General features: G+C 44.1%; 1 protein-coding gene across 2 annotated transcripts; it reads left to right on the forward strand.

Annotated features, from left to right (window-relative positions):
* The first annotated feature begins 29,002 nt into the window (after positions 1–29,002).
* Positions 29,003–99,104, forward strand: LOC144594836 (uncharacterized). Of its 2 annotated transcripts, XM_078401740.1 has the most exons (5): positions 29,003–29,795; positions 63,630–63,806; positions 78,819–79,046; positions 95,891–96,104; positions 98,199–99,104. In XM_078401740.1, exons 1-5 carry the CDS (start codon positions 29,364–29,366, stop codon positions 98,375–98,377), a joined length of 1,230 nt encoding a protein of 409 aa, XP_078257866.1. In that variant the 5' UTR covers positions 29,003–29,363; the 3' UTR covers positions 98,378–99,104. The 2 variants fall into 2 exon arrangements, with proteins under 2 accessions (XP_078257866.1, XP_078257867.1); XM_078401741.1 differs by lacking the exon at positions 78,819–79,046.
* Positions 99,105–144,179: the final 45,075 nt, after the last annotated feature.

The following is a 144,179-nucleotide window of genomic DNA, read 5'->3' on the forward strand; positions in this document are numbered from 1 at the left end:
CCTTGTTGTTTAACTCTGTATTCGTGTATTGCGGCTGCAATAAACTTCGTCTACAACCAACAAGTTTCGGACTCGCCATATTGGTGACCCCGACGTGATCTGGACGATCACCGACTGAGCAGGAACCCGATGCCTCGTTGACGATGACCGAGCAGGGCACACCGGAGTCAAGCGCGGCAGGCGTTCATCTTCCGTTATTTTGGACGTACGCACCGCAAGCTTGGTTTATCCACGCCGAGGCTCAATTCCATATAAAGAAGGTGTCGGACGAATCCACGAAGTACTTCTACCTCGTCAGCGCTCTATCGCCGGACACAACCAAGCGCGTGATGCGGTTCATCGTAAATTCACCTGCGGAAGACAAGTACGAGGCCATGAAGAAGGTATTACTGCGAACCTTCGGGTTGAATAAGCATGGTGGTGCGGCAAAACTTCTGCACCTACCGGATCTTGGAGACCAACTGCCTTCCGTCCTCATGGCCGAAATGATGATGCTAGCCGGTGAGCATACGGATTGCCCGATGTTTGAACAGGCATTCCGCGAGAAACTTCCCGAGGATGTCCGACTGCTGCTTACGGATTGTTCTTTTAAGGACCCCGAAGCATATGCAGCGAAAGCGGACGCGCTCATAGCGGCAAAAAACAAGGCAAGTGGTTCAATCAACAAAGTCTCGACATCGGTGACCACGCCACAGCGACGACAAGATGGCGCCACGTCTCCCGCCAATTCTCCGAAAGCCCGCCAAAAAGATCCGCACAAGCGCGGCTGGTGCTATTATCACCTACGATGGGGTAACGAATCCCGCAACTGTCGTTTGCCTTGTACCTTCGCGGGAAATGCCTCGGCCGATCGTACATAGGGGCAGTTACGATTGGCCAGAACCGGCGCCTCTATGTCCATGATCGATTCACGGACACAGAATTTTTGGTAGACACGGGAGCCATCGTCAGCATAGTGCCGCCGACCGACCTCGAAACCAGATCGGGTAAGACAGGTCCCACCCTCATCGCGGTTAATGGCAGCCCAATTCGCACTTTCGGTACACAGAAGATGTCCCTTGTGTTAGGCCTCCGCACGTACGAATGGCCATTCATCATAGCCGACGTCAAACAAGCGATCCTGGGCGCAGATTTTCTCTGGGCTTTTTCACTGGTTCCTGATGTCCGCGGTAACGACCTCCGACCCTCCGCCGAAGTTGAGCAAGTCGCTCCGACAATCGCCTCCTCGCCCAGCCCTACTGTCCAAGCCGTCGTCGCGGCCCCTGACCCGTATGCTGCGATTCTGGCAGAGTTCCCAGAGCTGCTCGTCCAACGTTTTGACGCACCTTCGGCTAAGCACGGTGTGGTCCATCACATCCGCACCGAAGGCCCTCCCGTTTTCGCTCGGGCCAGGAGACTACCGCCAGACAAACTGGTGGTGGCAAGGGCGGAGTTCAGGAAGATGGAGGAAATGGGAATTGTCCGTCAGTCTGACAGCCCGTGGGCCTCGCCGTTACACATGGTCTCCAAGGCATCTGGGGGGTGGAGGCCATGTGGCGATTATCGGCGTCTCAATGCTGTCACCACGGCTGATCGCTACCCCATACCGCACCTACAGGACTTTTCATCTGGGCTGGAAGGAGCGGTGGTGTTTTCCAAAATCGATTTGGTGCGAGGATACCATCAGATTCCGGTGCGACCGGAGGACATACAAAAAACTGCAACTATTACTCCGTTCGGGTTGTTTGAATGGTTGCGTATGCCTTTCGGTTTAAAGAACGCGGCACAGGCTTTCCAGCGACTGATGGACCGCGTGGGCCGGGGTTTACCCTTTTTGTTTATTTATTTAGACGACATCCTGGTAGCCAGCCCCTCAGTGCAGGAACACCAGGCCCATTTGCGGACCGTGTTCCAGCGGCTCCAAGACCACGGGCTCATTATCCAACCCTCCAAATGTCAATTCGGCCTGCCTGCCCTCGATTTTCTAGGGCACAGAATTACTCCTGCCGGCGCCGCCCCTTTGCCCGAGAAGGTGGAAGCTATCCGGGCTTTTCCCAGGCCCACCACAGTAAAAGGGCTGCAGGTGTTCGTGGGCATGGTTAATTTCTACCATAGGTTCGTCCCGGCAGCGGCGCGAGTCCTGCGCCCGCTTTTCCAATGCCTTGCAGGGAATCCGGTAGAGTTGTTGTGGTCCCCGACCGCAGAGTCGGCTTTTACGGCAGCTAAGACAGCCTTGGCAGACGCCACCATGTTGGTCCATCCGAGCCCCTCCGCCCCCACGGCCCTGACGGTTGACGCCTCTGACGTGGCGGTGGGTGGGGTTCTGGAGCAGCAGGTCGGTGGCCGTTGGCAGCCTTTAGCGTTTTTCAGCCGGCAACTAAATTCGGCCGAGCTGAAATATAGCGCATTTGACCGAGAGCTTCTAGCTCTCTATTTAGCTGTCCGTCATTTCAGGTATTTCCTCGAGGGCCGCCCATTCGTGGCATTTACGGACCACAAGCCATTAACATTTGCTTTTTTGAAATTGTCTGACCCATGGTCGGCCCGCCAGCAGCGGCACCTGACTGCTATCTCCGAATTTACCACAGATGTCCGTCATATCGCGGGTAAGCTTAATGCCGTTGCTGACGCCCTGTCTAGACCTGCTTTTCCCCCTATTTCGGCGGTGGACTGCGAAGTGGATCCCCAGGAGCTCGCGGAGGCACAGCTCCTCGCGGATACCGTTTCGGCTTACCAGTCCACCACTTCGGGATTGAAGTTGGCCCAGGTAGCTTGTGGGTCGGAGGGCACGAAAGTCTGGTGCGATGTTTCTCTTCCTCGTCCCAGGCCGATAGTACCGCCCTCCCTTCAGCGCCGGGTTTTCGATGCCATTCATGGGCTGGCGCACCCGTCCATCCGCTCCACCTCTGCCTTGGTAGCAGCGAGGTTTGTCTGGCATGGCCTGCGGAAACAGGTAGCGGGGTGGGCACGTTCCTGCGTGCCCTGTCAGACCGCTAAAGTCCAGCGCCACGTCCAGCCCCCCGTACAGGATTTCGAGGTCCCGGCTTTTCGTTTTTTCCACATCCACGTGGATTTGGTCGGGCCTTTGCCTTCCTCCCGGGGCTACACCCACCTCCTCACGGTGGTGGATCGGTTCACCCGGTGGCCAGAGGCTTTCCCATTGTTTGATATCTCGTCAGCGTCTTGTGCTAGGACTTTGGCCCTTCATTGGGTAGCTCGTTTCGGGGTCCCGGCAGTTATTACAACTGACAGAGGGCCACAGTTCACTTCGTCCCTCTGGGCCGCGCTGGCGGAACTGTACGGGTCCAAGTTACAACCCACAACTGCATATCACCCCCAGGCAAATGGACTCGTAGAAAGGTTCCACCGCCAACTTAAGGCGCCCCTCAGTGCAAGGCTTGAAGGCCCGGACTGGGTAGACCAACTCCCTTGGGTTCTTTTGGGCATCCGGACTGCTCCTAAGCCAGATCTCGGTGCGTCGTCCGCAGAGCTAGTATATGGCTCGACACTTCGAGTACCCGGAGATCTGTTTCCGGACCCTTCAGCCCTGCTCCCTACAGTCCCATCAGCGTTAGCATCTCTCCGGGAACGGGTGGGCTCCCTGGCTCCAGTGCCGACTTCACGTCATGGGTGTCCCATGGTACATGAACCGTCTTCCCTGAAGGACTGTGAGTTTGTTTTTCTGCGTAAAGATGCCCATCGCGCCCCGTTGCAGAGGGTCTATCAAGGGCCGTTCCGGGTTTTACGTAAGGGAACGGCTACTTTCACCTTAGACATGGGCGACAAGAGTGAACTCGTCTCGGTGTCCCGGCTCAAACCTGCCCATTTGGACTCGGATCAACCAGTCCTGGTCGGTCAAACCCCTAGGAGAGGCCGACCTCCGTTAGTTCCGCCCAGTCCAGAAACCTCCGTTCCGACAGTTCCTCCAGGACCCCCCGTTTCGGCAGTTCCTCCAGGACCCCCCGTGCCGGTACTTCCTCCAGAACCTCTCGTTCCGGCTGTTCCACCAAGTCCGGAACCTCCGGCTCCTGTGGTTCAGGCTGTCCCTCTCCGTATTCGTTATGGTCGCGAAATCCGGCTCCCAGCTAGGTTCCGCACCTCGGGTTCTGGGGGGGGTCATGTAGCGACCATAGAGAATGGTCCAGGTCGTCGAACCCTCGGATTGGCCAGCGAGGTCACGTGGGAACGCGACCATGGGGATTGGTCCAGGGAACGACATCGCTGATTGGCCAGCGATGTCATGTGCGCGTTTGGCACCCGTTTTAGTCAGTTCGGCGAAGTCTTCAAGGAAGACAGTAAGTTTGTATTGGTTGTCCTGTACCTTGTTGTTTAACTCTGTATTCGTGTATTGCGGCTGCAATAAACTTCGTCTACAACCAACAAGTTTCGGACTCGCCATAGTAGTGCGTTTTTGTTTTCGTGTCCAATATGTGGTGTTTGGTGGGCGACACCCTGGTGTAGCTGGTAGAGCTGCTGCTTCACAGCACCAGAGACCCAGTGTGACCGATTCTGTCCGAGTGTGCAGTTTGTGTGGAGTTTGCACATTACCCCCTGTGATCGCATTAGTTTCCTCCGGGTGCTCTGGTTTCCTCCCGTAAGACGTGCGGGTTTGTAGGTTACTCGGCCTCTGTAAATTGACCCTAGTGTGTAGGGAGTGGTTGCAAAAGTGAGATAACGTAGAACTAGTGTGAACAGGTGATCAATGGTCGGACTGGGTAGGCCAAAGAGCCTGTTTCTAATGCTGTATCTCTACACTAACTAAAGTAAGCTAAACTAAAGTAAATTAACAATCTCATTGAGCAATTCCAGTATCTAAAACTATTGTTGTGTTTTGTGCTACCAGATTGAAGTGTGGCCAGCTCTGAGTCATAAATCATAGTCATAGAGTTATCTAGCGTGGAAAGAGGCCCTTCAGCCCAACTTGCCCACACTGACCAATATGTCCCATCTACTCTCATCCCACCTGCCTACGTTTGGCCCATTTTCCTCTGAGCCTGACCAATCCACATTCCTGTCTAATTGTTTCTTAAATGTTGCAATAGTCCCTGCCTCAACTACCTGCTCCAACAGCTCGTTCCATACACTCACCAAACTTTGAGTGATAAAGTAATCCCTGAGGGTCCAATTAAATATTTTCCCCTTCACTGTAAACCTATGTTCTCTGGTTCTCAATTCCCCAACTCTGGGCAACAGACTCTGTGCATCCACCTGATCTAGTCCTCTCATGATATTATACATCTCTGTAAGATTCTTAAATAAGAACTAGGAACAAAAGAAATTGGAGTCTAATTCCATCATTCCAAAAGACTACGGCTCATGTTAGAATGGCATGGACACCACCACCTGTAGGTTCCCTTCTAAGTCACATTTTGTCCTAACTTGGAAACATACATCTAGGTTCCTTATAATAAAAATGAGCTGCAAATGCTGGTTTATACCAACGATGGACACAAAGTGCTGGAGTAACTCAGTGGGTCAGGCAGCATCACTGGAGAAAATTGATAGATGACGTGGCGGGTCAGAACCCTTCTTCAGATATCAAGCTTCCTTAATTGTTTAATCTTGAACTCCCAACCCAGACCCAGGTGGGTTTACCTTATTGGATAAAAGAGACTGAAAACGCAGGAATCGAGGGAAAAAACAAAAAGCGAAAAATGAAAAAAAAAACAGAAAACCTGGAGGAAGCATTGATGTACAACGGAACCTTAAGTGCAAGTCCTCGAGTTCTGAGGAGCACCTTCAGCAACAGACTGGCTCCACCAAGATGCAGGACAGAACGGCACAGGAGACCCTTCTTCCCTGTGGCTATCCAACTGTACAACTCCTCCCCCTTCTGTTGTGGGGTAGACTGAGACGGACTAACCCCCCCCCCCCAATCCCCCCAATCCCCCCACCCCATCCCCAATCTTTGCACATCTCCAATCCCTTCCACTCGTCACTTTATTTTCATGTTTCATGTATTTTGTGTTTCATGACTGTTGGCAGATCAATTTCTCTCCTGGGATAAATAAAGTTCTATCGTATCGTATCGTATTGTATCGTATCGTAGCTCCCTGAAAGTGGCAACAGATTGTGGAGAAAATGATTCAAGTCTGTCTAACCTCTCCTCATAGCTGATACCGCCTAATTCAGGCAGGGGCGGTATGGTAGTGCGGCAGAAGAGTTGCTGCCTCACAGCGCCAGAGACCACGAGTGCTGTCTGTATGGAGTTTGTACGTTCTCCCCATGACCTGTGTGGGTTTCCTCCCAGTGCTCTGGTTTCCATCCCAAAGATACACAGGTTTGCAGGTTAACTGACTTAGGTAAAAAAAAAATTAAATTGTCTCCCGTGTGTGGGATAGTGCTAATGTACGGGAACACAGGTCGGCGCGGACTCGGTGGACCGAAGGGCCTCTTTGCCCGCTATATCTTATAGACAATAGACAATAGACAATAGGTGCAGGAGTAGGCCATTCAGCCCTTCGAGCCAGCACCGCCATTCAATGCGATCATGGCTGATCACTCTCAATCAGTACCCCGTTCCTGCCTTCTCCCCATACCCCCTCTTTAAACTAAACTAGATGAATAGGATAGTGGAAAAGCATTTGATATCCTTTAAAGATTTATAATGGAGTTCTCAGGTGAAGTTCACTATCAACCACTTGGCTGTACATGAGGTGTGTAGTTGAGTCAAATGTTCTTCAGTAATCTGTGTAGGAAGGAACTGCAGATGTTGGTTTACACTGAAAATAGACACAAAATCAAAATGGTGCAGCAACTTTTCTCTGGAGGAAAGGAATATGTGATGTTTCGGGTCGAGACCCTTCTTTAAACTGACGAACCAACTTCAATAATCTGATAGTTCCTGGGTTGCGTTTATCAAGAAGAGAATCTTTTTTTTCCCAAGTTATTCATTAACTGAATATAAATGTCCTCGTGAAGTCATGCGTTTCGATTGTTAGTCCAAGCCTCAGAACATATCCAAGGATGTATATTTCACATTTACCCATGTTTGGAGTAGGCCGCTATTGTGTTTGGAGCGATGTGGATAGATCGCCAACTCCTAAATGTCAATGCGGGCAGATCTCCCATATTTCTAATCATTATCCAGGCATTGCCGTGGGTTGTATCCAGGGAGCCGGACATGAGAAGGGTGCCAAGAATCAGTTGTGAAGTGGTGTGGAAAGAGATTGGTTAGTGCAAGGCAACTGCCAACTTTTAGGAAACTTTGCATCCAATGAAGTCATCTGTTTGGAGTTAGCAACTCGAGCTGGACATGTTCCTGAAGGATTTCACAACATGTTTGCTTCAGTCTTGATAAAGGACTGGGTAAGGGGGGGGGGGGGGAGGTTTTACTTGGAGCAGAGGAGGCTGATAGGGGAGGGTGGTAGAAGTATGTACAATTGGTGTTGAGGAGTAAAAGGGTTAGAAAGAATCTGAGGGGAGAAAATCACCTGGAGGTTGGTTGTAGTCTGGAATGCACAGTCGGAAAAGGTGGTGCAAACGGATGCTGTTACAATGCATAACAAGTATCTGGATGAGCATTTGAATTGCCAAGGCAGAGAAGTTTGTGGTCACAAGTGTCAGAAGGAACTTCAGTTGCTGATTTACACTGAAGATAGACACAAATGCTGGAGTAACTCACCGGGTCAGGCAGCATCTCTGGAGAAAAGGATTAGGTGGTGTTTCAGGTTGAGACCCTTCTTCGGACTGAGAGTCAGTGGAGAGGGAAACTGGAGGCGTGAGGAGGTACAAGGAACAAAAGAGTGAAAGGTATGAAAAGAACAAATCAAGGCTAGCAGAGATAATCAAGGAAAGGTGGAGCCCACAATGGTCCATTGTTGGCTGTGGAAGGGATGATTACGAGGGGGCATGAACAATGAAACGAAGCAGGACAACTGTGAAAGTAGTAGGACAACTAGAGTGGGGGAGGGGTGGAGAGAGAGGGAATGTAAGGGTTACTTACAATTACAGAAATATATTTCATGCCACTGGATTGTAAGCTGCCCAAGCGAAATATGAGGTGCTGTTCCTCCAATTTGCATTTGGCCTCACTCTAACAGTGGAGGAGGCTCAGGGCCGAAAGGTCAGTATGGGAATGGGAAAGGGAGTGGAAGTGTTTGGCAAAAGGGAGATCACGTACTCGGTTACCTGGGGGTTGAGGAAGCCTTGCTTTTACTCTGCTTTTGGGGGTTCTGAGGTCATTGATAAGACCAATGTGGGAACCATAGACTCTGGCACAAAAGGGCCAGGAGGTGTCCGAGGGGATAGTTTGGGAGGAGATGCACTCCCACCACTTACTCTTCAGTAAGCTTCATCTCCCAGACCGATAGCTCAACCTGAAACGTCACCCATTCCTTCTTTGCAGAGATGCTGCCTGTCCCGCTGAGTTACTTCAGCATTTTGTGTCTAGACTGATAGCTCCTACAGTTTCATAACTAATTAAAGTACTCAAAGAAGTCGAGCAGAAATTTATGCCCTCTTACATGTGCATGTTAGACTCGATTTCTTAGATTGAATTCCATTAGACTGAACTTCAGAAGTTCAATGAGAATGCATCATGACTTTGCATGGAAGGCAAGTACTGTAAAGGCAGGTTTCCATGTCATCATATATGCATACATACACACAATGAAATGTGGTGTTTAAGAGGCCTTTGGATAAACTCATGAAAGTGGTGGGATATGGATCATGTACAGACTGATGAGATCAGTTTAACTTCGCATTATAATTTGGCATCATAAAGAACAACAGAAAGTAACCAAAAAGGCAATATGGGGAGAAAAGTGTGGAGTCTTGTAATTTGATAGTCGGAATTAATGCGTAGATTATTTACTAAATGGGGAGAGAATCCAGAAATCGGAGGTGCAGAGGGTCTTGGGAGTGCTAGTGCAGGATTCCCAAAAAGTTAATCTGCAAGTAGAATCGGTGGTGTAGAAAGCAAACTCAATGCCAGCATATATTTCAAGAGGGCTCGTATGCAAAAACAGGGATGTAATGCTGAGGCTCCATAAGGCGCTGGTAAGGCCGCATTTGGAATATTGTGAACAATTTTGGGCACCATATTTGAGGAAGGATATCCTGGCTCTGGAGAGGGTCCAGAGGAGGTTTACAAGAATGATTCCAGGAATGAGTAGGTTAACCTATGATGAGCGTTTGACAGTACTGGGCCTGTAAGCGCTGGAGTTTAAAAGAATGAGGGGGGATCTCATTGAAACATACAGAATAGTGAAAGGCTTGAATAGAGTGGACGTGGAGAGGTTGTTTCCACTGGTGGGAGAGTCTAGGACTAGAGATCATAGCCTTAGAATTAAAGGACGTTCTTTTAGGAAGGAGATGAGGGGAAATTTCTTTAGTCTGAAGGTGGTGAATCTTTGGAATTCTTTGCCACAGAAGGCTGTCGAGGCCGTCAGTGGTTATTTTTAAGGCAGAGATAGATAGATTTTTTATTAGTACAGGTGTCAGAGATTCTGGGGAGAAGGCAGGAGAATGGGGTAAGGAGGACGAGATAGATCAGCCATGATTGAATGGCGGAGTAGACATGATGGGCCGAATGGCCTAATTCTACTCCAAGCATTTATGATTTTATGACCTTATGATCATATTTGTCACAAATATTGTGGACCGAAGTGCCTGGTCCAGTGCGGTACTGTTCTTTCTTTTATGTGGAGCAGAAAATGCTGGAAACACATATCTGGGCAAGCAGCATTTGTGGAAAGAGAAAAGGTTAACGTGTCAAGTTGAAGACAAAGAACAGACCTTGGGATGAAGATGGGACAGAAGTTAACTTTTATTATCTCATGAAAGGATTAATTATTGAGGGCCTTTAATAAGAAAGGCAAATAAAGATTTTGACTCGCATAACATCTTTCATGACTCTAGGACAAAAGAAAATCCTACACAGCCAATGTTTAAACTGCATGTTCAAGCACAAAGAGGTCCCTCAAAAATGGCACAATCATGACACTAAGTGCTGGAATAACTCAGTGGATCAAGCAGCATCTCTGGAGAACATGGATAGGTGATGTTTCGGGTCAGGCCATTCGAGCCTGAAGAGGTATCCTGACCCAGAAAAGTCACCCATCACCTTTTCATGTTTTCCAGGGATGCTGCCTGACCCGTTGAGTTACTCCAGCACTTGGTGTCTTCTTTTATATTCTTCCTCTCGCTCTACAATCTTTTCACTGTACCCTCTCATGAAAAATCTTCCCAATTATTCATAGTACTGTGAGCAATTTTGGGCCTCATATCTGAGGAGGGGTGTGCTTGTGTTGGAGAGAGTCCAAGGGAGGTTTACGAGAATGATCCCAGGGATGATTAGGTTAACAAATGATGAGTGTTTCACTGGAGTTTTGAAGAATGGGGGGACCTCATTGAAACTTACTGAAAAGTGAAAGGTCTGAACAGAGTGAATGTGGAGAGGATGTTTCCACTAGTGGGAGAGTCCAGGATCAGAGGCCATAACCACAGAATAAAAGGACATACCTTTAGAAAAAGATTGAGGAGAAATTTATTTAGTCGGAGAGTGGTGAATCTGTGGAATTCATTGCCACACATGGCTGTGGAGGCCGTGATTGGGAGTTTTTAAAGTGGAAGATTGGCATATTCTTGATTAGCAAGGGTGTCAAAGATGATGGGGAGAAGGCAGGAAGATGGGGTTGAGATGGAAGGATAGATCAGCCATGATGAGCGGCGGTGTGGACTCAATAGGCTGAATGACCTAATTCTGCTCCTATGACTTATGTACTTATGAAGACTTCCATTTAAAGTGGGAGAGGGTCAATAAACTTCAACTTGGTGTCATCCGGTTCCCAGGAAATAGCAACTTAAATGTCAGCTGCATTTTCGTGACAGTACTGAATGAGGCAGAAACCATGGACAATGAAGACTGCAGCAAACCACAGTTCTAATACCATTGCCAAGTGGCAGGAGGCCTTTTGGAAATGTATTCACATCTTATCCCAAGAACTTTGCTGGTAATGTCATATCTTATTAAAACAAAAGCAGCAAATGTTTATACTGAGCCTGTAATGTCGAACATCACAGAGCTCTTTGCAGGGGTGTATCTAAACACTGAGGAGAGCCCAGATTCTACCCTGTTCTTACTCAGCTAACTCAACTCTCGTTACAAGTGAAGACACCAAGCGCTCGAGTAACTCAACGGGTCAGGCAGCATCTCTGCAGAACATGGATAGGTGGCGTTTCAGGTCGGGGCCCTTCTTCAGACTGATGGCAGTAAAAATGTTACCATACCTAACTAAGAGACAATTCCATCCTGAGGCAGCTGTAGAATGTACTGTGTTGCTGAGTGTAATGTTCTTCGGGGAAGTAAATCAGTCCTTGTCCAGTTAGCGTTAGCCTACATGTGAGCCATGAGTCCGCTGTATGGTTCATTCTTATTTGCCCTTGCAGTGTAGGTTTAGTTTAGAGAGACAATGAGGAAACAGGCCCTTTGGCACTCAGGGTCCGTGCCGACCAGCGATCCCTGCATATTAACATGGTCCTTCAATCCTTCAACTAAGGACAATTTTTACATTTACCTTGCCAATTTACCTGCATGCCTGTCCGTCTTTGGAGCGTGGGAGAAAACCCACGCAGGTCATGGGGAAAATGTCCAAACGCCGCACAGACAGCACCCGTAGTCGGGATCGAGCCCGGGTTTCCGGCGCTGCAAGTGCTGTAAGGCAGTAACTCTACCGCTGCTCCACCGTGCCGCCCAATTGGGAGGGGCAATAAATGCAGGTAAATCACCTTCGAAGCCCACAACTTTATGGATAGGAAAGGCTCAGAGGAATATGGGCCAAACGCAGGTAGGTGAGGCTCGTGTAGATGGGGCATCTTGGTCGGCATGGGCAAGGTGGGCCGAAACGCCTGTTTCCACACTGTTTGACTCCATGGTGCTGTGACTCTAACTAGGGATATCAAACAGAGCACTGGATGATCCCAGGTTGTGGTAGACAGAAACAAAAAAACAGGGGCTCTTGCTTTTGAGATGTTCAAGTGTCTGTCTACAGTGCTCTGGGCTGAGATCAATCTCAGATTCCTGTGCTCTCCCACTAAAGTGTTTTGTTTCAGGTGTGTTTCCAAATCCCCATGAAAGCTTCTGTTAAAACAGCAAGTCTCGGGATCACTCGGTGGAAGGAGTCCAACCTGAGAGAGAGGGGGAAGGCAGAGATGAAACTTTGTGAGCACTTGATCAAATTCCAGTTTTTAATTTGAACGAATTGCTGAATGGCCAATTAATTGGTCAATGAAACAAATGGCTTGCTGTTATCTAAAGTTGGACAAAACTCTGAAACAAAATGTCATCTTAATCCAAGAACCACACATATTTTATCAGACTGTGGATGTATTTATCTAGATTGGTCAGTAATGCACCAGGATTCATTGCTAAGGTCACAAAAGGATTTGGTTACAAAAGCAGGAAAAGGAGTCACAACTTCACAGTGAAAACACAAGGAAATAGAAACAGGGGAGTGGGCTATCCAGTTCCTTATGCCAGTTCAGATATTCAACAAGAAAACACAAAGCACTGGAGTAACTCAACGGTTCAGGCAACATTGAAGGAGGATATAGATAAGTGAAGTTTTGGATTGAGAAGCTTCTTCAGACTGAAAAGGCCCCAACCTGAAACATCACCTATCCACGTGCTCCAGAGGTAATGCCTGATCTGCTGAGTTACTCCATCTCTTTGCATTTTCTTTATGTTAACTTGTATCTGCTGTTCTTTGTTTCTCTGTCATTCAATAAGATCATAACTGATCTTTTGCCTCAGCAACATTTTATCGGATTAACTCCATATGTATAAAAATAATGAGAACGGTTCAATTATGGGCCAACCCCTTAGGAGAGGATCCCACAGTTCCTCCAATGGAAACTGAAGAAGCTGCAGATGCTGAAATCCTGAGCAATACACAAAGTGCTGGAAGGTCAGGCAGCATCTATAATGCTGGATCATTGGTCTTGTTAGAGTCATAGAGTGATACAGTGTGGAGTCAGGCCCTTTGGCCCAACTTGCCCACACCGTGGCACCTAGGCCGGGTGAGGTGGCTGATCTCGAGCTCATAGGGACCTCTGTGGCCAATCGGCAGGTCGGACTGGCCCCCTGCGGCCGGGGCTCTGGAACTCCAGCCCGGCCGGAGACAGCAGATCCACTCCCATAGCCAACTTCAAAGCCAACTTGTGTAGGAAAGAACTGCAGAGGCTGGTTTAAATGGAAGGCAGGCACAAAATGCTGCAGTAACTCAGCGAGACAGGCAGCATCTCTGGAGAGATGAATTGGGTGACGTTTCGGGTCGAGACCCTTCTTCAGACACCAACTTTGCGGGCCGGTATCTCGGTCCCCCCGATGGCCTAGGCGAACTGTTCCAGTACCATTGGACTCCTCTAGGAGGCCATGACCTCCGTTGGTCTGGCAAAATGGTTAATCCACAGAGGCTCTGGAACCAAGGGTACTAGAAAATCGGTTGTGGCCCTGCATTATGTGCAGCGTGTAATGAAATAAGTTTATTTCTCTGCTTTCGCTAAATCACTGATGCATGAGAAGTATTTTTTGTGGAAACAGTGTTTACATTTCATCCACCACATTACATTTAATACACTTGGTTATATTTACACAAAGTGAACCATCCTTCTGCAAATGCGAAACATCTGTCCCATTACAGTGATGAACATTTTACCAAACATCTGCTTTTGATTAAATTCTTAAACCACTGGGCTGGAAATTATAAATTTCCATCTGGGCACTTTTAAACAGGGCACAGTGAAAGACTACTTATTCCAATGGATCAGTTTGTGCATTGAACCAAGTGTTTCCACCCTTTGTCCAGCTGATATGAGCTAGGGCCTCACAAATTAAATATGAACTTAGAATAACATCCAGTCCACAAAAGAACATGTGTTAAAATGACTTCTATTTATAGATTTGAACCCCCTCCTCCCCACTACTTGCTGTACCTTCATAGAACATGGTAGCGCAGCGGTAGAGTTGCTGCTTTACAGCGAATGCAGCACCGGAGACTCCGGTTCGATCCTGACTACGGGTGCTGCACTGTAAGGAGTTTGTACGTTCTCCCCGTGACCTGCGTGGGTTTTCTCCGAGATCTTCGGTTTCCTCCCACACTCCAAAGACGTACAGGTATGTAGGTTAATTGGCAGGGTAAATGTAAAAATTGTCCCTAGTGGGTGTAGGATAGTGTTAATGTACGGGGATCACTGGGCGGCACGGACTTAGTGGGCCGAAAAGGCCTGTTTCCGGCTGTATATATATGATATGATAACATAAAAAAGTGCAGCACAGGAACAGGCCCATTGGCCCCCATGATGTCTGTGCCAAATTAAACTAATCTCTTCTGCCTGCATGTGATTCATATTCCTCCATTCCCTGCTTATTCATTTGTGTCTGCCCAAATATCTCTTAAATACAACTATGATAACTGCCACACCACCGCCTCTTGCAGTGGGTTATAGTTTAGAGATACAGCATGGAAACGGATCCTCTGGCCCACCGAGTCTGCGCCGACAATCGATCACCCGTACACTACATCTATATTGTCCCACTTTTGCATCCGACAGACTAGGGGCAATTTGCAGAAGGTAATTAATCTACAAATCTGCACATTTATGGAATGGGGGAGGAAAGCGAAACACAGCCACAGCCCACAGCCATCTGAATGGAACTTTGTGAAAGACTTAGATACAAGGAACTGCAGATGCTGGTTTACAAAAAGAGACACAAAGTGTTGGAGTAACTCAATGGGCCAGGCAGCATCTCCGGAGAACATGGATAAGTGACATTGTGACACAGTTCGTTGCTACAACTCCTCCTCCCACCTTTCTTCTGCCAATTTGTTTGTAGAGACTTGCCTGAATGTACCCAGAAAATATTTGTTAAATCCCACATCCTTAGGTTAAAAACTGAGTCAGACATGAGTGATTGGGAGTGGCAGGCAGGCAGGCAGATGAAAATAGTGGGGAGTTTAGTTTAGTTTAGCGATACAGCATGGAGGCAGGCTCTTCAGCTCACCGAGTTCACGCCGATCCTGTTCACACTCGGTTACCCCACTTTCTATCTACTCTTTGAACACCTAGGGCAATTTACGGAGGTCAATTCACCTCTCAAACCGCATGAAGTTGGGTTGTTGTAGGAAACCGGAGCACCTGGTGAGAAACTAAGGAGAACGTGCAAGCTCCGTACAGACAGCACCCGAGGTCAGGATCGAAACTGGGTCTCTGGCATTGTGAGGTAGCAACTCCACTGCTGTGCCACTGTGCCGCCCCTTAGGGAATGGTCTAAACCATTCTGATTTCATTCCTTGCCTTTAGCACATCACAGTGATTATTTTTAGAGAACACACTCACACAGATCCAAACAAATACGCGCAGCATTGAATTTAACCTTTATGGAGGATTGGCTCCAATTGCCACAGTAAAATTTAACAATTACCACTAATATCAGAAACTATAAACTGTTGAGGAAACACTAAGCAACAGGAATCTGGGCGAGCATTTTTATTTCCTGTCTGGATGATTCAGAAGTTCAAACTCTTCGGGTTGAAACCTTTACCATTTCCAACCGTGCTGTGCGACTGGCCAGCCCGCGGCCTGCAGGGGGGAAGCTGCCGAGTCGGTCTGTGCCCGTCCCCTCGCGACTGAATGCAAGACCCAGCGGACTGCGGCTTGCAGGAGGGAGACCGGCGAGCTGGCCCCTGCTTGTCCCCCGATCACCAGAAACCGGGAGGATGGAGCCAGCGACGGCGGATGTGACGGGCGAGGAGCAAGGATGGTAGGAGAGGGAACCGGGGTCTGGCCTACCGCTCCCTCAAGGTCGGTTGCGGGAGCCCCCCCCCCACCAGGTGCACAAAGGTGGACGAGCGAGGAGAGGGATGTGGCGTCCAAGGAAGGTGATGGCTGCGGGCCTGCAACAGCCTTGGGCTTGTCTGGATTGGGCACCGCTCATAAGGACCTGAAAGGAAGAATGCAGGTACAGCAGGCAGTGAAGAAAGCCAATGGAATGTTGGCCTTCATAACAAGAGGAGTTGAGTATAGGAGCAAAGAGGTCCTTCTGCAGTTGTACAGGGCCCAAGTGAGACCGCACCTGGAGTACTGTGTGCAGTTTTGGTCTCCAAATTTGAGGAAGGATATTCTTGCTATTGAGGGCATGCAGCATAGGTTCACTAGGTTAATTCCCGGAATGGCGGGACTGTCATATGTTGAAAGACTGGAGCGACTAGGCTTGTACACACTGGAATTTAGAAGGATGAGAGGAGATCTTATCGAAACGTATAAGATTATTAAGGGGTTGGACACATTAGAGGCAGGAAACATGTTCCCAATGTTGGGGGAGTCCAGAACAAGGGGCCACGGTTTAAGAATAAGGGGTAGGCCATTTAGAACTGAGATGAGGAAAAACTTTTTCAGTCAGAGAGTTGTGAATCTGTGGAATTCTCTACCTCAGAAGGCAGTGGAGGCCAATTCTCTGAATGCATTCAAGAGAGAGCTAGATAGAGCTCTTAAGGATAGCGGAGTCAGGGGGTATGGGGAGAAGGCAGGAACGGGGTACTGATTGAGAATGATCAGCCATGTTCACATTGAATGGCGGTGCTGGCTCGAAGGGCCGAATGGCCTCCTCCTGCACCTATTGTCTATTGTCTATTGACCAGAGCGTGGACTGGAGTTTGATAATGGTGCCAAAACAATGGCGCCTCTTGCATGCGGGATCAGTAGACTATTTCTGTATACTTTGCTAATGGGGGATGTGCTGTACTTTTCTGGACTGTACGAAAGAAAACAATTTCACTGTGCATTTGCACTTGTGACAATAAAACACCAAAAGAAAAAAATGTGTGGCCGTTGGCTCACATGACCTTGAGTTTTAACAGTGGCGCAGCGGTAGAGTTGTTGCCTTACTGCACAAGAGACCCTGGATCGATCCTGACAATGGGTGCTGTCTGCACGGAGTTTACATGTTCTCCCTGTGACCTGCGTGCGTTTTCTCTAGGTGCTCCAGTTTCCTCTCACATCCAAAAGATGTACAGGTTTGTAGGTTAATTGGCTTCCGTAAAAATTTGTGAATTGCTCCTAATGTGTAGGATAGTGTTAAGTGCATTGGGATCGTTGGTTGGCATGAACACAGTGGGCAGTGTTTCTGCACGGTATCTCTGTAGCTCTAAACTAAAATACTTAAGAGGTTGAGAAGAAGTGTTTTTGAAGGTCTTGATCATGTTAAAAGGATTTAAAAGATCTTGGAAATATATTCTTTTAGGTTGGGCAATTAAGGCCAGTGATTGGTGGGGGGGGGGGGGGGGGGGGAGGGGAATAATATCACTATGCCATCAAGAATCCCTGATGTGATTTATCCCTTCAAGGTGACTATCTTAATCTGACAGATGTAAAGGTCTATTTATATAGTATTGGGACAATTATAGCAGTGTAATAATAACTAATTTAGTATTAATACACAGTTCATTGGAATCCGGGGCATTCCAACTGGCTGCTGTGTGGACACTAAATCCAACAGGAATCTAAAGATCAGATATAGTAACAGAAACATTCTTGAGTTTGAGCTAAATTAAAATCTGGTATGAAACACAGTCTGATGTAACTTACAATCACATTGTCACAACATGAAGGTTATGTGGGTAAAATTATGCATTTCTCTTTAAACTGAAACAAATTGTTTTGTTTCGGCAGTGCAACGGTCGTGTTGCTGCCTTACCACGATCCTGTACGGAGTACAGTTGTCTGTACGGAGTTTGCACGTTCTCCCCGTGACCGCGTGGGTTTTCTCCGGGTGCGCCGGTTTCCTCCCACACTCCAAAGACGTGCAGGTTTGTAGGTTAATTGGCTTCTGTAAATTGTCCCTAGTGTACAGGGATTGGTAGTTGGCACGGACTCAGTGGGCCGAAGGGCCTGTTTCCGTGCTGTATCTCTAGGTTAAACTAAACTAAACTAAATCCAAACTTGGAAGCTGGTAGAGCAGCTGCCTCACAGCGTCGGACACCCGGATTCAATCTTGACCTTGGGTGTGGAGTTTGCATGTTCTCCCTGTGATGGCATGGGTTTCCTCCAGGTGCTCTGGTTTCCTCCCATGTCACAAAGGATGTGTGGGTTTGCAGGTTAATTGATCTTTGTAAACTCCCTCTAGTGCGTAGGAGAAAGTGGGAAAACATAGAACTAGTGCGAACAGGGGATCCCTGGTTGGCGTGGACTCGGTGGATCATACGGCCTGTTTTCATGCTGTATGTCTAAGCTAAACTAAAGTTGGCCAGTTTTCTTCCAAATCTTTGTCAGTGTTAACACCTGCTGTGTACACGGCATGTGACGGGCCACACCTACAGCTCAACAAGGGGCATTCTTGTATCCGAGTCAGAAGCTCATGGTTGCAAGTCTTGCTCTGGAGATTCAAGCAGGTCGAGACAGATGCTTCAATGTGGTATACTGATTTTCTGGCAATTGGTGGTCTGGCACCTCCTTTAATCTAGACAAAATTAGGATTTCTGCAGCCGATGGGTAGGTTGAATTTGCCCCCAGCGACCCTTGGGCTCTCGAAGTCCGGCCCGGCTGGAGCTGGCAGATCTGTTCCCTTAGCTAACTTTCGAGGCTGACTTTGCGGGCTGGTATCCCGGCCCCTTTTGGTCCAGCAAAATGGATAATCCAGAAAGGGTCTGGAACCAAGGGTGCCAGAAAATCAGTGGTGGACCCATGCAAAGATAATGCAGCTCTCTTGGATACACTGGCTTTCAGATTAACTGAGGTCCTATTCAAATGTTGAATATCCGCTTAAAGAAAAGCAAGGAAGATCTCTCCGCTATTTCTGGCCAATATTTATACCTCAATTGCTATGACGGTGTAGAATAATTTATCTTATTGCCATTGATTGTCAAACTTACTACATTTTAAAAGGTGTTATACTTTAATAGCCCTTCATTGATTGAAAGGGACTTCAGAGCCTTCTGAAAGGTAATTTATAAGTGTGTTTAGTTAATGAATTGTGTTGCTTATGTGCAGCTGAAATAATTAATTACTAGGCTTTATTGTGACTAATCTGACTTTGGTCTTCCTAAAACTAACAATCCTGTGATTTTATGTTGCAGCCTTTGGTTAGGCCACATTTGTGCTATTGTGTGCAGTTCATTGGAAGGATATGGAGGCTTTGGAGACATTGTAGAAGAGATTCACTAGGACATTGCCTGGATTGGAGAGTATTAGCTACAAGGAGTGAATTGGCAAATTTGGATTGTGTTCTCTGGTATGTTGGAGGCTCATAAACATATATACAATTATGAGAGCCATCGATAGGATTGATGATCAGAGTGGAAATGTTAAATGTCAAATGCTAGAGTGCATAGTTTTAAGTTGAGAGGGACAAAGTTTAATGAGATTTACACGGCAATTTTTGTTTACACAAAGTTCCATTAGATGAATGGAACACGTTGTCATGGGAGGTTATAGAAACAGGTATGGGAAGAGGCATTTAGTTATAAATGACCAGACAGGCACTAGATGGATACGAACTGTGTGTAGGCAGATTGGATGGGATGCATCACAGCACGGTTTGGGAACAACCTCAAGACTGTAAGGCATTGAAGAGAGTTGTGGACGCAGCCCAGACCATCATGCAAACCAACATTCCATTGACTTCATCTACACCTCACGCTGCCTCAGCAAGGCCACCAGCATAATCAAGGATCAGTCTCACCCCGGTCACTCCCTCTTCTCCCCTCTTGCATCAGACAAGAGGTACAGAAGTTTGAAAACGCACACCTCCAGATTCAGGGACAGTTTCTCGTTTCCTGTTGTTATCAGGAAACTGAACCGTCCTCTCACAAACTAGAGACCGATCCTGACCTACCATCTACCAAAGTGTATACTTAATCAGACTTTATTGAACTTTATCTTGCACTAAATGTTATACCCTTTATCCTGGATCTGTACACTGTGGACGGCTTGATTGTAATCATTTATTTTCGCTGACTGGATGGCATACAACAAAAAGCTCTTAATTACAGATTAATTTATTGTTACGTGTACAAAGGTACAGTGAAAAGCTTTTGTTGCGTGCTAACCAGTCAGCGGAAAGATTAAACATTATTACAATCAAGCCATTTACAGTGTACATATACGTGATAAGGGAATAGCGTTTCGTGCAAGGTAAAGCCAACAAAGTTCGATCAAGGATAGTCTGTGGGTCACCAATGAGGTAGATGGTAGTTCAGGACTGCTCTCTGGTTGTGGTAGTTAGTTGCCTGATAGTTTATCAGCTGATAGATACATTGAAGCTTTTCACTGTACCTCGGTACATGTGACAATAATAAACTAAACAAAACTATTTTGGCATCATGCTCAGCACATACATGGTGGGATGAAGGGCCTGGTCTTGTGCTGAGCTGTGCTGTTGTATATTCTATGTTCTTTGGCAACAAAGTTACAAAGCAAAGGACAAAATGTGCCTGCAAAAATGTTTATGACATACTGAAACTTAAACGTGTCCGTATCTGCAGGTTTAATGTGGTTTTGCACTGTGTCCCAGCACATGAAGATGGATGGAACGCAGAAACATAAATGCATTCCTCTGTTATCTGCTTTCGTTTGCAAGATCAAGAAATAAAGCTTGGATGAAGCCAAACCTTCATCCATTTGTTTGCACATTTCCTGAATGCCATTACTACCCTTCCTTTCCAACTTGTTAAATTTGTCCCAATCCCTGCCCACAGCCGCCAGTTTCAACACGTTTAATGTTGCTTCTACATATCTGTAGCTCACACTCCAGGGCAAGACTTTCCATGTAATTTGCAAACTTACTAAGCATATCTCCGTCCATGTAACCCTCTTCCTGACAGACACACCACAGTGCCGACAGTCAACACACAAGCTCTGACATCCACCACGTGTTTTGGACAAACTAGAGGCAACCATTTTGCAATGAGTGTCTTTGAACTCCAGTGTGCCTCAAGATGCACAAACAGATGCATAAATTATACTTAAATTATTTATAAACGACACCTAAAATTCTGTCAGACAGTAAAAAGTTAAAAAGTCGGCAGAAAACACCAGTCATTAGGGCCAAACAAGAACATTAGGAGACAACAAGCAAGTCCATGGTAGTGCATTAATACTTTTACATTTTATTTCATAGTTTAGTTTAGAGATACAGCGTGGAAACAGGCCCTTCGGCCCATCGGGTTCACGCCTACCAGCACAATTATACGACCCTACATACTCTAAGGACGATTTACAATCGTACCAAGCCAATTAACCTACAAACCTGTATGTCTTTGGAGTGTGGGAGGAAACTGGAGCACCCGGAGAAAACCCATGCAGGTCAGGGGGAGAACGTAAAACTCGAACAGATAAGCTGGTGCTGTGAGGCAGCAACTCTACCGCTGTGCCTCTGTGCCACTCAGTGTATTATACACTAATGTTCACCCACCCAAACCCTTAATAGTCTCTGGAACTGGTGTGCTGCAATGCTGAGAGCTATGTCTGCACTCTGTATCTTTCCCTATGCTCTACCTATTGTAGTTTAGTTTGTCTTGCTGGTATTTATGTTTCGTATTGTCTGAATTGATTCGATAACATGCAAAAGAAAGCTTTTCACTATAGGATACCAAGTGTTGGAGTAACTCAGCAAGTCAGGCAGCATCTCTGGAGAACATGGATAGGTGACGTTTCGGGTCAAGACCGTTCTTCAGTCTGTGTGTTATTTACCAGCGGGTAAATCAAGCTTTGGTATTAAAGGGACAAGCAAGTTATAAAATGTGAAGACAAATGTAGGTCCCTTACAATCAGAGACAGGTGAATTTATAATGGGAAACAAGGAAATGGCCGAACAGTTAAACGAGTACTTTAGTTCTGTCTTCACTAAGGAAGACACAAACAATCTCCCAGAAATACTCAGCGGCCGAGGATCTCGTGAGAAGGAGGAACTTAAGCGAATCCATATTAGTCAGGAAATGGTGTTAGGTAAACTGTTGGGACTGAAGGCAGATAAATCCCCAGGGCCCGGTGGTCCACATACCAGAGTACTCAAGGAGGTGGCCCTAGAAATTGTAGATGCATTGGTGATCATTTTCCAATATTCTCTCGACTCTGGATCAGTTCCTGTGGACTGGAGGGTAGCCAATGTAACTACACTTTTTAAGAAAGGAAGGAGAGAGAAAACAGGAATTTATAGACCAGTTAGCCTTACATCGGTAGTGGGGAAAATGCTTGAGTCGATTGTTAAAGATGTTATAGCAGCGCATTTGGAAAGCAGTGACAGGATCGGTCAAAGTCAGCATGGATTTATGAAGGGGAAATTATGCTTGACTAACCTTCTGGAATTTTTTGAGGATGTAACAAGTAGAATGGATAAGGGAGAACCAGTGGATGTGGTGTATCTGGACTTTCAAAAAGCCTTTGACAAGGTCCCACACAAGAGATTATTGTGCAAAATTAGAGCACATGGTATTGACATGGATAGAGAACTGGTTGGCAGACAGGAAGCAAAGAGTAGGAATTAACGGGTTATTTTCAGAATGTCAGGCAGTGACTAGTGGGGTGCTGCAAGGCTTGGTGTTGGGACCCCAGTTATTTACAATATATATTAACGATTTAGATGAGGGAATTAAATATGACATCCCCACCCCAAGTATGCTGATGACACAAAGCTGGGTGGCAGTGTGAGCTACGAAGAGGATGCTATGAGGCTGCAGGGTGACTTGGATAGGTTGGGTGAGTGGGCAGATGCATGGCAGATGTAGCATAATGTGGATAAATGTGAGTTTATCCACTTTGGTGGCAAGAACAGGAAGTCAGATTAGGAAAAGGGGAGGTGCAATGAGACCTGGGTGTGCTTGTACATCAGTCACTGAAAGTAAGCATGCAGGTACAGCAGGCAGTGAAAAAAGCTAATGGCATGTTGGCCTTCATTGCGAGAGGATTTGAGTTTAAGAGCAAGGAGGTCCTACTGCAGTTGTACAGGGCCCTGGTGAGACCACACCTGGAGTATTGTGTGCGATGTTGGTCTCCTAATTTGAGGAAGGACATTATTGTTATAGAGGGAATGCAGCGTAGGTTCATCAGGTTAATTCCAAGGATGGCGGGACTGACATATAATAAAAGAATGGGTCGACTGGGCTTGTATTCACTGGAATTTAGAAGGGTGAGAGGGGATCTTATAGAAACATATAAAATTCTAAAATGATTGGACAGGCTAGAAGCAGGAAAAATTTTCCCGATGTTGGAGGAGTCGAGAACCAGTGGTCACAGTTTAAGAATAAGTGGTAGGCCATTTAGGATTTAGATAAGGAAAAACTTCTTCACCCAGAGAATTGTGAATCTGTGGGATTCTCTGCCACAGAAGGCAGTGGAAGCCAATTCCCTGGACGTTTTCAAGAGAGTTAATTTTAGCTCTTAGGGCTAAAGGAATCAAGGGGTATTGGGAAAAGCAGGAACGGGGTACTGATTTTTGATGATCAGCCATGATCATATTGAATAATGGTGCTGGCTCAAAAGGCCGAATAGCCTACTCTTGCACCTATTTTTCTATGTTTCTATGTTTTTATTTCAAAGTAACATGCAGTCCTAAACGACACCTATCTATAATATAGACACAAAGTGGTGGAGCAACTCAGCAGGACTGGCAGCATCTCTGGAGAAAAGGACCAGGAGACTTTTTGAGTCGGAACCCTTCTTCAGTCTGATATTTTCCTTTTCTCCAGACATGCTGCTTGACTGCTGAGTTGCCCCAGCATTTTGTGTCGATCTTCAGTGTAAACCAGCATCTGCAGTTTCTTCCTACATACCATCACCTATCCATGTTCTCCAGAGATGCTGCCTGACCTGCTGAGTTACTCCAGCAATTTGTGTCCTTTTATGCATTGATCAGCAACTGCAGTTCCTTGTTTCTGCAGCTTTTCACTGTACCTCGATACATATGACAATAATGAGCCTAAACATACTCTGAGATGCTGCACTTCTAAATCCACGAAGGACACAAACGTGTGCCATCTGCAAACTGGACAATGTATTTCCCTCTTCCAAATGATTGAATTGTGAAAAGCCAGGGTCTGAGGACTGCCTGGTGTCGGGGAAAACATCACGTATATTCTTCCTGCCAGAGGCACCGTATAAATGCAAGTTGTTGTTGACACGATAAGAGCAGTTTGCAAACAGCTTTCTTTGCAGTCCCTGCTCCTTTAAGAAAACAAGCAATTGGCTGCATGGTCTGCGAGGCTAATTCTTCTCTCCAGCGGGACTCTGATGTGCAGCATTGACGTAGAGTCCTATTCATGCACGTCGAAGCTTAAATTAGTAATTACATCAAATCCACACAGAAATCTCACAGCCTTCACAGAGCAAGGAACTAAGACGTAGTCAGAGCTGCTTGTCAGATGCCTCGTTCCAGTTTCTGATTACCTTGCTTTTAATCACAATGTTCCTTTTGGAGCTTTCTATTGGCAGATTATGTGCTTGATTTCCTTACATTATAATAGAAGCACCAACTGTAAACTTGATGGGTTATGGGGAGAAGGCAGGAGAATGTGGTTGAGAGGGACAGATGGATCAGCCATGATTGAATGGCGGAGTAAACTTGATGGGCCAAATGGCTTAATTCTGTTCCTGTCACTTCTGAACTTATGAACATAAACTGATTTGAGGCATCCATGTGGTTGCCAGTGATGTTTTTTTCCCCTTGGCTCTGGGGCATATTAACAATGGCCCAGTACTTCCAACATCGATTGTTCCTTTGACTTGACTTTTTCGTAATGGCTATGTTGTGGATATAATGCCTCCAACTTGTTTTCAGCTCGAGATACATAAATAAGGAACTGCTTAAGGAGTCTGATGAAGGCTCTCGGCCCAGAATGTCACCTATTCCTTTTCTCCAGAGATGTTGCCTGACCCGCTGAGTTACTCCAGCATTTTGTGTCTATCGAAGGAACTGCAGATGCTGGTTAATGAAAGGGACAAAAAATGCTGGAGTAACTTAGCAGGTCAGGCAGCATCTTTGGAGAACATGGATAGGTGACGCTACAGGTCTCAACCTGAAACGTCACCAATTCATGTTCTCCAGAGATGCAGCCTGATCTGCTGATTAATTTAGTTTATTTTAGTTTAGTTTATTGTCATGTGTGCTGAGGTACAGTGAAAAGCTTTTGCTGCATGCTAACCAGTCAGCGGAAAGACTACATGATTACAATCGAGCCGTCCACAGTGCACCGTTACATGATAAAGAAAATAATGTTTAGTGCAAGATAAAGTCCAGTAAAGTCTGATTAAAGATAGGCCAAGGTAGATGGTAGCTCAGGACTGCTCTCTAGTTGGATGGTTCAGTTGTTCGATAACAGCTGGGAAGAAACTGTTCTTGTATCTGGAGGTATGCGTTTTCACACCTCTGTACGTCTTGCCTGATGGGCGAGACTAGTCCTTGATTATGTTGGTGGCCTTGCCAAGACAGCGTGAGGCGTACATGGATTTACCTCAGCACTTTGTCTCCTTTTTGTTTTCAGCTCTTCCTATTCCCTGAATGTGGAATCCCTGACTGAGGTCAAACTGAAGCATCTCCTCTGCCTCAAAAAATGAAACAGGCACAAGAAACAAGAGATTTGCAGCAGGTTAAGTTGTTTTATATAATGCAAGATGTGGGGATATGAAAAATTGATGAGTTCAATAGAAAACATAGAACAAAGAAAAAATAGGTGCGAGAGTAGGCAATTTGGCCATTTGAGCCATCACCACCATTCAATATGATTATGGCTGATCATCTAAAATCAGTACACCTTTCCGGCTTTTTCCCCATATCCCTTGATTTGTTTAGCCCGAAGACTAAATCTAACTCTCTCTTGAAAACATCCAGTGAATTGGCCTCCATTGCCTTCTGTGGCAGAGAATTCCAGATTCACAACTCTCTGGGTGAAGAGGTTTTCCTCATCTCAGTCCTAAATGGCCTACCCCTTATTCTTAAACTGTGACCCCTGGTTCTGGACTCCCCCAACATCGGGAACATTTTTCATGCATCTAGCCTGTCCAATCCTTTAAGAATTTTATGTTTCTATAAAATCCCCTCTCATCCTTCTAAATTCCAGTGAATACAAGTCCAGTCGACCCATTCTTTCATCATTTGTCAGTCCCGGCATCCTGGGAATTAACCTGGTGAACCTATGCTGCACTCCCTCAATGGCAATTTTTCACTAATGTCTTGTTTTTGATTTGTTTTGTTTTGTATTGTTCAGTTTTTGTTTCTTTTTGCTGACTTTCAGAATTTTATGTGTAATTTAAGTTAAGTATAATTCATATTTTTGTCCGTGTCCTTGTGTCTCAGTACCGTTTTACCTTTGGCACCATTTTACCTAGGTGAAGGTGACTTGCCTATTGTTATCATATCATATCATATCATATATATACAGCCGGAAACAGGCCTTTTCGGCCCACCAAGTCCGTGCCGCCCAGCGATCCCCGTACATTAACACTATCCTACACCCACTAGGGACAATTTTTACATTTACCCAGCCAATTAACCTACAAACCTGTACGTGTTTGGAGTGTGGGAGGAAACCGAAGATCTCGGAGAAAACCGTTGTTGGCATGTGGCCTCTGACCTTGATCAATCTTTGTTGTACAAATTACCAACACATTTGAGATTGCTATATTCATAACAATGGACTGGAATGGCAAAGCTTATGTGCTTGGGATGGGTTTGTGTTCCGATTAGCCATGGTCAAGGGTTGGTTTAACATTACACCTGAGCAGACTCTACTGTAGACCTGAGGAACGTGGTGCTTATCTCAGCATTTTGAGCTGTTGCAATCTTGTCTCGTTCTTAGTGTAGCTTTCACAATACAATGGTAAAATTCAGGTTTTGACTTGCCGATCTGTTAGTGCGATCAAGGGTGAGGCAAGCACATCTGGATACATAAAATAAAGTTAAAATACTAGAAGCTGACATAAAAACAGATGAGGGGGAGGACGGATGAGGCACAAAATAATTAGTGTAGTTTCAAGATACAGCATGGAAACAGGCTCTTCGGCCCACCAAGTCTGCGCCGATCAGTGATCCTCGCACACTAACACTAACCTACACACACTACGGACAATTTACATTTTTACCAAGCCAATAAGCCGACAAGCTTGTACGTCTTTGGAGTGTGGGAGGAAACCGGCACAACCCCATGCAAGTCATGGGGAACATACAAACTCCATACAGACAGTACCCATAGTCAGGATGAAACCCCAGGTCTCTGGCGCTGCAAGGCAGCAACTCTACCACTGCACTACTGTGCTGCCTTTTTATATTAATATTAATAACACACACAGACAGCAGCTGTAGTCAGGATTGAACCCGGGTCTCTGGCACTGTAAGGCAGCAAGTCCACCTCTGCACAGTTTCAATTTACATCATGGTCGGCACAGACACAGTGGGCCGAAGGGCCTGTTCAGTGCTACGCCCTGATCATTTGATATCCCATCTCTAGCTCTGGTTTTCTCTCCTTTCCCATTCCCTCTGTCAAAATCTAATGAGTATTCAATGCAAATCCACCATTCCAATTTAGAACATAGAACAGTACAGCACAGGAACAAGCCCTTCAGCCTGCAATGTCGGTGCTGAACATGACACCAAAATAATCTCATTGTTTGCACATGATCAATATTTCTACAGTTGCATTCTTGGAAAATGGCCCTATTGCGATTATCTGCAATGCAAAACTACATTATCTCTTGCAGTTCAAAGAAAAATCATCTTTTGTTTTTTACCCTCCCCACACACATTCCACATGACCAAATCTACTCCTGATCAAATTTTACTGGAATGGGTTGATAATTCAGTGAGGGAGAATATCTGTTACCCTGCGGACTGTAACATAGACATCAACTACACTGACACTGTTTGGCAGAATAGTACAACAGGCCTTTCAGCCCACAATGTTTGTGCTGTACATAATGACAAGTTGAATTGATCTCCTCTGCCTGCATGTGACCCACATCCCTCCATTCCCTGCTTATCTAAAAAACCCTTAAACTCCATTCCAGTATCCGCTTCCACCACCTCCAGCAGGCACCCACCAATCTCTGCGTAAAGAAACCTGCCCCACTCATCTCCTTTAAACTTTGCCCCTCCCAGTTTAAAGGTATGCCCTCTAGTCTTTGATATTACCGTAGCTATATCTCTTCCACACACACACACTATCAGGCTCAGCTCCTGGCGTTATTAAGTATACACCAACAACATCACAGGAGAGCGGATTGCCGCAAGAGGTTGTGAGTGCAGGAAGTTTGACTCTGGGGCTTGTAAAACCTGACGCATTTCGGATGAAACCGGCCGGTAGACATATATTTTTTGTTTAACTCTCGTTGTCTTTATAAACAAACCCGTCGGAATCCACGTCGCTTTTCCGGGCGAACTGGTCGAGCTGGACTGAGAATGTGTCAAAAATATATTTCTGGGGGAAGAGACGTGGCGCGAATGAAGACTTTGGCGTGGGGGTTAGCCGGGTCTCAGTTAGGACCCAATCAGCTCAACCTTTTAAGGGATGAGTCCACATTAATTGGAGAGCATGAAAGTAATTCAGTAAGAATGAGGTTTGAAAAACACACACGCAATGTTAATGACTCTAATATGTATGGCAACATCGTCTTGCGACAAACCTAAAGATTTAAACCTAAACAACAGGGAGAAACAGAGCGAGTGAGAGAAACAATGTTGTTATTGACATTCCTGGCTGGTTTTGATACAGTTTCCCGAGATCTTTGGATCCCTTGACGTGGAAAGGCGTAGATTTGTAGGGTTGTTCAATACTACCAATTGATTGCTTTAAATTGTAAGTGTCTGTGTGTGTTTTGTTCCGAGGCTTGAGATTTTTTCTCTCCTGAATGCACGGGAAGTTTTTTTCCCCCCCTCTCCCCCCATTGAAAGTTTGTTCAGAACATGCGTCAGTCGCCGTGTGCACCTTGGCTTGTGCGGAGTTGATGTGGAGATAGAGCGAGTTATGTGAAGTGCTGGGTTGGTGGGGGATTGGGAGAGTGCTCACGGGAGAGACGGGGAGGGAGGGAGGGAGAGAGAGGGTTAGGATTCAAGTGGAGAGAGTATATAAAGGGGGTTGGAGAATGCAATAGATAGAGTGCTCACGGGAGAGAGGGAGAGAGTTCAAGCGGAGAGAGTATTTTAAGGGGGTTGGAGAATGCAATAGATAAGAGTGCACTAGGCGGAGAGGATGAGGATTTTGATTTAAGTGCAGAGAGTATATAAAACAGAATATGAGATTGCATCTGGTGTCTATTCCTTCACATATGAGATTAACCCTTCTGGTTGAGGAACAATCTTGCTTGCAGGGTGCCGAGGGCAACTAATGGCAGAGGCAGCAACTGAGAGGGTTTTTTCTGCACCTTTCCTGCTGCATTATTTCTGACCTGGTTTCAATGCAGCGATGGAAAAGTACGAGACGCTGGCGTACGACACTGCCTTGAGTACCTTGGTGGCTGTGCTAATCTATGTGCTGCTGAAGGTGAGCGTGGACGGTTACCGGCAGTGGCGAGCCCGGGCCAGGGTGCTGGTGGTGGGTTCGGGTCCGGTGGGCTTGACGGCGGCTCTGATAGCTGCCCGCTCGGGCAAGGTGCAACGCTTGGTGTTGTTGGAGGAGCGTTGCCGCACGGCTCTGCTCGCCAGACCGCAGCAGATCGCCCTGGACTCCCGCAGCGTGCGCTTCCTCCTCGGGCTCGGCGTGGACTTCGACAACGTGGAGGGCTGCTGGCACAACGAGCACTTCTTCACCAAGGTCGGGGTCTTCCAGGAGTACCTGCTCAGCCTGCTGGAGAAAAGGAAGCAGGAGATGGACATTCACATCCACCTCGGCACCAAGGTAAGGTCGACACTAGACGCTGGAGTAACTCAGAGGGACAGGCAGCGTCTCTGGAGAGAAGTAATGAATGAGTGACATTTCGGGTCGAGACCCTTCTTCAGATTAGTTAGGGATAAGGGAAACCAGATTAGTTAGGGGTAAGGGAGACCCTTCTTCAGATTAGTTAGGGATAAGGGAGACCAGATTAGTTAGGGGTAAGGGAGACCCTTCTTCAGATTAGTTAGGGGTAAGGGAGACCCTTCTTCAGATTAGTTAGGGGTAAGGGAGACCCTTCTTCAGATTAGTTAGGGGTAAGGGAGACCCTTCTTCTTTCACATTAGGAGTTCCTTCCTACACATTTCGTCGGCTCTAAGGTAAATTGGGCCACATGACAATCTTGGGGTAGACTTGGACTGGACAGCACAGACGCATGTCGTTCGGCCCACCACGCCTATGCTAACCCTTCACCCATCTACACTTATCCCATTTACACCCATGAGGACCATGCCCTGACTAGACTTCAGATACATTAGTTTGCACAAGTCAGATATCCATTTCCTAACTTAGTTTAGAGACACAGACCCCTTGGCCCACCGAGTCAGTGTCGACCAGCGATCACCACTGCGCCCCTAGACTATGCTGCCCCAATCTCTGGGGGGAAAGGATGGGTGACGTTTCGGTTGGGGACCCTTCTCCAGAGACGCTGCTTCTTGGCCCGCTGAGTTACTCCGGCACTTTGTGTCAATCTTTGGCATAAACCAGCAGCTGCAGTTCTTTGATAATACGTTTTGGCTGACTTCAGATGCATTAGTTTGCAAAAGTAAGGTATCAATTTCCCTCGTATGCTCATTGTAGTGGACCCCTTGCATTTAAAGCTTTGTTTTAATGCTGGAGTTGTATTGCAGAGAAAATAGTAGTCTATTTGGGCATAGCAAAATTCCGTAGCATGGAAATGGACCCCTCTGCCCAACTTATCCATGCTAACCCAGCTAGTCCTACTTGCCTGTGTTTGGCACATTATCCCACTAAATTTTTACCATCCATGTACCTGTCCAAGTGTTTTTGAAAAGGATGTAATTATACCAACGTCCATCATTTCGTCTGGCAGCTCCTTCCACAATTGTCTTTTCACTATGGATAGCACACGGCAAGAAAGGTTTATCACCGTACCTCGGTATATACGACAATTAAACAAAACCTAAACTAGTGCGGCTTGGTGGTGGAGCGGTATAGTTGCTGCCTTACAGCACCAGAGACCCGGGTTCAATCTTGACCACAGGTACTAAACTGTACGGAGTGACCGTGTGGGTTTTGGCCGGGTGCTCTGGTTTCCTCCCACGCTCCCAAGTCGCACAGGTTTGTAAGTTAAGCTTCGGTAAAATTGTAAATTCTCCCTAGTCTGTAGGAAAGTGCTAGTGTACTGGGATCGCTGGTTGGCATGGACTTGGTGGGCCGAAGGGCCTGTTTCCTTGCTGTATCTCTATCTCTATATCAGTATCTCCAAAGTCTGAAATAAACCAAATTGCCCTTTGGCCTCTCACCTTAAACTATGCCCCTAGCTTCCCTACCCTGGGAAAACGTGGAATAAGTGAGGGATAACTTCTCGGGTTAATGCTATTGTATCTGAGCAACCACCTGGAGGAGTAATGGGCATTTACTGTCTTACTAAATGACAGTGGGTCATAGAGTCAGACAGCACAAAAACTCATCCATGCTGACCAAGATAACCCAATCTAGTCCCATTTGGTTGAGTTTAGTTTATTATTGTCACATGGTTTCACAGAGGCACTGTGAAAAGTTTATTTTTGGCGTGCTATCCAGTCAGCGGAACGACGATAAATGATTGCAATCAAGCTGTCCACGGTGAACAGATACAGGAAAAAACCCGTTTAGTGCAAGGTAAAGAAGAAGGGTCTCGACCCGAAACGTCACCCATTCCTTCTCTCCTGAGATGCTGCCTGACCTGCTGAGTTACTCCAGCATTTTGTGAATAAATAGTGCAAGGTAAAGCTCGATTTAAAGATAATCCGAGCGTCTCCAATGAGGTAGATTGGAGATCAGGACCGCTCTCGAGATGGTTTTAGGATGGTTCAGTTGCCTAATAACAGCTGGGAAGAAATTCCCAGAATCTGGAGGTGTGGGTTTTCACATTTCTATACCTCTTCCGTGATGGGAGAATGTCTCTCTGAACCTTTCTTATCCATGTTCCTGTTCAAGAGTCTTTCAAATGTTATTGTACCTGCCTCCTATATCTCCTCTGGCAGCTCATTCAGTATACCCACCACCCTCTGAGTGATCTCTGAGTCATGTTTTGAATAGCGCCCTGGTTTGTTAGCCTTGATGGCTGCAGTTATCTCCCTGGTGTGTATGATTTTAAACGCACACAGACTTTTGATTCTGCTGAACATCTGTGAACCTCTGACTGAGCAACAATTGATGCCTTTAAAATACAATCTTTAACTGGCACAAACTGTCAGGATCTCATGGTCATACAGTGTGGAAATAGGCCCTTTGGCCCAACTTGCCCACGCTGACCAACATGCCCCATTTGCACTAATCCCACCTGCCTGCATGTGACCCATATCCCTCCAAACCCTTCCTATCCATATACCTGTGTAAATGTTTCTTAAACGTTGCGATAGTGCCTGCCTCAACTATCTTTTCCGACGGCTCGTTCCATGTACCCACCATCTTTTGTGTTGTTTTAAAGTTATCCCTATTGAATCTTTCTCCCTTCATCTTAAACCTATGTCCGTGGTTGGTTCTTGATTGCTCTACTCTGGGCAGAAGACTGTGCATTTACCCGATCTATTTCTCTCATGTTTTCGAACACATCGATAAGATTACTCCTTAACCTCCAAGGAATAATATCCTAGCCTGCTCAACCTCCCTGTAGCTAGGGCCCTCGAGTCTGACCCTTGAGCTGACCTTTGATCGGTGATACATTTCAGGCCTGTGCAGTTCACTCGGATATAGTGACCATTCAAACTTTAGTTCTGTTGTAATATGTAGGTATGAAATGGTTAATATTTACCACAAGACCCTTTTTGTTGTAAGGTTCCGTTTTCATGTGTGTGGAAATAATTAGACTCCTCTAGAAGTCTTGACTGTCTTGTATCCAGTACCCAATTATTTCTGAAGTTATTTTGTGGTGTAACAATGGATTTTGTGTAGCAACATTGGCATCAAATATAATTACAAAGTAGCTGGAATTTTTTTGAAGTATCATTAGATTTAAAACACTATTTTCTACCAACTAATATTCTCTTCACTTGGTGAGTTATTGTCCCATGACCATATGGTCACTCGAATATTACACAGTTTTAAGACGTGTTGCTTCATTCGTTCACTTATTTTCTGCTGATGATCTAACCAAGTCCTTCAGTGGTCAATGCTTGGCATTCTCAAGCGTAGTCTGGAGAACAAGCAGTTATTTTAAAAGATAGATTTTAACAATTAAAAAGATTGAGCTCACTATCTGTTCCTTTATAAGTTGTTGATGCAAATTACTCTTGCTTTATTTATTAACTCCTGACCTAAATACCAGTTTATCTAATATACTGCAACACTGGAAGATTGTGCTGCAAGCAAATGTGGGTGAAATGGATTATCTGCAGTCTATTTGCAGCCTTATCTGTAGATTGTTTGGTATAGTGACTGCTCGTTAATACAGTGCTCTCCATAATGTCTGGGACAAAGACCCATCATTTATTTATTTGCCTCTGTACTCCACAATTTGAGATTTGTAATAGATAAAAAATCACATCTGGTTAAAGTGCACATTGTCAGATTTTAGTAAAGGCCATTTTTATACATTTTGGTTTCACCATGTAGAAATTGCAGCTGTGTTTCTACATAGTCCCCCCATTTCAGAGTGCCATAATGTTTGAGACACATGGCTTCACAGGCGTTTGTAATTGTTCAGAGGTGTTTAATTGCCTTCTTAATGCAGGTGTAAGAGAGCTCTCAGCACCTAGTCTTTCCTCCAGTCTTTCCATCAATTTTGGAAACTTTTATTGCTGTTTATCAACATGAGGACAAAAGTTGTGCCAATGAAAGTCAAAGGAACCATTCTGAGACTGAGAAACACGAATAAAAGTGTTAGAGACATCAGCCAGACCTTTGGCTTACCAAAATCAACTGTTTGGAACATCATTAAGAAGAGAGAGAGAGCACTGGTGAGCTTACTAATCACAAAGTGACTGGCAGGTCAAGGAAGACCTCCACAGCTGATGACAGAAGAATTCTCTCTATAATAAAGAAAAATCCCCAAACACCTGACTTCTGACAGATCTGAAATACTCTTCAGGAGTCAGGTGTGGATTTGTCAATGACCACTGTCCGCAGAAGACTTCATGAACAGAAATACAAAGGCTACACTGCAAAATGCAAACCACTGCAATCCAAAAATAGGATGGTCAGGTTACAGTTTGCCAAGAAGTACTTAAAAGAGCAACTACAGTTCTGGAAAAAAGGTCTTGTGGACAAATGAAATGAAGATTAACATATCAGAATGATGGCAAGAGCAAAGTATAGAGGAGAGAAGGAACTGCCCAAGATTCAAAGCATAGCACTTCATCTGTGAAACACGGTGGTGGGAGTGTTATGGCCTGGGCATATATGGCTGCTGAAGGTACTGACTCACTTATCTTCATTGATGATACAACTGCTGTTGGTAGTAGCATAATGAATTCTGAAGTGTATAAACACATCCAAACTGCTCAAGTTTAAACAAATGCCTCAAAACTCATTGGCCGGCGGTTCATTCTACAGCAAGACAATGATCCCAAACATACTGCTAAAGCAACAGTTTTTCACAGCTAAAAAAAAGGTAATTTCTTGAGTGGCCAAGTCAATCACCCGATCTGAACTGAATTGAGCATGCCTTTTATATGATGAAGAGGAAACTGAAGGGTACTAGCCCCCAAAACAAGCATAAGCTAAAGATGGCTGTAATTCAGGCCTGGCAGAGCATCATTAGAGAAGACACCCAGCAACTGGTGATGTCCATGAATCACAAACTTCAAGCAGTCATTGCATGCAAAAGATATGCACCAAAATACTAAACATGACTACTTTCATTTACATGACATAGCTGTGTCCCAAACATTATGGTGCCCTGATATGGGGGGACTATGTATAAACACTGCTGTAATTTCTACATGGTGAAACCAAAATGTATAAAAATGTATTTTATTAAAATCTGACAATGTGCACTTTAACCACATGTGATTTTTTTTTTGTATTACAAATCTCAAATTGTGGAGTACAGAGGCAAATAAATAAATGATAGATCTTTGTCTCAAACATTATTGAGGGCACTGTATTTGACTGAGGGAGGGCGGTACAGTGGTGTCGCAGTAGAGTTGCTGCCTCTCACCACCAGAGACCTGGGTTTGATCCTGACAACGGGTATAGTCTGCATGGAGTTTGTACGTTCACCCTGTGACTGCGAGTTTTTTGGGGGGGAGTTCTGGTATCATCTCACACCCCAAAGATGTGCTCTCCAGATTTAGCTACGGTAAGAATTGTAAATGGCACCCACTGTGTAGGATAGCACTAGTGTACGGGGATCATTGGTCGCCGCGGACTCGGTGGGCCGAAGGGCTTGTTCCCGCACTGTATCTCTAAACTAAAATTAAACTACAGACTGAGGGGTGTTTAACCCTTTCATTTTACTCTTTTCTTTAAATTGGACTTGGGTTGTTCACCTTTACTTTCCAACGCCACTCTCTCTACTACAAAACAACCTGAGGGTAAATTCTTATGACATTCTGAATGGTTTTAATGTAATTTCTCGTGGCTGGTGTTTCATTATTTGTGACACTTAATATGAAGCTTTGGAGTTGAGGCCCATTCAAATACATATCTAGGGAATCCAAGACTTGGCTTATTAAGAGTACCACTTCTCAGTCAGTTGTGGGTTTGTGTTCCACCTCTGAGACCTTGTCACTCTCACAGCAGCACTGAGAGCCTGGCATACCCGGGCATCAGGCCTGGCTCACACGCCATGGAACCGGGGAACCCACCTAGAGTGGGATGAGGCTCATCTTGTGTTCACCTTCGAAGATCGGGAACTGGAAGGTGGAGGGGGTAGACGACAGCGGTGGGTGCTGGACAAAGGGCCGGTAAAGAGAACCGGTGGGGGTCTTGCCTTCCGCGACCTCAAAGCAGGAGATGCCCCCTCAGGCTGAAGTTGGCCAGGCGAGAGAGAGGGGGATGAGGGTTTGCTGGCGATCTGGATGGAGGAAATGGCTGCAATGGGCCTTTATGGCCAACTGCAGCTGGGACTTTGGAAATGGTGCCAAAACCTGGCAACTCTTGCATATAGACTCTGGGCTGTTTCTATGCATACGGAACTTGATCCGGGATTGTACATGTGTATAGCAATAATATTACTGATCTATATGTAAAAACAAAATCAATGTATCTTGATACATTTGATAATAAAAAGGACCATTGAATGATTGAGAGAATGTTACACCATTGGCAGTGCTGACTTTTGGACACTTTGTTTAAGTGAGGCCACATCTCCCATTTTACGATTGATGTATTCTCCCTGGAAATAATTTTTAGAGCTGGCGAGTTTCTCCAGAACGGAAATGACAAACCTCGCCAGCTATTTTATTAGGTATCACTAAGAAAAGGCTATGTGCAAATTGGCTGCCATATTTTCAACAGTGCAACAAACAACCATTTATACTTTAATGCTTCATTGACTGCAGACATTAGAATGACCAAACTCCTTTGTAACTAAAATTTTAAATATTTTGTGTTTTTTTCCAGTTAATATTTCTTTCATCAGCACGACCATATGTTGCTAAACCATTACATTGAGACTTGCGTTTGTCACTGAATTACCTCTTGGATGTCATTGCTTACATTACTGTTCTCCCAGTTATACTGTGCTCATGAACTCCGATAGGTTGGAGATGGGGAATGAATGAGATCTGAATTTGCTGTGGAGTGAAAAAACATGTTAGTGAAGAACGAATATCACTATTAGTCTAGTTTATTGTCACATGTACTGACATACAATGAAAAGCATTTTGTTGCATGCTATCCAGTCAGTGAAAAGACTATACATGATCACAATCAAGCTGTCCACAGTGTACAGATACACATTATAATCAAGTTGTCCGCAGTGTACCGATACAGGATAAAGGGTATAATGTTTAGTGCAAGATAAAGTCGAATAAGGACCGATTAAAGATAGTTTGACGGTCTCCAATGAGATAGATGGGAGCTCAGGACTACTCTCTAGCTGGTGTGAAGACAGTTCAGTTGACCGATACAGCTGGGAAGAAGCGGTCCCTGAATCCAGAGGTACGCATTTTCAAACTTTATCTCTTGCCTGATGGGAGAGGGGAGAGGGGAGAAGAGGGAGTGTCCGGGGTGAGACTGGTCCTTGATTATGCTGCTGGCCTTGCCGAGGTAGCGTGAAGTGTAGATTATGTGGCATAGAGGAGAGTTTGGGCTCTGCTGGATGATGACTGTACACTGCTGTCTATCAATCGCAGTGATAACACATTGTCCATCTCCAGAGATAGACACAAAATGCTGGAGTAACTCAGGCAGCATCTCTGGTGAAAAGGAACAGGTGACATTTCGGGTCAAGACCCTTCCCCAGGCTGAGAGTCAGAGTGAGGGAAATTGGATGTATGAGAAGGTACAGAACAAAGCAGCACCTGCATTGATAACTCTGAAAAGGTGGAGCCCACAATGGTCCATTGTTGGCCGGGGCGAGGTGACAACAAAGGGATGCAAACGGTGAAATTAGCAAGTGGACTGAGGTGGGTGAGGGATGGAGACATAGAATGCATGGGTTACTTGAAGTTAGAGAAATCAATATTCTGCCCAAGCAAAATATGAGATGCTGTTCCTCCAAAATGCACGTGGTTTCACTCTGACAGTAGAGGAGGCTCAGGAGAGAGAGATCAGTATGGGAATGGGGTCCATCTCCATTCGAGCTTCAAGAAACGGCTGCATTTTCATTTTAATGCATGAAACCTAATTATAGAAGTTGGTGTCTGTATCTAATGATGTAGGTGCTCTTTTTGACTATATTCTTGCATTGCCATTTGACGTCTTACTCTGGGGAAGGAGAAGGAACAATTGAAATTAATGAATCTCATTCTGGGCAGCTAGTTAATTCTTCAGAGGTTTGTCTCAAATGCTCTTGTTCTAATATAATTAAACCTTTCCTGTCATTATTATTCTTTGCATCTGTCTCCATCGTCATTATTCTGATGCATGTAAGTGCTCTGATTTAAGAATGACAGTGGTACTTCCAATTTACCAAGATTTTACTACTGATTGTTCTAGATTTAGATTTTAGATTTTCTAGATTTAGAGATACAGCGCAGAAACAGGACCTTCGGCCCACCGGGTCCGTGCTGCCCACCGATCTCCGCACACTAACACTATCCTACACCCACTAGGGACAATTTTTACATTTGTCCAGCCAATTAACCTACATACCTGTACGTCTTTGGAGTGAGGGAGGAAACCGAAGATCTCGGAGATAAGCCACGCAGGTCACGGGGAGAACGTACAAACTCCGTACAGACGGCGCCTGTAGTCAGGATCGAACCTGATTCTCCGACGCTGCATTCGCTGTAAGGCAGCAACTCCACCGCTGTGCCACCGTGCCGCCCACGGAATCCCCTGGAATTCCTTCTACTATTACTTGTATTTCCAACGTTCTGTACGAAATTTTGAACCGCAGACAGGACAGGGAGATAAAACTTAATAGAGCACACTGATGGCCTAGGTGGTTCAAAGCTTAGAAATGCACGGGGTAAAGCTTCACCTGTGAATACTAACAGGTTCCAGCATTAACCATTTATTTTCCTTCAGAGACTATTTTTTACACTGTAATTAAAAAAAAAAAAAAAAATCCTCTGCTGCTAAGTGACAGGGTTCAATGGGGAGGCGGTTCAGATATTGAAGTGCCCAAATAAGACTGAGAGTCAGAAGATCTGGTGTTGATGGTGTATCATTCCGCAGCCTCCAACATTAACGCAGCTGCTGGGATGGAAACCAGAATATCAACCCTACGTTTAGCATTTGAGAACCAACCTTTAAACATGCTACTTGTAAAATTAGGCTTCAAACCTCAATGACCTTCTCCTGGGTAATTCTTCATTGTGCAGCAGGTATTTTTCTTTACAGACTCGTACAGTGTGGAAACAGGCCTTCGGCCCAACTTGCCCACACCAGCCAATCTACACTAATCCCACCTGCCTGCGTTTGGCCCATACCCCTCCAAACTTGTCCTATCCATGCACCTGTCTAGATGTTTTCTAAACGTTGTGATAGCATCTGCCTCAACTACCTCCTCTGGCAGCTCGTTCCATATATCCACCATTCTGTGTGAAAATGTTACCCCTCCAGGTTCCTCTATTAAAACTTTACCGTTTAAAACTTAAAACCTCACCTTAAACCTATGTCCTCTGGTTTTTGATTTTCTCCTTCTCCGCGTAAGAGACTCTGAGCGTCTACCCGATGTATTCCTCTCATGATTTTTATGCATATGAATTTCCTTCTGCAAAACAAATTCTTTGCATTTGACCCACTTCCACTAAGAATTCCTGGTCTATTTTTAATACAATGCCTTGACGCATCTCTCCTTCAATGTGCTGCATTTTATTGGCGGGTCAGGATACGTTTTGTCCTTTTTATGAGCAATCACTTCCAGGAACAGAATTATATCTGGAAATCCTTCCCCTCCCCTTTGCCTCTTTCTGACGACCCGCTTGTAATTTTTTCCGTACTTTCCAATTGCCTGCTGACTGCTTAAATGAAATAAGGAAATGCTAGAATTACCCAGCAGGTCAAGTAGATTCTGTGCAGACTTTGGATGTGTCTCATCAGAATTGCCTGCGGCACAGTGGCGCAGCTGGTGGAGCTGCTGCCTTACAGCACTAGAGACCCATGTTTGACCTGACTTTGGTGCTGCTCGTGTCGTTTGCATTTTTTCCATGTTACCACATGGGATGCTCCAGTTTTGGTCTCCTAATCTGAGGAAAGACATTCTTGCCATAGAGGGAGTACAGAGAAGGTTCACCAGATTGATTCCTGGGATGGCAGGACTTTCATATGAAGAAAGACTGGATAGACTCAGCTTGTACTCACTGGAATTTAGAAGATTGAGAGGGGATCTTATAGAAACTTACAAAATTCTTAAGGGGTTGGACAGGCTAGATGCAGGAAGTTTGTTCCCGATGTTGGGGAAGTCCAGAACAAGGGGTCACAGTTTAAGGATAAGGGGGAAGTCTTTTAGGACCGAGATGAGAAAGTTTTTTTTCATACAGAGAGTGGTGAATCTGTGGAATTCTCTGCCACAGAAGGTAGTTGAGGCCAGTTCATTGGCTATATTTAAGAGGGAGTTAGATGTGGCCCTTGTGGCTAAAGGGATCAGGGGGTATGGAGAGAAGGCAGGTACAGGTTGCTGAGCTGGATGATCAGCCATGATCATATTGAATGGCAGTGCAGGCTCAAAGGGCCGAATGGCTTACTCCTGCACCTATTTTCTATGTTTCCTCCCACATCCCAAAGACATGCAAGGTTGTACCTCTGTAAATTGACATTGACCTCTGTAAATTGCCCCGAGTGTGTGGGGAGTGAATGAGAAAGTGGGACAACATAGAAGTAGTGTGACAGGTGACATTTCTGGTTGAGACACTACTTCAGACTGACCCTCAGTTTGAAAAAGGGTCTCGACCTGACATGTCAACTATTCCTTTTCTCATGAGTTGCTATCTGACCCGTTGAGTTACTCCAGCATTTTGGGTTTATCTTCAGTGTAAACCAGCATCTGCAGTTCCTTCCTACACAGCCAAGTAGTGTGAATGTGGCATTGACGATTGGCCTGGTCTGATGGGCCTGTTTCAATGTGCTATGTCTAAACTAATTAAAATGAGAAAAGGGAAGGTTTGTAGCAGGGAAAACATTTTCTTGTGTCTGAAGAAGGGTCTCGACCTGAAACGTCGCCCATTCCTTCTCTCCTGAGATGCACGGTAGCGGCACGGTAGCGCAGCGGTAGAGTTGCTGCTTTACAGCGAATGCAGCGCCGGAGACTCAGGTTCGATCCTGACTACGGGTGCTGCACTGTAAGGAGTTTGTACGTTCTCCCCGTGACCTGCGTGGGTTTTCTCCGAGATCTTCGGTTTCCTCCCACACTCCAAAGACGTACAGGTATGTAGGTTAATTGGCTGGGTAAATGTAAAAATTGTCCCTAGTGGGTGTAGGATAGTGTTAATGTACGGGGATCGCTGGGCGGCACGGATTTGGTGGGCCGAAAAGGCCTGTTTCCGGCTGTATATATATGATATATGATATGATATGCTGCCTGACCTGCTGAGTTACTCCAGCATTTTGTGAATAAATACCTTCGATTTGTACCAGCATCTACAGTTATTTTCTTACATTTCTTGTGTGACCCAAGTATCTCTGGTTGAAGGAGAGTATAAATAGGAAGCAAAATAGGGTTGGAATTCTCAGGAGAGGAGAGAAAAAGGAAGAGCAGTGGAAAGGAGATACAAGGCTGCTTGTCAGAAAATGTCGACCCTGATGCTGAATTTGGAAAGGTATGATGTGCCTTTTTGGAAAATGAGACATTATTGATTGGATTTGTGTTGGACTCCTTGCTGCAGCAGACCAAAGGTGAAGTGGGAGTAAGGTGGAAAATTAAAGTGACAGCCTAACTCTGCTTGCAGACATGAGGTGACCTGTACAGTGGTCAACCAAGACTTTAAAGTCTGAACTGATAGTTGTGCAAGTTTGGCTCCAGAGAACAGAGTACATAATTCAGAGCTGAAGAGTCGAATTTAAAGGACAGGGAAGTACTCTTCATAGTGCTAGCATTTTCCAAACTGATGCCACTGAAGCTAGCAAAGATCTTGCTGAGATTGTTGATATTTTTGTAAATTGTACCCAATTTGAATATGTAATGAATTTGGTTTAATTTCCCTTTTGCAAGAAACCATTGGATTGTGTTTCTTCTATAACTTGCTTTCTGCTATACTAGAATGTGAGCTTGTAAGAGTCTGAGTAATGAATCTGAAGTGTTGCTTTAATAAACCATGTATGCAGTGTACATGCAGCAAATAATTGCACCATCTCTTCCCGCCACACCCCCCAAATTGGAGATTCAATGGTTTGGCAGTTAGCTTGCAAAGTGACGTTTACTGCATTTGCAACTTGCTGGAGCACGTGGAACATTTATGTCAATAGTTTTGGTATTTAAGGTAAGTGAATTAAACCCGTGGGAAATTAATAACATCCAAAAGTCAAGAGAAGATGCCCAAATTCCCCAGCATGCTGAATTATTGGAGTGTTACTGTAATATGCCAACTTTTTTTCTCCTGTGAATATCTTAATTTTTTGCAACTATTTACATAGTATACTATTGTCAGATGATAATTTATCAATGTTGTTTGGGTCCAAAACAGCTTAATTTCAGGACATCCTTCAAAGGTCCGCAGTCAAGCAGATTTGTTGGGAACTCCTGATCACCTGGCTCAGTGGTGTGACAAATTTGAATGACATTCAAGATCTGTTAGGGCTGACTATTAACTGTCAGCCTTGCTCATGGTTCCCACATCCTATAAAATAAAGCCAAAGATCAAGAAGTTCCATTTTGCATTTACTTGCAATTATCTGCATCAGAGTACTTGTGACCCAGATTTGATCCTGACCTCTGGTGCTATCTATATTGATCTCACATAGAAACATAGAAAAATAAGTGCAGGAGTAGGCCATTCGGCCTTTTGAGCCAGCGCCACGATTCAATATGATCATGGCTGATCATCTAAAATCAGCACCTCGTTCCTGCTTTTTCCCCGTATCCCTTGATTCCTTTAGCCCTAAGAGCTAAATCTAACTCCCTCTTAAAGGAGTTCTCCATGAGATCGTATGGGCTTTCTCTGGGTGCTCTGGTTTTCCTCCCTTATCCTAATATCACGCAGGCTCTTGGGTTAATTAGGAACTGTGATTAGTGTATGCGGGTAGAAGTGGTGACGGCAGGTACAATTTCAATGCTAAAACTATTTGGATTGGGGCACAAACAAATGGCTGTGAAGGTCATCAATTGATATTTTTAAGTGGAGATTGACAGATTCTTGTATAGTAAGGATGTCATGGGGAGAAGGCAGGACAATGGGGTTGAGAAGGAAAGACAGATCAGCCATGACTGCTGGGTCAAATGGCCTAATTCTGCTCCTAGAACGTATGAACATGAAAAAGATATGAGACTAATTTCTGAAAGTTGTATCTTGAGTTATGAGGAGAGACTAAATAGTCTGTAATTCTTTTCCTTGGAGTGTAGTAAGTTGAGGGATAAATTGATTGGCAAGTTTTTCACACAAAGGTCGGAGGTATTTTGAACGAGCTGCCATATGAAAAGGTTGAGGTAGGTACAACAACATTTAGAAGATAGTTGGAAATGTAAATAGAAAGATTTGGGGGGGGGGGGGGGGGATATTGTCCAAATATGGGGAATTGGAAGTAATTCCGATTGAAATTTTGGTTGGCTTAGACAAGTTTGACCAAAGGGCCTGTTTCTACGCAATATCTCTTTTTCTCTAAAATGCAAGACGTAAAACGATAGTAAGGCCTTGTTTGATGATTTGCGGGGATGCAGGGTGATGATAGGAAACAGACTTGATGATAAAACCTGCAAATAAAATGGCTTAGCTGGCTGTCAAAAAACACCTTTTTATTTTCCCAGTTGTTATTAAAATATTTTAAACTTTTAGTTTAGAGATACAACATAGATGCAGGCCCTTCTGCCCACCAAGGCCACACCAACTCAGTGGGCCAAAGGGCCTGTTTCCCTGCTGTGCTTTTCAAACAATTCAATCAAACAACACATTGCAGTTTAAGTACTCAAGCTACAAATAGAGGCAACGCACGCACACGTATGCACACATGCAGATGGAAACCTTGGAGCTCATTTTAAGTCCGAATAAACATCTGAACGGTGAACTTTGATTCTCACATGCCTTAATTGCAAGAAAGTAGAAAGTGTTGGCCTTGTCTGTGATCTGTGGAATTGTGTGCAATGATAGAAGGCAATTAATTATATCAGCAAGAGAAACCATTGAGTGTTGCTTGAGACAGCAGCACCCCCCACCATTCCACTTTGGAATGAAGCCCAGAAAAATGCCCTGATAAGCACATCAGTTTAAACAGCAAACATTGCATTGTGCCTCAAGCAATCAGCAGAATCCAATGAGTTGTGGTACATTTTCTATTTCACACTTTAAATTTAGCAACCTAATCGTATGTCAGTGAAACCAGAGCTAAATCGAGTAATGCTCCCAAGGCCCTCTTTTTAAAAACAAAACACGTTTGCATTTTGATATACATTGAACAGCAACTTCATAGCATGTGACAAAATACAATATTTGGAATAAAGTTGTTAGTCCCAGAGTGTTCAGTGAATGCATCAGGAAAATGTAATTCATTAAAAGGGCAGCACACAAGCGCAGCAGTACAGTTGGTGCCTTACAGCGTCAAAGACTCGGGTTTGATCCTGACTACAAGTGCGCTCTGTATAAGTTTGTACGTTCTATACACACGCTCTGGTGCTCTGGTTTGCTCCCACACTCCAAAGATGTACAGCTTTGTAGGCTAATTGGCTTGATAAAATTGTGAATCATCCCTAGTATGTGTAGAGTACCGTTGGTGGGTGGGGTTTGCTAGTCGGCATGGACTCAGTGGGCCAAAGGGGCCGGTTTCCGCACTGTATCTCTAAACTAAACTAAAGCTACAGCATCTTTTTTGTTTAATCGGGTAGACACCAGTCTGTAGACAAAGTCTAGTTCCACAAGGCTGGTTATAGACTGATAACTGGGCTGTAGCATTTGTTGCCATTGGTTTATTGTCATCATGTGTACTGAGATACAATGAAAACTTTTGTTTTGGATGCTATCCAGATCATGCCATACACGAATGAATATATCGGGTAGCGCAAAAGAGAAAATAAACACAGCCCAATATAGTGTTATGGAGACAGCGCAGATTTAAAAAAATGCAGGGGCCGCAATGAGGTTGATTGGAAGGTTCGGAGTACATCCTTAAAATGTGTACATCTTCTCGCAGGGGCCCACACGGAAGCATGGAATTCCCAAATGTTTCAATGATGAATTGCTGTGCTAGGGTGATTTGGACTGGGGCATGAATAAAAATGATTGGAGGGATACGTGACTAACCTGTGAGAGAGATATAATTTGAGTAATGAGAAGAGACTGAATAGGTTGGAATTCTTTTCCCCCGAGGTTGGGAGGTAACTTGATTAAAATACTCTGGCTGAGCACAGCTGATGGTAGGTTTATGGAACGAACTGCCAGTTAAACAGGTTGAGGCAGGTACAACAACATTTAAAGGACATTTGGAAACGTGTGTATAGAAAGTTTCAGAGGGATTTTGTCCAAATATGGGCAATCAGAACCAGCTTAGATAGACATCTTGGTCCCAGATAGACATCTTTGTCTTCTTCCCAAAGTGTTCATACTTGGTTCCAATGCCTGTACCATCTGAAGAATTAACATTAAACATTGTCCATTGACACTAAATATGATTTTGGTTAGGAGTAACCTCTATGAAAGCAAGCGATGTTTACATATTCTGTTATGCTGCTGCAAGTAAGAATTTCATTGTTCTATCTGGGACATATGACAATAAAACACTCTTGAATCTTGACTCTCTTCTCACCACATCACAACTGTCGGCCCGCTGCGGACCTTTCACCGTCCGGCGCGGCCTGGAACGTGGCAGGTTCAGCAGCCTGACCGCGGGAGAAGACGGCAGGGGAAGAGAAAAGACATTCTGGCCTTCCATCACAGCGAGGAAGTGACTGGAGGCAAATCACTGTGATGGATTTTGTTGTTGTTTTGTGTTGGTTGTGATTGTGTGTGAAATTGTTTATTTTGCTGGACTGTGGGTGACCTTTCATTTCACTGCACATCTTGTATGTGTATGTGACAAATAAACTTGACTTGACTAGACTCTATCCTTTTGCAAACTGAAATACCTACATGTGCCTAACCGTGAACAATTAATTTTCTGCAAGGAACCATTCTTGTCACTTTTCTCAAGCATTCAATGTACTACTGCTCGTAGTACATTGGCTTAAAACGAGGCTGATTGGTGGCTTCTCTCATTCCTGCAAGAAGGAATGGATAATTCCTCCTTCTCCAATAAATACATGCTCAATTCATGTGTTGCTTGAATTTTGAGTCTGCACTGTGTGCATAGAATAATCTATCCAGTTGCTTGCATTCCACCCATTTCTAGTTTGCTGCGTAACTCTGCAGTGAAACTGGGTTATGTGACTTCCGTGATAGTACTAATAGCTCTGTGGCTTTTATTCCCCCATAAGTGGAGGAATAAAAAGAGAACAGTTGTATGGTGATGCAAGTGCCATGTAATATTAATCTTTTAATGTGTACGAAGGAACTGCAGATGCTGGTTTATACTGAAGGTAGACACGCAATGCTGGAATAACTCAGCGGGTCAGGCAGCATCTCTGGAGACGAGAAATAAAGTCTGACGAAGGGTTCCGACCCCAAATGTCACCTATTCCTTTTCTCCAGAGATGCTGCCTGACCCGCTGGGTTACTCCAGCATTTTGTATCTATTTTCAATATTAATCTTAAATTTGCTTCGGAGAAAATATTGTGACTGTGCCATTTTTTGTTTGACGTGGGTTGTATACATTTAAATTGTTGATGTCCTGAAGTAACTTGAAGTAGTGAATGAATGGTCTTGATATTTTTGCTTCAGCAGTAATGCTCAATTCATTTTGCATCTGTCAAGGTTGACTTATGGGGTTCATTTAGCTTTGAGACCTCATTCATTGACTGAGCACCATCCTGTTCCTGGTATGTGGGAGTGGGCCTGTTCTGCCTTAAGGATCTAAACTTCAATGAGAGTTGTGTACACAAGCCCATTCTTATGTGCAAGAAGTATTTATGTGCCCCCTCAAGGTTGGCAAGACTTAAATTATGTGTAATTCCTTTTGTCTAGAACAGTGTGTGGGTGCCATGTGGTTTTTGTACGTGTATGCATCACATTCAGAAACCACAATCTGTGTCGAGAGTTTCCCCTTTAGGAAATACATGGTTTTGCAATTTTATCTTCTGTTTAAACTCATTTGCCCATTGCTGGATGAAATGCTCATGAGAGCTAGCCCAGCTGATCAACACATGCTTAGTTACTCCAGCATTTTGTGAATAAATCGATTTGTACCAGCATCTGCAGTTATTTTCTTATACTATGTCTCTGGATTGATTGTGCTATAATACTGAGAACTAAATTCTGCATTCTCATCGGTTCATAAGTGGTAGGAGTAGAATTAGGCCATTTGGCCCATCAAGTCTACTCTGCCAGTCAATCATGGCTGATCTATCTTTCCCTCTTAACCCTGCCTTCTCTCCATAACTTTTGACACCTGTACTAATCTATAAATTTTGCTCTACCTCATTGTATTTATCACGAGTATTATCTGATTTGATAGGATAGCATGCAAAATGACCCCTTGTTGTACTTCAGTACACATAACAATAATAATCCTAAATCTTCCAAATTCAAAGTTTTTAATTAAATGTGTTCTACAAGCTTGGGCTGAACGTGAATTCATCGACTCTGAATGTTGGCATGCTGTGATAATCTGAGTTGCCGTGTAGAAATTCTGTTGTCGGCATGGCGTGGCTAATCTTTTTCTGAACAGAACGAGGATGTTGACAATTAGCGAGTTTTATAGTTCTCCCTCTGGCCCGAAATAAACTCTGTATGGTAAACAACTTGACAAAAATAGTTGTCATCTGACTTGTAATATAGATCAAGTTCATAAGTTCCAGTAAATTAAACTACCGGCAGTTTTGTTTGAGAGAATGTAAAAATGAGCCATAAATTAAAATGGGGGAGGGGGAATTGTGGCTCACCCAATCCCCCTTCTGCAAAATAATTAAGTTGAATTTCAGGAATCCAACAATCATTTATTTCGATGGTTGACACAAAATACTGGACTAACTCAGCAGGTCAGGCAGCATCTCGGGAGAGAAGGAATGGGTGACGTTTCGGGTCGTGACCCCTCTTCAGACTAATATCAGGGGAGGGGGCGGGACAAAGATAGAATGTAGTCGGAGACAGGAAGACTAGTGGGAGAAGGGGGAGGGGATCGAGAGGGGAAGCAGGGACTACCTGAAGTTAGAGAACTCAATGTTCCTCTCACTGGGGTGTAAAATGCCCAAGCGAAATATGAGGCGCTTTCTTTTCTTTCGAGTCAGCATTCATATCACAATCTGATCCACAACATTCATATTCTTGATCATGATAAAGTTAGGCAGTTGAAAAGAGGAACTTGATTAATTGAAAGATACAGTGTGCAAAACAGGCCTTTTTGCCCACTGAGGCCATGCCGACCATCGATCACCCATTTTGCACTAGTGTGGCGGTGCCCGGGGGCTAGGCCACTCCCTTGGTCATTCCCCTCAGCACTGAGTGGACAGGGGGGACTAGGTCACTCCCTGGGTCATTCCCCTGGGGACAGTGTGGTCTGGTGCTACTGGGTTTGCTGGAAGGGGTTATTGTTTTGACTCGTGCAGATGACTGAGTGAGTGTATGTTCGTTACTGCATTAAAGTTATTGTTACTTCTTACCTGGTGTCTGGCCTGATTCCTGTCGCGTCCAGACCCACTACACTAGTTCTATATTATCCCACTTTCGCATCCACTCCCTATATACTAAAGGCAATTTACAGAGGCCAATTCACGTACAAATCTGCACACCTTGAGGATGTGGGAGGAAACTCACATGGTCACTGGGATCTCACGCAAACTCCACACAGACCGCACCCGAGGTCAGGATCAAACCTGTGTCTTTGGCACTGAGAAACTGCAACTCTATCAGTTGTGCCTGTGCTTTTAGTACCTGGTCTTCCTGATCAATCTTGTAGAGTAAAGTACATTTGAAATGTAGACGTGTCATAAAATGGAGGCAACACCAAGTGATCTTTGTACAGCAGGACCCACAGAGTAGCAATGACAAGTTTATTCCTGGAACACTTAAAGGGTCAGCTTTTCTGAAAGTGCTGGAGAAGGTATGGTTCCTCTGAATTACCTTAAACTGTTGTGCAGATGAAGACCTTCACTTTGTGTCACATTCAAAAGTTTACATCTTTCAACTATGTAGTGTTTCTTCCAGTTCTATTGCTTTTCCTCTTCTTGTGAAACTTTGTTCTGCATGGGATCATTATACCTTACATGCGGAAGATATTATGGTCCGGTCCTTGATTTCATTGTGGCTATAGTGCCTCTGATCTATGAAATAATGACAGTGAAACATTTGTTTATTAAACTGAGACGAAGCATTTTGCTTTCCAGATGCATGAAATTCAGTGTGGAAATGTCACTCTTGCTGTTAATGAATTGGTGATGTCTGGGCTGTTTCCTGCTTCCTCTCATGGGATCGGGAAATTGGTAGTGATGCAGATGTTGTTGATCAAGTGGGCATGTTCACAAGTCATAGGAGCAGAATTAGGCCATTCAGCCCATCGTGTCTACTCTGCCATTCAATCCTGGCAGATCTTGCTTTCCCTCTCAACCCAATTCTCCCTGTAACCTATGACACCCTTACTAATCAAGTACTAGTCAAATCTCCGCCTTAAAAATATCAATTGACTTGGCCTAACAGCCATCTGTGGCAATGAATTCCACAGATTCACCACTCTGACCAAATAAGTTCCTCCCCATCTCCTTTCTAAAGATTCATTATTCAAGATATTGAAAGCCTTCACTGTTTTATGGGATGGGGGATGGACGATGGGGGGGTGGATTGGTTTTTTTTTAGTGGGGGGGAGGGGAAATCTGAGTAACTGAGCCAGTTGACCTTGATTTACCCAGCCAGGGGTGAGTGCACTCACCCTGAACCCCTCACTTGATAGAGCAGCTGCTTTGGCTTGGGTTAATGAGCTAATATATAAGCCGTCACTGTGTTCGAGGATCCACAGGGCAGCCGTAACCCTTGCCCAGCCATGTGTTTCTGAGCAAAATACAAAGTGCTGCAGTAACTTGGAGGGTCAGGCAGCATCCCTGGAGAACATGGATAGGTGCCATCTAGGGTCGGGGCCGCTCTTCGAGTTTCTGCGACTGTACTACCAATGGCATTCATCCCAAGGCATAATAGTGTTATTAAATTATGGGTAATAATGCCTGGTTATTGCTGCGGTCATTTTTTGTTTATTTCCACACACTAATGCACTGAGTTGCCTCTCAATTTCCCCCCTCCCATCTTTAGACTTGTGAGACACGGTATGGAAATGGGCCCATCGGCCCATTGAGCCCGCGCTGACCAGGCAGTCACCCCTTACACTAGCGCTATCATGTATGTTGGGGACAATTTACAATTTTTACTGAAGCGAATTAACCTACAAACCTGTACGTCTTTGGAGTGTGGGAGGAATCTCCACAGCACCCAGAGAAATCCCACGCGGTCACAGGAAGAATGTAGAATCACCGTACAGACAGCATCCGCAGTCAGGATCGAACCTGGGTCGCTGAAATACCGCTGTGCGTGGCTTGGGCATTATTGGGGATTTGATGGCCATGTGGCAGAATAGATTACAGGGAAATGGAAAAGCACTAAGAGCAGTCATGGACGTGATTGACCGAATGGCCTTCTATGTCAGAAGGAAATAAGTCCAGGATGTTCTACGGTTTGACTGACTGATAACCAGCAGTTCTGAAGAAATTCACTGGCTATCATGTGGAACATCTTGTGTTGATTCCCTCAGTCTAGAACATCGTTAATCTTTCTACAACTGCTGCCTGACCTGCTGCCTAACAATTTTCTTCTCTTTGTTCTAATATAGGTTCATTTAATAAGAACCTGAGGGGCAACCTTTTTACTCTTGAGGGTGGTGGGTATATAGAATGAGCTGCCAGAGGAAATAGTTAAGGAGGGTACTATAAAAGCATCAAAAAGACAATAGGGCAGTCAAGTCTCATCTGTTCAGCACTGCCTTCAATCACTGACCGTTACCTCTCCTTCTTTTTCCTTTTCTCTTCGTTAACTAATTTATCTACTTATTTTCTTTTATGTCTTAGTAAACCTTGTAAAGCGTCTTTGAGTGTTAGAAAAGCGCTATATAAATGTAATGTATTATTATTATTATTATTATTACATGGATAGGAAAGGCTTGGAGGGATATGGGCTAAACATGGGCACATGGGTCCATCAGATGGGGTATCTTGGTTGGCCCGGGCAAGTTTGGCAGAAGGGCCTGTTTCCGTCCTGTATGAATCTGACTCTAATTGTATGGGATGTGTTTGGGAGCGAGTTGGCCGTCTTCTTAGAAGGTTCACCTAACCATGTTCTCCAGGGATGCTGTCTGACCCGCTGAGTTACTCCAACACTTTGTGTCCTTATGAGTTTAGTCTTGTTTTGCAGGCTTTGTTCTGAGGAGCTGGCAACTTCCCAAATGTGATTCCCAAATATGATCTTAGTAATGCAAATGCACATCAATTGCTTGATCTCACCTTCTGTAGGATCCAGTTGTGCAAACTTTGATCTTAATTAGGAAGTAGTTTCAGTTCAATTAAGTGATACAGCGCAGAAACAGGCCCTTTGGCCCACCGGGTCCGTGCCGCCCAGCGATTCCCCATACACTTGCACTATCCTACACACTGGAGGCAATTGACTATTTTACTGAAGCCAATTGACCTAAAAACCTGTACGCCTTTGGAGTGTGGGAGGAAATTGGAGCACCCGGTGAAAACCCATGCGGTCACTGGGAGAATGTACAAACTCCGTACAGACGGCACCAGTAGTGAGGATCGAACCTGGATTTCTGGCACAGTAAGGCAGCAACTCCACCGTTACGTCTCTATGCAACCTCATTCTAATCAGGAAATTGCTTTCTGACTCTTATCGTTTGCTGCAGTGATATGAAGACTTTAAAAGTTTAAAAAAAAACTCCTGCCCTGAATGCATCTGCAGCCTGAAACAGCAAGGTCACGAGGTCCATTTGCTTTTGGAGCCTATTTGCTCTTAGCCGTAGGTCAATTACAGTTTGTTCTAATAAAATGAGCATTTGTGGGGCCTTTGCCCAGTGGTGTCTGTCTGGCTATGAATAGGCTTTTATTTTGTAGGTGGGCTTGTGGGTTATTAAAATATGCTTTAATTTGGTCTCGTAAATGCTGGAATGGTCAAAGTATATAAAAGTGAAATAAGTAGAGAGCTCTCAATGATTTCTTTCCATTTTGGGTATGTTAGTGTTGGCACATTTGTCACCACCGCACAGTTGACAGCATTCTTGTTGGAGACGGGGACTAAACAGCACTCTGGTTGTGCACCACATGACTTTCATTGCGATACTGGTGTGGAGGGAGCACTTGGCTATCAGAGATGCTCCTTTTCAGAAGCAGGCTTGAATCGTGAGGCAAGAGTGTTTTAATGTCATATGTCCCAAACAGAACAATGAAATTCTTATTTGCAGCAGCACAATAGAATATGTAAACATGGTACTCTGTAAACCATATAATAGACAAAAAAGTTGTGTGTGTGTATATATATATATATATATATATATATACACACATCCACACACATATTGTATGTAATACAGACACACATACACATATATAATAGATACAGATGCATGTGCACATATACACACATATATATATATATATATATATATATATATATGTGTGCATGCACGCAAGTGTACGTATGTGTGTATATATATATATATATATATATATATATATATATATATACCATGTATATATATATATTATACCAAACAATAATGGTGCAAAAAGACACAGCCAATGCCCCCAAGTCTATGTAGTTTGGAGGTTGTAGTGTTTAATAGCCTGATGGCTGTCGGGAATTAAGGACATCTGTCCAGGTACAGAGGGAAAAAAAGCTACTACAAGGTAGAGCAGGTAATTCTATTCTCCCAGAGATCCACGAAATGCTGGAGCAACTCAGTGGTTCAGGCAGCATCCCAGGGTCCCGACCCAAAAATAAATCTAACCATGTTCTCAAGAGATGCTGCCTGAGCCTTTGAATTACTCCAGTATTTTGTGTCCCTTTGGTATAAAACAGCATCTACACTTCCAAGTTATTCTATTCTCCCAGATCCTGGTGGTACAGTTGGATCCATCCTGACTTCTATACTTCAGCGAACGTGACAATAATAAACGAAACAAATGTCGGCACATCATGCTTCAGTTATATTGGGCATTGAGCTAGAGCAGATTTTGGATAATATTATCTCCTTTATCTGAGGAAGTATATATGTGTTGAAAGTAGTTTGGACCAATATCTATGAGAATAGGCGGTTTATAACTTGTATAAATAACTTGGATGAAGGGGCCAAAGATGTGTGTGTGTAAATATTGAACTTTTGGAGCTTTTTCTTTCCTTGGAAGGCAATGGAAGCAGTATCTTGAATACTTTTTAACGCAAAGATTATTGATAAGAAAGTAGGTGAAAGGTTATCATGGGCAGGAATGCAGAAATAGGGTCACGGAGTGGCTTTGATCTTTTAAATGATGAGTGTGTGCAAGTGACTGTCTGGCCAACTCCTGGTCCTAATTTGTACGTACTGTAAATACATGTTGTGTGAGTGGGCGGATACATGGCAGATGCAGTTTAATGTAGATAAGTGTGAGGTTATTCACTTGGAAGTAAGAATAGAAAGGCAGATTATTATCTGAATGGTGTCAAGTTAGGAAGAGGGGATGTTCAACGAGATCTGGGTGTCCTAGTGCATCAGTCACTGAAAGGAAGCATGCAGGTACAGCAGGCAGTGAAGAAAGCCAATGGAATGTTGGCCTTCATAACAAGAGGAGTTGAGTATAGGAGCAAAGAGGTCCTTCTACAGTTGTACCGGGCCCTGGTGAGACTGCACCTGGAGTACTGTGTGCAGTTTTGGTCTCCAAATTTGAGGAAGGATATTCTTGCTATTGAGGGCGTGCAGCGTAGGTTCATTAGGTTAATTCCCGGAATGGCGGGACTGTCGTATGTTGAAAGGCTGGAGCAATTAGGCTTGTATACACTGGAATTTAGAAGGATGAGGGGGGATCTTATTGAAACATATAAGATAATTAGGGGATTGGACACATTAGAGGCAGGAAACATGTTCCCAATGTTGGGGGAGTCCAGAACAAGGGGCCACAGTTTAAGAATAAGGGGTAGGCCATTTAGAACGGAGATGAGGAAGAACATTTTTCAGTCAGAGAGTGGTGAAGGTGTGGAATTCTCTGCCTCAGAAGGCAGTGGAGGCCAGTTCGTTGGATGCTTTCAAGAGAGAGCTGGATAGAACTCTTAAGGATAGCGGAGTGAGGGGGTATGGGGAGATGGCAGGAACGGGGTACTGATTGAGAGTGATCAGCCATGATCGCATTGAATGGCGGTGCTGGCTCGAAGGGCTGAATGGCCTACTCCTGCACCTATTGTCTATTGTCTATTGTCTATGTCAGTGAAATTCAATAACACATTCTTGAGAACCTTCTTGGCAGATAACGCCACTGGAGTAGTGGAGGTGGAGACACTTTAAAGCAGAAATTGATACGTATGAGAGCCAGAGAGATGGGAGTAACTGGGGTCAGAGAAGATGTGTGAGGAGCGTACACATTCAGTCCACACCAGTTGAGGTTAGTTTCTCCAGGTAATTAATGACCAGTAATGCTCTGGCTATCAGTACTAGAGTGCATCACTGTGACGCACTGGTAGAGTTGCTGACTTTCAGTGCCAGAGACCGGGGTTCGACCCTGACTATGGGTGCTGTGGAAGTTGTACGTTCTCCCTGCAGCCGCGTGATTTTCCTCTGGGTGTTCCGGTTTCATCCCGCATCCAAAAGATGTGCAGGTTTATAGGTTAATCGACTTTTGTAAATTGTCCCTGGTGTGTAGAATATAACTCGTGTATGGGTGATCGCTGGTCGGTGTGTACTCATTGTGCCGAAGGGCCTGTTTCTGTGATGTATCTCTAAACTTTATGACCTTTGTCCAATATTCCAGTTTCTGCAGTCTCGTGTTACTTCCATTGCTTGGCTACAGAAACACAACTCAAGTCCAGTTATTTTATTTTATTAACGATCTCAAACTTGATAGTCCAAATAATGAAGCATGTCATGTTACTCAAGGACAGAGGATACATGCAGAAATACTAAACAAGCTTGTGCTGGATAAGTTCTGAACTACGCTAGTAGAACCATAGACCTACCCAAATCCTTTCTCGGCAAAAGGGTTAATCTATCCCCTGCTTGTGGCAAGGTCCCTTGTTTATTAACCAAGTTCAACGAGTTGGGCTGAATAGTCTGTTCCAAGCAGTATTACATTAATGACTCTGATGACATGACTCTAATGAGGCAGTAATATGCATTGAGCAAGTCTATTCTTAGTGCACTGAAACAAGGTGAGTTGAAATTGAGAGATAAAGATTAGATTATATTTACGGTTGCTCCTGTGCAACTTTACTATCTTGCAACACCCACACGTTGACAACTTTACAAAGCAGAGTACATGCAGTAAGGAGTTTGCCTTTGTTTCTTGCAAATGTATGACTCCAATCAAATTGTAAATTGGGTTTAATAACCCGTCTGATTAGCCACAATTTATTTTTCCAAGTCAAATTTAACTTGTGCAGCCACCTCTCCATCTTTTATGGAACCACAGTGCCTCGCTCTCCGTCTGCTGTTAATTTTGGGCTTCTACTTACGAGAAAATGAAATTTTGCATAATTTTGCTCAGAGAATCAAACACACCAAACCACTGCCACTCTCCCATTAGAGACACCCATTGCTCCATTCCTCACCCACACATGGGAAAATCAGACCAGTTGGCTGAGTTCCTTCCTCCTGCACAGTTCTAGCAAAGGGATTGTACAGAGTTGGTCAGGGGAGACAGAGGAAAGCCTTCACAACTGCTTGGAGTCGGTAGAGTAGGTGACATTCACGGACTCTGCAATGGACCCGACCGAATATGCCACAGTTGTTACTGACTTCAAAATGAAATATGTGGATAAGGGGTTACTACCACTGCCACCAGAAGCCTTTGATAAACCAGGAGGTTTGCAACCTACTGCGGACAAGACCTGTCGCAGGCAAGTGGGACGTGTAGATGGGACATGTTGGTCGGTGTGGGCAAGTTGGGCTGAAAGGCCTGTTTCCACACTATGACTCTATGATCAACTCGGTGGAGTTTTTGTGGACGCCTTCAACCTTTCACCACAACAGTCCAATCTCCCCATCTGCTTTAAAAGGACACCCATAATACCAAGGAGACATGCCTCGTAGACCACTGACCAGTGGCACGTGTGTCTGTTATGATGAAGTGCTTCAAGGGTTTGGTTATGGCACAAACCAACACCTGCCTTAGTAATAAACTGGACTCACTTTAATTCTAATAATCAGATAAACAGTGGATATGATCGCTCTGGTTCACCATTCTGCACTGGACCACTTAGACAATCGGAACACCATATGTCAGGCCATTATTCATTTGGCACTTGGTGTTCAACAATGCTATCAATACAATCTCTACGCTTCTCTTTTCTACCTGTAAATCTAGCATCATTTCCCATGTTCTACCTATTGTACTTGCCTTTGGCTTGGTTGTATTTATGTATGGTATGATCAAATTTGATTGGATAACATGCAAAACAGAGTTGTTCGTACCTCTGTGCATGTGGCAATAATAAACCTAAACTTAATCCACCCCTTAAACTGCTGTCAAACTCTGGCAACTGGAGACACAAGGAACTACAGATGCAGGTTTAAAAAAAGACACAAACTGCTTGAGTAACTCGAAGGGTCAGGCAGTATCTCTGGAGAACATGGATAGGTGAGATTTCAGACTCAAAGACTTCATGTTCTCCAGAGGTGCTGCCTGATCTGCTGAGTTACTCCAACACTTTGTTCTTTTTTGAAAACCAGCGTCTGCAGTTTCTTGTTCCTACATTTGTAAAACTGTTCTGTTTTCTAAGCAGATAAAATTTCTAACAATATAGAACAGTGCAACACAGTCCACCACCTGCACTGATCACAATGACAGTCTGAACTAATCCCAGCTGCCGGAACACGGTTCATATTGCACTTCGCTGCCTGTTCATACTGTAGATCTGTCTATAAGCTGCCTGACCTGCCCAATTACTCTCATGCTTTCTGGTAACTGTGTCTCTGCTTCGACCTATGCATCTGCTGCATTTAGAGTGTTGTGCTCAGTTCTGGGACCCATGTTATAGGAAAGATGTTGTCAAGTTGGAAAGGGTGCAGGGAAGATTTATAAGGATGTTGCCAGGACTTGAGGGTCTGGGCTATAGGGAGCAGTTGAGCAGGCTAGGACTTTATTCCTTGGAGTGCAGGAGGATGAGGGGGCGATGTTATAGAGGAGTATAAAATCATGAGAGGAATAGATTGGGTGGAGTGTCTTGCCCAGAGTAGGGGAATTGAAAACGAGTAGGGGAATTGAGGGCATAGGTTTAAGGTGAAGGGGAAAATAATTTATAGGAATCTGAGGGGTAACTTTTTCACACAAAGGGTGGTGGGTGTATGGAACCAGCTGCCAGAGGTGACTATTGGTAGTTGAGGCAGGGACTACCGCAACATTTAAGAAACAGTGGGTGAATGGATAGGACAGGTTTAGAGGGATATAGGCCAATTGCAGGCAGGTAGGACTAGTGTGGATGGGACACATTGGTCGGTGTGGGTAAATTGGGCTGAAGGGCCCATTTCCATGTTCTCTGACTCTATGACTCTATGACTCTGACTCCTTGACTCTATGAACTGGATCTTTGACTTTCCCATCACAGACCTCAATCAGTGCAGCTTACTCAGTCCCTTGCTCTGCTCTCTCCAAAGGGTTAGGGTTAGGCATTGACAATGACTGGTAAATCTCGGGTATTGACCTTTCTACAGTGGTTATGGGAGACTTCAACATGCAGGTAGACTGGAAAAATCAGCTTGGTAATGCACCCCAAGAAAGGGAGTTTTTGGAGTGCATCCGAGATGGATTCTTAGAGCTGCTTGTACTGGAGCCTACCAGGGAGAAGGCAATTCTGGATTTAGTGTTGTCTAATGAACCGGATTTAATAAGGGAACTCAAGGTAAAAGAGCCATTAGGAGGTAGTGATCATAATATGATAAGTTTTAATCTACAAATTGAGAGGGAGAAGGGAAAATCGGAAGTGTCAGTATTGCAGATGAGCAAGGGGGACTGTGGAGGCATGAGAGAGGAGCTTTCCAGAGTTGACTGGAAAGAGACCCCAGCAGGGAAGACAGTGGAACAACAATGGCAGGTATTTCTGGGAATAATACAGAAGGTGCAGGATCAGTTCGTTCCAAAGAGGAAGAAAGATTCTAAGGGGAGTAAGAGGCAACCGTGGCTGACAAGGAAGTCAAGGACAGTATAAAAATAAAAGACAAGAAGTATAACATAGCAAAGATGAGCGGGAAGCCAGAGGATTGGAACTCTTTTAAAGAGCAACAGATGATAACTAAAAAGGCAATATGGGGAGAAAAGATGAGGTACGAAGGTAAGCTAGGCAAGAATATAAAGGAGGATAGTAAAAGCTTCTGTAGGTACGTGAAGAGGAAGAAAATAGTTAAGACAAATGTAGGTCCTTTGAAGACAGAAGCAGGTGAATTTATTATGGGGAACAAGGAAATGGCAGACGAGTTGAACAGGTACTTTGGATCTGTCTTCACTAAGGAAGACACCAACAATCTCCCAGATGTACCAGTGGACAGAGGTCGTAGGGTGACGGAGGACTGAAGGAAGTTCACATTAGGCAGGAAATGGTGTTGGGTAGACTGATGGGACTGAAGGCTGATAAATCCCCAGGGCCTGATGGTCTGCATCCCAGGGTACTTAAGTAGCTCTAGAAATCATGGATGAATTGGTGATCATTTTCCAATGTTCTATAGATTCAGGATCAGTTCCTGTGGATTGGAGGGTAGCTAATGTTATCCCACTTTTTAACAAAGGAGGGAGATAGAAAAATGAAAATTATAGACCAGTTAGCCTGACATCAGTGGTGGGGAAGATGCTGGAGTCAATTATAAAAGAAGAAATTGCGGAACATTTGGATAGCAGTTCCGAGTCAGCATGGATTTACGAAGGGGCAATCATGCTTGTCTAATCTTTTGGAATTTTTTGAGGCTGTAACTAGGAAAATGGACAAGGGAGAGCCAGTCGATGTAGTGTACCTGGACTTTCAGAAATACTTTGATAAGGTCCCAAATAGGAGATTAGTGGGCAAGATTAGAGCACATGGTATTGGGGGTAGGGTGCTGACATGGATAGAAAATTGGTTGGCAGACAGGAAACAAAGAGTAGGGATTAACGGGTCCCTTTCAGAATGGCAGGCAGTGACTAGTGGGGTACCGCAAGGCTCGTTGCTGGGACCGCAGCTGTTTACAATATACATTCTTGATTTAGATGAAGGGATTAAAAGTAACATTAGCAAATTTGCGGATGACACAAAGCTGGGTGGCAGTGTGAACTGTGAGGAGGATGCTATGAGGATGCAGGGCGACTTGGACAGGTTGTGCGAGTGGGCAGATGCATGGCAGATGCAGTTTAATGTGGATAAATGTGAGGTTATCCACTTTGGTGGTAAAAACAGGAAGGCAGATTATTATCTGAATGGTATCAAGTTAGGAAATGGGGAAGTACAAAGAGATCTGGGTGTCCTTGTTCATCAGTCACTTTTTCACTGCGTGCTGCATGCAGGCACAGCAGGCAGTGAAATAAGCTAATGGCATGTTGGCCTTTGTGACAAGAGGAGTTGAGTATAGGAGCAAAGGGGTCCTTCTGCAGTTGTACAGGGCCCTAGTGAGACCGCACCTGGAATATTGTGTGCAGTTTTGGTCTCCAAATTTGTGGAAGGACATTCTTGCTATTGAGGGAGTGCAGCGTAGGTTCACTAGGTTAATTCCCGGAATGGCGGGACTGTCGTATGTTGAAAGACTGGAGCAACGAGGCTTGTGTACACTGGAATTTAAGATTATTAAGAGATTGGACATGCTAGAGGCAGGAAACATGTTCCCAATGTTGGGGGAGTCCAGAACCAGGGGCCACAGTTTAAGAATAAGGGGTAGACCATTTAGAACTGAGATGAGGAAAAAACATTTTCCATCAGAGTTGTAAATCTGTGGAATTCTCTGTCTCAGAAGGCAGTGGAAGCCATTACTCTGGATGCTTTCAAGAGAGAGCTTGATAGACTTCTTAATGATAGCGGAGTCAAGGGGTATGGGCAGAAGGCAGCAACGGGGTACTGATTATGAATGATCAGCCATGATCACATTGAATGGTGGTTCTGGCTCGAAGGGCCGAATGGCCGACTCCTGCACCTATAGTCTATTGTCTATCATCAAAGGGATTAAGAGGAGGCTCTGCCTGAAGAAGGCACCTAATGTAACCAAAGACCCACACCACCCTGGCCATGTTCTTATTTAGCTGCTACCACCAGGAAGAGGAACAAGAGTTCGGGAATCCTTAACACCAGGTTCAAGAACTGCTTCATCCCCCCCCCCCCCCCATCTACCATCAGACTCTTGAACCACTTCCAGCTCCGTGCCAAACTTCTATGGACTTTGCACTATTAAGGTTGCACTGCATACTTTGGCTTGTATGGTTTACCTAGAATAACATAAATTATTATATATCGTGTTGTTGCATTTAATGTGCCTGTAAACAGCAGCAGGCATTGTTCCATTCCCAGTACATGAAACACACTTGACTCATAATATGGCTGGTCTATCGTATTTAATATGGATGAGAAGCTTTCTCTCATAGCAAGAGGGCTATGTAGTTGTAGGAATATTTTACAGCAAATTCCAGTTGCCTGAGGATGATGAACTTTACCAGTATGACTTTGACTCCCTTAGAAAAATAAACTTCTTAAAAATGTCACTTATTTTCAAGTCGCTTGTTTTCCAAAATGGGTCCATTTGCCTTGAGCAAGAATTCCAGGGCGGACCAGTGGTGCGGCGGTTGTTGCTGCCTTACATCGCCAGAGACGCTAACTTTACGGAGTTTGTACGTTCTCCCCTTGACCGCATTGGGCTTTCTTGGGGTGCCCTCCTACACTTAAAAACTTACAGGTTTGTAGGTTAATTGGCTTTGGGAAAAATTGTAAATTGTCCCTGGTGTGTCGGATAGTGCTGGTGTACTATCAGGGTGATCGCTGGTCGGCATGGACTCCATGGGCTCCATGGTCTATTTCAACGCTGTATCTCTATAATGCCCAGCTAAATATAAATGCTTATTTTAAGTAGAGTTTTAATTTGGTCTTTCAGCTTATTTTAAAACCTCCTTTCATCGTTTGGAGAAAGGCCAAATGCCTGTTCTATTCTGAAGGTAGACACAAAGTGTCAACTCAGCAGGTTAGGCAGCATCTCTGGAGAAAAGTATGGGTGACGTTTCGGGTCGGGATCCTACTTCAGACCGGCCTCGTTCCGACCCAACATGTCACCCATCCTTTTTCTGCACAGGTGTTGCCTGACCTGCTGAGTTACTCCAGCACTCTGTGCCTATCTTTGGTATATACCAGCATCTGCAGTTCCTTTCTACGCGCATTCTATACTACCAGGGAATGAAAGGGTAGCATGGAACCGGCATCTTGCATGATCCTGAGAGATCCAGAACACTTTTGAAGCTCCCTTTTTTGCACTAGAACATAGAACAGTACAGCACCAGAACTGTACTTTGGCCCACAATGTCCATGCCGAACGTGATGCCCAGACCAATTCTTACCTGCCTGCACATAATCCATATCCCTCTGTTCCCTGCATAACTATGAGCCCAGCTAAAAGCCTCTCAAATGCTACTATTGTATCTGCCTCCACCATCACCCCTGACAGCATGTTCCAGGCACCCACCACCCTCTGTGTAATAATCCAAAAAAAAATATCTTGCACAACTCCTTTAAACTTTGTTCCATGCCTTAAGGCTATGCCCTTTAGTATTATTTTTTTTCCATTCTGGGAACAAGGCTCTGTCTATCCTAACTCTGCGGCTTAATATTTTATATACTTCTGTCAGATCTCCCTGAAACCTCTGTTGCTGAGAAAACCCTTCTGGTTTCTTTGGATTTTCTTTGCGTTTTCTATCAATTGCAGCACCATTGACTGTGCTCTCTGCTGCCAAAGTATTAGTCTCTGGAATCTGCTTCCTAAACTACCAAATTGCTTTCCCAATTTCATTTAACTAATTCCTGGACGAAACTTTGAATTCAATTTTCATGTGGATCTGTCAAAGACCATTCCTGTGAATCACCATGATGTTTTACCTTGTTGAAAGCACTAAAGAAATGTTTTAATATTATTGCTTGTTACATCTATGTCACTGCTATGTTTTAAAAAAAAATGGGGTATAGTCATTGCTGACAGGACTAACATTTATTATCCAGCTATAATTACTCTGTCTTGAGTCCACCACATGGGTGACATTGAGGCAAGATTAGGTAAGGACAACAGAGACTTGGAAATACTCCAGTACTCTGTGTGCATCTGCATTTCCATGCATCTCAACAAATTATTGACATCTATTCGCTCTTGACATTTGGGCAAAAAAATTAAAAGACTCGCCGAACCATAAAGGTTGTTAGGATAATGTGACTGCCAACTTCCAGAAACTAACAATAGCCACTGCCCCTTGAGAAGGTTCCTGCTTAGGGAGCTGTTTAGACCACATCAATAAACATAAAGTGCTGGAGTAACTCATTGGGTCAGGCAGTATCCCTGGAGAACATGGATAAGCGACGCATCGGTTTGGGATCCTTCATCGGACCAGAATAGTCTTCCCTTCGCGAGCCAGAAGGGGCTGTGCTGTGCTTCTGGCAGTTTTGTGTTGTCTTTTACTCAGGCCGAAGGCAGCACAGCAGTGCAGCTGGTAGAGCTGCCACCTCATGGCACCAGAGACTCTGGTTCGATCTTGACCTTGGGTGCTGTCTATGTGGAGTTTACACCTTCTCCCTGTGACTGTGGGCTTCCGCTGGGTGCTCCGGATTCCTCCCACGTCCCATGGATGTGCGGTAGTGTAGGTAAATTGCCCCTAGTGTGTAGAAAGTGGATGAGAAGCTGGGATAACATAGAACTAGTGTGAACGGGTGATGGTCGGCGTGGACTCGGTGGGCTGAAGGCCCTGTTTCCAAGCTGTATGTCTAAACTAAACACTGTCATCTATGCATTGCAAAGTCCACACCGGCAATTTGCCCAGCTTTATGAACAGTTGATGTATACATATTGCACAGGTGCCATGTGAAGGAGAGTGGGAGGAAATCTCTGCTTCTCTTGTGGATAGAAATGTGGGATATTATTCTGACTAAGGGATAGGCTGTCCCTTGTAACATTTCCAAATGTTTTGTACTTCGAACCGCAGTTACATGCGTGAGACTTTTTTTTTCTCCAAAAAATGCTTAGTTTAGTCATCAAATACATGAAACTATTTGTAATTGTTCTTAAATTTACAAGTAATCCAAATAGTTTTTGGTGTAACAGTGCCGTGGACCACTTAACCTTGTATTTCACAACACGTGTCTGCTTCTATCTTCTGTAGCCTCAGCAGATGCTGATTAATGTTAATATTATATGCTTCTGGTATGGTTGCCAAGGAGATTTGGCTCAATGTCTGACCTTCTGTTTCTGCAATGAAATCTGATTTTGTTTTTACAGCTAACCAGATCGTGTTATTTCCATCTTGTTAAAAAATGTATTGAATTAGCACGCCTGAATCCCACTGATTTACCTTGGACTTGTTACAACTATGTGATTGACCTCCGTATATATATTTTGTTCCTTTTCCACCTGCCCGCACCTTTCCTTTTCCCTAGTTCACGGAAGAATACTTGAAGAAGATCCCAATGAGCGAATTTCCTCGCGTGATTGTAGTCTGCGATGGCTCGTGTGGCGAGTCGAGTTCGGTGCTTGGAATCAGCTCGGATTACATTGTGGAGTCGTGCAATGCTTACGGTGCCAACGCTGCCTTGGAAAGAGCTGATCAGCGGCAGGTACCCTTTCTCGGAGCGTTACGGTTTTCCTGTTTGTCGTGCAGTCAATGTAAAGGTACTTCCACTTTGATCACCATCTAATAATACATTCTAGGGATAGACACAGAATGCTGGCGTAACTCAGCGGGTCAGGCAGCACCTCTGGAGAAACGGAATGCGTGACGTTTCAGGTTGAGCCCTTCAGTCTGTGAGTCAGGGGAGAGGGAATCTAGAGATATGAAGAGTTGCAAAGAACAAATGAATAAAAGTTATACAAATGGACAAATCAAATGTTCTCTGTGTGTAGCTTGGCTTGGAGTGTCAGGAAGTGCTGGGGATTCTATGTCAAATATACAATGTCACAGGAATGTTACCTGCACTGCAAAATAAGCCACTGATTTTTCACCTAAATTTAGGCAAAACCGAAGCGAAACTATTAGTTTGTTTGTCTGCTCCAACTTTTTGGACATAACCAACGCTGCAAATCGATAACCACAAATTTGCTCCATGGTTATGCCTGAATGCAAGTTAGTTAGAAATATTTGCTGGATCACTTTGTATCTATCACTAACATACAAATGCTTGTGTTTAGGTTTATTATTGTCACGTGTTCGTAGGTACAGTGAAAAGCTTTGTTTTGCATGCTATCAGATCAGATAATACTCTGCGTAAATATATTCGTCAAACCCAAGTGCAAAGGGGAAGATGCATAGTGCAGAATATGTTTCTCGGCTTTGTGGCGCACCAATTCTTTGGACAAAGTCCAATGTCCGCAATAGTGGTAGAGGTGAATCGGGCAATACCCCAGCTTATGGGCACTGTCTGATTTCACCTCTACCCCAATGCATATGGTATCTCAACTTTTATACCATCAGATTGAAGAGATTAAGATGATTCCCTGTACTCCTCTGGGACAGGGAATACCAAGGATTCATTGTCACCTGAGTGAAGAATACTTCTGTTCCCTCTCAGTCCTCAGTGGCCTAATCCTTGTACTGAAACTGAGCAGGGTTCTCCACTCTTTAGCCAAGGGAAATATTCTTGCTCCATCCAGCCTGTTAAGCCCTTTGAGAATTGTGTATATTTTGGCAAGATCTCCTCGCACTAAATTCGAGAATTTAATCCTAGATTACTCGAGGGAAAAACCGACATCTATACAGAGATATAGAGCATGGAAACAGGCCCTTCAACCCAAAGAGTCCACGCTGACCAGCAATCACCCCATACCAAACACTAGCGTTATACTACGCACTACGAACAATTTACAATTTTTTTTAACCGAATCTTAATTAACCTACAAACCTGTATACCTCTCTTTGGAGTGTGGGAGGAAACCGGAGCATCCGGAGAAAACCCGCGTGATCATAGGGAGAACATACAAACTCCGAAAGGACAGCACCCATTGTCAGGATTAAACCCAGGTCTCTGGTGCTGTAAGGCAGCAACTCTACCACTGTGCCATCTCGAGAACATCTGGTGAATTTTTGCCGCACTCCCTCTCTGACAAGAATATCCCTGGTTCTTGCAGGTTTCCAGAACCGTAGACAGTAAACCCCTGCAACAGCAAACCTCTGTACAGTGGATTTTGGTTATAGCGGACTGAGGCTCCTGTGGCACGGCCCCATCCACTTCTGCCAGTTACCTAATGAGCTGGCACAATGTGGCGCGAGCTTCTGGTTGTGGTAATGGAGAGAGCGAGCAGCATGACGGTGTCGTGAGTACCGGGCCCATCCCCGGCTCACTGCGTGTTGGGCCGGGAGCTATGTGGCTTTCAGGCCTGTCAACTCCCACTGGTTTAACCCCTCAACATTGAGTTTCTTCCCTCCCGGCCTTGGGTTAAACTTTACCCCCCCCCCCAACTCGATTATTGCGGACCTTCAGCAATAACAGACACCAGGCCCCCCCACCCCCCCCCACCCCCCCTCTACTCACCTTTGTGGTCCATTATTGCGAGGGTTTACTGTAGCGAGGTTGTAGTTGCTAAGATATTATTGCTCTCTTTGGTCAGTGAGATTGGACAACATACTTGAATTTGTTTGCTCTAGTTGCAACTAATATGGATTGAAGATTAACCAGTGTTTAAATATGATTTGGGCCTTATCCATCTGATTGAATCACACGCATCTTTGAGAATTTGCCATTGAAGCAGAAGGATACAGAAACGCAACTGTACAAGCAAAGCACTGCTGATTTCCATCCTTGCGATGGGACGCCATTTGACCTATCAACTTTATGCCAGCTCTCTGAGCAATCCCTTACCTTTTGCATTTCTCACATGCTCATTATTCCCCAGCCTTATTATTTTTTTTCCATTTACTTACGTAAGAGGGGATTTACAGTAGCCAATTAATTTAAAACCCAGCACATTGGAATGTCAGTGAAAATCCATTCCAAGGAGACCACTCCAAACTCCACACTGTTAAAAGCAGACTGTGTACAAGAGCACAAGATATTGTGTAAAGCCTAGTCTCTGGAACTGCGGCAGCTGTATGAGATACAGTGTGTGCAGGAAGGTACTGCGGATGATGGTTTACACTGAAGTTAGACACAAAATACTGGAGTAACTCAGTGGCTCAGGCAGCATCTCTGAAGAAAAGAAATAGATGATGGGTCAGGTCTGAAGAAGGGTCTCGACCCAATACTTCACCTATTCCTTTTCTCCAGAGATGCTGCCTGACCTGCTGCGTTAATCCAGCATTTTGTGTCTATCTTCCTGTACTAGATGCTGCGTTGCTGTGCCATCTAGATAATAAATTTGATACGGAAGTACTGGAATTGTTGACTAGGTATATGTAGGAAGGAACTGAGATGCTGGCTTATAACAAAGTTAGACACAAATGGTCTGAAGAAGTATTCTGACCTGAAACATCACCTATTCCCTTTCTCCAAAGATGCTGCCTGACCTGCTGAATTACTCCAGCATTATGGGTCTATCTCTGGTCTATCCATACTGATCAATAGGCTGTGTACATTTACAATAGAAGCTGCTTTTGCTAGTGCATACTTGTAGTTCTCGTACTCAATGACATTTGAATAAGTAGAAATTATTGACTATTTGGGATATGTTGCTTAAATAAACAATTATTTTGCTTTCAACATTCAACGTGGGGAAATATTGTCCCATTTTAATCAATCTTTCCAATTTGCAAAATGTTGCACTATTTCTTTCCCCAGAAACTCTGTCTTCATGGGTTTGCTGGGAGCTTCCACACATTTAAGCTTTTGGAAAAGATTTGTCAGTTTATGTACAAAATCCAATCCACAGTCCATATTTCACATAACTCTACTTCACGCAAATGTCAATTATTTCTATTGAATTATGGTCTAGTATCTGGTGAGCTCTCTGGGACTCCATGTGAATGTTGTCTCAAGTCTGATTTGAGAAATATTGGTTTCTTTCTCATGCTCCTGAGCTGCACAAAAATGCTGGAAATACTCAAACCACAGCGTCTTTCCACAGAGGCTGGATTTCTTACCACCGCATCTGTGGAGAGGCAAACAATAATGTTTCGGGTCAATGATTTTGCAGATTTAATTTTTGAATTTCTCTGCCCGCATTCTTGTACAAAAACGCTGCTTATCCCAAAAAAAGGACATGAAGTGCTGGCGTAACTCAGTAGGTCTGGCAGGATCTCTGGACGACACGGATAGGTGATATTTCAGGGCAGGACCAATTTGAAGAAAGGTCCCGACTCGAAGCACAACCTACCCATGTTCTGTAGAGATGTGTAGGAAGGAACTGCAGGTGCTATTTATACTGTCAGCATCTCTGAAGAAGAACAATAGGTGACGTTTTGGGTCGGAACCCTTGTTCAGATTGATTCTCTCGAGATGCTGCCTGGGCTGGCTGAATTACCCTAGCACTTTGTGTCGTATTGATTGTCGCCTCTTGTTATACTTGAATGATTTCTCTGTCAGCGTCTTAATTTCTTCCCATGACAGCTCAGGATATAGCCTGTTTCGGGAGACTGGCGTCGGTCTAATATGTTGGATATCATCCCCTCAGAGAGACTGAGGGACTTGGTTCTGGAGAGGTTGATGGTGGTCACGTTGATCCTTTCAGTGAGTTTGCAGGATTCTGCAGAGGGCATTCAACAACTGTGGAGGATCTTAACTTGCATAAAAACTGAGCAAATTAGCCTAGCAGCAATAATGTGCAAGATGAATTCATGGAATGTGTATGGATCAAATGAATGAGGTTACTTGTACCTTGGAATGTGGAATGAGGAGGTTTTGATAGTTAAGGTGCCTTTGAGGAGTCGAGTAATGGGGATGGCACAGTGGCAGAGCGGTAGAGTTGCTGCCTCACCACGCCAGGTTCGATCCTGACTCTGGGTGCTGTCTGTATGGAGTTTGTATTTTCTCTCTGTGACCATGTGGGTTTTCTCCAGGTGCTCCAGTTTCCTCCCACGTTCCAAAGTGGTGCAAGTTTGTAGGTTAATTGGCTTCTGTAAATTGTCCCTCGTGTGTATGATAGGACTAATGTGAATGGATGATTGTTGGCCGATGTGGGCCGAAGGGCCTGTTCCCACACTGTATCTCTAAACTGATTTAATGAAGGAAGAGTGTTTGATTGTCATATATACCGGCAATGGAACAATTAAATTTTTGCTGCAGCTTTGCAGGCCCATGAGCACAATAATGCACAGGTTAAAGTATAAGAATCAATAATACAATGAATTAATAACCATAAAGCTAATAACCATAATAAAACAAAACAAAAGTCTGTAGTGCAATCAAAGACAATCATAATGGAATGAGGGGAATCGTCATAATAAAATTTTACATCAAGATTGTCCTATTTTTAGTTCCATCTATAACTAGTTTTGTATCCGAAAAAATCAAATGATGAATCTGTGAGTTTGCTATTGTAGACTGTCATGGCTTTTAGTTAACACACTGGGTAATAGTTGAAAATTTAATGAAGGTTTGCAGGTGAGGGGAAATGCAGGAAGTGATCTGACCATAACAATAATGATGCATTAATCATTCTCCTGTCGTCTAATTCAATATTTGTTTCCAAATGCAGTGATACTCAAGAAGGGGACATTTCAGAAGTTAGCATAAGAAAACCAAGGCATTGCTAAGGAAAAGTAGAATACAACAATAGAACTAAAAGAAACATTGACTAACAAAAGCTTTCCGAGATCCATAGAAAGGAAAAAAAATAACAAGTTAATGGGATTATTTCACTGACAAAGCTTGGAAAAACTATACTGAGGAATACGGGAATGCCAGAGAAATATATTTTCTTTGAAAGAAGCTGCAGAACTTCCCTGTGGCCATGGAGTCCTGCTTGTTTAGAGTAAATGAGATGCTTAAAGAAATTAGCACCAATGAAACACCAATACTTGTGAAATGAATGGGATGCTGGACTTAATCGTAATGACTCTATAACCTATGTGGTTGGCTTTTGGAGGTAGCTGTGGAGGTGGTGGGCATATGAGTTGTCATCTTACAATGTTCCTTAAATTGTCGAACAGTTACTGAAGGTGGCCAAGGGCACACCATGATTTAAAGGTGACATGGAGAAAATGGATCTAAGTTCATCTCATTTGCTTGCATTTGATTAATCAGCGTCTGCAATTACTTGTAAGAAATTTGAACTTTATTGCCTTCCATCACAGTGATGAATGTGGAATCCTCTGTGATGGATGTTTATGTTAACTTTTATGTGGTTGTGTGTATTGTTGCTTTTCATTTAGTATGGCTGTATGGTAACTCAAATTTCACTGTACCTTAATTGGTACATGTGACAATAAAAACTGACCTTGAAACCTTGTTTCTAAGGTTTATGTGCAAAATGCAGGCAAATGGGGCATTTTGTTGGCATGGACGAGTTGGGCCAAAGTGCTAATTAGCCTGCAAACCTGTACTTTTGGAGTGTGGGGAGAAACTGGAGCACCTGGGGAAAACCCACGCGGTCACAGGGAGAACGTAAAACTCCATACAGGCATGTAGTCAGGATCACACCCTCGTATCTGCCGCTGTAAGGCAGCAACTCTACTGGTGTTCCATGGTCTGGTTTCTCCTGATGCACTTCCTCTTCAGGAGAATACATTATCACTTCCTCTTTCTGGTTCCATTGCAAATCTGTAGAAAATTCTGAGCAGATAAAGACATGAAGTGTCACGAACATTAATGTCTTGAATTTCTGACTAAAATAAATAATGACATTGAGTGGGTTCATTTCCAGTTTTGTTTATTAGAGCAGCAAGTGTTTGGGATTTTTCCACCAGTCAATTTCTGGATACAAGAATGTGGTCGTTGAATGGGTTCAGATATGATTGAGGCTCTACGACTTGCATAGTTCCCAGTTGGACTTGTGCCTCCATACTCCTGCTCCAATTCCTTTCCCACGGTATTCAGTAGCACTAACTGTTAGCTGAGGGGCACAGGTCAAGAGGCATTCTGATGATGAATGGTGCCAAAACCTGGTGACTCTTGCACGTGGTCTCTGTGAACTATTTCTATAATTTTGTTCAGTTTAGAAATACCGTGCAGAAATGGGCCCTTTTGCCCAACAAGACCAGTGATCCCCAGACACCAACACATTAGGGCCGATTTAAAATGATACCAAGCCAATTAACCTACAAACTTGCAAGTATTGGGAGTGTGGGAGGAAACCGGAACTCCCAGAGAAAACCCACGCAAGTCAGGCGGAATATGTACAAACTCCTTACAGACAGCACCCGTAGTCAGGGTCGAGCCTGAGTTTATGATGCTGTAAGGCACTCTCCAAAGACGTGCACATTGATAGGTTAATGGCTTTGGTGAAATTGTAAATTGTCCTTGGTGTGTAGGACATTGTTAGTGTACGGGGTGAGTGATGACTCAGTGGGCCGAAGAGCTTGTTTCGGCACTGTGTCTCTAAGCTAAAAATCTAAACTAAACTAAGCAGGGGAGTGATTCATGGGTAAGAGCACGTAATAATTGAACAGTTTTATAACCTTACAAAAGCTCCTTTTTTCCAAGACCCAATTTCAAACTTGGACGGTGGCCTCTGCTTGGCCCTAGACACAAATAACAAGGTTATTTTGAACTTTAGGCTGTCTCCATCCATTCCCCTGTGTGTCGAGAGTATAAAGGTGCCCTTTACACCGATTCCATATAGTCAAATCAGCAACCTCACTCAAAGGACTCCAGATGATTGGATTGGAGAATGGAAAATGCCAGAGTCACTCACTTAAGTAGGAAGTTGAAGTGTGGCAAGTTTGTGACACTGGAGGCCAATTGGCCCATTGAATCCATGCTGTACCGAAGATTTGCACATCTTCAAGCACTAGAGAGATTAGGGAAATCTCCGGAAGACATTCACATGGCAATAGATCCCTCTGAGAAACTCCCACCAGCTTCCGACCAACCGTGGATAACCCGGCACAGTCTCAACAGACTGCAGACAGGCATAGGGAGGAGCAAATCGAACATGCTGAAGTGGGGATATACTGAAGATGTGGCAGACTGCGAGTGTGGGCGGGGCCTCCAGACTATGGAACATCTCCTGAGCTGTGACATGCTGCGTGACACACGCACTGTACAGAATCTTGCAGAGGCCAACCACGTGGCACTACAATTTGCTCGCTATTGGCAAACAGTTGTGTGATGACACAAAATAATAATATTAATCTTCAAGCACCTCAGCCGCTCTGCAAGGCATCTGTCTTCATTAACGCATTCAGATACTCGAGTGTTTCCACCTGCATCCTTTCCAGGCAGCGAGATTGCCACATACTCTGCATGAAAATATTTCCCTCTTCTAATTCTTTGCTCTCATTTAAATCTCTGCCCTGCATTTAATTTGACACAGAAATGAGTTCTTCCAATTTGCATGCAAGCCTGCTCATGCACCCCTTTTATCATGTGCCTGTTTTCCCATTACATCTAAACCTCCTAGCCTAATCTCATCTTCCAACACAGTCGGTGGCTAGGCATTGGTGCCTTTCAGTAACACGCTGTCTCTCCCAGTTGACTGTGCCTGAACCCCTCTGTCAGTGGATCATCAACTTCCTGACAGGCAGGAAGCAGCATGTGAGGCTGGGAAAGCACATCTCGGTCCCGCAGACCCTCCGTATAGGAGCACTGCAAGGCTGCGTATTCTCCCCTCTCCTTTACTCTCTCTACACCAACGACTGCACCTCTACAGACTGTCAAGCTTCTCAAGTTTGCAGATGACACAACCCTGAGTGGACTGATCCAGGATGGGGAGGAATCTGCCAACAGACAGGAAGTGATACAGTCCTGGTGCCTTCGTAACAACCTGGAGCTCAATGCTTTTAAGACAGTGGAACTGATTGTAGACTTTAGGAGAACACCCCCTCCCCTCCCCCCACTCACCATCAACAACACCGTAGTCACATCTGTGGAGTCATTTAAGTTCCTTGGAACCATCATCTCCAGGGACCTTAAAAAGGCCCAACAGAGGATGTACTTCCTGCGGCAGCTGAGCAAACACAATCTGCCACAGGCAATGATGGTCCAATTCTATACTGCTATCGTAGAGTCTGGCCTCGCCTTCTCCATCATGGTCTGGTTTGGCTCAGCCACCAAGCACGACATCCGGGGGCTGCAACAAATCGTTCGATCAGCTGAGAAGGTTGTTGGCTGCAACCTTCCCCCCATTGATGAACTCTACACTGCAAGGGCCAGGAAGTGAGCGGGCCAAATCATCTCTGACCCCTCTCACCCTGGCCACAAACTCTTTGATGCACTTCCCTTTGGAAGGCGACTCTGGACTGTCAAAGCTACCACAGCCAGACATAAAAACAGCTATTTTCCATGAATAGTAGCTCTACTCAATAACCCAAAAAGTCTGTAGTCTCTTTTTGCTCTGGTTTATTTTATTCACATGTTGAAACTGTAATGTTGTATTCTTAATGTTTTAATGTTTTATGCTTTATTCGTAATTGTTTACTCTATGTAGCATTATTATTTGTGAGCGAAGCACCAAGACACATTCTTTGTATGTGTACATACTTGGCCAATAAATTATTCATTTATTAAAGCAGCAACCTAACAATCTTTGAATACATTTCCAGTCTAACCTCCCTGATCTTATTCTGTATCCTGACTAATACAGCAATGCAATGTGCTTTGTTAAATGACAACAAGGGGCAGTGGCAGAGCTGCTGCCTTACAGTGTCAGAGACCTGAATTCGATCCTGACTGCAGGTGCTGTTTGTACAGAGTTTGTACATTCTCACTGTGACCGCATGGGTTTTCTTCAGGTGCTCCAGTTTCCTCCTGCACTCCAAAGACTTACAGGTTTGTAGGTCAATTGACTTGGGTAAAATTGTAAATTGTCCCTCATGCGCAGGATAGTGTTCGTGAACAGTGATCGCTGGTCAGCATGGACTCAGTGGGCTGAAGGGCCTGTTTCTGCTCTGTATCTCAAGTCTATACTGTGTAAGGGTCCGTAGTCACACACTCTGGGGCCCCTCTGTTCCCCACAATTCACGGTTTTACTCCGAAAGCACAATTCCTTACTTTGTTAGAGATCTCCAAATGTATTAGAAACAGAAATAGCTGCAGAGATTCAGTAATAGTAGTGGCACACTTTCAGTTGTGTTAAAAACACAAATAGCTCGAATTGCTCAGCAAGTCAAGCAACATCTATTTAAAGAGAAACAGTTAATGTCTTGGGTCCGGGACCCTTCATCAGAACCCTAACATGAACTCGGACCAGAAAACCTTGTACACTTCTCAGGATTTAATACCGTTTTCTACTTCTCTGATTAACAAGACAATCTCCATGCTCCAGCCTTTGAAAGCTTCTCTCCTCCGTCAACGGCACTAATGGCTAATTTTAGAATCGTCTCCAAACTCCTTTCATGCCCCCTTCATTAAATAACTTCATGCGTTCATAAGTCATAGGAGCAGAATGACACCATTCAGCCCATTGAGTCTACTCCACCATTCAGTCACGGTTGATCTATCTTTCCCTCTCAACCCCATTCTCCTGCCTTCTGCTACCTTTGACACCCTTGCTAATCAAGAACCTGTCAACCTCAGCTTTATAAATATCCAATGATGTGGCCTCCACCGCCATCTGTGGCAATGAATTCCACAGATTCAGCACCCTCTGAAGAAATTCCTCCGCCTCTTCTTTGTAAAGGTATGTCCTAGACCCTGGTCCTGGACTCTCCCACTAGTGGGAACATCCTCTCCACATCCTGTCCTTAGTTCCTTCTCTAGAATTATCTGTTTATCCAGTTTCATTCAAATTAATTTCTACTTTTTGCAAGGCTACATTGATGATTTTCGTTCTGCTTGTCTTTTTTTTAAGCTTGCTAATTTTGCTTTTATTGGAGCTTAAACTCCAATTCCAGACCAGAAATATAATCCTGCAAAAATAAGGCTCTGTCCTTGGACAGCTCCCAATTTCCCTCCCACTGTGCGCACTTGAATTTTTCAATCTGACTTTTCTCTCTGTGTTTTGCAGCATTCCAGGTCTTCTACATTGAGGTTCTTGGGTTCTGTGGATCCCACAATGCACCGGGTTGTAGTACTAAGGGGTTTGAATTTCCTGAATAATAACTGGGATTGCCTGTCCATTAGAATTCGGTAGAATTTTAATGACGTGTTCAAGAGAGCTTTTAGACATGGTATGTAGTCAGACCAAAGAGGATAGGAGCATCATTGGACCTCTGGCAAAGAAACCAGTCCAGTGGAGGGTTTGTCAGTGGGGGAACATTTTAGGAATTGTGGCCATACCTCCATATGTTTCACAAATGTAATGGAAAAAGGTGGAAGACGGAAATAAATGTCTTTAATTGGGGAAAGGCCAATATCATTCAAATAAGGGAGGACCTGGCTAAGGTTGACTAGGAGCATCTACCTGCAGGCAATGCGTCTACCTAGCAAGAAGCATTCAAAGGATTAGCATAGATTGGGGCATCTTGGTCAGCATGCTATGTGACTCTATGAAGAACATTGGAATACATTTCTGGTGAATGTGTTACAGTAGCAACATTTGATTTGGAGCCAAATTGGAATTAAGTATGGATTGCAACCAGTTTAAAATGTTGTGACATTTTGCTTCAGAAACATTTGTATGTTGCCAAACTGTTTCAGATGACTAATGGTACAGACATACAGACTCCCAAATCTGAGCCTGCTAAGCAAATTGATCCGATTGGGATGAATCTGCTCGGTGATCATTATTTTGGAAGATGGTTTACTTGAGTGACTCAAATAGTTTATAGCTAGATATTGATGTAATTTTTCCATTCCCTTTTTATTGGATCTAATGCAATTCATGAATCGCTTTCAAGGCAGAAGCAAGCACTGCAGAAGCAAAATAGCTTGCAAATGAAAAGCCGAGCAGGTGTGGAAGTGTAATGATTCTCTCAGTACCAGTTCTTAAGCAAATGTAGCTTTGGTATAGTTTTTGTTAAAATACCTTCAACAGTAATGGAGCTGCTGCCTCACAGCACCAGAGACGTAGGTACTATCCTAACCTTGGGCGCTATCCGTGTGGAGTTTGCACGTTCCCCTCTGTGACCATGTAGGTTTCCTCCAGGTGCTCTGGTTTCCTTCCACATCCCAAACATGTGTGGGTTTGTGGATTTAGGGCCTGTCCCAGTTACGCGATTTTTAAGGCGACTGCCGGCGACTGTCAAAGTCGTAGCAGATCGCCAAAAAAATGTTCTTTTACCCTACGACAATGACCACGACAATGCCGAGTCAGGTCGATACAAGTTACTTTTTTTGTGAAACTAGCACCTGGCTGAGATTACAGATGCCAATTAAAGGAAACATCGCAAAATTCCCACGCTTACCTGACCGTCAAACTGTCGCCTCCAATCTACCTGTCAAATGTCCTGACGGTAAATAAGTTGGTTAAACAAAACAATCTTCTGGTATCTTCAAATGCCTTTTCTCAATTTAATATTACGTGCTTCTATATGCATCTGCGACAACCTAGCAAACCTGGGGACAGCATGCGACAGCGCCCGCAATAAGCTACAATTCCTGGCGACAAGCCAGCTGTCGCCGAGAAATTTCAAGCAGGTAAATTTTTCCACGATTTGCCGAGATCCGCTACGATTCATTGAAGACTCCTCACGATCATGCCCGCGACACCCCGGCGAACGTTCGGTGACAGCCTAGTCGCCGGCAGTGGCCTTAAAATCGCCTAACTGGGACAGTGTAGGGACATACGGATTGGCGGGGGGGTCTCGAACCCTCGGATGGGCTAACAGGTCACGTGGTGCGGGAGCGCGAGGTATAGTTGTGTCTGGCGCCAAACTCGAGAGATGAGATTAGATTATATTAGCTAGTTAAGTAGTGTGTGTCCAAAGTAAGTGCGTGGCGCATTGTCACGGTTTTTACCAAGAATAAAGTCTTTTGATAATAACGCTCGTTTTGGACTCACTACAACAGTCCCTTTAATTGGCATCTGTAAATTGCTCCTGAGTTGGAAGGGATGAGAAAGTGGGATAATGTAGAACTAGTGTCAATGGGTGATTGATAATTGACATAAACCCAATGGGCCACAGGGACTGTTTCCATGCTGTATCTCTAAACTAAACGGGCAGATGCTGAGAAGCTTCACCACCCACAGGGTCTCTTTGAACCAGTGATGTTCTGTGTAGAATCAAGGAACTGCAGAAAATAGTTTACAAAAAAAGACACAGTGCTGGAGTAACTCAGTAGGTCAAGCAGCATCCTGGGAGAACATGGATAGGTGACGTTTCAGGTTGGGACATTTGTTCAGACTGAAGAAGGGTTCCCGACCTGAAACGCTACTTATCCATGTTCTCTAGAGATGCTGCCTGACCCGTTGAGTTACTCCGGCATTTTAAGTCTAGTTCAGTGTAGAACTGATCAATGACTTTCAAGCATCTGCTTCTGCGAACCATCTTGGGGACCATTACTTACTGAGGGCACAATATAAACACAAGCTATTGTGAATAAGAACAGGAATAAAATAGGGTGACAGGTAGGTGCGGGAATGGGAAGAAATAGCATGCAATTCTTGATTTGACTTTTAGACTTTAGAGATGCAGTACGGAAATGGGCCCTTTAGCCCACAGAGTCCACGTCGACCAGCGATCACCATGTACACAAGCACTATCCTACGTATTAGGGACAATTTTACAACTTGCCTAAGCCAATTAACTGACAAACCTGCACATCCTTTGCTGTTCTGTATTATGGAGCATTATTGCTGAGAATTGGAGGAAAGTGCAGTAAAAACTTTTCTTCAGCCTCTCCAAAATGCATGATGGCATGGTGGCGCAGCGGTAGAGTTACTGCCTACAGCGCCAGTGTCCCGGGTTCAATCCTGGCTATGGGTGCTGTCTGTGCAGAGTTTGTACGTTCTCACTGTGACTGGGTAGGTTTTCTCCAGGTGCTCCGGTTTCTATCCACACTCCAAAGATGTACAGGTTTGTACGTTAAATGGCTTTGGTAAAAATAATCACTTGTCCCTATTGTGTCGGGTAGTGCTAATGCTCGGCACAGACTCGGTAAGCCGAAGGGCCTGTTTGATTGCTGCATTTCTAAGTTCTAAAATAAAGTCTAAATAGGATAATTTGATGTTGTTAACCATTTAAACTCTACTTCCCATTCCCATACCTGACCTTTCTGTCCTTGGCCTCCTCCATTGTCAATGTGAGCCCACACACAAACTGGGGGAACAGAACCTCTTACAACCCAAAAGTATCAACATTGAATTCTGCAATATCAAATAATGCCCCTGTCACCCTCCTACCTAAACTAATCCCCGCATTCCCCATTTTCCGTTTTACACCCCCCCTCTCTTTCACCCTCCCTGTCCAATTCCACCCATTTCCCACCCCCCAGCTTTACATTTCTTTCCTCTTATCTGACATCCCTTGGTCTACTTTCCACCTCTAACCTTTGTTGCTTACTCTACCAAATCTGACAATTGTACCCCTATCACTTGCCAGGCTTTGTCCTGCCCCCACCTCTCCAGCTTTCTCTCCCAACTCGTATGTCAAAGGAAGGATCCAGCCCCAAAACGTTGCATGTCCTCTTCCATTCACAGATGACCCAGCTGAGTTTGCAGTGTCGGTAAAGAGAATTGGGGTGTGTAGGAAGGAACTACAGATGCCGGTTTTAATCAAAGACGGACACAAGAAGCTGGAGTTACTCAGCAGGTCAGACAGGCTCTCTGGAGAAAAGGAATAGGTGATGTTTTGGGTCTAGATCTGAAGGGCAGAATTGGGGGTCTTATCTTCTGCAGCCTCTAGGTCAGCTGCTGGAGGTGGCCCGGGCACAAAGGCTGAAGGTGGCCGGGAGAGGAGAGGAATGAAGGTTCACTGGTTGATCTGGATGGAGGTGACGGCTGCAACAGGCTTTTATGGTCAGCTGCAGCTGGAATCTTGAAAATGGCACCAAAACCTGCCGACTCAGTGGGCTGTTTCTATGCATTTGTTACCTAGTCTGGGGTTGTACTTATGTATGGCAATAATCTTACTGATCTGTATGCAAATAATTTCACTGTTGCTTGGTACATGTGATAATAAATAGAACCATTGAAACCTGCTGAATAATGAAAGGCCTGGATAGAGTGGATGCGGTGAGGATGTTTCCAGTAGTGGGAGAGTCGAGGACCAAAGGACATGGTCTCATAATAAAGGGATGCACCTTTAAAATAGAGGCGAGACGGAATTTCTTTAGCCAGAGGGTGATGAATCTGTGGAATTCATTGGCACAGACGGCTGTGGAGGCAGTAAATGGATATTTTTAAGGCGGAGATTGAGAGATTCTTGATTAGTAAGGGTGTCAGGGGTTATGGGATGAAGGCAGGAGAATGGGGTTGGGAGGGAAAGATAGATTAGCCATGATTGAATGGCAGAGTAGACTTGATGGGCCAAGTGGCCTACTTCTGCACCTTTGACTTGTGGGGGAAAAAACCCCACCACTGAGCCACTTTGTGTTTTGCTCAAGATTCCTACATCTGCTGTCTCTTGTGTCTCTGACTTGAGGTCTTGTTTTGGTGCAAAGGTTTGCCCCCCCCCCCACTGAGTGTGACCGCAGATTTTTCACCCCCTCCTTTCTGCGCAGGTTCCCACTCCGGAGATCCGGGCTCACAGCTTGTACTTCGACCTTTCAGCCTATGGGGTGGAGTTTGCCTCTTGCAACAAGGAAGCACCGAGCTCGCAACCCTCTGCCTTGAAGCCCGGCTCCCACCTGAAGATCTATGGCACTTTTCGGAACCGTTACATGGCACTTGCTTGCCCAACGACCGACTCCAAGGTGGTCAAATTCCTTCGTCACACTCCAAACTCCTCGGTGAGTAGAAGTCAAAACCCTCCTCTTCACCTTTCACTGCCCTTCTGTAGAATCATTGAATTATCAATGATTTGCTTGATCCAGTAATAGCATTTACAATTTTTAATTCAAGCACAATGGTTATACCGCATCAGAGCTAAGCATTAAAATATCTGCAGACCTTAACTGTATACTGAACATATCATAACTAACAAAACAAAACAAACAAACAAACTATGGGATTACAACTAAAAGATGAAAGAGTGAACATATATTTAGATTTTAAAGTTACAATGTGGAAACAAGCCCTTTGGCTCACTGAGTCCGTGTCGACCAGTGATCACCCCATGCTCTAGCACTATCCTACACATGAGGGACAACTTTACCAAAGCCAATTAACCTACACATCTTTGGGATGTGGGAGAAAACTGGAGCACCCAGAGAAAACCTACACATTCACAGGGAGAAATTACAAACTCCGTCCAGACAGCAATCTGTAGTCGGGATCGATCCCGGGTCTCTGGAGCTGTGAGCAGCAATTCTTAACGCTGCGCCATTGTACTGCCCTAAACTAAGGTTTGAACCTGACAATGGGTGCTGGCTGTTCGGAGCATTACATTTTCCCCGTGACCACGTGGATTTTCCCTGGGTGCTCCGGTTTCCTCCAACATTCCAAAGACATATAGGTTTGTAGGTCAATTGAGTTGGTAAGATTGTAAATTGTTCCTTGTGTGTAGAAGGTGTACGGGGATCGCTGATCGGCGCGGACTCGGTGGGCCGAAGGGCCCGTTTCCTAGCTGTATCTCGATAACTAGAGAAGGATGGAGTTTGCTGTTTCAAACGAGTTGGCAGAAATTTCTTCACACAGAAGGGCAAAACTCTGGAACTCTAGAACTTGCAGAAGGCAGTGAACTTCGTTATTAAGAATATGTAAGAAAAACTGGGATATCCCTTAATGGCTGTCGCATTTGTGATATCTGAGGGAACAGGTGTATACAGGGTATTCAAGTGGATGATCTGCCATGATCAAGTTCAAGCAAGGCTGAATGATCTCCTCTATCTGCCGCTTCCCTCTGCCTCCTCGGGTACAAGCTCTCTTCAATGTAGGAACAAAGAACTGCAGAGATGCAAAGAAACAAAGATGCTGGTTTATACGAAAGATAGACACAAGGTGCTGGAGAAACTCAACGGGTCAGGCAGCATCACTGGAGAAAAAGGATAGTTGAGGTTTTGGGTGGGGTCCGAATCCTGAACCTGAACTGAAACATCACCCATCCTTTCTCTCCAGAAATGCTGACTGACCCTTTGAGTTCCTCCAGCACCTTGAGTCTGTCTAGGACCCCTCTCTTTAAATTCATCTCCTCTGATAGACTTAAGAAAGAAATGGTTGTTATTATCCGAGTGGCAATAATTTCGACGTGTGCTCAGCGAAGGCTATTGGTTGTTCTGTGCTCTTATCCTTTAAATCGAGGTAAAATCTAGCCCCAGGGAATCGACCATCGAGAGCTGCAGAGCCCTGGTATCAAACTTTGCCTCTTGGACAATGTTTAGTTGCGTCAAGCAGTCTTCTGAATAATGAGTGTGCAGCAGGGGGTAATGGAAAGGGTCGATAAATAAATGTTGCAGCTACACTTTAACCACCCTGGGCTTTCTGCCCGGTTTCAATTCTACCTCGCTCTGCACAGCTAATGCAGCACAAGTGATAAATCGTAAATTGAGTTTCATGGTACCTTAATTGGTACACGTGACAATAAATACCCTTTGACCCTTTGACCCTTTGCACCTTTGCACCTTTGAACCTTTGAAAATGGATTGATTGAGTGCTGATTTGACGTGTAGAAAGAACCCATGGAACAGCTTGCATCCATCCATTCGCATTGATAAATCTGTTGTTCGTACAGAATCGTTGATGACGTCAGTCTGCTCATTGACTGATTTATTAATATATCATCTATAGACAAGTGCGCACGCCCAGTTACCTAGTAACCATTAGGTAACAAACACTCGGAAATAATCTGGTTTGAAAAGGAGAAATCTCTTCAGAAATTGGCCAACAAATTATGGATGAATGAAGAGGGGAGCAGAATTAATTCATCTGTTTAATTGATCAGTTAATTCAAAAGCTCGATGTGCATTCATGTTGAGTTTCATGGAATTTCATGAAGCGTTTTTTTGTAGCCAAGTGGTATGTGATGTGGTGGCTTCAGTATTAGCTTTTTCCCAGGTGGTTTAGGTGTCTTAGCCAACTGGGCCAGTGGTTCAATGATACTTTATTGTCACATATATCTTGGTACAGTGAAATTCCTTTTTTTTTGCATACAAATCAGTAAAAATCCTACTCTACTTAGGCACAGTTGTACTCTTAAGTACAAGAGTAGTAGATTGCACTGAGTCAGTACAGAAGAGTTGCTGTATTTCCAGCACCATTTTGTGTGATTAAAGTCTGAGTTTGAATGGCCTGAACTATAGGGAGAGGTTGAGCAGACTAGGACAATATTTCTTGGAGCACAGGAGGATGAGTGGTGATTGAAAAATAGAAAAAAAGATGTAGAAGTAGGCCATTCGTCCCTTCGAGCCAGCACCACGATTCAATGCGATCATGCCTGATCATCTAAAATCAGTACCCCGTTCCAACAGTTTCCGCATATCCCTTGATTCCTTTAGCCTTAAGAGCTAAATCTAACTCTCTCTTGAAATCATCCAGTGAATTGGGCTCCACTGTCTTCTATGGCAGAGAATGTCACAGATTCCCAACTCTCTGGGTGAAAATATTTGTCCTCATCTCAGTCCTAAATGGCCTTCCCCTTTTTCCTAAACTGTGACCCCTGGTTCTGGACTCACCCAACATGGGGACCATTTTTCCTGCAAGTCGCCTGTCCAATCCTTTAAGTTTTATGTTTTCTTTACATCCCCTCTCATCCTTCTAAATTCCAGATGATGGTTATGTTATAGAGGTGTCCAAATCATGAGAGAAAGAGACCGGTTAAATGCACAGAGTATTTTCCCAGAGTAGAGGAATCAAGAACCAAAGGACATGGGTTTAAGGTGAGGGGTGGGGAAAGATTTAATAGGAACCTGAGGAGTAACATTTCACACAAAAGGTAGTGGGTGTATGCTGGAAGAGGTAGTTGAAGCAGGTACTATTGCAATGTTAATCACAGGTACATGGATAGGACAGGTTTAAAGGGATATGGGCCAAACACTGACCTTTCTGTCCTAGGCCTCCTCCATTGTCAGAGTGAGGCTAAATGCAAATTGAAGGAACAGCACCTCATATTTCACTTGGGCAGCTTACAGCCCAGTGGTATGAATTTTGATTTCTTTAACTTCAAGTAACCCCGACATTCCCTCTCTCTCCATCCCTCTCCCACCCATGCTGCACCAGCTTCTTGTTTTCACCCAACAAACAGCTACAATGGCCTGTTCCTCTATCATCGTTACATTTTTTGCATATCTATCATTCATTGTTCTATATTTCTACATGGTCGTCTATATCTCTTGTTTCCCTTTCCCATGACTTTCTGTCTGAAGAAGGGTCGACCCAAAACATCACCCATTCCTTCTCTCTAGAAATGCTGCCTGAGTTACTCCAGCTTTTTGTGTCTATCTTGGGCCAAACGCAGACAGGTGGGACTAGTGTAGATGGGACATGTTGATCGTTGTGGACAAGTTGGGCCGAAGGCCCCGTTTCCACGCTGTATGACTCTCTGACTCTATGGTTAAGTAGAAAGCTATGAATAATGTAGAGTCTTAACTTTGTCAAAAAGGGCCATGGTGGCAGCATTGGGTCTGGGCTGCAAGATCAGCCTGGCTTGGTGACGTTGTTGATGTCCTCCACTGCTCAGTGCTGCTGCAGGCCATAGTCGATCCATGCCTTTGGCCACTTGGAGCAGCGGCTGATCTAATCAAGGCCCAGGTTGCAGCAGGGCCTCCAGTGGCCCACTCCACCAACATCATGACCCGGACACATCCACCCATGTACGTGCCATAACTTGCCAGATTTTGATAGATTATCTTCCTTGCAGAAGTTGGGGGAGGTGATTAATTACTATTTTAATTCACCCTGATTGATGCCTCCTTCTTGAAACGTCTTTTGTGTTCGGCATAGGCGGTGAATGTACTGAGCTGGATTGAGAATTGGTTATGGGACAGAATGCAAGGATTAGAATATAATGGTAGGCAGTGAATAGTGGCGTATCACAGGGATCGGTGCTGAGGAATAGATTATTCATAGTGTAAGAAAATAACTGCAGATGCTGGTACAAATCGAAGGTATTTATTCACAAAATGCTGGAGTAACTCAGCAGGTCAGGCAGCATCTCAGGAGAGAAGGAATGGGTGACGTTTCGGGTCGAGACCCTTCTTCAGACTGATTATTCATGATCTATATCAACAATATGGCTGGAACAAAGCCTGGCACCCCACCTGCTTTCCAACTTTCTCCATCCCCACTACAATCATTCTGAATTAGGGTCCAACTAAAAATGGACCATTCCCTCCACAAATGCTGCCTGATCCACTGAGTTACTCCAGAACTTCACGTTTTATTCAAGATCCCAGCATCTGCAGTTCCTTGGATCCCCAATAAATGCAAGGTGTTGTGTAATTTTTTTTCTAATTGATCAAAGAGAATTGACAGTGACTTTGAATGTCCTGCCAATTGGGGATATTAAAGATAGAGTTGGTAGCAATACGGCCAATGTTTTCCTGAATGTAATCAACACAAACCACTTGTTTGTTGCATAAGATGAATAAAGAAGACTTTTTATCCAAAGCAAAAGTTTTCTGGGAACATTTTATGGCTGACAGAATGCTTTAATGGATTCAATGAAATTTCCATAAGATTAAATAAGAGGCCTGGCCTCATTTTTCAATGTACAATGGCAACATTCAGCTTTGCTAAGATGCTTGTTGACTTTCGATTCTTTTCCTGTCAGTCCCAGATCTACCATGTGAGACAAGCTGCGTAAACTTGCTGACAATTTTTTGACAATTCCAAAAAATAAAACCCATGCAACTTTCTCGATGATCTCAATCAGCAGCCTGCCTCACATGGCAGATCACGCGCGGACAGGAAAGTTATCGAAAGCCAACGGGCGTCATGGGAAGAAGCTGACTGTTGCCATTGTCGAGTGAGAAATGGGGTCAAGCCGCAGTTACCGTAATCGGAGCTTGGCTGTATTCCATCTGGGTCACTCCTCTCACTCGCCCCCACGATAACTCCACAGAACCACGAGCTCCTGAGTTGGTTCTTCCCCAACCACCACCCCAAAAAGGACAGGTCACTTGGGGTGGCACAGCTGTAGGGTTGCTCCCTCACGGCGCCAGAGACCTGGGTTTGATCCTGACTATGGGGGCTCTCTGTATGGAGTTTGTACGCTCTCCCTGTGACCATGTGGGTTTTCTCCAGGTGCTCCGGTTTCTTCCCACATTCCAAAGACGTGCTGGTTTATAGGATAATTTGCTTCTGTATACTGTGTGCTGAAGGGCCTGTTTCCACGCTGTATCTCTAAAGTAAAGTCTAAATTCTAAGGCCTTAGATGTTCCTTTGACAAAAGGCACTGTCAACAATATAGTCTAGTTTAGAGATAAAACATGGCAGCAGACCCTTTGGCCCACCGAGTCTGCGCCAAACAACGATTCCCGTACACTAGTTCTATCCTACACACTAGGGACTATTTACAGAAGCCATGTAACCTATAAATCTGCACATCTTTGGAATATGGCAGGAAACCTGAGCACCTGGAGAAAACCCACATGGTCACAGGGAGAACGTACAAACTCTGCACAGACAGCACACATAGGCACGATCGAACCCATGAATCTTGATCCCTGCACAATCCTTTAAACCTTATCTCTGTCTCACCTTGAAACTATGTCCTCTATTCTTAGATATTTCCACCCTGGGGGGGGGGGGGGGGGGAATTCTGATTGAAATTTAAATATTTTGCATTCTTAACACTTTTTTCGACTGACTTGTTTCAAAAAAGAGATTTGAATAATTTACAAATTGGAATTGTCAGTGTTCCATTTTCGTTTCTCAAAATGGAAAATACTGCATAGCAATCTAACCCAGAAGCATGTCACCTTGATGTACTAACATGTCCCAGTGTTAATAGCCCTGAGCTTGACATGCAATGAAGATTAGACAAAGATTAACTACCTTGTTTCAAAGAAGTTAGTGTCATGAATTGTATAATTTGGACAGCGACTTGTATTAACATGGTGCCCTTCATTCCCCCTTTGAAATATTGCAATGTATTTTACAGCTGGTGAAATATGTGGTTGGTGTGGCAATTTATGAAATACAGCACTTGAACTGTGCACAGCAGTCTCTCTGAAGCAGCAAATCAAATAGTCAGTTTGTTAGTCGCAGGTTGAATATTGGCCTGGTCTCATTTAAAAGACACCATTAAAAGACAGGGCAGTACAGTGATAGAACTGAAGCGGTAGTGGTCTGAAGAAGGGTCTCGACCTGAAAAGTCACCCATTCCTTCTCTCCAGAGATGCTGCCTGTCCCGCTGAGTTACTCCAGCATTTTGAGTCCACCTTCTATTTTAAACCAGCGTCTGCAATTCTTTCCTACTCAGCAGTAGAACTGCTGCATCAAAATGCCAGTTTGTACGTTCTCCCCGTGACCGCTTGTGTTTTCTCCGGGTGCTCTGGTTCCCTCCCACACTCACAAGATGCACAGGTATGCAGGTTAATTGGCTTCGCCAGAAAAATTGTAAATTGTCCCTCATGTGTAGGATAGTGCTAGTGTACGGGGATTGCTGGGCAGCACAGACTTGGTGGGCGGAAGGGCCTGTTTCCGAGCTGTATCTCTAAATCGAGCAAAAAAAAAAATCTAATCTGATTAGAGATAACCAGTGTGACTTTATGCATGGGAAATTGATGTTTCTCAAACCTGATTAGCTTTTTGAAGCATTTGCCAAGAGGATTGATGAGGGCAGGACAGCAGATGTTGTCTATGTGGACTTTAGCAAGATCCCATATGGACACATTGTCGGAAAGGTTAGATCACACGGAATCAAAGTTGAGCTAGCCCTGTGGATTAATAATTGGCTGGAGGAAGGAGTCAAAGGGTAGTTGTGGAGGGTTGCTTTTCTGATCGGTGACCAGTGATGTTCCACAAGAATTGTTGTTTGTTGTCTACATTACGAGTTTGAATGGCAACGCAGTTCGCAAACTTGCAAATGACTTGCAAATTGGTGGCATGGTGGACAGTGAGGAAGGATATCTAAGTTTTACAACAGGATCTAGGGCAGTTAAAAAGGTGGTCGGAGGAATGACAAATGTAATTTAACTCTTGACAAGTGCGAGGTGTTACACTTTATGTCAAACCGGGACAGGTCTTGTGCAATATAATGGTCGAGCAGTAGAGGATGTTGTAGAGATCTAGGAGTACAGGTGCATAGTTCCCTAAAAGTGGTGATTCAAGTGGACAGGGTGGTCAAGAAAGCATTTGGCACTCTTGCCTTCATTGGGAAGGGTAATGAGTACAAAGGTTGGGACATCATGATGCAGTAAGACAAGTCATTGGTAAGGACACATGGAGACCACCAGGGGGTGCTTCACGATGCTTGCCTCGCCTACAGTCTGTCCTTTTTGTACTTTTTGTACTTTTTTTGTTATTTTTGGTAAGTTTTTAAAGTTTGTGTTCATGTTCTCTGGTTTGTTTTATTTGGGAGATGGGGGATGGGGTCGGGGAAACTTTTTTTCAATCTCTTACCTTGCCGGAGATGCGATTGTTTTCTGGATCGTATCTCTGGTCGCTCTGCGGCCTAACATCATGGAGCTGGAGGCCTTGCATAGGATCGACGCTCCAACGCGGCCTGCGGACTTTAAGATCGTGGAGCTCACAGTCTCGGGTTGAGACTGGTCGGGAGCTCCAAGCCGCACAACGTTGGACAAGCCCCGACCTAGGGTAGATCGCACGGCACGGGGGAGCTAAGAACCCCCCCTTGCGATGCAGGAGCTTGATTGCCCCGACGAGGAAGGCCCGCCGCCCGCTACGGGAGTCAAGATCGTCCCGTCAACGGAAGGTTAGAGGCCCCCGACCGCTGGAGGACAAAGAAGGGGGAGATTGAACTTTATTTTCGTCTTCCATCACAGTGAGGAATGTGGAGGAGTCACTGGTGGATGTTCATGTTAAAATATATTTTGCGTGTCCTGTCGCTTTTTATTGTTATGACTGTATGGCAAATGATATTCCTCGTATGTTGCAAAACATACTTGGCTGATAAAGTATGATTGTAATTGTGAGTACTGACTGCAGTTCTGGTTGCCCAGATGTAGGAACAAAATCATTAAGTTGGCAAGGCTGCAGGAAAGATTCATCAAGATGTTAATGGGACCTTTGGGTTTGAGTTATAGGGAAAGGCTGGATTGCTTGGACTTTTTCCTTGGAGCATAGGAGACTGAGGGGAGACCTTACTGAAGTATACAAACTTATGTGAGGCATGGATACGGTGAACTCTCTGCCTTTCTCCCCCAAGGTAGTGGATTCTAAAACTGGAAGTCACAGGCTTAAGGTGAGCGATTTAAGACAGACCTTGGGGGCTACCTTTTTCACTCTGAGGGCAGTCTGCATCAAAGATAATAGAGCAGAGCAAGATAGACCACTCGACCCTAAAAACCGTAATATGTCATGGCGCCATTTTAGTAGGCAGAAACTTGCAGAAACATTTAAAAAGAAAAATAACAAAAATCTGTGAATTGATAGATGAGATATATTCTACATTTTAATGGTATCATCACACATGCTGTTCCCCCAAAACACTGATTACACTGCGAGAGGCATAATGGACGGTGGGTTTTGCCTACTAAAATGGCTCCTTTGCGTACTACACTTCAGTATAGGTGATTTCGACGGAGTGGTCTATCTTGCTCCGCATCCAGAATGAGCTGTCAGAGAAAGCTACAGGAGCTGATACAAGTATGACTTTCAAAACACATTTAGACAGCTATATATGGATAGGAAGGTAGACACAAAGTGCTGGAGTAACTCAACAGGTCAGATAGCGACTCTGGAGAAAAAGGAGAGGTGACTTTTAGGATCGGGACCCTTTTCTATTTTTTAGATGACCCCTTCTCCTGTCTCCGCCAATCCTCCTCCTCGTGGACTCTCCTGGACAGCATTCTACCCTCTCTAGACCTTTTCATTTTTTACGGCCCCCCCACACTGTGGACAGGAGGGGGTTAGAGGGACGAATGTATGCAACTGGGATTGTTTGGGTATGCTAACGGGTGGCCTAGACACATTGGGTAAAGGGCCTGCTTCCTTGCTGTATAGCTCTATGACAGGGCCAACAATATCAAAATATTATGTGAAATATTCCACCCCTTTTGGATATCTGCTTAATGATCTTACAGCTGGAATTCCATTTTAATTGTAAAATTGCTTAGTGTAGTTCTGGTCAATCTTTTCAATCTCTTGCCGCTCTTGTGGTGTGCCTTTAGAGCCAAAGAATTAACCAGATGTCTTCAGTAGGTGCATGTACACAAACAAGTGTTTCGAGCAATCCCGATGCATCGTTGTACCATATAGGTTTTCAGCCCAAACACTCCCCATGATCAAAGCTGGGCATGCATGCAGTAAACTGCGAGCAGCTTTAAATAGTTAGTGACCACTAAAGCACGCAACAATCCTTAACCTCCATCCAGCTGTGCTGAAGTGACCATGACATGTTCTGGAGCATTAAAAGTAGTGCAGGATCTTTGCTCTCTCTTGATGTGTGCATCAAGACCTATTCATTTGAGACTAGCCAAGTTCTGAGCTGAAGGCAGTCCAGAGGAAGGGTCTCAACCTAAACATCAAGCTTTCACAGATACTGCCTGACCCATTAAGGCCCCTCAGCAGTTTGTTTGGTTGCTCCTGATTGCAGTGTCTCTTGTGTCTCCTGAAAGCATTCTTCAATGGTTCTCCAACTGAGGTCAGGGTGTCTTGACCCAATGGACGGATGCCTGGGAATAAATTGTATTTGGAATAATCTAAATGGAATGTTGACAGCTCAGCCAGCACTAGGAGTTTCCAGCCTCCAGTCTGAAGCTGTTTTCATTGTCTATTGAAGTGACTTACTTGTTTCTGAGATTTGGTGAAAAATCTTTCGGCAAAATCTACTTCAGAACCCTGCAATGTTTTGCTGTTTAAAAGTTGGCCAAAAGATCATGAAAATTTGTACTAATGGTGATCAATCTTGACATTCCAGCATTGCAAGAAGGTAACCAGCTACCCGGCAAGTCAAACAAAACTGGTTACACGGAATTGTGTGGAAGCTAAAACATACAAGCAGATTGTTTAGTTTGCAACTTTTCTTAACTGATAATCAGCCTTTCCTCTCCCTACATTTATTTCCTCCTTCATGTATCTATTTTCCCCATCCCCCAATTTAAGTGGGTTGTCCAAGGAGCAAAAATTTAAAATACTTTATCATTAGGAAGATCTCGGAGCTACCTTTTAAATATTCAATGGATAGTTTTAAGGCGGGGATAAATAGATAGATTCTTGATTAATAAGGGTGTCAGGGGTTATGGGGAAGACAGGAGAACTGGGTTGAGAGGGAAAGACAGATCTGCCATGACTTAATGGGCCGAATGGCCTAATTCTTCTCCTCGTCACTTATGAATTAATTAACTTAAATCTTGACACGGACCCTGTTCCCTAGCGACACAAATAACTCCACAATGAATGGCATGGCAAGGAAACAATATAATATATAAGAGCAGATACAATTATGACTTCTAAAAGACATTTGGACTGATATAAGCCGAGGAAGGGTTTAAAGAACAATGCGCCAAATGGGACCGGCCCAAATATGCCAACATGGTCGGCATGGACAAGCTACAAGGCTCTGACTTTATGCCGGTCTGATCTCTGCGTCACACTGGGCTTGTTAATCAAGCTCTTTACCATTGGTGGAAGTTCACTTGGAGTTTGAGAGAATATTGGATCACGTCCTGACTTCAATGTAATTCTGATATCAGATTTAGAAAATTAATCTCCTGCAGAATGAAGCAGGTTCAATAAATGTGAATATTAAGGCTTAATGAGAAATGTGGAATTAAAACTTGTATCTTGATTCCATAAAATAATTAATCTTTTGGAGTTGCTTTGTAAGAGTTTGGCATTTGCCACAGTTGGTTATCATTAATCTAGCAATTGGTTGCAGAAAGCCGTTGAACAGTCAGAATAAACATCAGTGTTTTAAAAAAGCTATTGGGTTGGATGAGTATTGTTCAGTGGCAATTGATAAGAAAGCATTGTCTCATTAATCACTAAGTTCTCAGTTTGGTTTCCAAGTTTCATTCAGGAGTGAGAGGTGAAAAAAAAATCCATTGTGTGGGTAGTTGAGACAAACAGTAATATTTCACCTTTTATATAACAAATTTTATTTTCAGTTAAGATGTTCCATGAATATTCCTGATTCAGGATTGTTAAAGCTATAAGGAGAATTTAACAGGCATTACAAAGAGGACCTTCAAAACCTTGGTCAATTGATTTAGAGAAGGAAGTTTGGCATGGGACTTATTATTTAGGTCACCATAGGACTTATTATTTGGAATCAACTAGATTTTACTTTAGACTTGAGAGATACAGTGCAGAAACGGGCCCTTTGGGCCACTGAGTCCATGATGACCATCGATCACACTGTACACGAACACTATCTGACACACTGGGAACAACTTACAATTTACCAAAGTCAACTAACCTACCAAGCCTGTACGTCTTTTGAGTGTGGGAAGAAACCGGAGCACCCGGAGAAAACCCACACGGTCACAGGGAGAATGTACAAACTCTGTACAGACAGCACCCAGAGTCAGGATTGAACCCGAGTCTCAGGAGCTGTTAGGCAGCAACTCTACTGCTGTGCCACTGTGCCGCCCAAAATAAAATTAAAACTAAAACTAATTAAAATTAAACTGGTATCAATAATGGTAATTACGAATCTACTAGATTTGTCACTTAATATGATCATGGCTGAATCTTTATCTCAATACCATAGTCCTGCTATCTCTGCACATGTCTTCAATTTTTTTATCCAGAAATGGATCCAAGCTCTCACATATTAAATGACTTGGCCTCCTTCATGTTCTGCAGTAGAGAACTCCAAAGATTTATTATCTTAAATACTTAGTCTTGAGATTGAGATCTTGTTCTAGACCTGTCTGGTATCCTCCCCTCATCCACTCTGTTCAGCCCTGTTAGATTTTTGTACGCTTCAGTGAGATCTCTTCTAAACACTGGCTTGCTCAACTAATGTCTCCCAATTTGACAATCCTTTTATGGCAAGAGCTAATCAGGTAAATTTTCTTGTGCTGCTTTTTGTGGCAAGTTTACCCTTCCTTAGATCAAGAGCGCAAACTGCACATAATCTTCATTGACTGGACAGTGATGGAGAGAGTCAAAACCTTCATTCCTGGGCTTACATATATTTGAAGAACTGTCCTGGACCCAGCACATTGATGCAATCATAAAGAAAGCCCATCGACATTTCTACTTCCTTGGAAGATTGAGGAGATTTGATATGTCGACGAATACACTCTTGAACTTCGACCGTTGTACAGGAGCATATTGACTGGATGCATCACCACCTGATTCAGTAACTAGAATACCCAAGAATGTCATTGTTCTGTTTCGGGACATATTACAATACAAACACTCTTGGCTCTATTGACATTCCTGGTAGAGCATGAGCCTATTAAGTGCACGTTAATGAGATGTCAACCTGACCCAGAGAAACTCCGCAATCACGTAAATCACAGCAGACATCAATATTGTGACAGTTTGTCTGATTTGGGATGAACAGTGGGAGTTAAGCTCGCAAGCAGCCAAATTGACAAAATATTGATCGATGTTAGAACTTGTGGGGCATCTTTGAGGAGGTGTTTTTAAACGTTAAGTCCTTTAGGGGCTAACATCACATTTGCCTCGTCTCATGCCAATTGATGTCAAACTTGCTTTGTTCCAGAACGTAAAAATAGATGTCCCTTTCCACGTCACCTTGAAGTCAATTTAGTTACAAGGACAGTTACATGAATTTAAAAGAGAGTTAGATAGAGCTCGAGGAGCTAGTGGAATCAAGTGATTTGGGGAGAAGGCAGGCGTGGGTTATTGATTGTGGATGATCAGCCATGATTACAATGAATGGCGGTGCTGGCTCGAAGGGCCAAATGGCCTCCTCCTGCACCTATTTTCTAAGTTTCTATGACAGAGCGGTGAGATGTGAGTTTAGTCAGAGCCACTGACATATACCTTGGTTCCCCTAGCTCGAGCTTTTGATAAGATGACAACCCTTTGTGGCACTGACCTTTGTGTCTCTTTATGTCGGATTAAGTGTACCTAAAGTGAATGGAAAAAAATGGCAGCTCTGTCTTTATGTGCAATTACAGTGGGAGGAAAGAAGCAGCCACTTGGTTGCAACCAATTGTTTGCTTTTCAATTCTTATTGCTATTTTTTTCTCGGCTTGAGAGCAATGATTCATGAAGCCCTGAGGGTTGAATACAATCATACAGAATCTGCAATTACAGATGCTCCTTGCTGTGGTGATGTGAGGAGTGGAGCTATTCCCTTAGCAGTGAGTTTCCTGATGGATGTTTCGATGAAACAATTGGCTTCGGACAGCTCCGGTAAAAGCATTGATGATCCTGCGCACTAACACAACCAAGTATCATTCTAGTTAACCAAAACTTGTTATCTAATCCTGAAAGTAGCGCCAGAAAAAAAATGAAGCCTTTAATCATGCAACCTTTTATTAAAAGGCAAAAACCTGCATTTATAGAGAATGGCTTGAAAGGGTTTTTTTTTGTTTTGAAGCATTTCAGAATTGTTTTTGAAATCTAATCATGCTTGTAATGCTTGTAACTTAACGCCATAACCAATATCTATAACAACATACTAATGGTCAACATATTCAAGGTAAGGCAAACTGGGAAACATTAATCGGCTTTTAATAACTGCTGAACTCAATTGCCCATTTTCTGACAACGAGACTACACAATAGAAATGCCTTGGTACGTATAGTTGGGGTGAAAGGCCTTGATGTGGACTGGTGCACACCAATAAGTGATAGGAGAGATCGACAAGTGACCAATTGGCCTATTTTTAATCAGCAGAGCGACAAAGACCTCCCTGTTCTAATTCCACCTTTTGTGAACTATTCTGGCTGCTGTAATTCTGGTGTCATCAGAAGGTGGATCACTTATCACTCGATACCATTGTGATAACATTTGTAAAACTGTAAAAAACAAAACAAGGGGCGGCACAATGGTAGACCTGCTGCCTTACAGTGCCACAGACTCGGGTACGATCCTGACGATGGAGTTTGTACGTTCTTCCTGTTATCTCCGGTTTCCACCCACACTCCAAACACAGACAGCTTTGTAGGTTAATTGACTTCGGTCAAATTGTAAATTGTCCCTAGTGTATAGGATAGTGCTAGTATATGAGGATCAATGGTCGGCGCGAACTCAGTGGGTCTAAAATATTTCTAAAATAAACTATATTAAAGTGCTGGGGTAACTCTATGGGTCAGGCAGCATCTCTGGAGAATGTGGTTTGGTAACATTTCAGGTTGGGACTCTTCTTCAGACTAAACGTTACCTATCCAGGTTCGCCAGAGGTGCTGCCTGACCTGCTGAATTATTCCAACACAATGAGTCTTTCTTTGTCAACCAGCATCTGCAGTTCCTGGCTTCTACATTTGTAAAACTGTCCTGTTTTCTGAGCAGATAAAATTTGTAGCAATATAGACCATTGAACAGTGCAGCACAGGCCTCCATCTACACTGACCACAATGTTGGTCTGAACTAAACCCAGCATACGATACGATACGATAAACTTTATTCATCTCCAGAGGGAAATTGGTCAGCCGAGAGTCACAACACACAATGTACACAAAAACTTGAAATTAAAAAGTGAAAACAAAAAGAAAAAGACAAGCGGCTGTTGGCTGGCTGGCTGCTGTGTGCACAGCACCTTCACCGGAACAAATGAACAAACAAACAAACACAGACTCATCCACTGGGCAGAGGATTCTAAACTAGAGTTCCCTCCCCCACACTGGATCCCCCTTTGTTCTCCCACCATTCCTCACGGCGGTTCCCCCCCCAGGCCGGGTCCTCCGTTGTTCTTCACGGTGGTCCCCTCATGCCAGGTCCCCATTGCCTTCCCCTCCCCCCTCACGCTCATCGACCGTGAGGCCCCACGCTGCCGCCATGGCCCATGCTGCTGCCAAGGCGCCTGCCACCGCCGCCGAGTTCCCCGCTCCCACCACCAAGGCTTCTTTGGCTCAGAAGGCAGTGGAGGCCAATTCTCTGAATGCATTCAAGAGAGAGCTAGATAGAGCTCTTAAGAATAGCGGAGTCAGGGGGTATGGGGAGAAGGCAGGAACGGGGTACTGATACAGAATGATCAGCCATGATCACATTGAATGGCGGTGCTGGCTCGAAGGGCCGAATGGCCTCCTCCTGCACCTATTGTCTATTGTCGCCGCCTGGCTTCGCTAGAGTCCCCTGGGAAGCTTGTGGGGCGAGTTGGTCCTACCAGGGCGCATTCTGGTCTTCGCTCTGGTCTAATGCGGCGCGGTTCGGTGGGTGGATCGGGCCCGCAAGGCTCCCCGGGACACTCCCGCCGCGCACGCGGCTCCCCGGGACACGGGGGAGCATCCTGCACATGGTTTATATTCCTCTTCCCTGCCTGTTTGTATTTCTGTCCAAATGCCTCTTAAATGTTGCCATTGTGTCAGCTTCTACCACCACCACTGGGAGTGCATTGCAGACCCTTTGCACTCTCCTTGTGCAATAAAGAAATGCCTCGTATTGCCTTTTTAAATTCCCCCCTCTCGTCTTAAAATGATGCCATCTAATATTTGACATTTCCACCCCCGGTAAAAAGACTTTGATTCTTTATACCCTATCTTTGCCTCTGATCATTTTTTATATACTTTTATGAAGTTGAACCTCAGACTCTGATGCTTCAGAGAAAACAATCCAGGTTTACCCTACCACAGCGAAGACAATCCAATTCCATTTGAGCAGTTCTCTAAGTAGATTGCCAGAACTGGAAAAGATGAGGTGACTGAGGCTGGAAGCAAGTGGAGAAATAGGAGAGGATAAATTAAAGAGGAAAGGTATGATTGGCCAAAAGGAAGGATTAAATAGTAAGAGATGATGGCTAAAGTGTGCCAAGGGGCAAGCAGAGAAAAACAATTTTTATTCTCCTGTCATCCCCACCTAACTCCCTGACACACGAGAGGCAATATATGGTGTCCACTTAACCTTCGAATCATAGTCGTACAGCATGGAAACAAGTCCTTCAGCCCAACTTGCCCACATCGACCATCATGCCCCATCTACCCATCTACACTAGTCCCACTTCCCTGCGTGCTCTAGATCTGTTCTATCCACGTACCTGTCTAAATGTTTCTTAAATGTTGCAAGAGTACCTGCCTCAACTATCTCCTCTGGCAGCTCGTTCCATACACCCACCACCCTTTGCGTGGGGACATGTTACCCCTCAGGTTCCTATTAAATCTTCCCCCCCTTACCTTAAATCGACGCCCTCTGGTTTTCGATTTCCCCTACTCTTGGCAAGAGACTCTGTGCGTCTACCCGATCTATTCGTCTCATGATTCTGTACACCTCTAAGATCCGTGCGGCTTTGGGACTTGGGCAGAAATGGGAGCATCCGAGGGAAACCCTTGTGGTCGCAGAGAGCACCAGATGTCAGGATGGAAACAAGGTTGAGAAAGCTCTGATGCATTAACTCTGCCAAGTGTGCCATTGTGCTCCGTACCGTGCTTCTCTACATCGATGGAGAAGATGTTGAGATGCATCTCACTGCAGATTTCTATTTTTCTTGCAGATAATGAAGAATATATTTCATCAGTCCTTCAATGCGTACAAAACAGGCATTGAGCCGCGGGTGAACGACCTGACAATTCACCTTCTACGGTGCAGCCGAAGGTTATTTGAAATCCTGTTGTCACACAGGAGGATCACGGCAGCTTACATTGAAGGCGATAACGTCGTGGTCACCATAGAAGGTGAAGCAGCCAGAGTCTTAAACTTTGACACAGGTAAAGTAATCGTGCAATGAAGGGGAAACTGTTTCTTTTATAAAAGTTTTCATTTTGGCTTGTCGATCATTCTCTTGATAAGCGCACAGCCAGGCAATGGGATGGTGGAAACAAAGAACTGCAGATGCTGCTTTATACCAAAGAAAGACACAAAGTGCTGGAGTAACTCAGTGGGTCAGGCAGCATCTCTGGAGAAAAATGATGGGTGACGTTTTGGGTCGGGACCCTCCTTCAGACACGAGGATCTGAAACGTCAGCTTCTCGACCCAAAACGTTACTTATCCATGTTCTCCAGATATGCTGCCTGACCTGCTGAGTCAACATTGACTTCCAATTTTAGGTAACCCCTAACTAACCACACAACATGGCCTCTTCACCCACTTTCTCCCCCTTCCCCTCCACTGTGCCCACCTGGACTCCCGTCTATTTCTTCCGCTGCACCACCTCCAGCTACCTTTCTCCCTCTGGCTTCAGAACTCGCAATTCAATTCTGTCTCACACCTCTTATCTCTGGCCTTTGTTCCAACCATTTGCCAACCTGCCCCCTTCCCCTGTGTCCACCTATTACCTGTTTCACTTTGTCCTGCCCTCCCCTCTTCCAGCTTTCCTCTCCACCCCGACACTCCCCCCCCCCACTCCCCCAATGCTCTGCGATCAGCCTGAAAAAGGGTCTCGACCCAAAACGTCACCTAGCCAATTTCTTGCGAGAGGCTGCATGACCTTGCTGAATTAATCCAGCCCTTTGTGTCCTTTTGTGTATTAACAAGCTTCTGCGGTTCTTTGTTTCTAGGTATTGGGGTACATGGATTCTGGATTATGTCCATGCTGTTCGCTGCTTGAATAAATAACTTGTTTGCACATATAATGCATTTTCTTGACACGGAGATGGTGTATAATGTGACAGTAGTACAATGCACCTCTGAGGATCAGTAGTATCTCAAACATAAATCTCAAATATCTCCAATATAATCTTCATATAAACCCACTGACTCGCACAGCTATCTGGACTACACTTCTTCCCACCCGGTCTCCTGCAAAAAGTCTATCCCCTACTCCCAATTCCTCCGTCTACGCCGCATCTGCGCCCGGGATGAGGTGTTTCACACTAGGGCGTCAGAGATGTCCTCATTCTTCAGGAAACGGAGCTTCCCCTCTGCCATTATAGATGAGGCTCTCACTAGGGTCTCTTCTATATCCTGCAGCTCCGCTCTTGCTCCCCCTCCCCCCACTCGCAACAAGGACAGAATCCCCCTCGTTCTCACCTTCCACCCCACCAGCCAGCGGATCCAACTATTCATCTGCCAACATTTCTGTCACCTACAACGGGACCCCACCACTGGCCATATCTTCCCGTCTCTTCCCCTCTCTGCGTTCCGCAGAGACCGTTCCCACCTTATCTCCCTGGTCCACTCGTCCCTTCCTACCCAAACCACCCCAACCCCGGGCACTTTCCCCTGCAACCTCACGAGATGCAACACCTGTCCCTTTACCTCCCCCCTCAACTACATCCAAGGACCCAAACAGTCTTTCCAGGTGAGACAAAGGTTCACCTGCACCTCCTCCAACCTCATCTATTGCATCCGCTGCTCTAGATGTCAACTTATTTACATCGGCGAAACCAAGCGCAGGCTCGACGATCGCTTCGCTCAATACCTGCGCTCGGTCCGCATTGACCAAACTGATCTCCCGGTAGCCGAACACTTCAACTCCCCCTCCCATTCCCAGTCTGACCTTTCTGTCATGGGCCTCCTCCAGTGCCATAGTGAGGCCCACCGGAAATTGGAGGAACAGCACCTCATATTTCGCCTGGGCAGCTTGCAGCCCAGTGGTATGAACATCGACTTCTCCAACTTTAGATAGTTCCTCTGTCTCTCTCTTCCCCTCCTCCTTCCCAGATCTCCCTCTATCTTCCTGTCTCCACCTATATCCTTTCTTTGTCCCGCCCCCCTGACATCAGTCTGAAGAAGGGTCTCGACCCGAAACGTCACCCATTCCTTCTCTCCTGAGATGCTGCCTGATCCGCTGAGTTACTCCAGCATTTTGTGAATAAAGTAGTATCTCAAAAATCTGTTGAGTGTTATTTTCCTGTTCTAGGTTGTGGAGTCAACCTTGGTTTGAACTGCTTGGAGTCCTTGGAGGAATTTATTTACAAGGTAGCGACGGCCGTTGATCAAAATGACCTATTTGAAGCGCTCTCTGGAAAAATCCGACACTCCAAACAGATGGCGGAGGACTTCCGGCGGAATGGCTTGACTCAGACCATGTTTCAGTGAGACGACACAGGATGGTGGGTCTGAGGTCTGACCTGTGGGCGGCTCCGAATAATGCGTTGTGAACTCTTGCCCTGCGTGGCTCATGAGTGATAGATAATGTCTCTACTCTAGCCATTGGAGTCTAGTGGACTGGAGTGCATAGGCACAATGACATTCAGACATGTAACCTTAGATGATAAAGCTAAAGTGAGTAGCTTCAGGGAAGCCTGAAGATCTGTTCACGCCTACGCTGTCACATTAGGCCATCGGTCGTAGTGGTTTAACTGCTCTTTATAAGACATTTCCCACCGTTTACATTACAATTCTAGTTGCCAATAAAATGGAGGATCTCAAGACAAAGTGATCACTGCATGGTTCAGTGGGTGATGAAACTTTTTGAAGGACACGAATGTGGATCTGCAATGCTCAACAACTCGATCAATCAATCATTAAGTATTCAGTAGCAACCACAAACTCTTGTTTGATAGTCCACGCACTGTTTTACTGACCCTGGATCCCAAAGGTTATTCACAAACGTTCTTGAAGCACCTCGGTTGAAAATCCCTGTTGCGTACCTCAAAAGCAAACAAATTAATTGAAATGCGTTTGTCACGAATGTAAACACTATGGTGGTCAGATTTGAGACATGGATGACACAATTTCATGGTATGGACATTGGTCTTTAGGCACTCCTGGTATTGGGCTAAATGGATTCTGGATGATGTTTACGATGTTCACCAATTGAATAAAGAAATTGTTTGCAGATATAACGTATTTTCTTGACACGGAAACGCTGTTTAGTGCAATAGTAATACAATCTGAGGATCTATAGTAGAACACAAATCTCTGAGGGGAAATGTACTGAGTCAGTGCAAATATTGTGAAAATTGATGCTATCTTGGATTTCACTGAAAACTGGAGTCCAATATTTTGGTTTGAAATCTTCTGGTAATATCTATTGGCTCCGGTTTCGCGAAGCAAGAGAGAGTGCTACCAGAAGAAAATCCTTTCTTGAAGGGTAGGAAAATAACTGCAGGTGCTGGTACAAATCAAAGGTATCACAAAATGCTGGAGTAACTCAGCAGGTCAGGCAGCATCGAGGAGAGAAAGAATGGGTGATGTTTCGGGTCGAGATCCTTCTTCAGTCTGAAGAAGGGTCTCGACCCGAAACGTCACCCATTCCCTCTCTCCTAGATGCTGCCTGACCTACCGAGTTACTCCAGCATTTTGTGAATAAACCCTCTCTCCTAGATGCTGCCTGACCTACTGAGTTACTCCAGTATTTTGTGATACATCCTTTCTTGAAGAGTAATTTCAACTAAAGGGAGTATCATAAATAATCAATATATTGTGGTTCTTAGAGGATTCAATTTTCCTGATGATATCAGAGACGATTTATCCAAACAAACCTCTGCTGGCCATCAGAATCAGTCCCATTCCTTCACTTTATTGCCCAGTAATTCAACGTGGTAATCAACTCATGCCATCCATGAGGTCCAATTTGCAGTTTTCAGGCACCATCCCTGGAGCCTAAGAAAAGACGTCTGATATCATGTTTCGCACCTCTGTAATCAATGGAGGGGAAGCGCAAGTCTGATCAAACTGGTCTGCTTCCTGCTTGAGGAACTTGGCCTGCGATCGTTATTTATAAATGGACACTCGTAAACCAAACAAACTACTTGTTCAACCTGTACACACGACCTTATAATGAAAAGCATGGGTTTACCTTCCAGAGTTGAGAGCAGAATATTCCAGATGAATGCATTGAAACACCAGTACATAAGAAGCCATTGATACATAAAAGTCCAGGCATTATATTAGGTTAATACTGCACAGAGCCTTCCTGTCAACTCCATGTGTGTACATCACACTTTAACATTCCAGTGATGGATAATTCAATGCTATGCTTCAGTGGACGTATCAGAATAAAGTTGCTTTCTGAATGATGTGTTTTTGACCCGAGGCATGTCTCCTGCTGTGTGGTCACCAGCTATTCACGCCTGATGGCCTTTTTGGCAAGTCTGTTCTCTTTGGGAGAAGTTGATGCCACTTAGAATGAATTGTGTTGGGGAATGTGATCCTGTGGGCTGAGGAAACATGGTGGAAGGAGTTGACTGGTTTGGGGCAGGGTAATGTATGTCAGTAATCCAGCCTCTTACCTGGAGCAAGATCTATTTGTTCACATAATGCGGATATTGCAGACAAGGCTAGCATTGAATATCACTATTTGCCCATCGGTTGTGTCTTGCTCATTTATAGATTTGTTTAGTTTATAGATACAGCATGGGAACAGGCCTTACAGTCTACCGACTCCACACTGAACAACAATCACCCATGCACTAGTTCTATCTTACATACTAGGAATAATTCCTAGAAGCTAATTCGCCTACAAACTTGCACGTCACAGGGAGAACATACAAACTCCATACAGACAGCACCCGTAGGATCTCCGAGTTCCTCCAACACTCCAAAGACGTACAAGTTTGTAGGCTAATTGGCTTGGTATAATTGTAAATGACCCCTAGTGTGTGTAGGATAGTGTTAGTGCGCTGGGATTACTCGTCTGCAGACTTGGGCTGAAATGCCGATGTCCGTGCTCTGTCTCTAAAGTAAACTAAACTAAACAGAGAACTGGCAATTGTCTTTGAACTAAGTGTACTTACTAAATAAACAGCCACCACCATTCAGTAACTAAAGAAATGGACCAATGGAAACGATCAGAAATGAAATATGTTCACTAATTTTCATCTTTTTGCCAGGTTGTTAAGAATGAAATATTGTTATCAAGCATGTTATTTAAGACCGTGACTTGCACCACAGTAATCTACTTTTAATAATGACAGCAATGGTTAATCAAGGAATATGGGAGCCCATTTAGCTCACCTTGGCAATGCCAGCTCCTTAATTAATTCATTAACTAACAGGGTCCAGGAATCATGAGCAAGACCAGAATTTGTTTCCCACTTTTAATTGCTGTTAATAGCCCCAGTTGCTTGAACTAATGGGTAAGTGAAAGCCAGCAAGGATGACAGATTTTCTTCCCCAAAAGACCATTGATGAACCATGAGGTCTTTCAAACCAGTCCAATAATCATCATGATTAATAAGTTTAATTTAAATTTATGCTGGAATTTGAAATGGTCTTCAAGCTTTTGGTTCAGATTTTATATGAATATTCACAATCTTATTGCACCATCTAAAGAAAACAATCTCCTACACTGCCTTTGGTTTTTTACCCAATCACTGAGTCTAAAGAAGGGTCCCGACCCAAAACGTCACCCATCCCTTTTCACCAGAGATGCGGTCTTACCGGCTGAGTTACTCTAGCACTTTATTTCTATCTTTGGTATAAACCAGCATCGACACACTTAATGATCAGAGCTTTATCAATGGGATAAAGAATGGAATGTTTTGCCTTAGGCTGGAACAATCAAATACCAGAGAGCATAGCTTTAAGGGGAGGGGGCAATGTTTCTGAGATGTGCAGGTTAGAGGGGGGGGGGGGGGGAGGGAGGGGGAGGGAGGGGGGGGGGGAGGGAGGGGGAGGGAGGGGGGGGTGAGTGCCTTGAAAATGCTGCCATGGATGGTGGTGGAGGCAGGTATGATAGTGGTATTTAAGAGACTTTGGATACACATGGATATAGAGGGATATGGATTATATGCAGGGAGATAAGAGTCGATCTTGGCATCATGTTGGGCACAGACTTTGTGGGCTGAAGGACCTGTTCTTGTGCTGCACTGGTCTCTAATATAATCATTTTCCTTAGTGTCTTAAGCAGTTTTATTTTTAATTTCAAGAACATAATACAGCAAAAAAAAACGTCAAGAATATATAAAGGTTAAGAGCATAATTGAGGCGGCACAGTGGTGCAGCATAGATTTGCTGCCTTAGAGCCACCCAGGTGTGATCCTGACTGCTGGTGCTGTTCGTACAGAGTTTGTACGTTCTCCCCATGGGTTTTCCCCAGGTGTGTTTCCTCCCACACTCCAAAGACGTACAGGTTAATAGGTTAATTGGGTTCGGTAAGAAATTCCCTAGTGTGTAGGATAGTGCTGGTGGATGGGGGCTGGCTGGTCGGTGCGCCTGGGGGGCCAAAGGGCATGTTTCTGCGCTGTATCTCTGAACTGAACTAAACTAAAGAGAAATTGGGAAAGTAAATGGAAGGCATGAAGACAAACTGGCAGGAAAATCAAAGAACATCCTAAGGTCTTTTGTAAATACATGAAGGCCTGAGGATATCTTGGGAAGGAATATATTCTTGGGGACCTTCTTAGGGAAAAGCACAGTCACAATTTGAGTTGTATTGTGTCACCCTGTAGCAGGGCCATCTTTACAGCATTATGGGCCCCGGGCAAAGCAGTGTACTGGGGCCCCTACGACAACTACTCTCCCCAGACCAACTGTTACTCTCCGCCACCCCCCTTTCCCCAGCACCCCCATTTCCCCCACTCTCTCTTCCCCCCCCACCACCAACCCCCACCCTTGCTGTCCCCCTCCCCAGTCCCACTCTGCCTCCTCCCACCCCCACTCTCTCCTCCTCCCACCCTCCCCATCGCCCCCACCGTTACTCTCCCCACCCCCCTTTCCCTACCAGCCCCCCCCTGTCGTGCCGGCGAAAAGCACTTAGCGATGGACTTAGGGTGCTACATTGTTGCGAAAAGCACTTACAGATCGCTGTGAGAAGCACTTAGGGACTGAAAATGTTGCGATAAAAGCACTTATTGAACATACATTTTTAAAGTAGTATTTATTTATTGCAAGTCACTTAACATACACAGATCAGCATGGGGCCCCTATGCTCGTGGGGCCCCGGGCAAGTGCCCATCAGGCCCATGCGTTAAGACGGCCCTGCCCTGTAGCTCCTGCTCATTCAGGAGATATGGGAACAGAATTAGGCCATTAGGTCAATCAAGTCTACTCCGCCATTCAATCATGGCTGATCAATCTTTCCCTCTCAATCCCATTCTCCTGTCTTCTCCCCATGACCCCTGACACAAGTGCTAATCAAGAAATGCAATAATCAATTCAATGTGACAAGATGCATACAGAAGTAAGAGAACAAGGTGAATGAAGATACCATAGACCTTTGATGATTTGACTAGTGAGCATGCAAGCAAAGCATTTCACTGTACATTGGTACGCGTGACAACGGTTGAACAATACAACATCAACTTCTTCCAGTTGCACCATACTTAGTTATCAATGGGTCAAAATCCTGGAAGTTCCCTCTGCAACAGTACCGGGGCAGGGGGATCAGAAGGACCACCATCTTTTCAGAGATGGACAATAAATGCTGGCCTTGGAAGTGGTCCATAAACAAAAAGCTTTGCAGAATGACCAGTCAGAAGTGGAAATGTTGGATGGCAGAAGAAATTAAAACAAATCGTTTGGCCTTCATAATTGACAGTTATCAGCGGCTTTGGTTAATAGAAGAGAGAAATAATTTTAGATGACAGAAACCATAGCCAAATGGACAACTGGCTTCAAGGGATTAATTTAGGCACAGTTTAACATCCTTTTAAAATCCCATCATTAGCTGTTTCCTAGTAATAATCATTAAAATGCTATTACTGTCTTAATATGCTTTTAATGATTTTAATTTATCATAATCTTCTGAGGCATTTTCACGTATTGTGCTGCATTGGGCATCCATCATCATTATGAATAAACTCAATTGCTGCAGAACCCAGTTACTATTTTTGATGTTGGTTTATTATTGTCATGTGCACTGAGGCACCATGACACAGTGGTAGAGTTGCTGCCTTCCAGCACCAGAGACCTGGCTTCAATCCTGGCTACGGAAACTGTCCGCGTGGGGTTTGTACATTTTCCCTGTGACTGCTTGGATTTTCTCCAGGTACTCCCATATTCCAAAGATGTGCAGGTTTGTAGGTTAGTCGGCTTATATAAATTGTCCCCAGTGTGTAGGAGAGAACTAGTGTTCGGGTGATCATTGGTCGGCACGGACTCGGTGGGTGAAGGGCCTGTTTCCATGCTGTATCTCTAAACTAGACCAAAACTAAAAAAACAGTGAAAACTTGTTTGCATGTTATCTAATCAAATCAGTAAATATTATATATGAATACAAGCAAGCCAAGCATAAGTACAACAGGTAGAGTGAAGAGAAAGATCATAGTGCAGTGTACAGTTTTCAGCATTGGGGGATAACAGTTTCAGAAAACATCCCAACGTCCTTAGTGAGGTAGGTTGGAAAATCAAGGCTGTACCCTAGCTTTTTGAAGGACCGTTCAGAAGTCTGATTACAGAGGGGAAGAAGTGGTTCATAGACAATAGGTGCAGGAGTAGGCCATTCAGCCCTTTGAGCCAGCACCACCATTCAACGTGATCATGGCCGATCATTCACAATCTGTGCCCCCTTCCTGCCTTCTCCCCATACCTCCTGACTCTGCTATCTTTAAGAGCTCTATCTAGCTCTCTCTTGAAAGCATCCAGAGAATTGGCCTCCACTACCTTCTGAGGCAGAAAGTTCCACAGATTTACAACTCTGACTGAAAAAGTTTTTCCTCATCTCCCTTATTCTTAAACTGTGGCCCCTAGTTCTGGACTCCCCTAACATTGGGAACATGTTTCCTGCCTCTAACGTGTCCAATCCCAGTTGGTTAGTTCACAGAACTAACCAACTGCAAGATAAGACTTACTTCAGCTAAACTAATGAATGGCCTCATGAGGGGTAACTCAATGCTTGCACCAAGTGCACTTGCATCTGTTCATTTAGCTGGTGATAACGCAGTGCATTAAATGTGCATGACATGCAGACTTCATAGATTCACACAGCATGGAAACAGGCACTTCGGCCCAACTAGCCCGCACCGACCAACATGCCATATCTACACTAGTCCCACCTGCCTGTGTTTGGTGCTGCAAAACAGTTCCAGAATCTTCAAAGTGCCTTATCCTTTGGGCCAATTTAGTTGTAAAGACATGCGGTCAGTCTGATGAACTAACTGCAAAGCAGTCAGTTATTTTGGTAAATTAACTAAAATGTACATCTTAGGAATGTGGGGAGAAACTGGAGGATCCTGAGAAAACCCACACACACGATCACAGGGAGAAGGTGCAAACTCCGCACAAACAGCACCTGCAGTCAGGATCGAACCTGGGTCTCTGACGCTGTGAGGCAGAAACTCTACCGCTGCACCACTGAGCTTTGAGTAGTGCATCTTCCCTGATTTTCCTCCATAACTCTCCAAAGTTTAATTTTTAAAGTTTAAACCCAATTCCCATCAGAAAGTTACACGTGAATTTGCTTTCAACCAATGAATTTGCAGCCCAATCACTGCATATACCAATAATCATCCTCTTTTCCCCTCTTGTTCTTCTGCCCCTTGTCTTATTTTCACACTACTGGAAACTATTCACATTTTCTCAGTTTTAACCATCTCTATTAAATCACCTTCTTTACTAGAAGCAGATCAATCCAGATTATCCATGTATCTACAATCCTCACCTCTGCAACCATTCCAGAAAAGACTTGGGTCTTGAACAGGATAAAATCTCAAGGTAAACACAAGGGGGCGCCTCATAGGGCATAGTGTTGGGATTTATTGTTGCCTCTCTTGGCCTCTAGCCATCTCTTAACCAATTAAATACAACAATTGGTTGATTCTGGTCACAGAGATATGTGGGTTTTGCTTGATTTGATGTGAAAGGTTGGCCTTGTGAAGGTAAGGAAACTTAAAAATGCCATTGAATTACTTAATGTTTGAGGTGTATGTAATATTGATTTATTTCTTATCATAAGTCTTGTTGCATAATGTAAGCTTTGGTTTAATAATTAAATTATATAACCAGAGAACAAATGTTAGTAGATGTTTCTGGTTTTGTTCCATTGTGCTTCTTATGTTTACTTTGATTAAGCATGTCCAGCCAGCTGGTACTGTGCATTTAACTCGTTGCAGTTCAGATATCATGTTAACATTAACTGATCCTGTTCTGATTTTTGTTGAATTGAGTTTGTTATATTTCTGGGCAAGAGAATTGTGACTTAATGGATGTTGATATTTGTGCATATTTTGATATTTGTTCTTGAGATGTGAATGCCACAGGCAAAAGTAGAAATTATTCCAATTCTAGTTGGCGATGAGAAGATAGATTGGCTCTTCACCACTTCCTTGAAGTACAGATGTCTATGAGAAAAGATTCCCCCTTTGTGCTGAGGTAGTTCCAGGATTTTGATCTGGTGATAATAAAAGGATTGTGATGTATTTCCGTAGCAGAATGGTCTTTGATTGTTCAGGGTTTGTTATCTGCTTATTGATGCTTTTGCTTCCCTTATGGTGCCTTGTATTTTAATTTAAGGCAACAAATTGATGCTAAGAGATGGAAGTGTGTATGTGCAATTTGAAAGCAATTTAACTCAGGATATTTGCCATTGAAGAGTTTGCAAGCAAGCAATGATGGTGGTAATATTGAATGATAGCAACATGTATTTCATTTTTAATGGAGAAAAACATCCTAAAACACTTTGCAGGATGCTGTAAACCAATTTAATGCTGGACCTTTATCAGGTTAAATAAAAGCTTGTCAAAAAGACTGATTTTAAGGATTAAAATTGAATCATCAGCAGAACAAGTATTAATTTGTGATATTAACTCACTTTTCCTTACCTCATCGATGCTGCCTAACCTGTTGAGTGTTTCCAGCATCTATATTGTTTCAGTAATCAAGCATTTGTTGTCTTTTGCAGCTCACAGTACCGGCATTGATTTTTAATTTTCTCTTTCCTAGATTTGCACTGATTTCCCTCACTTTATCCCTCCTCTGGACAGAACAATTTTTCTTATAAAAACGGGTGAGCGCGGTTACTAGGGGCGCAGTGCTGCTGGAGCTCATCGGAGCGCCGCCAAAAAACCTGCAAAAACAAAAAGGCCAAAATAAAATTTGGGGAATTTTAACTAGCGGGGAATTTAACAGCGGCCGTTCCGGCACCAGTGATAGCTCCGGCACCTAAAAAAATAGCACTGCAACACCGGTGGTTTACCTGTTATTGGCAACAGGTGAGAATGGGGTTGAGAGGGAAAGATAGATCAGCCATGAGTGAATAACTGGGCAGAATGGCCTAATTCTACTCTTATGACTTAATATTCATTTTGTATCCTAAGGACTGTAAACAGGTTTGAAATAACTTGCTGCTCCTCGAGGTTACGTGTGGCTTTGTTGGAATGGTTTGTAGAAATACTTTAAAACTTTACTTTAGACTTTAGAGATACCATGTGTAAACGGGCCCCTTTGGTCCACAGAGTCTATGAAGACCAGCGATCACCCCTTTCACTAGCACCATCCTACATATTGGGAACAATTTACAATTTCCAGAAGCCAATTAGCCAACAAACCTGCACATTTCAGGAGTGCGGGAGGAAACCTGAGCACCCGGGGAAACTCCATGCGGTCACGGAGAACATCCAAACTCCATACAGACAGCAACTGCAGCCAGGATTGAACCCGGGTCTCTGGCACTGTAAGGCAGCAACTCTATCACTGTGCCTCTGTGCCACCTTGAAATAATTTAAAGGAAGGAATAATGAAGATGTGGAAGGAAGCAAAATGGTTATGTCAATTCTTATTTTTATTTAATTATCTTCATGCAATGTAATGTCTCAACTTTTAAATAGCTGTTTCCATCATATTACTAAAAGAGTAACGAGTGGGAATTTATTGTGTCCCAGAAACTTAGTTTTCTGTGTGTTCTTGATTTGGGAGATCAAATTTTTTTTTACCCTGGTTTATTTTTTAGTAATGTGCTGTTTGTATTTCCCGTGGGAAGTAGATATTTGTCATTTGGCCATTGTTTTGAGCACTAAATCAAACCATGTCTACCCCTGAGTTCAAGGACAGAACACTTGAGATTGGCAATTGGGACAATAAAGTTTGTTATCCTCAAAACGACAAAGTGCTGAGAGAGAGGGAGAGACGGGGAGAACTACATTCTACACTCTGTATCTTCCCCTTTACTCCATCTATTGCACTTGAGTATGAATTGATTGTATTTCTATATGGTATTATCTGATCTATATATAACATGCCAGACAAAGCTTTTTACTGTACCTCAGTAAATGTGACAAAGATAAACCTAAACCTAACCTAGCAGATCAGACAGCATCTCTGGAGGATGTGGAAATGAGGTGTTTTGGGTCAAGATCCAAAATGTCCTGGAGATGGCTGATTCTGATTGGAAAATGCCAATTGGAAATACTTTTACAACACAAACAGGAGGTGGAAGTTTTGAAAATGCAGCTCTCTTATTCACAAAATAATTGGAACAGCAAAGTTGAAATGCTGGTGATTGCTGTTATGCAAGGTACAGTTCTACATGTGTTATGAGAAGTATTACGTGGGATGCCTGGGCTGAACAAATTTAACTTTAAGCAGAGATTGAATGGCAAGGAATATTTTCTCTTGCACAAAGGAACACTGTTTAGTTTGGTTTAGAGTTACAGCATGGAAACAGGTCCTTCGGCGCACCAAGTTCACGCCGACCATCAATCATCAGTTCATACTAGTCCTGTGTTATCCCACTTTTCCATCCTTTCCCTACATGCTAGGGGCAATTTACTAGGCCAATTAACCTGCAGACCCGCACATCTTTAGGATGTGGGAGAAAACCGGAGTACCCAGAGAAAACCCACACAGTCACGGGGAGAACGTGCAAAACTCCACACAAACAACATCTGAGGTTAGGATTGAACATGGGTATCTGGTGCTGTGAGGCAACAGCTCTACTAGCTGTGCCACAGTGCTGCCCTGCTTGCAAGGTGATTAAAAGTAATGAGGCCAGATCAGGATAGTCAGGAAAGGTCTTCATACTTGATTAATTGATCTCCCACCAATTAATCTAGATTTTAGTTTAATTTACTTTAGAGACACTGCATGGAAATGGGCCCTTCGACCCACCAAGTCAACACCCACCAATGATTCCCCCATACATTAGTTCTATCCCACACACTAGGGATAATTTACAGAAGCCAATTAACCTACAGACCGGCACATGTTTGAAATGTGAGAGGAAACCGGAGCACCCGGAGAGAATCCACGCGGTCACAGTGAAAACATACAAACTCCATCCAGGCACCACTTGTCGTCTGGATAGAACTCTGGTCTCTAGCGCTGAAAGGCAGCAACTCTACCGCTGCACCACTGTGCTGCCCTGGCAGATATGAGTAAAAATTCTCAGGAGAACCTGATTCACTGGTAACCTGGGGAAAGAAGGCTAAAGTACTCCAGTAGTATGGGGACTGAGTACTCTTTTGAAAATGCAATCATCAAACGACAGCTGTGCACAGCATTGCCCTGGGGCCATTTACTGAGCCATGACATGTTATTTTAAAATGATAAAAGTTTTTGCAGCATGCTGCTTTGAACAGAAGAATAAAGACTCTCTCCATCAGATAAGAGTGCACATGTTGAACCTATCAACAAGTTCAAACTTGTTTAGACCTGGCAGCCTGTCTCACCCCCCTGAACATTGTAGCCTGACTTTGTGAAAATGAACACTCGGGGAGATTTATGTATCAATCACAAGCAAATAAGCTCCCCGCTGATCAAACATTAACAAATATGCTTTAACTTGGTCCTGATTTCAAGTCTGATTAGTCAGTGACCATTCAGAATTCCTTAGGCTTACCTCGAGTTGTTAACATTAAGCAATGCCACGCCAGAGATTTCCATCGAGGGTTAGTTATACATGACAATTTTGCTTATAAATTAGCCACGACTAATGAGCGGCGCAGTGGCGTAGCGTTATAGAGTTGCTGCCTTACTGTGCCAGAGAGCTGGGTTCAATTCCCGACTATGGGTGCTGTCTGCATGGAGTTTGTACGTTCTCCCTGCAGATGCATGGGGTTTCTCTGGGTATGCCATTGTCCTCCCATATTCTAAAGACGTGCAGGTTTGTGGGTTAATTGGCATCTGTAAATTGTCCCTAGTGTGTAGGACACTGCTTGTGTATGGGGTGATCGATGGTCAGCACAGACTCGATGATCCGACTGCTCTATTTCCATGCTGTATCTAATACAAATAAAATAAAGCTATATTGCTCCAACATATTTGACTCCTCATCCATGCCTTAACTACAGATGCGTGTGTGTAATGTTAGAATGTATGCAACAGTTTGCTGTATTTCTGAACTATCAGCTGTATAGAGTAATGTTTTAAAGTGAGAAATTTGGTCTATTTTATTTTTATTTCCTTCCTTTGTGTCTTGGCTATTTATATCTGAAGTTGCAAGCTTTGATTTTCCCCATGGTGATGCCTCCTTGGGTTGAAAGGACCTTATCTATATTTATTTCTGGTTATCTTTTGCCTGTCAGTTCAAGCGAGTTTCATCAACCTGTGAAGATGCTGAGCATTGGAAGGGAGTAGAGCCTAGTTATAGAACATCATAACACCAAGTGCGGCACAGTGGTGCAGCTGGTAGAGCTGCTGCCTCACAGCGCCAGAGATCAGTGTTTGATCCTGACATCGGGTTCTATTTGTGTGGAGTTTGCGTGGAGTTCTCTCTCCCCACTCCAATCCTCTAACCCCCACCATCACTGGCCCACCCCCACCACCATCTGCAAGTTCCACACAGAGCAGAACTACCCTTGAAAACTTTGGTTCTTAAGATCTATTCGTGGTTTCCTCCGCACCGTAAATCTGGGCTGTAATGCCCCTTTAGTTTAGTTTTAGTTTAGAGTTTCAGCGGGAAATAGGCCCTTCGGCCCACCGAGTCCACATTGACCAGCAATCCCCTATACACTAACACCATCTTACACGCACTAGGGGCAAATTTCAATCATACCAAGCCAATTAACCTACAAACCTGTACGTCTTTGGAATGTGGGAGGAAACTGGTGCTCCTAAAGAAAGCCCATGCAGGTCATGGGGAGAACGCACAAACTCCGTACAGACAATTACCCGTAGTCAGGATCGTGCCTGGGTCTCTGCCACTGTGAGGGAGCTACTCTACCACTGTGCCACCCTGCTGCCCAGGGAATGGTGTTATGGAAAGAACTGTGGAATATCTTTCCTATGCTGTTGCTGACTAAAATTGCTCAGTTGAACAAGGCATACGTGTGACATTTATGTGGCATAGTGGGGTAGACACTCGGGTTCGATCCCAACTACAAGTGCTGTCTGTATGGAGTTATGTTCTCCCTGTGACCGTGTGGGTTTTCTCCAATGCTCTGGTTTCTTCCCACACTCACAAAGATGTGCAGGTCTGCCGGGTAATTGGGTTCTGTAGATTGTTCCTAGTGTGGAGTATGCAAAACTGGAACAAAACATAGAACTAGTGTAGGGGTAATCATTGGTTGCATGGACTCGGTAGGCCAAAGGCCCTGTTTCCACGCTGTATCTCCAAACTAAATTAATATAGAGTCATATTCCACTTGGGTAGCTTACAACCTAATGGTATGAACATTGAATTAGAAACATTGGATCCGTGTGGAGACGATGGCTGGAGGCCCTGCTGCAGCCTGGGACTCCCCTGTATCGGGCACCGCTCCAGGAGACCGAGAGCGTTAGCCAGACTAGACTTTTGAAAATGCCGCTAAAACCTAGCGACACTTGCATGTGGCCTCAGTGGACTATTTCTATGCACTTTGTACTAATCGGGGATTGTGCCTGGGTGTGGCAATAATTTACTGGAATGCAAAACAAAAAAAATATTCACTGTACGTATGTACACGTGACAATAAAGAACCATTTCAATGTTGACTTCTAATCTGGCGACTAACAGCAAAACTCCATGTGCTAGCCATTTAGGACATGCGTTATTTCGGACTTCGAGCATGCTTGGATTGGGGGGAGGGGTGGGGGTTGGTTGGGGGAATTTAGAGGGTGGGGGTAGAGTCTCAATAACCTGGGGATCAGCGTGCATGACCTCCTATACATCTCTATTGAGTCCAGTGGCAGAGTGTAGCAGTGATGAAGGAATTTGGAGCATGCTTGACAAGCTTCAGCTTTATACCAAGAGTCTCTGACTTTTGAAGAAAGTAAGAAGATTAGGATTATTTCAATAGATTTTGAAAACAAATCTTTTTAAAATTATTTGTAGGTATTTTAAGATGGTCTTAATTAACTTCATTTTCAGTCTTTTTTAATCTACTTAAACAATGGCACAGTGGCACAGCAGTAAAGTTGCTGCCTGATAGACCCGGGTTCGAACCTGTCTATTGGTGCTATCTGTACAGAGATTGTACGTTCTTCCTGTGGCTGCGTGGGTTTTCTTAGATTTACTCCCTCACTCCAAAGACGTGCTGGTAGGGGCATGTAGGTTGGCATGGACTCGGTGGGCCATTGGGCCTGTTTCAATGCTGTATCTCTAAAGTCTAAAGTCTAAATCTTTAGCGACTGAACATCAGGAACTCCCAGCCCCCTGGATCTGGGGAAAGAGTGCATGCCTGCGGGTTGCTTGGGAGGTGTGGGCCAAGTTCAAAACGGTTCAGAATAATATTTCACATTCTGCCGTAGAAATGTTGGGAAGTTATGAAATCTGTGATTTGTGGCCAAGACTTGGATGGAATCGGTATTTTTTTTTTCTCTTTGTACAATCCAATCTGATCCAAGGACAGGATTCTGATCTCCCTCATCCCGTAGAACAAGGCGGCAGAGAGGTGCAGTGGGTAGAACTGTTACCTCACAGTGTCAGAGATCTGGGTGTGATCCTGACCTCGGGTGCTGTCTGTGTGGAGATCTCATGTTGTTCCAGTGAGCACGTGGGTTTCCACAGGATGCTCCGGTTTCCTTCCACATCTCAAAGACGTGCAGGTTTGTGGGTTAATTGGCCTCAGTAAATTGCCCCGAGTATGTCGGAAGATAACAGAACTAGTGTGAATGGATGATCGCTGGTCAGCATGGACTCGGTGGGCCAAACGGCTGGTTTCCATGCAGTCTCACCCTAAGAGCTTGACACACTGTATAATCAGAATAATTAAGCATGAACAATAAATTTGATCTTGCCAAAATTAATTGCATCATGACAGCAAATCTTTTAAAGTCTGGGCAATCTGGGGATCACATGTTTTGTAAAAGGTATAACTAAAAACATAATTTTCAGTTATCTTGAGCACAACATGAAGCACTAGGGGAGCTCAATAGGTCAGGCAGCATCTATGGAGGAAAAGGACAGACAGCCTTTTGGGTTGGGACCCCTCTTCAAACTGATCAGAGGAAGGTATGATGGATTTACCATGAGCTCGGGTACTGTCCAGCTCATCTTTACCCCATCGTGGACATTGGATAGTCCAGGGAACAGTCGTGCTACCATGCTGAGAATTATATTTTGCACTCTATTTTTTCCTCTCTGCTCTATCTATTGTACTTGAGTTTGATTTGCTTGTATTTATGTGTAGCATTGTCGGGTCTGATTGATAGCCATGCAAAACACAGCTTTTCTCTGTACTTTGGTACACATGACAATAATAAACCTAAGTGTATAAGAAGCAGTGTTCAGCCTCTGATCAGTTTGGAGGAAGGGTCCCAACCCAAAATATCACCTGTCTATTCCCTCCACAGACACACTTTGTATCTTTTTCTGTAAACTAGCATTTGCAGTTCCTTGTGTCTTTGAGTTACTCCAGCACTTTGTGTCTCTCTTTGATGATCATTGCCTTGTATTGGAACTTGGCTTTTTGGTTCCACCAGTGAGCTGGTGTTTTAACCCAGTGAGAGCCCGATGGATTGTTAACAAAAATGGGACAGGATGAAATACAGTATGAATGCCTTTTTACCTGAACCTGCTTTGAAGGTGATTTCAAAAAGCCATTCAATACTGCCACCATGTGGATCATACATGTTAATGTTTATTGCTCTTCAGTTCATTGTGTGGAACTGAAGGAAGGAATAAATGAAGGAAGGCATCATTATTCACAATAGTTGAATTAAAGAGGCTAAATACTGATAGACCTACATCCCAGAGTACGCGAGAGTCAAGAGTGCTTTATTGTATAACCAGTGTATTTTCAGAAGGAGGCATCTAATATATACCCAATGTGAAAGTAAGAAAGAAAGCTCTACATTGTGAACGAACTGGAAAGAAAATTAATAAGTGGAATTTCAAGACGTGTGACATAATGCATTTGGGAAAGCAAGGAAAGGTGTTATCTATAAATGAATCAATGCTGAGAAGTAAAGGCAATCAGCAATTATTAACCCATGGCAAATTTGTACAAATCTATTAGTGCTTTCCAAGTGTACTGTCATTGCATCTTTTCGAATAGACTTTAGCATTTCCCCTCCACTGCCATTTGACGGGCGGGCACAGTGGTGCAGCAGTAGAGTTGCTGGTTACGAGTGCCAGAGACCCGAGTTCGATTCTAAATATGGGTGCTGTCTGTCTGGCACGGACTCGGTGGGCCGAAGGGCCTGTTTCCGCGCTGTATCTCTCAACTAAACTAATCAAGCTAAATTAGACTAGTAATTTACTGCTTTAAAAAAAATGTTTTCCCTTCTAGTTTATTAAATAAAGGGATATTACCATTTGCCAGTCATCAATCTTTGAGACCTTGAAGCAAGTGAAGTTGAGGGAAGATTTAATGGTGTACAGAGATTGACTGGTTTTAGACAGGATTTAGAAGCTGTTCCCCTGAGCAAATAGTTCAAGGATACATTGTATGGAACAAAGGAGGGGAATAAATAAAACAACGCATTATTAATAACTTGATTAATGAGGCTAAATACTGGTAATCCACATCCCAGAGTGTTTTATTGCAAATGTCCTGAAACAGAACAATGAGATTTTTTTTGTGCAACAGATATGTAAACATAGGGATGGAAAATGTTTAATAGCCCAGGTCATGTACAGTATAGCATTACCTGATCTGATTGGTGTTAAGTCAATAGGTTGTAGGGCCAAAGCTGTTTCTGAACATGGACATTACAGTCTTCATACTGAAGAAAGTGGGCCTAAAAGTATTATTCATTGGTGATGATCTACCAAAACATTTTAGACATGGGAACATATCTCGCAGATGGAGGGCAGCATATTGTAATCCCATTATTTAATAAACTACGATTGCAGGTGGAGGGGACATGGTGAAATCTATGATAGAAGATGCAGTGGCAGCACACTTAGGAAACATTAATAAGATCATACAAAATAGCCATGGGCTTATGAAAGGAAATCATTATTGATAAGATTACTGGGGCTCCTTGAGGACGTAGTTAATAGAATAAGTTGAAGTTCAAGTCGAGTTTTTTAAAAAAGTTTTTGAGATACAGATGTAACCATTGATCACCTGTCCACGCGAGTTCTACTGTCTCACCGATTCCCTACACGAGGGGCAATTTTTACAAAGGGCAACTAACCTACAAACCTGCATGTCTTTGGGATAAGGGAGGAAGCTGGAGGAAACCCACACGGTCACAGGAAGAACGTGCAAACTTCACACAGACTGCACTCGAGGATAAGTTTGAACCCAGGTCTGTGGTGCTGTGTGGCAGCAACTCTACGAGCTGTGCCCCCCACATAAGAATTTAGAGAAGCAGCATGGAAGCAGGCCCTTCAGCCCACCGAGCCTAAACCAACGAGCAATTTCCCCATATGCTAACACTATCTTGCACACTGGGGACAAATTTACAACTTGCCAAAGCCAATTAACCTACAAACATGTACGTCTTTGGATTGTGGGAGGAAACTGGAGCACCCAGAGAAAACCCACATGGTCACAGGGAGAAGTGCAATCTCGGTACAGGCAGCACCCATAGTAGGGATCGAACTAGCGCTGTAAGGCAGCAACTCTATCTCTACACCAAAGAGTCGAGTGTACAAGTATGGTGAAGTACAGGTAGCAATGAGACTTTGCTTGCTGCACCAACACAGGCACTTATACCTCGGACAAACACACAAAAACATATCAAATGTGATTTGTAGAGAAAAGATATTAGTGCAAATCGTAATAAGAAAAATAAACAAATCCATAGTCATGCAAAAGACACAGTAGTGATCCGTTGTCTGGGAAAAATCTTGGCGTATTCAATCTCTCGTTATAACTATCATTTCAACTCATGATTAGAGTAATGGATACACTTTATCATGCAGGGTCTAAATCCTCGCTTTTGCCTTCACAGATACCGCCTGTCCTATTGAGTTCATCTAGTGGCTTGTTTTGTGTTAGCATAGAAACATAGAAAATAGGTGCAGGAGTAGGCCATTCGGCCCTTCGAACCAGCACCGACATTCAATATGATCATGGCTGATCATCCAAAATCAGCACCCTGTTCCTGCTTTCTCCCCGTATCCCTTGAATAAATTATGGATATTTGGTCAGCATAGAATTAGTGTGTTGAAGGGCCTGTTTCCATACTGTATCTCTATGACTCTAAAATAGATGAACCAAGGGCATAAATAGTTATGAGGGCATGATTTAATTGCTGACTGGGTCTGAAGTGGAGTCCCGACCTGAAATGTCACCCATCATTTTATCTCCAGAGATGCTGCCTGACCCATTGAGTGACTCCAGCACTTTGTGTCTATTTTTGGTATAAACCAGCATCTGCAGTTATTTGTTTCTACGTATTTTTAAAAAACCTTCCCGGAAATACTGTCAAATCAAGGATTCGGTGTAGATGAGGAAGTAAAAGAAATTAGCTTGACAGGTAGGGACACAAGGAACTGCAGATGCTGGTTTACAAAAAAAAGACACAAAGTGATGGAGTAATTCAGCAGGTCAGGCAGCATCTTTTCCAAGTTGGGGATATAGGTTCTGACTTTCTACTCTGAGAGTAGGCAGAGGGATAGGGGAAGTAGTGAGGATAGATGAGAGGTGTGAGATATTGAAGCTTGACATATAGATGTTGGGTCAGGGCCAATTTCTAGATATTTGCCCCCAACAGGAGTCTGGCAATTGAGCTGGGTCACTTCTACTGCTAGACTCCCTTGGATTAAATCAACATATTTATGCCCGGTCCGTCAAGGCCTACGGGGTCTCCTGATTGCCAACCATTGTACTCCCCTTCCCATTCCCACAGTGAACGTTCTGTCCCTAGGCCTCCTCCATTACCAGAGTGAGGGCCACGCACAAATAGGAGGAACAGCACCTCATATTTCATTTGAGTAGCTTGCAAGCCAGCAGTATGATCATTTGAATTCTCTAATATTAGGTAACTTCCACCTACACTCCCCTCGCTACTGTCCCCCTTCCTCCCCTTTAGTCGTGTAACCAGTTCCTCAGGGCGGCACGGTGGCGCAGCAGTAGAGTTGCTGCCTTGCAGCGCTTGCAATGCCAGAGACCAAGGTTCGATCCCGACCACTGGTGCTGTCTGTACGGAGTTTGTATGTTCACCCCGTGACCTGCATGCGTTTTCTCCTAAATTCCATTGATGAACAGGTTTGTAGGTTAATTGGCTTGGTATAAGTGTAAATTGTTCCTTGTGTATATTTATGTTTGGGGATCGTAGGTCGACGTGGACTTGGTGGGCCGAAGTGCTTGTTTCTGCGCTGTATCTCGAAACTAAACTAAAAAACAAAACTCAGCTCTCCACATTGTATGCCTCATGTGATCATAACTTCCCTAGCCAACAATGGGCCCACCAGGCACCGCCCTATCTGAGGTCATTTGTTGCCGGACCTGGTTTTTTTTCTCAGCTCCAGCTCTTCCCCATACCCCTTATTTTCAGTCAAAAGGAGGGTCCCAACGCGAAATGTCACCCATCCATGTCCTCCAGTGCTGCCTGATCCCCTGAGTTACTCCAGTACTCTGTGTCTGTCTTTCTCATTTACATAGCATGGTTGATGCAAAGGTTTATATTTTATATTCCCCAGCCCAACTGAGCTCAGCGGAGGAGATGCAGTGACCAAGTTAATCACACTGATGAATCATTTATACAGCACTATTACATCAGATAATCTATTGACTGTAAATAAAACACAAGCCCAACAATAAAATTACTCATTTACAATTTTTGTTCCCTGCGAGGTTCATTTACAGACTTGGATATTTGCCATGTAATTTTAAATTTGTTAATAATTAAAGTGCTTCAGTATTTTTGCAGCACCGCCGGTAGTAAATATAAGTAACTGGGCAGAATATAGAATGCATCATTTGGTTTATGTGCTGCAAATTGGTACTTAAATTGCCCTTCCTCAAAAAAAGGTTCATCAGGGCATAATGATAAGCCCATCAGAATAAAACGGTGTCTCTGTTGATTTAGCGATGTAGCTGATTGTGGTCAAGAGTTGAGGAAGAGATCAATTCATTTCACCAGCACACATGGACAGGACAGGTAGTGGTGTTGATCAGGTAGTGGTGTTGACAGGTAGTGGTAGTGCAGTAGCTTGTCTGTTGGGGGCTGTCATACTGCTGACCAAGCAAGGTCTTGGTGCTTGTTGGTGAGTTCTGGTGATGGGGTATTCTGCCATTTGGTTTTGGCATTGATTGGCAATTCATTGCACCGGATCCAACATGTCCCTCCCCACTGGCGCCCATAGGACATTCTATGCTGACCATTGCCTGATGGACCTGGTCAAAGGTGTTTTTATTCTGAGGGAACTATTCCACAAAAGAGTACAGTAAACCGTTGTTACGATGCATCATGGGGGTGGTGCAAGGGTGTCCATTATTGCCAATTGTCCGCTATAACAGAGTAAGAGATTATAATTAGTAGAACCTATCAGAAAAGAATTTACTGTGTAGAAACAAGGAGCTGCAAATGCTGGTTAAAACGCAAAAGGACACAAAATGCTGGAGTAACTCAGCAGGTTAGGCACCGTCTCTGGAGAACATGGACAGGTGATGTTTCGGGTCAGGACCCTTCTTCAGACTCTCGGTGTAGAGCTGGGCCTGGAATCCAAGTGAGTTGCGGTGAGGATCGGCGGAGTCATTGGTCATGGCCAGACTGCAGGTAAGGGTTGGCGGTGGTGGCAGGCGTGGCCTGGAAGTGGCCAAGGGTTGGTATTGGTAGTGGGAGAGTCAACTCCAGTAATCCCACATGATCCCTTTCCAACGGCCATGGACCAACGGCCATGGACCATGGCCATAGCTAGTTGTTTAATGGTCAGCGAATTAATTGACGATCATAACCAATTTCACACAACATGTAAACAACTTCAGCCTGCCTGCAAGTTGTGTGATGTTGACTCTGCGACTCAATCTAAAATGCAAAGCTGCCATCTGTAATGGTGATCATGAAAGTGCAAGATTGTCCAGCTCATTTATGTGGTTTAGGAAAGAAAGTCTTCTGGTCTTTCTTGGGCCAAGTCCAGTATGACAAACACATGTCCCTCTTTGGTCAAGATCAAGTCCCAAGCTTTCATTGAATCACCCTGAAATGGGGTCAGTACGTTAACTGCTAAGGTCAGCATGCCTTTTGGAATACATCCACCAAGTGGGGTGGTGGGGGGTCAGAACAAAGGATCTCGACCCGAAACCTCACCCATTTTCAGAGATGCTGCCTGTCCCACAGTTACTCCAGCATTTTGTGTCTATCTTTGGTGTAAACCAATATTTGCAGTTCCTTCCTCCACATTTTGTCTGCACCACTGTGAAATCTCCTCAAGATATGCCAACTTTGAAGAAGTTCTCCTCCTCGCTCTGGCGAGAGTTCTGCAACACCCTCTCTTGTTGCCCATTGTCTGCTTTGATCTGTCATTTTCGCACCTTATCCTTCCATATCTCTAGACTCCCTCTCCCCTGACTCTCAGTCTGAAGAAGGGTGTCGACCCAACTCGTCACCCATTCCTTCTCTGCAGAGATGCTGCCTGTTCCGCTGAGTTACTCCAGCATTTTGTGTCACACCCACAAACTCTTGTTTAAAAATCTGATTGATCTGGCGGAGCCACTATAAAGATCCTCCCCATCACCCCCAACTCATCCTTGTTTAACCATGGTTATCAAAGCACTGCTCAATGCTAGAAAGAGTGATTGCACTGGCAAAGGTTCAGGGGAGATTCACCCAGTTGGTATTGGTTTGTTTACCAGTGGCAAGGGTGCTTGGTGCAAGGATAGATCGTGAACACTACCGAATATATCATTAATGAATGTATAAACACTGAGAACGTGGGAAGAGTTTTTGCACAGTTCTTGCTTTGTTTATATTTATTCTAAATAAAGTTTTACTTTTGGAAAACAAAGTATTGGTTTATCATTATCATGTCTACCAGGATAGAGTGCAAAACTTTGTTTGCATGCTATCTAGTTAAATCATACTCTACTTAAGTATAATCATGCCACACACAAATACAAAATGCTGGAGGAACTCAATGGGTCAGGTGCATCTGCGGAGGGAATGGATTAATCCATTCACAGATCGGATGCACGGATGCCGTCTGACCCACTCCATTCCTCCTGCACTTTGTTTTTTTTTCAAGATTTCAGCATCTGCAGTTCCTTGTGTCTCTGTCCACAGGTACAAGAGGTGGTGCAAAGAGCAAAATACCAGAGTGCAGCATTACCACATTACAGTCGTACATCACACATTATAACATTGAGTCAACCTGAAAGGGTTCCTCTAGGTTTAAGGCAACTTAGGCAACCCATGACTGAGAAAGTTGCTATATTTATTCAAACAAATTGCCTCTGAGGCAAAGATTGAGCATGTCAAATACAATGTTCTCTCTTTCTGTCTCTTTCTCCTTTGGGACTGCTGGTGTTTTGCTGGTTTAAATGTTTTATTTGAGCTTAAAGTCACATACAAAGTGCCTCACTGATTTATCTATCAGCATGCCAAAATTGGTCAATGAGTCCAGCCCGACTTCAGAAAAGGCGGAATAGGTTCATGCAATAAATTGGTATTGGTTTATTATTGTCAAGATACAGTGAAACACTTTGTGTGCTTTCTAGTCAGATCGTAATGTACATGAGTGCAATCAAACCATACACAAATGCAACAGGTAGTGCAAAGAGCAAAATACCAGAGTGCAGAATATAGAGTTATGGTGTTATAGTGTTGCAGTTACAGAGAAAAAGTACAAGTTCCATAATGAGGTAGTTTGGAAGATTGGGGCTTCACTGTAGCTTATGGCAGGACTTTTCACGAGTGTGTTAAGAGTGATGACAAACCTGTTTCTGAATCTGTTGATGCGTGCTTTTAAGCTTTTGCATCTTCTGTCTGACGGGAGAAAGAAGACGAGGGAATGACAGGGGTGATAAAAGGTTGGCTGCTTTGCTGAGGCAGTGTGGAGCATAGAAGGAGTTGATAGTGGGGAGGCTGATCTGTGTGATGGGACTGGGCTACCTCAACTACGGCTCTGATATTTCTTAAGGTCTTGGGAAAATTTATCAAACTAAGCTGTGATGCATCACGATGGAATGGCTTCTACAATGCATCTGTAGACGTTTGTCAGAGTTCTTGGAGACATATTGGCAGACTAGCCACTGGATGGCAGTGCAGGCTCACCAAGAGCGGAGAATGGAGTTAGGTTGTGGGAGTTTAGAGATACAGTGTGGAAACAGACCCTTGGGCTCACTGGGTCCATGCCGACCAGCGACCAACCCGTACACTGGCACCATCCTAAACACTAGGACAATCTCCAATTTACAGAAACCAATTAACATACAAACCTGAGATAGACACAAAAAGCTGGAGTAACTCAGCGGGACAGGCAGCATCTCCAGAGAGAAGGAATGGGGGACGTTTCGGGTCGAGACCCTTCTTTAGACCCGAAACTTCACTCATTCCTTCTCTCCAGAGATTTGTAGGTTAATTGGCTTTGTAAATATAAAAATTGTCCTTAGCGTGTTGTGTGTAGGATAATGTTAATATGCGGGGATCGCTGATCTGCCCTGACCCAGTGGGCCGAAGGGCCTGTTTCTGTGCTGTATCTCTAAAACTAAAACTGACTAAAATTGTTTTTAACCCCTAAGAGCAGACGTAGGATATTTGTGATTCAGAAGGCTATTTGGTCCATACCATCATAGGTCCTGGTCAACGACAGTACACAGCATAGTGTTACTTTCCAGAACTTTCCGTAGCCCTCAGGTCACAATTGTAAAAGTAAACATCCAAGCCCTCTTTATGTGCAGCGATGTTTTATTTCTATTGCTCCCTTTTGGGCACATAACATCAGTACTACCTTGGTAAAATCATTTTTCCTTGTAGCCCCTTCTAATTTCCCTGCCTTTTAGTTTAGTTTAGAGATCGTTAGATGATTGCCGGTCGACATGGCATCGGTTGCCCGAAGAGCCTCTTTCCACGCTGTATTTCTAAACTAAACGAGGTGGTAGAGGTGGATACAATCACGGAATTAAAAAAATTGCTTGGCAAGGCCACAAACATAATCAAGGGCAAGTCTCGCCCAGTCAATCCCTCTTCTCCCCTCTCCCATCAGGCAAGAGGCACAGAAGTGTTAAAACCAACATCTTCAGATACAGTTTCTTCCCAGCTGTTGTCAGGCAACTGAGCCATCGTTTCATCAACTAGAGAGTGGTCCTGGGCTACTGTCTGTTTCATTGGGGACCCTTGGACCATCTTTTACTGGACTTTATCTTACAATAAACATTACTCCCTTTACATGTATCTGTGCACTGTAGATGGCTTGGTTTAATCATGTATAGTCTTTCTGCTGACTGGCTAGTACACAACAAAAGCTTTTCACTACCTCGATACTTGTGACAATAAACTAAACTAAACTAAACTATAGGAAAGGAATCGAACAAAATGCAAGAAAATGAGATTAACATAGCTAGGCATCTCGAGTTAATGGATATGTTGGGCCACAGGGTCTGTTTCTATGCCATACAACTTTATGACTCTGAGCCTCTGCCCCTCTCCCTTCCACCCAGCTTAGTAAGTCATAAATAAACACAGTCCTTTATCCAAACCTGTTTACTGCACTGATGTTCTTGGTGTCGGTTATTGAACTTGATGTCTGTTGATTTAATCATCTCGTGTTTTTTATTTTGGCACTATCCCATTTGACAGGTGAAGGCTTTCCAATCATAACTGCCATAAGAAAAAAGCATCAGTAATCTGACAGGGGCTCATAAATCAAGCCACAGCCCTCTTTTTCAGACAGGGCCCCTTGCTATTTTTAATCCCACTTCCCCCCACTGCCGCTCTCTTGCTTGAACCCAAAGCAGAGGCTGAGGGGATGGTTGGCATGCCTGAGGATTTGTGGACTGCTCTTTAACAGGTGCAGCCTCGGACGGGGCAGGTCACTGCAGCTCAATGCTATCTACTTGTGTTCCCGTCACCCGAGATGCAAACAGACCCAAGCTGTCAAACCCACCCTGCAATATCAAGTTGCACCGCCAACGTGCCTCAGTAGTCTTCTCATCAATTCCTGAGGGCAACTTTGGGTTTTTCCAGAGTTTAAGATTCTGTTGCGAGCCCAATCATTGGAACAACATTTTAAAGATAATTGGACAGGTGCATGGATAGGAAAGATTAAGAGGATTATGGGACAAACACAGGCAGGTGGGACTAGCGTAGATGGGCAATCTTGCTCGGCTTGAATATGTTGGACCAGAGGGCCTCTCTCTCTGTCCCTCTCTGTCTCTCTGACATTTGGACAGGCACATGGATCGGAGATATTTAGAGGGATAATAATGCCCAAATGGCTACGTAGGACGAGCATAGATGGGTCATCTTGGTTGGCATGGGCGAGATGGGCCGAATGGCCTGTTACCATGCTGTATGACTCTATGGCTCTATGACGCTAAATCCTATCCTGATAGAAAGTGACAGGCTAGTCACCTCAAGCCATTTAGCCATTCAACTCAATAATCGAAGGATATGATCTTACACATTAATATATTACAAATTTTGAAACATTCAATGTAGCAAAGGAAACACAAGGAACAGCGGATGTTGGCTTTTGTATAGGCACGTGGATAAACATTGAATTGAGATATATGGATTTTGTGCAGGCAGATGCGATTAGTTTAACTTAGCATCATGATCGCAATGGATATTGTGGGGCCAAAGGACCTGTTCTGGTGCTGTATTGTCCTATATTCTGATCTCTCTGACTCTATGACATTTGGCCAACAAATTCTGGGAAGATACTCTTGTGCAGTACTGAGGGAGTTCAGCCATGTCATGTTAGAGGTCCATCTTTCTGAGATGATTAGTTTAGAAATACAGCATGGAAGCAGGCCCTTCAGCCCACAGAGTCCATGCTAAACACCAGTCACCCGTTCCGACTAGTTCTATGTTACTCTACCTTCCCATCCCCCCTCTACACACTAGGGATAATTTACAGAGGCCAATAAACCTACTAACCCAAATGTCTTTGGAGCACCCGAAGGAAACCCACATAATCACAGAGAGAATTTGCCACTCCATACAGAGAGAAACTGAGGTCAGGATCGAACCCAGGTCTCTGGTGTTGTGAGGCAGCAACTCTACCAGCTGTGCCACTGTGGCGCTCCAAAAATGGGTCTGTTACATCAAATATAGGAGCTGTTTGGATAAAAGGATGCTCTTACACCATTTGAAATAGGAAATGGGATTTTCCTAGTTATTCCTCAAGGAAGGTCAGAAAACGAACGACTGTGTAATAAGTCAATCAATGGAGAAAAATTGAATTTTCTATCTCGACGAACTGTCAGGAGAGGCAATATCTTAACTATTACTTAACTTATTTAGTAAGCGTGTCAAAAGTTACAGGTAGAAGGCACGAGAATGGGGTTGAGAAGGAAAGATTGATCAGCCGTGACTGAATGACGGAGTAGACTCGATGGGCCGAATGGCCTAATTCTCCACTGATGATTTAGACTTTAGAGTTACAGCACGGAAATAGACCTTTTGGCCTACCGCTCCGATCGGGATGATTGTACACTAGCACTATCCTACACACCAGGTTACAACCCACGCGGTTACTGGGGAAACATACAGACTCTTTATAGACAGCATCTGTACTCAGGATCGAACCCGGGTCTCTGGCGCTGCAAGGCAGCAACTCGACCGCTGCGCCACTGTACCGCACCATGAACCTATGGATTTATGAACATGAATATGCCAAGCTGCCCGGGGATGAAGCCTCTGTCAATACTTCCAGTCGCACTGCCGATTCTCTCTGGAGCAGGTCAATCAATCTTTAACAGTCTTCTCCACACCGCTGAATCTTCACCAAAGAAGGTGTGGACTGTGTGAAGAGCAATAGAAGGGGATCAGCTCACTGTAACTAAACACAGGGCACTCTACAGCCACAACGACCCTGCCTATAGCCCCCGAGCGCCTGCTGAAATCTGCCGTCTCCAGCAGTAAACAGGCTTCGACTCTCCTGGGTGAAGTGTTGTTGAAACAGGAGCCCTATCTCTCGATGACGTCACCGAGTCTTAGATCGGGTGTCCGTACTAAATTAAACACCCAATTCACACCGAGTCTGTTAACCCGAGGGAGTTATATGTTCCCACTGTGACCAGCATAGCAACTATTTGCATATTTCTCTTCCTACATCTTTATCTTTCCATTTTATTGCTCCTTCACTCTCTGTGCCTTTTTCTGTGTCTGTTCACTTCCCTTTGCCCCGTTCCACACTTTTTTCCCACTTTGTTTTCCTCATTTTCCCTGCCTCCCTCCTCTATCTTGCTGCTTGTGTATACAAACACAAAACACAAGAAAATAGAGGCAAGGTTAGACCACTCGGCCCCTCAAGCCTGCCCTAGCATTTACTGTGATAGGCTGGCGTCAACTCCCTCTCTGTGTCACTTCCCCATATAGCATTTAATTTCTCAATCTTTCCAATACTTTTCTATCTCCACTTTGAATGTGTCTAATGACCTGACCTCCACCACCCTCGGAGACAGAATTCCAAAGATTCTCTACCCTCTGAAATAAGAAATCTCTATGCACATCAGTCTTAAATAACTGGCCCCATGTTTAACTGCCTGGTATCTGTGTTTCTCTAAATGTCCGACTATTTCTTTCTTTCTCTGTCCCTCTGCGTCTCAGACTGTCTCTCTCACTCTCTGTGTCTTTGATTCTCTTTGTGTCTCTTTCTTTCTTTCTTTGTCTCCCACTCCCCATCCCTATCTCTCTCCGTCTCCCACTCCCCATCCCTATCTCTCTCCGTCTCCCACTCCCCATCCCTATCTCTCTCCGTCTCCCACTCCCCATCCCTATCTCTCTCCGTCTCCCACTCCCCATCTCTTTCTTTCTCTTGCTCTTTCTCTCTCTCACTCACTCACTCTCCTCTCACTCCCTGCCTCTCTCTCTCTCTCTCTCTAGCTTTCTCTCCGCCCCACACTCTCCCTCTCTTTCCTCTCCCTCCAACCCACCTTCTCTCCCTCATTCTCTTTTATACTCCTCCTGGTCACTCTCTTCTCCCCATCATTTACCCTCTCCATCACTCTCTCCTCCCCGCCCACTTTCCCTCTCCTCCCCATCACTTACTCTCATTTTATTTCTCTCTTTTAATTGCTCTTTAAAAAAGAGCCGATGCTATTCCTGCTTCATTTCTCAATGACATTTGGGGTCAAGTTGAGATTGTATCTGTTCTTATAATAAGGATAGATAACTTGTGATAACTGTTCCCTAAAATAGCGTACAGAGAAATGTCTTAAATTGACAAAATTGTATAATTATCGTTCAGCCTGCATTCAGTGCTGGACTCTCTCCCGGGTCAGGTGAGCTAATGAAATTCTAATGGTGATGATTAGCCTTTTAGCGAGAGATTTCTCTGCTCAGCAACCAACTGACCTTCCTACTTAACCAAAGACCTGAGTCTGTGCATCTGAAGTTTACTGTTAGAAAGTTTAGTTCAGAGATAGAGCGCGGATCCCCGTACACTCGCACTATCCTACACACGAGGGACAATTTACCATCTTTTTTATCAAAGTCAATTAACCTGCAAATCTGTAGGTCTTTGGAGTGTGGGAGAAAACTGGAGCACATGGGACAAACCCATGTGGTCACGGGGAGAACGTACAAACTTCGTACAGACAGCACCCCCTTTTCAGGATCGAACCCGGGTCTCTGGTGTTGTAAGGCAGCATCCCTACCACTGTGCCACCATGTTGCTGACAGATACAATCCTGTTTCGGGCTTTAATTAGTAATTCATGTTATAGCCCCATTCTATGTTCTCTTTGGAGGTTTACCGTGTTTATTCTCATTGACTCATTAATACAAACAGAACAAAAACAGGCTCCTCAGCCAAAAAGATAGACACAAAATGCTGGAGAAACTCAGCGGGACAGGCAGCATCTCTGGAGAGAAGCAATGGGTGACGTTTCAGGTCGAGACCCTTCTTCAGACCGAGTCAGGCGAGAGGGAGTCCAGAGATATAGAAAGGTAAGGTGTGAAAATGACATATCAAAGTGAATGGTGAAAAGAAATGCAGAATGGTTCTTTGTTAGCTGAGGGGAAGGTGACAACGTGACATACAATCAGTAATATTTAATCAGGAGGACAGTAGAACTAGTCGGAGAACCAGGATAGGGGAGGGACGGAGAGAGAGGGAAAGCAATAGTTACTTGAAGTTAGAGACATTATAAGTCCTATCGCTGGGATGAAAGCTGCCCAAGCGAAATATGAAGTGCTGTTCCTCCAATTTGCATTGGGCCTCTCTCTGACAGTGGAGGAAGTCCAGGACAGAAAGGTCAGTATCAGAATGGGAGATGGAGTTAAAGTGTTGAGCAACCGGAAGATCATGTAGGCCTAGGCAGACTGAGTGGAGGTGTTCAGCGAAACGATCGCCAAGCCTCTTCTTGGTCTCGCCAATATATAGGAATCCACACCTGGAACAGCGGATACAGTAGATGAGGTTGGAGGAGGTTTGTGAAACTCTGCCTCACCTGAAAGGACTGTCGGGGTACTTGGACGGAGTTAAGAGAAGAAGTACTCCTCAGCCCAGAGTCCATTGAAATTGTTAACGCCCATTTACACTAATCTTCCATTATCCCATTGATCTTTATTCTTGCCGCACTATTCCCTAATTCTAACAATGCATGAGAGGCAATTTATAGAGGTCAATTAGTCTTCCAGCCTGCATGTCTTTGGAAAGTGGGAGGAAACTGGAGGGCCCAGGGGAAATCCATGTGGTCACAGGAAGAATGTGCAAGCTCCACACAGACAGCAGCACATGCAAACTTCACACAGACAGCAGCATGGAAACAGGCCCTTCGACCCAACTTATCCATGCCAACCAAAATGCCCCATCTAATGTCCCATTTGCCTGCATTTTGCCCATATTCCTCTGAACCTTTCCTATCCCCGCACCTGTCCAGGTGTCTTTTAAATACTGTTTTAGCATTTGCCTTCACTATGATAGCTTGTTCCATCTGCATGAGCTTCTGAGCAAAGATGTTGCCCCTCAGGTTTGTATCCTGCCCCTCTGATACAAGTTTGTATCTTGCCCCTCGCGCCTTAAACATTCGTCCTCTTGTTTTTGATTCACGGTCAGCAACTTGAACGCTCAGGAGCGAAGGCAGACTGCAAAACGTGGTGAACACTGCCCAGTCCATCATGGGCACTGACCCCCTCCCCTCCCCTCCCCATCCCCCCCTCCCCCCTCAAAATCGGGTCTCTGGCGCTGTAAGGCGGAAACTCTACTGCTGCGCCACTGTGCCAACCCTTTTGTGAGATGGAGAGAAAGACAATGGTTTGAAACTCTAGATCGCGACACTCATGTTAATAAAAAGAGAAAACTCTGACCCATTCTCCCTCTGATTTTCCATCTTCATCAATGTAGCTACTAGGCCAAAATAGAAATCTCAGATATCCATTTCGCAACGTTGATGAGACATCATCGATGGTCATATCATCAGAGACTTTATTGACCACATGGAAGAGCTCTTTGTATTCCAGTCAACAGAAGGGGCGATCGGTTCAGGTTGTTCTACTGATAGCTTAATGATCACTGAATTAACAAAATCAATGGCCCTCGAGGTCAATGCTGCAATGTTTCTGTGGTCAAACATTGGACGAGTCAATAAACTGTTAATATAATTACACTGTGACATGTCAGACAATGACTGTGGTACTTTAGCACCATTGCTTATTCAGTCTGAATAATATTCTGATTGAGACAACAAATGTAAATGCAGGGCTTTAATTGCTATTCGATGGTCGCTTCACATGAATTACTTATCAGCCTTGTTCAGAAACCAAGCGCTAGAGAGCAACGCCACCTCCTCTACAAACATCTAAGTAAGACCAGCAAGAACCAGAGGACATAGGTTTAAGGTGACGGGGGAACCAGGTACTATCACAATATTTAAGAAACATTTGGACAGATATATATATATATATATATTAGACCAAGTGGACCTGTTGGGCCCAAACGTCTCCTGCATTGGTGCAGCACCCTCTCCTCCCCCTGTCCCCCTCCCCTCCCCCTTCCTGCCTTCCTCCACCCCCTTCCCCCTCCCCCTTTCCCCTCCCCCTCCCCCTTCCCCTCCCCTCCCCCCTTCCCCTCCCCCCACTGCATCCCCCTCAACCTCCCTTATCCTCTCTCCTCCCCCTCTCTCCCTCCCCCTCTCTCCCTCCCCCTCTCTCCCTCCCTCCCTCCCTCCCTCCCTCCCTCCCTCCCTCCCTCCCTCCCTCCCTCCCTCCCTCCTTAGGAGATAAATTTAAACTTTAAAATGTGAATAACTTTAAAAATATAACACTGATTTCAACGAAACTTCTTCCATTAGCACCAATGGGACGACGGTGAGTAAGGTGGGCCTAAAATTGTTGCACTATCGTGTATCGTTTTGGCTGTAGTTCAGGAATCAAACAAACGAAAGTTTTAGAATATATATAATATATATATACATATATATATATTTATATCACCTGCCATATCACCTGACATATCACCTATTTATGTTGTCTATAGATGTTGCCTGCCCTGCTGAGTTACTCCAGCACTTTGTGTCTTTTTGTGTAAACCAGCATCTGCAGTTCCTCGTTTCTAGAACATAGAACAGTACAGCACAATAATAGGCCCTTTGGGCCACAATGTTTACGCCAAACATTGTACCTAGCTGAACTGATCCTATCTGCCTGCAAGTGATCCATATCCCTCCATTCCCTGCAAATACATGTGCCTATTTAAAATCTCCTTAAACATGACTATCGTAACTGCCACCACCACCACCCCAGGCAATGTGTTCCTGGCTCCCACCACCTTCTGTCTAAACAAAGGTTGACCTGCACATCTCCATTGTATTTCCCCCCTCTCACCTATTGCTATGCCCTCTAGTGTTGGACATTTCCCCGGGAAAAAAGGTTCTCACTGTCTATTTTGTTTTATTTTTAAAAAGCTGCAATTCATTGAAAACAAAGTGGAAAAAGGACGTAACACAAGTATTAAAAGCCGAATGGGATTCCTATATTCCATTTTCTGTTCCTTTTACGTTCTTTGGGGCGGCACTATGGCACATCGGTAAAGTTGCTGCCTTACGGCACCAGAGACTCAGGTTTTGATCCTGAGTACGTGTACTGTCTGTATGGAGTTTTACATTCTCCCAAAGACCGTGTGTTGTAAAATTGTTTATTAGTGTCCCCAGTATGTAGGGTAGTGCTGGTGTATGGGGTGATCACTGGTTGTTCACTGAACACTCCTTGGGCCGAAGGGCCTCTTTCTGCGCTGTATCTCCAGTCTGGTCTAGTTCTATTGAAAAGTGAATGACCTATAATGTCAACTCTTGCCTTCTCTCAGCTCATGCCTGACCCAAATATCCCCAGCATTTTCTGTTTTTATTGTAGTTTCCAAGCACCCACGGTACCTAATGTTTGTAATAACTTGTTTACAATAGCCCTGCGAACTTGCCAATGAAGGTGGGAATGTTTTATCCCAATGGTTCTGTAATTTATAATCTACGAACAAGTGACTTAAAGGCATGTGTTTAGCTTCCTGAAACGCAGCTGGAGAAATTAAAATCCAGTTAATTAAACATTATGGAGTTAAGAAAAAAAAACTTGTTTATCAGTAATTAAACTACTGGATTGTTACCGTTAAAAGTCATCCACTTCACCAACATCCGTTGAGGAAGGTAATCTGTCCTCTTTATTTCCTTTGGAAGATATGTGACCCCAGAAATGTGGTTGATTGTGCAATAGCAGAAATGAGTTCCCCAATTCAAGGGCATTTAGGAAAGTGTAATAGATTCTGGCCATTGGAATAGCACTCTCAATCTGTGAGTGAATACATTTGTTGGCTGGTTCAGGAATGGTTCTCTCCTCCTGTGTCAGCAGCTTTAGCAGAAGAGGAGGGAAAAGTAGACAAATTCATTTGAATCGATCACTATTTTTATTTTCCCCTTTGTGTGAGATATGCCTCTTCTGCTATAGGTGCTGTGTATATATGTATGTATTTACTTACACACTCACACTCACACTCACACACACACACACACACACACACACACACACACACACACACACACACACACACACACACACACACACACACACACACACACACACACACACACACACACACACACACACACACAGACATAGACACATTTTTGCAAACACACCCTCACCATTTAATTCTCTGAGGCTTTAAAATTAAATTGCAGGATTCTGGTGATTGCCTGACTTTCTTTACTGCTGTTTCAGCAAAGGCATTAGCCCATTTAAAAATTAATGGGTCTAGTGAGTCTGCTAAAATAGCAGGCAAAGGATTTTCAGGCAAATGTGAAAACTGTTTTGTATACAATGATCATTTCAAGGCCATTTTAAAAAATAAACAATTTTAACTTGGAAAAACAAGGTTCAGCATGCACTATAGACAACCCGCTGCTAATTTTATTTAACCGAATCATCGGACGGTTACAGCATGCAAAGAGACCATTCAGGCTATCGTGTCCATACTATCTCTATGCAAGGGGAATAAAGTTAATCTCAGATCTACTCCCCTTCTATTCTCCCCATAGCTCTGAATGTAATTTCCGTTCAGGAATTATAAGTTCACAACTCAAAAGAGGAGAATTAAGCCATTTGGCCCATTGAATCTACTTCACTTTTCAATCATGGGTGATCTATATTTCCTTCTCAACCCCATTCTCCTGCCTTCTCTTTGTAACCTTTGAACCCTGTCAAGAACCTGTCAATCTCCCTTTTAAAGATACCCAATGACCTGGTCTCCACAGACATCTGTGGCAATGAATTCCACAGATTCACCACCCTTTGGCTAAAAAAATGTCTCCTTATCTTTCTCAAGGTACGTCCTTTTATGCAGAGCCTCTGGTCCTAGACTGTCCCAGTATCCATATCCTCTCTATCCAGGCCTTTCACTATTCAGTAAATTTCAATGAGGTCCCCTCCTCATCCTTCTAAACTCCAGTGAGTACAGGCCCTGAGCTTTCAAACACACATCATATGTTAACCCAATCATTCTTGCGAGCATTCTTGTAAAATTCATCTGGACCCTCTCCAATGCCCACACATCCTTCCTCAGATATGGGGCCCAAAAATATGGAATTCATCCCCTGCTCTATGATTCTAAATAAGTAAAGACTGGCAGTGGGCTGAATGCCCTCTATATTACCCACCCAGAGATCTAGATGCATGTTGGAGAAATGTCAAAGTCATACAGCACAGAAACAGGCCCTTCAGCCCAACTTGTCCATGCCAACCAAGATGCTCCATCTACGCTAGTCCCACTTGTCTGCTTTTGGCCCATATCCCTCTAAACCTTGTGTTAAATTGATCAAGCTGCACTTATACAAACCCCTTCTATATGCAGTAGCGAAACATGACAACCTCTAGCTGAATCCTAATTTCATTCTCGAATATTCTGTGCTTAAAATTAAGATCCTGTGCTTTAAATTAGCAACCTCTCGTTATGGACGCAAGAGGTAAATGGCTGTCTCTGTTACATGTACAATGCACAATTTGTGTATGTGTGCATACCATGTACAGCTTCCTGTGGTCATGACTTTTACTTATGCTTTTCTGTCAACATTTGACATCCGCCTCACCCATGTAAATATTTCAAATGGAAACACGGACTTAAACTGTGACCCGGTGACATTGTTGCAAACTGTTGGGTATTTGCTGCTCCATTGCATCCTGTATTTTCGGGACATTATCGCTAACAGCCCACTTCAGCAATATCAATTGACCAGCAATATGTTAAAATGCTCAGTAGTTGATATATTAAGTCATAGTCATACAGCACGGAAACAGGCCCTTCAGCCTAACTTTCCCATGCCGACCAAATGTCCCAGCTACACTAGTTCTAGCTGCCTGTATTGGGCCCATAGCCCTCTAAAACTTCCCTATCCATGCACCTGTCCAAATGTTTTTCAAATGTTGTTATTGTACCTGTCTCAACGACCCCCTCTGGTAAAAACTGACACGCAAAAGATGAATTTATCTTTATACATATCTGAAAATTGTGACCAGCCAGTTCAACCAAAGCTTCTTCCCAACAAAAATCAGGCTCTTGAACAATGCACGACACTAACCTCAACTATCAACTATAGAACATCTTTAGTTGTACTGAACGAGCTGCTGGAGTAGGTAGTTGAGGCTAAACTTTTCTTATCCATGTACTTGTCCAAATGCCTTTTAAAAATTGTTATAGTTGTTTTCAGTTGCTTTGGTTTCCTGGCACACTCCAAAGACGTACAGATTTGTGGGTTAATTGGCACCTGTAAATTGTCTCTCGTGTGTCGGGTAGTGCCACTGTACAGAGTGCTAGTGTAGCTGGTTGGCATGGACTAGGTGTGCCGAAGGGCCTGTTTCCATGCTGTATCTCTAAGGTCTACGATCTGGAGATTTGTACTTATCGAAGGTGAGAAAGGAAGCAGGGATGGGAAAGGAGTTTGGGACGGTGGTATTGGGAAATGGAAGATGTGGGATACCGTGCTTACACATGGTTGTCCTGCATTTAAAAGCTAGAAGAGGAGAGACATATTTAATGTGAAGGGTTGTGGAAGGCTAACGAAAGAAATAGATACACTTTGGGTTTGACATGTTATACTAGCTTGTTGGATATGTGTGCATGCACGAGTAATTTTCTTGCCTTGTTATACCTGCACGTTGCCTCAACACTACTAACTCCAATAAACGAGACTGCACACTGCTGCCAGATTAAACAGTATTCCCCACAGATTGGCACCCACAGGCCATCCAAACACCAGCTGTTGGAGAGAGGAGACTTTCATTCAAGCTTTTTGGGTTAAATTCAAAACCTGGGGTCCCAGGAGTGACGGGATAACATCATCAATGCCCACACAGTTACTTTAAATGATCGCAGTCATTCCAAGTTAAACGTGACTCATTCCTGTTGCAAATATTTGTTAAAATTAATGTCCCATAACAAAGTTTCACGCAGGAATTTAAAAAAAAAAGCAGCTTATTTTACTTTTTCTCTCATAAGCGTGGAACCAGGATCAGGGCTGAAAGATTGAACTAGTTGATAGTATAGAGAGTCCAATCATAAAAAATGATTCAACCTACATGCCAAGAAACATCTGTTGTTGGATATAATTGGATAAACTTTAGGTGGGGGTTGGGAGAAATGGTGTGGAGTTTCTGGATTTTTATTCCACTATCAACACGAAGACAATCCAAGCAGAATTTGATTATATAATTGATTTTTTTTTAAATGTCAAGAACTTAAATCAGAAGGAACTGCAGATGAATACACTGAAGATAGACACTAAAAGCTGGAGCAACTCAGTGGGTCAGGCAGCACCTCTGGAGAAGAAATAGTGGCATTTCGGGTCAAAACTCTTCTTTAGACCAAGTCACGGAGGAGGGAAACTATAGGTATGAAAAGGTTCAGAACAATTCAGAGACAGCACCAATGATCAAGGAAAAATGGAGCTCACGATGGTCCCTTGTTGGCTGTGGAAGAGGTGATAACAAAGGGATATATGGATGTGAACAATGGAACTGGTAGGATGGCTAGGGTGGGGGAGGGGTGGAGAGAGAGGGAATACAGGGGTTACTTGAAACTGGAGAAATCAATATTCATACCACTGGGTTGTAAGCTGCCCAAGCAAAATATGAAGTGCTGTTCCACCAATTTGTGTGAGGCCTCACTCTGAAAGTGGTGGAAGCCCAGGACAGAAAGGTTGGAATGGAAATGGGAAGGGGAATTGAAATGTCTGGCAACCATGTGCCCTACAATACTTAAGCTAATTTTCCTTAATTGTCTATGTTGCTCCTGGATTTAATTCCCTCAACATCAGACCAACATCAGAACCATTTGATGATATTAAAAATACCTGAAGATTACTTGCATTTGGGAATGGTCTTCAAATTATGCTTTCTTTTATGTGAATTTTTAATTGGTTCTCGTCATTCAAAAATAATTAATTTACAGACATGAGTGCGCCATCAAAACTATTAAATAATTTGTTGCCACTTTTTGGTTGTTTAATCATTTGAAGTGATTGGAGAACTGGACACCTTTTATTGTTTATTCTTTGTGATTAGCAAAAATAAAACTCCGTTAAATCACCACTCTTAAATATGTCAAGAAATGCTTTATATTGCAAAATGGAAACCATTATATTCCATTATACTTTCCAGTTGCACTAGATTGTGGAAGATTTTACATGTGTATTTATGCAAATAGATTTTAATAAATATTTGAAGACTAACCTAGCTGCCGCATCTAACTTACTACTGAATATTAGCCATTATCTCAAAGGAGATACTTAAAGCAAAATTTGTCGCTAAAACTTCCACTCTTCACTTTAAATGAGATCACTTACCACACACTTGGATAATTGAATGCATAGGGATTTTGGATTAATTTTAGCATACAGAAGTTTGCTCTACCAACTCAAATGTACGTCGCAACGTTGTGTATCGAAGAGATGAACCATCCCTAACAGATTCTCAATGTCAACTTCTTCATTACATTCATCCACTTTAATAGAAGTCTGGGATTTATGGATATCCATTGCAACTCTCCTCTATCCTTGAAAATGTGTTAAAACCCAGATGTTTGGCCAATCTGTTTCATCGTGTGTGACCTTCTTGATAATACAAAGCATTTTTTATTGACTATCCTTTGCTTCCATTGACCTAATTTTCTATGTTTATGGGGCCATATAATTGCAAGTTGTTGACAACTGGTTCTTTATTGTCATATGCACTGAGGTACAGTGAAATTCTTTTTTTTTTTGCATTCTGTTCAACAAAGTATTACTATACATAAGCACAATCCTAGATTAAGTACAAAGTATATAGAAATGGTCGACTGAGACCATGTACAAGAGTCACCAAGTTTTGGTGACATTTTCAATGTCCAAGTTGTTTTAAGTGCAGCTGACCATAAAGGCCCGTTGCCTTGGTGACGTTGCAAGGTCGGCCTGGCCAGACTGGAGGCAACCTCCACCGTTCTGTGCCGCTGCAGGCCACACCTGGTCCACTCACTCGGTCTCTTGGAGCGGCGTCCCATCCAGTCGAGCCCCAGGCTGCTGCAGGGCCTCCAGCCATTGCCCCCGTCAAATGGCGTGCCTGGAAAGAATAACAGCAGTGGAAAAGCGCCCAGAAAATACTATCACTCTTGACTGTGTAATGGAGAATGTGTAAGGTTGGGAAGGGGTTAAATCATCCCACCACTGGCACGCACATTGAAATGCTTGAAGGCCAGAGTAAAAGTGTATGGGTTTAATGTTTAGCTCGAGTTTCAGACATATCTTAAGCATTAATCATTGTATCCACAGAGATGCTGTAGCACTGACTCACTAGCCAACCAGCATAGACAAATTAAGGGCAAACAGTACATCTGAGCCACCCAGAGAAAACCAACATTGGAAAGTGATCTCCTAGGCTCTGGCATTTGGGTTTATTTCCCTCCTTCTGACCAAATATGGGTATCTTTCATTTGCCTATTAGTTGGCATCGCTCAGTGGACCAAGGCTTAGAGCACCTGGCCTCATGTCTGCAATAAAAGACCCAGAGTGATCTAGTGATAGCTGTCAGGAACAGAGCTCAGATGTCTTACTGCTGCTAGCGGTGGTGAGATTTAATATAAATTTAGAGTCATAAAGTCATACAGCATGGGCCCAACTTGCCCATGCCGACCAACATACCCTATCTAAACAAGTTCCACCTGCTTGTGTTTGGCCCATATCGCTCTAAACCTATCCTACCCATGCATACTCTATCTGGAGGAAACCCACACGGTCAGGGGGAGAACATGCAAACTCCTCAGAGACAGCACCCGAGGTCAGGATCGAACTCGGGTCTCTGGCGCGTTGAGGCAGCTGCTCTACCAGCTGCGCCACCGTGTCTAATGTCAGCCTAACACAAATTCCCAGAAACATTCTGCGTGAAATGAAAACATCTCGGCACTGACAATCCATCGTATTGCTTCCTGTGAGGCAAAACGCACTGTGTGAAGAGCAGAACCAAGAGCATTTTCAGAGCTGTTACCCCTTGACCACAGAAGGGATATCTGCGGCTGGAATCTCTCCTGTCACCGCTGAGCTGAAATTATCTTTGAAAGCGACAGCATCATTGATTTTTTTTTTCCCAAATAAAAAGCTATAAATATGCTCCACCGCCTTTGAATTTTTAGTGGGTCTGCCATTCTAGGTCTGTCAGTCAGCAGCCATCTTCTCCCCCAACCCCCCTTCCAGACTCATTTGAATGCACTTTAGCTTCCAACATTTAACCCTGGGAATGACCTCTGAATGCTCAACTCTTCTCTGCAAAGGAGAGAGGCTCAGACAGAATGTGAAACAAATGATTGATTGTCTGGTAGCAGTCCTGCACAATTCTTATCTTTTAAGTAAATTTATTTAATTAAATGAAAATGGATAAAAAATCATTGAGGAGATTTATTGAGCTCTTAAACACTGTTTAAGTGAAGCTGTTGTAATAGCATTCACTGTATAATGAAATGGTATTTTTTACATCAACATTCAATTATAAGAGGAGTTTTATATATTAAGAGCTGTCTAAACATTTACTAGGGCATTTACCTTGCACATAAAGAGAATATATTGTGACAGAAATAATTTTAATATTGTGTAGGTATGAACTGCAGATGCTGGTTTACAACGACGATAGACACAAAATGCTGGAGTAACTCAGCGGGTCAGGTAGCTGGAATAACTCAGCGGGTCAGGTAGCATCTCTAGAGAAAAGGAACAGGTGACGTTTCGGGTCGGAATCCTTCTTCAGACTCCATTTTGGGTTGGAACCTTTCTTCAAACATATTTTCAAACACTTCAGACATATAATATTTTTGGCAAGGTAGAGTCCTCATGGAATAGTACCCTTTCCAGCCTACCAAATCTTTGTGCTTATTTATTCTGTTGTTGGTGTTGATTGCTTAAGAGGGAGTCAGCACCGAGTTAGTTATCACACTTAGCCAGAGGTTTTTCAATTCACCCTGAAAATTGTAGCATTGTTTTGAGATCCCAGTTATGGACCATTCTTCTTGCCTCTGTATCAAAGGATCGTGAGTTCAAGCCCTACTCCAGAAAATGGAGCATTAAATCCGGTTAGGAATTTCCATGTGGAATTGGGGCAAAGGTCCCAATTCTGGAGGTCATTTTGTCTTTTTATTGAGGTCTGAAGGCAAGTGCCATTTTTTTCTTTCAGATTTTAGTTTAGAGATAGAGAGCGGAAATAGACCCCTTCGGGGAAGAAGGGGGGGTTTTGTCCTTTAACCTAAAGTTCGAGAATTCAATGTTCATACCGTTGGATTGTAAGCTACCCAAACGGAATTGGGAGATCAGGATTGTCTAGTTAATGACAAGTGACAAGGGCTGGTAGTAGTTTAAAGATCAGTGCTGGAATCATTGTTACTTGTAATTTATTTTAAGATTTTGCATCTCTATAAAAGATCCCTTGGAATACAAAACTTGGTGAAAATGCTGCCTTGGATGCGATAGTCAACGCTGAGGTAACTTCAGCAGACCACAATAAATTGCCAGTAAACTTCTAGGTTGATGAAGCAACTATCAGAAGCAGCATGTGTTGTACAAGTCACTATGTGATCAGCTTGGAGAGCAAGATTCCACCCTGCTGTTTTAAATGTCATGAGGGAAATGTTCATGATGAAATAAAATGGTGAATTTCCTCAAGAAATTTAAATGGAATGAGTCAGATTTCTTCCCCCAGTAATTTTGATCAGCGCTGAACTCAGCTTTAAGTTCAGTTTTAGTTTAGTTTGTCATGTGTACCAAGGTACATCCTCTCACCAACTAGAGAGCGGTCCTGACCTACCATCTACCTCATTGGAGTCCCTCAAACTATCTTTAATCCAGACTTTGCTGAACTTTATCTTGCATTAAACATTACTCCTATTATCCTGTATCTGTACACTGTGGACGGCTCGATTGTAATCATGTGTAGTCACTCCAATGACTGGATAGCACACAAACTTTTCACTGTACCTCGGTACACGTGACAATAAACTAACCTAAATAGGTAGTAGCTCTCATCCTCGGTGCTAGAAGCTGGTGCAACTTTGAGCTTTTAGTCATAGCGATATGCTTTTTAGTATTATAAAACTGCTAATTCTTCCCCAGTTTATGAATCAGCCTTCCATGTTATTTGTATAAAAATAAATAGCCTGCTTCCTTCATTTAGGTAAACTCCCTTATCGCTTTTCTGAAAGGCTACACTGATGTTCCCTGGATGTGATGTCAAAGGCATATGTAAGCACCCACACATCCTTCCTTTCCTGTAGAGGATATCATCCACTCTAAAGTTAACAGCTACTATTTGCACTCTATTACATTGAGGCCTGCCTGATGTACAGGAGCTGGATGCAAGGTAGGCCACAGTAAAATGTAGAGTACATTGCTGGTTGCCTATGTCGGCTTTGCATGTTTTAGTGTCTGGTTTCATATCTGGAACACCCGGAGAAAGCCCACATGGTCACAGGGAGCACGTACAAACCCTGTACAGACAGAACCCGTAGTCGGGATTGAACTTGGCAGCAACTCTACTGCTGCGCCACAGTGCCGCTTAAGGGCATGACTTAAAGTGAGAGGGGAAAGATTTGAGAGGGACATCAGGCAACATTTTGAATCTGAGGGTAATCCGTATCTGGAATTAGCTGCCAGAGGAAGCTGTAGATGTGGATACAATTTCAACTTACAAAAGACATTTGGGTAGATGTATGGATGGAAAAGGTTTTGATAGATGTGGGCAAATGGGACTAGCCCAGAATGTGAACAAAGTGGGCCAAAGGGCCTGTTTCCATGCTGTATAGCTCTATGACTGATTTTTGAAGTGTGGTCTGTTTGTAAAGTCGGCAGTGACAGACTATTTTTGTGGAGCAAGTCCCCATTCTTGGTTGAACCAAAGAGTTCAAAGTTACTGAAGCACTTCTCATCAGAAATATCTCCCGAGAGTACCTCCAGATTGAGAAATCCACCCATGCAAATTATAAATGGACATAATCAATTCTGGAGTAAAATCCAATTCTGAATTTAAATCAGCTTGCTCTCTGCTGGACCCTGTCCAACAGCATATCAGACTCAGAAGCAGGATAGGTTGCCATTACATTATGAAACATGGCAATTTGAGTATAGAGGTTGGGAGGTCATGTGGCAGTTGTATTAAACGTTGGTGAGGACACATTTACAGAATTGTGTTCACTGTTAACCACCATGTTAGAGGAAAGATGTCAAACTGGAAAAGGTTCAGAAAAGATTTATGAGGATGTTGCTCGGACTCAAGGGCCTGAGCTACAGGGAGAGGTTAAGTCGGCTATGACTCTATTCCTTGGAGCACAGGAGGATGAGGAGTGATCTTATAGAGGTATACAAAACCATGAGAGGAATAAATCGGGTAAACGCACAGTATTTTGCCTAGTGTAGGGGAATCAAGAACCAGAGGACATAGGCTTAAGGTGAGGGGGAAAAGATTTAATAGGAACCTGAGGGGTAACTTTTTCACATAAAGGATGGTGGGTGTATGGAATGAGCTGCCGGAGGAGGTAGTTGAGGCAAGTACTATCGCAATGTTTAAGAAACATTTAGATAGGTATGAATGAATGAATAAGTTTATTGGCCAAGTATGTGCATAAACAAGGAATGTGCCTTGGTGCTCACCTCACAAATGACAACACAAACATACAGTTAACAATTAAGAATAAAGCATAAACACATCAAAACAATAAGGATACAACATTACGGTCTAAACATGTGGGTGAGAATAAACCAGAGCAAAAAAGAGACTACAGACTTTGGTTATTGAGTAGAACTACTACTCGTAGAAAAAAAGCTGTTTTTATGTCTGGCTGTGGCTGCTTTGACAGTCCAGAGTCGCCTTCCAGAGGGAAGTGCTTCAAAGATTTTGTGGCCAGGGTGAGAGGGGTCAGAAATGCTCTTGCCAGCTCGCTTCCTGGCCCTTGCAGTGTACAGTTTGTCAATGGGGGGAAGGTTGCAGCCAACAACCTTATATGGATAGGATAGGGTTGGAGGGATATGGGCTAAATGCAGGACTGGTATAGATAGGACATGTGGGTTGGTGTGAGAAAGTTGTGCCGAAGGGCCTGTTTCCACGCTGTATGACTCTAAGAACCTTTCATTCATTGTGAAAACGTTGCTTAACTGAGGGTGCAAAATTCTTTAATTATAAAAATCTATGACACATTGATAACTCATCAGACAGCAGCAACTCTACATAACATTAACTACTGGACCAACCCCTTCAACAGATTTGAGCGTGTCATTGCGATTAATGTCACTATTCCAATTAAATTTTCTTTTCACGCCAAATGCCTTAAGGGGCAACAGTCTTGTTTGTAGTGCATGAAGCACAATTAGATAAAAACACAATAACGGGTGAATCTGTTTTCACAGAGTATAATGAAATCCAATCGGGAGCAAAGTTCAAACAATAAATTGCAATGACAAGTTCATAAATTAATTAATCTTTCAAATGAATGGTTGGGAGCAATCAATGGCTCTTTAAAAAGGTTCGTGATATTCCAGCTTCTCCCATGTAAAACAAAGACATCAATCTTCCGTTTTGGGAAGTACGTCTAATTGGCTTTTGAAACTCGAATGTATTATTCATTCAAACAGTGATAATTATAACAGAATTACTGGACCACTGTTTTGGGTCAGTTAAAGATTTAAATAAGGATGGACATACATCACATTTTCTCCAGACTTTGGCTTTAAGCTGCTTTTTGTTGTAGCTCTACGACTGATTTTTGAAGTGTGGTCTGTTTGTAAAGTCAGCAGTGACAGATTATTTTTGTGGAGCAAGTCCCCATTCTTGGTTAGTTTGATGGTGATCTCTTTACAAATTTGACAGTGGGTAGTAGTGTTGGCCCAGAGTCCACAGCTGGGGCTAACTCACATTCAAATGGTTGGACAGAAAGAACGGAACCAGGCCCTTCGGCCCACCATGTCCGCACTGACCATCAAGTATTCATTTACACTAATCCTACACCAAACCCATTTTGTTCTCCCCATGTTGTCATCAACTCCTCCAGATTCTGCCACTCTCCTACGCAGTGGAGGCAATTTACAGAGGTCCATTAACCTATCAATCCAGAAAAAAAAGACACAAAGCACTGGAGTAACTCAGCGGGTCAGGCAGCATCCCTGGAGAACATGAATTGGTGACGTTTCGGGTCGGCACTCTTCTTCAGTCCGACCCTATCATTCCGTATGTCTTTGGGAAGTGGGAGGGTACTGGAACTCTTGAGGTTAGGATTGAACCCAGATTGCAGGAGGTACAGTATGAAGCAGTGACTGCAATGCTGTGCCACTTGAGGTACAGCGCCTTAAACATGGCAACTACTTTCTGAAGTACTTCTTTGGCTATGAAGCACATTGGGATGTAGTTTAGATATACACACCTTTCTTTCTGCCCTCCTTCCCTTCCTCTCTCAGGCTTTGCCAGAAGCATATGAAGGCAGACACAAAATGCTGGAGTAACTCAGCGGGTCAGGCAGCATCTCTGGAGAAAATATATAAGTGACGTTTCAGGTCGAGACCCTTCTTTAGACCATCTGCATCTGCAGTTTCTTCCTCCACATTTTGCCTGCTCCACTGTGAAATCTCCTCAAGGTATGCCTGCTTTGAAGAGGTTCCCCTCCTCTCTCCAATGGGAGTTCTGCAACACCCTCTCTCGTTGCTCCCCCTCTGTGATTCCTCCGGCACTCTGGCCCTGTTATTCCTTTATTCCAAAGATGCTGTCTGACCCATTGAGTTACTCCAGCATTTTGTGTATAACTTCATTGTAAACCAATATCTGCAGTTCCTTCTTGCGCATCGTCTCTTCTGTTATCAGACTTCTGAATAATCCTTTTTTTTAGCAATGAAACTGTCCGATTTACCTCTACCCCATTATGGACATTAGACTTTGTCTATGGGACTGATGCTCTACAATGCTGAGAACCATATTCCGCACTGTGTATCTTTCCCTTTGCTCTACCTCTACTTAAGTTTGGCTTGATTGCATTTAAGTGTAGTGTTATCTGATTTGATTGGAGAGCACGCAAAACAAATCTTTTCACTGTACGTCATCAGTATGTGACAAGAATAAACCTAAAGCTAATGAGTAATATTGTGCAGGTATTCACCTTGGTGCAGAAAACTGGAGATATGAAATATTCATTAAAGCTTGGTTGAATTTGGCGTCTCAAAGGGAACCAAGGGTCTGCACACAAATCAGGAAGTTGCTTTGTGTGATGATCTGGGCCGATTCCACAATTCTCTGCAATTTCTTGCAGTCTTGGACGGGGCTGTTCCCAAACAATGCTGTGGTGCATCCCGACAAAATGCTTTATACGGCGCATCTGTAGCAGTTGGTGAGAGTTGTTGGGGTCATGCCGAACTACCTAAGCCCCCGAAGGAAGTAGAAACATTTGCAATTCTTATATGGATTTGAAAATAAGGCAAAGAATTTTAGAAATTTAACATTACAAATGAAGTTTCAGCAACAAAAGTCAATTACAGCTGAAAGCAAACTTTGGCATCGTTCATCATTTTACAGTGATTGGTTCCTTGAAGGCTTCCTCCTACCGCCCGTGAAATTAAAACTCTGCATTGTGCACC

This window comes from Rhinoraja longicauda, chromosome 6, assembly GCF_053455715.1.
Source record: "Rhinoraja longicauda isolate Sanriku21f chromosome 6, sRhiLon1.1, whole genome shotgun sequence".
Taxonomy (NCBI): Eukaryota; Metazoa; Chordata; class Chondrichthyes; order Rajiformes; family Arhynchobatidae; genus Rhinoraja; species Rhinoraja longicauda.

Excerpts from the sequence above, each read along its gene's own strand:
- LOC144594836 (XM_078401740.1), top strand. The coding sequence starts at position 29,364 with ATGGAAAAGTACGAGACGCTGGCGTACGACACTGCCTTGAGTACCTTG. Across the intron at positions 29,796-63,629 it reads ACATCCACCTCGGCACCAAG|TTCACGGAAGAATACTTGAA; the intron begins GTAAGGTCGACA and ends CCTTTTCCCTAG. Across the intron at positions 96,105-98,198 it reads AGTCTTAAACTTTGACACAG|GTTGTGGAGTCAACCTTGGT; the intron begins GTAAAGTAATCG and ends TTCCTGTTCTAG.